The 118,406-nt window shown below is 33.5% G+C and overlaps 1 protein-coding gene across 1 annotated transcript; it reads left to right on the top strand.

Moving 5' to 3' along the window:
* The first annotated feature begins 46,218 nt into the window (after positions 1–46,218).
* On the top strand, positions 46,219–111,269 carry LOC123714276. The gene is made up of 6 exons (XM_045668484.1): positions 46,219–46,349; positions 106,245–106,408; positions 107,797–108,013; positions 108,864–108,991; positions 109,736–109,916; positions 110,799–111,269. Exons 1-6 carry the CDS (start codon positions 46,301–46,303, stop codon positions 110,846–110,848), a joined length of 789 nt encoding a protein of 262 aa, XP_045524440.1. The 5' UTR covers positions 46,219–46,300; the 3' UTR covers positions 110,849–111,269.
* Positions 111,270–118,406: the final 7,137 nt, after the last annotated feature.

The raw sequence follows: 118,406 nt of genomic DNA, 5'->3' as shown, positions 1-118,406 counted from the left end.
CCGCGACAACTTTGACTGCTTGATTACTCGCTGTGCAGTTTGTGCATCAATTCTTAGATATTTTCTGGGTTACTGAGAATAAACATATTATTTAAATAATGTCATATATTTAAATTAAGTCTGAAAACATCTCTAAAACTTTTTTACAATAATTAATTATTTGAGTTGAAAGTCAATTTCACGAAGTTTACGAGGAAAAAGACTCCTTGGCCTTATTGATTAATATCAATCAGCGATATTTTTTTTTAATAAAATGACTAAGTAAGCAATTAGACTAGAGTAGTGTAGTAAGTAAGTAGTAGTTAGTAGTAACACTGAAAATGTTTAGAACGGGACAGTTTCTACATTGCTGACAAAAAGATTTTTTAAATTTAAATTTTAGAACTCTTTGTTAACATATAGTATATTGCATTCACTTGTGTTAGCGGTAGTTAATTTAGTTCTTAGGGTAGGAAATTAAACACTTCTTGACTTAATTCACTATAATTTACTTCACTGATTTTACGTGAACTGTATAACTTCAAACTTGTACGAAGAAAAGGCCCGTGCGCATGTGTCACAACCTCTTTTATAATGACAACTCCCTCCTCCGACTCGACCATCCCACTTCGGGAAAATGGTCGAGTCAATTCGTAACAACTCGTAAACAACCGAACGAGTCAAATGAGTAACTATTGCACATGCGCACTTGTAGCAAGATTCTTAAGAATATGTTTCATAAAAATGTTTAGAATTTAATTAAATGAATATTAGAAGCTAACACTTGTCATTTGTTTTTGTGACTTGGTGGCAAATCTAAAACTCTCTTTACATGTGAAAATTAACCGAACGCGAGAAAATTGTCGGTCAATGATTAATTATGACTTTCGTTGTGGGCTTACTCAACAACAAAGTTATGATGTGCTGCGATTAGCATTTCTGAGTAAAGGCCCATCTCGTGCCACGATTTACAATTGGTTTAACGAGTTTAAGCGTGAATGTAGCAATCTGAAAATAACAACAGTGTTGTGCGACGGATGATAGAGGAAGATACGAGAGCGACCTATCAGCAGATACGGGCAAGCCTAGGCATGGGTATGAGTCAAGTTCAAAAAATACTACACGAACATTTAGGCGTCAGGAAGCTTTGTACCAGATGGATTCCCCACACTTTAATCGACGACCAGAAATACCTTCTCATGGACTGTTGAATATTTGACTATGGTAGGTGTTGATATAATGAGTCATCCGCCATACAGTCCTGACCTGGCGCCCTGTGACTTTCATTTATACCCAAGAACTTAAGATAAAATTCGAGGTATTCGCTTTACGAGCCCTGAAGATGCGGTGAAAGCGTACGAAAATATCATAGAAGAGAGGAGGAAAAATGGGCCCACTGCTTTTCTCAGTGGTTCCATCGAATGCGACGATGTGTAGAGAGGAACGGAAATGTCTTCGAAAAACAATAAAAGTATTGGCAACTTTCTACATTAAGCCGTTTTTCATTTTCTAAACATTTTCAGTGTTACCTAGGTAGTATGTTTGGCAATTCCAAATTCGAACCCTTCTTTTTATGTTACAGAAGGCAAACGGGCAGGACGCTCATCTGATGTTAAATGATTGGATGTGCACACAGACAGAAGGCTCGCAAACGCGCTGACGGCCTTTTAAGAATTGGTACGCTCTTTTCTTGAAGGACCCTAAGTTGAATTTGTTCAGTGGGCAGCTGTTCCACGTAGTGGTGGTGCGCGGCAAAAATTGAAACGCTCAGTTGGGGACCGACGTACGTCGAGGTAATACGGATAGTATTTTGTATTCTGCCTTGACGTCCGACACTCGTCGTGGTTACTTAAAATACATTTGTCCAATATCACTATCATATTGGCCGATGATTGTATAGGTATTAATAATTTTTATTAAACAATTTACTCAAGCAAGTGATCAGTCTTCTGAGACGTGTAGATTTTTTGGTCTCAGACACGCCCATAAAGTCTTTACTATAAGTGTATATATTATGAGCGCATATAGAAAAATCCATTGGTGATGAAGCCGCACGCTTGAGGCACTAGGCCAAGACATCTACATTTGTTTAACTATCCCTAGTTATGAATATACACTCTTTTATCATTCCAGTCTTCAGAGGCACTAGGCCAAGACATCTACATTTGTTTAACTATCCCTAGTTATGAATATACACTCTTTTATCATTCCAGTCTTCATACTTGTCCCGTTAAATTTTCCCGAAAACACCAATTATGAGTCAACGTCTATACGTGACCCAATAAATATATTTTGTCAGAACATTACCGAATATTGCTTATACGTGCCCCGTTAGACATTTTTAGAGGCTTTTACCGTTTTATGCCTCTTAAAATAAACACCCTTCGTCTCCTAGAAATACAGCCTTTAGTAATAATAGTTTATCTGTTCTTTATAAAAATTTAAATTAATCTATTGTTTGAAAGTGATGTTTTTTTAAACACAGTGCAAACGGCCTGGGGGTTTAGTCAAGATGACTTAACAGTAGTGTATGTAGAAAGTCGAAAACTTAATTTATATGAAAATGATAGTTCGTGTCGACAAAGTTTCATACAAATTTAGTTTTCGACTTTCTACATACACTACTGTTAAGGCATCTTGTCAAAACCCCCTGGAAGATTGGTACGTGATACTTAACGTTATTACGTTGCCAGAAGACTCGCCGTTGCGTCGCCGACTTTTTAAGGATTAGTTTTCTTGAAGGAGGTTAATTTAATTGTCATTATATAAACATTAACTAACTATTCGTTTTATTAGTTTATTATCTTAGTGTGGATAATATTGTCCTTTGTACACATTAATATATCTATACCACGTATGACCCCAGAGCGGGACTTATCAATATTATAAGTTTGATTTAATAAAATTATTCTCTTCTACCTAGTCTAGACTTAAGTTCTGTTACAAAATTGCTGGCCATGCGTGATACTCGTGAACGGGTGCCACTTGTGGAGACTGCTCGTACTTGATTCGTGTATGTTAGTTATTTTTGACTATGTATTTGCGTGTTGTTCCCACGACAATGTAAGTGCATGCTCCTATTTCATCATGCCTCCTGCTGATGTCATGTGGATCATGGTGTGATGGTTGCAGCTCATTACAAATGTGTAATACAAAAATGAATAATAAAAAACTTGGCGATTAAAAAGAGTGGCGGAGAGTTTATTGCCAATTCTTCTCTTCTGTTCTACGCCCTTGATTTGAGAACTGGCAGTAAATTTAAAATTAGGAGCATTTAATGTATATTTATTTTTTATTGACGTTCATAAGTGTACATTGTGTTATCTATATGAATAAATGATTTTTGACTTTGAAAAGAAAATGCAATTTTTTTAATAAAGAAATGCTGAAAGAGCTTATCTCCTGCGTATCGCGACAGAAGGCGTTTTTATCGATACACTCTATTTAGAAATGAAGGTACCCTTATTTCTCGCGATTACATTTTTTGCTTCCTAATGGGGTTTTGATGAATTTTGGTTTTAACAGTATTAACTATCTTTGTAGTTCTAAAAGCACGCGGCCGCCTCGATAGTTTCTGGTCTTCGACTGACGAAATGTTGTTGTTTCCGTTGATAGTACGATATACGAACATACGGCTGATACCAAGCTTTTGAAGTGTCTGAAATGTGATCGACGGCTCCACTTTGTGCAAGGCGATCACTGCAATCCTTATATTGTAATTATTTATATTATTATTAGATAACTAGCACGAAAAAGTAAGTGAAATGGCGGAAAATCCAAAGAGGTTTTTAAAAATACGTGTTCCAAATTCAAACAAATTAAAAAGATTCACTATCATTTGTAACACAACTTATGGCCAGACTAGTTACATAAATTTGTTGCAAAAAATGTACTAAATAGATTCTAAATAGATTATTCGAATAGAGACCTAATATCAAAGGGCGATGTGTTAATAATGGCGCGTATATTAAACATTCACTCGTATAAAAGAAAATTTACCCAAATTCGGGTCAACTGGCTCATAAGTAGAAAGGGTCAATATTCAAACGTGCCAGATTTGTGAGGGTCCCAATAGAGTAGGGTAGTGGAAAATATCTCGATCGGATTTGACACCTCGATATCGTAACATCATTTATTGGGTTCGTTAAATGTGAGGTGGGCTGACTAACTGTCTCTCTAAATAATATAGATTAAATCATGCATACATAGATAGATAATTTGTTCCTGTTAAGGGTTTTTTGAAGTTTATTTATAAAATATTCTGAAGTAATTTCGAAGTAAGAAGCATATGTCTTATTATATTAGCATATACTTATATTGTCTTAGCTAAATAAACGTCTTCTTTTCGTTATTCCTAATACAAATTATAAGGCAATATACAGATCTTTACCTTTAATTAATATGAAGTATGCCGTGTAAGTTTGCCCTCAACTCTCTTAATTAGGCGTATTGTAGGCTCAAATACCCCCATTCTTTGGACCAATAGACTTTCTTACTATGTGCGCTAAACAAGTGCGGTAATATAAGAAAAGAAAAACCGACATTATTTCTAAAAATTAGACATATGACATATAGCCTTTCTCGAAGTTCGGTGTGCCTCATGGCAAAGGCCTTCTCTAACCTTTTCCACTGTTCTCCATCCTTTGCGACTTTTTTCCAGTTGTAGCCTGCTGTTAGTTTGAGTTCGCCTTGGCCTCTTTTGCGTTATCGGCCTCTTCTTCGTTTTCCGCCTCCAGGTTACCATTCCGTCAATATTTTGCTCAATCATCTTTTCATGGATCACCTAATCATCTATAATTAAAAATGATAAAACAAGTAGATGCAACCTAAAAACATATATGTTAAAAACTTTTATGACTATATTTAATAGTTTTGGATTATAAAATAACATCTAAATATTCTTTGTAAAAATCATTTTAAGGATATAAGTATATGCGTTGCTTGTTCAGTTTGATATCGTTTATGTGCAGCAAAGCAAAGCTTAGTTAGCTTAGAATTTAATCTCAATAAAATGCAATCTGAGCAATTTAAAAAAAAATGTTGAATCATATTACTTTTATTAAATTAACGCTGAATTTTACTTGGTATTGTTATATTATTGTTGACTGTGAAAATGGTATATATAAAAAACATCTCTTTAATATTCCTATCGTATTCAATTTTTTTCGGTAGTTCAAGGTGTGTGGTGTCTTGGAGTGGAATGGATGGGAACCTGAAGGCAATCTCTGGTCCTATCAAGTACCTTCCTTACAGGCGCTAAACTACACAGCCGTTAAGGCTTTCCGAATAAAAAATGTCACCAAAGAAAAAGATTAAATTTTTATATTAATATCTAATTTGTCTGTTTAATACAAATATGCAAGTAATCTCCGCCGGTCCGTCTTCGAAACTCTTCATTCATATTAAACCGTTTTAGGCCTCAGATTTATTAATATGTCAGAAAATTAACATAAGCAGCGCAAAATAAGTTGCATTGACGTTTTGGTCTTTAGTTGAATTAACATAAAATAAAATGTTGTTTGACCCCTCGAAATTACACACGTAACAAAAGTAGGCCAAAGAGAAGTTGAAGAAAAACATTTGCGCAGGTTTGGCCCAGGATGGATGAGGTTGGCAAGAGATAGGATGAAATGGGTTTGTATATAGTTCACTACAATAGAAATATAAGTATTTTCTCTTTCTTTATATTTTTAATTAAGACGATTCGCATATAAAACCCTCGGTGGCAGCGCAGTTGTCATGAAAGTTTAGTTTAGATATTTGGTCTTTTGGACAAAAAATACCAACATGCGCAGAAAGTCATCCTTATTGCAACTTATAGAGGTTGACTAACGCAACATATATTATGTTGTGTCTTAGCTTATCCTAAACATTTAACCTCGACGTCTTATAGTATATACTGGAAGGAAATTACAAGATCCAGCACTATAAAACAAAACATCTTTAGCAAGATGGCTTCTTTTTCTCGATTTTTCTCATATGTAAATTATATGTACCTTGAAAAATAAGTAAAGTGAAATGTTAATTTTTATTGGTAATTGAAATCTCGTTAGTCTATTGAAATTGACTGAGTAATCTGTATTTGTTGATTCATTATTTTTACTAAAATATTAATTAGAAACAAAATATTCTTATAACTATATTCAACTTAACAAGATGTTTATTATAACAAATGAAGGGACTCAGTATTGCCATAATACAGAATATTAAACTTAAAACGAAACTTTAAAAGCGAGGCATTGTTCAAATCACTGTCTATATTGCCGCTATTGTTCTAAAATATAAAAGCCTATAAAAAGCTCCACTCCATAGTTGGAGCGCTTCGACAGATGCAATTGATAGCTCTTTATTTTGTTTATAAAATCATCTTGATAAGTAAGATTATAATAAACTTTTTTATAAGTAAATTATTTGATAATTTTTTACTTTGTGTCAATAACCAGATGTTATTTAAGAAAAACATCGCAGGGTAACCCTAAAAGTAATGCCTTAGAGCCAAACATCGACGGCGTGTGTCAGGCACAAATGACTGATCTTTTACAAAATCAGATGCAAAATTCTAGGGTAAAAACATATTTTCGTGCTAATTTTGTTCAAGATTAAAAGCCAACACACTCTACATTCAAACGTTATACCCTTGGGCGACAGTTGAGAGTGAGATAAACTCGCTTGCGTTTGCCTGTGTTCTATAGTAAAAATGTCAGATAATATTAAAATAGCTATTATAGGTTATGATTTAATTATTAAGTTAACCCTAAATAACAATTTAATTAATTCTATCATCAATCTATCCGAAACCACACCTATTTGTGTTGCAGAGTGAAACCAAAATAGTTATTGTTTGATAAAATTATTAATCGGGTTATGAACGTTATATTTTAGACTAGATAAATATAAATAAATTATAATACAAATGTTTATGTTTGCCGTAATGCAATTTTTATATTTCAATTAAATTTAGAATTAAAAATGTAATGTTTTCGAGTTGTGATTACGGCCGGTGTACACTCTTTTTTTAGACCGAAGAAAGAGAAGACTTAGAAGAAAGTTCCGGTAGGCACACACGAGACTTTTGGCAGTGTGAGTTCGCATCCTGTCGCATCTTTGTAAGCATTGTACACGACCTCCCTCACCTCTGCAAACCAGGGCGAATAGGCCGATGTTAGTATGAACTTGTGCTAAGGTCCTTCCCACGTCATTTATTGCCCTTGGGGACCGTGGTCTCTACAGGTAACCGCGGGGTGCAACACGGACCCCTGCTTGCCGTAATTTTGATCATAAGACTATAAACTATGGCCATTTTTACCAACATAAATAATTGTAGATCACTAAACACATTAAATACAATGAATATGTAATCCAACATAGATTATGCTGACGAATAATATATCCTAATCATTGCTTAACTGACCACATGATATTAATATTGTCAATTTACTATTTATTCCAGCCGAATTTATTCTACGAAATAATATAGCTTCCGAGTATTGAATTGATATTTTGGTTATTAAAATTTTTTCTTCACTAACTCTCGTCTATATAGATAATAAATTCATAATTTTAATATAATCATAATTTTAACCCGTTCCAGTGGTACGTGGCAACAAAACGAGGTATAACAAAGCTAAACGAACAGAAAAATGAAAATTTAATCACTCAAAACATCAGTCTAGCCGTTCATTTGTTAAAAATGGTGTAAAAACGCAACTGACACCTATATATATATCTATGGTTATGTATGATTGAAAATTAGAAGTTTTGAATTTTTTTTGTTATTTCGATATTTTAGTTTATATTAGATTAACGTGCCCAAATTATTCTTAACAGTGCCACAACCAAGACGATCGAATGTTTCCCGACAAAGTCGTAATGGTTGGTGAGTGTTTAAGTGAATTTGAGAACAGTGCAGATTATTTACAATTTACATGTTTTTTGTTTGTTCAAATTCAAATTTTTGATTACAACCTTTTGTTAATTAGATTATTAAAGCTGTATTGGCCACGCCACTAGCACAAGACACATGACACAACAAGCCACTAGGGCTTCAGCGTGCGACTCATCGCTGAGGTCGAAGGTTCGATTCCCGGCTGTGTACCAATGGACTTTCTTTCTGTATTTTGTTCTCCTTGGACTTCGTGAGAAAACCGACATGTCTTAGACGCAAAAAATATATAAGATTTCATGATCATTTATGAAACAGATTCAGAAATGTGAGGCCCAGACCTAAAGAGATTGTAGCACCACTGATTTATTTATACTTTATTAATTATGGTAATAATTTGTTTAAGAATAGGCAATATCAAATCAATTGTAGAATTCAATTTTATAATTTTTCTACAGTAATTCGTAATACTACAAACCGACAATTACTTTTAGATCTATTATATGTGAACTCAATTGTCATATTTAGTCAATTTTCATATTTGACCGAATGTTATAGTGTGTGCTAATCTGTTCGGTAACGAAGGAATCTTTCATTTTTGTTATTAGAAATTGGTTTCAAATTAAAATTTTAATACAAATACGATACATATTGCTGAGTTTTATAAAAAAACAATATCCAAATGTTAAGCGTAAACAACGTCAATAACAACAACGTAAGGAGCTATATGAGCTATACTTTGAAATACGTATGAAAAAGAAAATGTTATTATCGAATTCCAGTACCGCCTTTTTAACCACATCCAACGCAGTGCGGCTCAAATTGTCGACGACCTTATTCATTCAGATTGACAACATCCCTTGCCGTGCATAGAGATGTAGACTCTCTGTGCATATAATATTAGATTAGGATACCTGCGCCTACATGTCATCATCGGGTGTGTAGACAATGCAAAATTTTACCAGTTCTACCTTGCCGTCTGGCGTTCCACTACAGAGCGCTATTTGAGACATATATTGCCACACACAACCACTATAGAACCAACTGCCATTCCAGATATTTCCGAGCCATCACAACTTAAGTACTTCCAAGAGAAGAGTGTACTTAAACGAGAAAGCTTCGAAAAGAAAACAAGTTAAATGTTATTCTTGATACTAGTGGGACAAACAGCCTTGCCCTGACCTGATATACCTCATATACGTGTTAAATGGTTTGATTGTTATAACGTTATAGTTCATATGTCACTGGCCTTAGTATATATGTAAATGATTTAAATATGTTCGACGTCCTGGTGGACAGAAAAACTGTCTACAGTTTGTGTTTCCACCACATCAACTTACTTTTTATTAAAATCATTTATACAATAAATAAATAAAAATTAAAAAAAAACTGCTCAATTTATGCGTATAAATAAGATTTCTAAGCCAAGTTAAAAAGTAAGTAAATAGAGAAAATAATATTCCACGAAGTTATTTCGATATTAAACCGCCCGTCTGTCGCATGTCTAGTTAGTTTGAAATAAAATGCCTAAATTATATACGTTATATTCACAAAGTCACTAAAAGGCATTGACAACCTTGTCTCTACTAAGACTAACTAATTTGAGTATCGTAAATTTGAGTATATAGAGTAAGTTTTTATATTTAATTAAGCTACATCGTCCAAGCGACTTTGTCGGAACAAAAAGTACATATATCATTTAAACAGTTTACTAATGTTACATTTTTATAACCAGTATTTTAAAGATAAAATATAATAGAATCTGCGCCTGATACGTGGTGGATAGTCGGCCAAAGTTTTATGTAAGAATATTTTTGCCACTTTTAGAGTACCATCGGAAATGGTTAAAATATTAATAACTAAGCCAAAACATTTGTATTCAACAAAAAATTAAAAGGCCGGCAACGCACTCGCGAGCTTTCTGGCAATGTGAGTCACTCCCGCCCATTTTAGTATATCAGTTTTAATTATAATATTAATAACTAAGCTAAAACGTTTTTTGAGTAAGAGTAAGTTTTTTCATAGTATTCAACCAAAAAATTATAAGGCCGGCAACGCACTTGGGAACCTCCTGGCAATTGGAGTGAAGGTATCACTTAACATCGGTAGCGATGACTGATGTATGATGATACAAAAACAAAAGTATAACAACGGCAATCCAAATAATAAACCTAATTCAAAAAAATTGGAATACATTCCAAGTTTATTGAAAATTACGCACGCAGCAAATATAGTGACCCCTATGCATAGTTAATGTTTTACAAAGAAATAATGACTAAATAAGGGCGTGCTATAAAACCTTAAAGCTTAATCAGTTATTTTGTAATCGCAATTAAAACTTAAAAATACTATAACAATTACTTGTAAGGAAGTAAATTAAAAATGAAAAATAGGGTTATTAAACGCGATAAAAATATGGAAGTAGCCACGCTCGCGTTGCGTGAAACATAAACATGAGGGCCGCGGGTTTTTGATTTATTCCTAACATTTGTCAGAGCTATACCTTATATGCTGGTAATTGACCCCTTGATAAAACTACTGACCTGCGACAGTATAACACGCCTACAAGCTACTACTCAATGATGCATTTTTGTTTTTGTTTTTTAGGGGCATACGTATCCCCGAACCTACGTATACGATCTCGGTATACGTATACGATGAAAATAGATTAATAAGAATGGAGTTGCAGACCGTTTAAATACACACTATTTAGCCAAGTGAAGTTATCTTTGTGATAGTAATAATAATAACATTAAAGCCTCTTTCATTCTATATATAAAAATTACAAATCAGATGAGTATGAGTTTTGTTTATTATACACTTAATCTACGTTAGTTTTTGGTATTTCCAATACTTCATGTTCTGCAATATGGAACCCTTTTGGGTAAAAGCGTCTTGAACTTACAATTTGGATTTTATCTTTGCTTCCTTCGTCCATTACTCTCGCGAAACCTAATTATATCGTCTGCCCATCTTTTATATGGTCTGTGTTGTTTGTGTGGTGGAAACATGGAAGTGTCTTTGTCTTCGTGACAGAAATATAAATAAATTAAGCATTACATATTATTCTCGTCCACAGGATCACTTATGACGGCAATAAAAATTACTCTAAATTTACATTTACTGAAAACAAAGATATGACTCCGCGAAAGACGAAAGATGGATAAATACTTCATATTTCATTCTTTGATTTGAACGAGACAAGCTTTACCAAATAAACTATAATTTATTATGAGTGTTAGTAATTAACTTTAATTTATAATATATAGTTAACAGATGCTTCACTAAGATTAACCAAGAGTGTATTGAGATCACGAGTTTTACAATTATTAGACTTAGTGCCCTGCCTCACCGGGATGCCATGGCCACGTCGCCGGCTACATAGCCATGGCTACCTCTGGCTTCCTTCGGATGCCAAATGGAGTAGCCAATAGCCGCCATTTTCTGGCCAGTCAGTTCTCTCGGCTTGTAGAAAATGAACGCGTTGTCAATAGAAGAAATCGCACTTATTTATTGGTAAGTGCGTCGCAAAGAGAGAAAGAAACCTAAGAAACTTTGGGTCCATCCTTTTGTATCAGATCGAAACCGGAGTGGTGTTTTTTCTAAACCATACGAAGATTTGAAAAATATCCTACTATGTTTTTTAACTACGTCAGAATGTCAGTATCATCATTTGATGAATTATTGAGCTTATGTAGGAATGAGCTAACAAAACAAGATACTATACTGAGAAAATCCATAAGTCCAGAAGAGAAACTATTTGTGACATTAAGGTATGCTGTTTATTGTAATTAACATTTTTTAAACACATTAAACTTAAGTATAATAACTTATTAGTACTGTAGTAGAATGTAATTCCCATATATGTCTAAAATAGAAGAATCATCTGAAATGGCTGTCAGTGTATTCGGAGAGTCAGCGTAGTCCATTGGTGATATTTCGGGTTGTTCTGCACGAGTAGAATATCCATGACTGTAGCTTGTAGCTTGTTCATGACTTAAATTCGAAGCCCATAGTAGATAGGAAACCTCTGCGACTGGTGGAATACTCACGATTATAGCTTCTTGATGGCAGATCTGGTGGCGGTGATGACCAATAATCACGATTATTCTGAGTTTGTACATTGCAGAATTCTTCATTGAGAATTGTCATAATTTTAATTTTTGTTGCCATTTTCCTGTTTGGTGGAACTTTTTTTAATGTTCCAACTAATGACAAGAGAAAAAGCTTGTCTTCATCTTGATTCCCTACCTCACATTTTTCCCTACTCTCAATACATTTATTAAGAACTGCGATGAACTTGTTTTTTGCTTCTTTCGACCGTGTACTTGTCTGATTTGTGATGTGTGACATGCTCAGGATTATCCTCAGAGTTCGGAGGGTCTGCAGTGGCCGTAGTCGGATCTGGCGCTCTTATAGCAACAACTTTTTGAAGAAATTGTAGTTGTTTATAATAAATTCTCTTGTGTTGCAACCTCTGATACTTTTCCACCTTTTCTGCAACGATTCAGCTGAAAATACAAATAATAATAAAAAAAATCTCTTGTTTAAGGTATTTTGCAACAGGGTGTTCATTCATGGAGATTTTTTACTACTACCGACTCGGTCAGACAACAATCTGCACAATTATTCGAGAAGTATGTGACGTGATATGTCAACACCATGAACAGTTTATACCTACTCCATCTAGTAGCGATGATTGGGAAAAAGTTGCCAGAGGATTTGAAAAACGTGCCAACTTTCCTCATTGCATTGGTGCCATTGATGGTAAACACATGAGAGTAATTAAACCTATGCATACTGGATCAATGTACTTCAACTATAAACATTATTTTTCTATTGTGTTACTAGCTATTTGTGATGCTAACTACAACTTTCTATACATAGACGTTGGAGCATATGGGAAAAGCAGCGATTCAGGTGTTTTCAAAGATACTGCTTTTTACACTAAGCTTCAAAACAAAACCCTAAATATTCCTAACGCTAAGCCGCTGACAGAGAACGGTGAGAATATTCTATACGTGATACTTGGAGATGAAGCCTTTGGCTTACATGAAAACCTCATGAGACCGTATGGAGGACACAATCTCAGTTCCAATAAAAAAATATTCAACTACCAACTATCACGAGCTCGCCGTTACATCGAATGTACATTTGGTATATTATCGAACAAATGGAGGTTATTCCACAGACCAATGAATGTCAATATTCATTTAGCGATGAAAATTGTAAGGTCGTGTTGTATTTTGCACAATTTTGTACGTTCTAGAGATGGATATTCTTACGAAGATACGCTGACGGTGACGGGATTTGAACCTGCCACAAATCGAGATCGTGATAGGGGAGGGAGAACAGGACTGACTAATCGAGACAAGACACAGAATATTTGACAAGTTAGCAGAATATTTTGTAACAAGTCCATTACCATGGCAAGATAGGTTTTCTTAATGTATTGTTGTTAATGGATAAACTAAATAAACAAATGATTTTCACTTACCGAAATTTTGTTTTTCTTGAACCGTAATATTATCTGGTTCTTTAAAGATATCTACTACTTCATCCCAACATTTAATTTTCATATTACGATCAGAATACTCACATAACGAGGAATCCCATAAACACGGACGATTCTGAATTTCTACGATAAATCTCTCGGTATCGAAACTCATTTTTCGCTATCTTTGCAATGAGCGCGAATTTGACGTCTTGCTTGGCGGACCGTTGGCTACCGAGTGAGTGAGACGCAACTTGCTCGCATACATTTTGTTAGCGACGTCGCCAGGCTGCCAAGTAGCCAGTCTCCACCCAAGTAACCCGTCGTCGTGGCTACGCTTCCAAATTCGCGACGTTGCCAAACCGTCGCCAAGTGAGTGAGGTGCCATACATGTGAATACTAATTGTTTGGCTACGTAGCCGACGACGTGGCCATGGCGTCCCGGTGAGGCAGGGCACTTAGGGTCTGTACCACAAAGGACGGCCGGGTCGGTGGCCGTCGATACACAATCTTATACTAGAATAATAAGTCCTGAGTACATACCTCGTTACAATATCTTCTTACCAGGAAGAATACACAATATTAGCAGCCGTAAGGATTTGAAGAAATTCTATTAGTTTGGGAACAAAAAGAGGTTTAACCTAACCTTGCCTCACGATAATTCTCAAAAACGCACTAAATACTCACTATAAAATTCTAAATATTGGACGTAACTATTATCAATTACAATTAACAAAAAGTATATATCAAAATAAAAATGTGTCTAACGTAGCCCGAGTAAATCTCAACAATTACTCAACTAATAAATGTGACGGTCGGCCGAGAAAAAATATTTGGGATCACCCTCATCAAAAATTAAATTAAAATTATGTAATTAGAACAGGACTATTTCACAATGTATGGATAAAGTACCAAATAGCTATGCAACACATAAATTATTTGGAAAATAAAAGTTCCGATTAAGAAGCTTCGCATTTCATAGAACTCATAACTTATGATGGACTTTATGTGACGAATCGCGCGATCCGACAGTCGTGAAACGCAACAATAGTGTTTGTCCTAGCAATAAGTAATAAATAGCTTATTTGGAAATTATGTAGAACTTATCCGTACGTTTCGAAACAGAACTTTATCTAATATATAGAATTCTCGTGACACATGTTCGTTCCCATACTCCTCCGAAACTGCTCGACCGATTCCTATGAATTTTTAATGCATATTTAGTAAGCCTGCGAATCGGATCGGACAAACCCTTATCACTTAAAGGTTTGAAACATAGATAGTAAGTGAGAACGGTGGTCCACTCCTAAACTTTTATTTTAAATATTGAGACATTTTTTTTGTCAAGATACAGCATACAAAAATACATACCACCCTTAATTTCCACCCCTCTACGATTAACCCCTTTTTTATTTGTTAATTAAAAACTTATGATATCAACTCTGAGGTTTATATACAGATAAATTCATAGAAGAACTTTCAAAGTTTTAATTCCGGAAAACTGAACAGCCTCTGGGGTAGCATAGCAAAATGTTCCATGTTGGTATGTACTAAAAAGGTAGGCTAAGTAAAATCACAGTAAGGAGAAACGAAGTTCGCGGGGGCAGCTAGTTTAATATAATAGTTTGTTATCAGCCAAGCGCGCGTGGTCAAAAGACACTTTATTGCATTGTTCGCACATTCTTCTGAACTGGATGGTGACAAAAACATCGCCTAAGCGTAATAGATATTTTCTCTAAACAGTGATGTGTGAAAGAAGGATGTTATGCGCTTCCTCCGACCTAAGGGTCTTCCCTGGTCGAGTCAAATCCCTGACTGGTCAGATTTTTTAAGGTCTTAATGGTGTAGCATCCATAATACGCCTCTTGGATATCGTGGCGAAGCTACGGCAACGCCATCGGTCGGTCATCATTATAACAGAATAATCGATATCATGAGCCAAACTATTATTAAGTATGGATTTCAGAATATTTACGCAGACTTTTATCGCGGAAAACCTGTGTCGAAAGGTAAGTAATTACACGAACTATGAAATATTCTTTCAAATTCACTGCATATATCATTTTTACTACGTATTTATTTGATTGTAAGATAGATTATCGTAGTACTAGTAACGGGATGTTCAATTTAATTAAAAAATATAGGGCATAAATTTATTATTTTATCATTTTGCATCTAAAATATATTATAGATACTAAGACAATGAAATAAAAAATAACTTGCACGTAACTCTAAAAAATGCATAATTTATAATTAATAACGATTAACATTCAGCGTGTTGGTTTAGATTTTTTTGTGCTGGTTTTTGTGCGTGTATTACTTAAAAACATGGAATACCGGCACATTTTGTTTAGCAATTCCTGTTTGTACATATACGTAAGTGTAAATATTTTGTGTGCCTTTTCCCGCTCTTCCCGTTTTCTTTCCTATAGGAACTCATTGTTTTAGGTGAACCTAGATCGTACGGTACGAAGGACAGAATGCACTTGTAAGGCGGGTTTTTGGGTTCGAGGTTGCAAATATGTAGCAGCGGTCTGCATTGTTATAAATAATGAATGTACGCAATTGAAAACCGATCAACCGCATCATGACGGAAGCTATGTCTGCAACCGAGCCGGATGCAAGAAAATCTTTCGAAGAACAAACCCCACAACACCTCGTACCACCCATTTTTCTTTTCTTTCTTGAGAGCACTTTTTAGCATTCAACTAATTGAATAACGTAAACCGAACAGCTGATCGCACGCGAAACGCCCACGAGTTGCCTAAATCTGCCACAACGCCGCGCCACTAACGTTATCCAAGAGGCGTTTAGTAAGAATAAATTTGTTACTGCATTCGAGTCATTTGAGTCATTTGTATGACTTTGCGATTAAATTTAATTAAGTAATTTTTAACTGTTGTATTTTATATATAACAAAGACTTGAAGATATACATTAGAGTTGAAATACATTTTGTTTATTTCTAGAAATAGGTTTAACAAATAGTTATAATTTATCTTTACGAAAACAAAATGTTGACGTCGTTTTTAAGGTTACGGTTGAGTGTGCCGGAGTAATTGAAAGGTCAGACTAATATATTGGCTCTCTTTGTCTATGAGGTACAGTGACGTCATAAATATTTTTTCCTTTTACTAGCCTTATAATTTCCTTCACGGCTACTTGGTTTTTATGAAAGTAACTTAGAACGGTTGAGGCTGTTTTATAATGATATTTGACTAAGATATTTTGTTGAGACGTGTAACGGAATTTATTTTTATTATTATTCAAAGTAAAAAGTTGTCATAAAATGAATTGAAATTGTATTTTGGTTAAATGTATCTTCTATACGGTCCTGAAATCTAAAAATTGTATCAGGTTTATAATATTAATATGCTGAAGTTTTTATTTATTTCGTGACGGTTATCTAAAAAAATCAGTCATTTAGAAAGCACATGTTTGATTTACGATGAAAATATGAGAAATCACAAAATAATTGCGTTTTTTGGGTCATTTTAAGGGATATATTAGTAGGCATTTACATACAGGAAGTTCTACTCTGACACTTCATGTTATTGGATACATTTAAGTATCTATTTAGACTAAAAATGTGTTTTTATTGAAAACAATATTCAGCTTCAATAGTTTTATTAGTTTCTCAGATTTCCACGCAGTCTTTAAAGCTATGCGGTAAATCCTAGGTAATTTTTTTAAATTATTTTTAATGAGCAATTATTAAAGGATTACCTTCAACAAAGCTGCTTTGAAATTATACTTTGTAAAGGCATTTTTTTAAATGTAAATCTTATAATATGTAGGGAAGAATAGGTATGGAAGGTGATTGTGTATTTGTCGTTATGATTATACATTGTTGTCTTGTGAGTGTTTTATTTTAGATTTTTTTGTAACTTACGGCTTTATGAAAAACCCTAAAATAAGGTGTACCATCTGTTGATAGAAAAACAATTTATTGGTTATTTTAAGCAAATAAAAATATTTGCTAGGAAGGTTCAAAAATCCTCCCATACTTTATTCATTTAAGTTAATGCTAAGATTTAGTTTAATTTTATTTCAGCCATTGAATATATATTTGTTATTATTTTTACTAATATTTTCTTTTACATAATTCTTTTACATAACTTCTTTTACACAATTAACCCATACAAATAAGTGAGTTTGTTTATTGACCCTTAAATCATAGCAAAGTACATATAAATATTTCATTTTGTTAACGTCCAAGTAACAATAAATACATTTCAGGTACTCATTTATATTACTATCTAAACGAAAATCTCTAACTACACTTTTCCGTGTAACTGTACAAACATTCAGTGAGTCAGCCCTGAACGTTTGTCGTGACGACTGTACATTAAACCAGAGATCGGCTATTTCGAGCGTTTTGCACGCCACCTATATTCAATACTAAACAACACTATGGAACATAGAGCTCTAGAATAGAATCCGGGTACAATCGCTGCTATGACGTCACGTCCCGATTCGCGTTTACAAAGTTATTCCGATTAAGAATATATACAAGTTCCCTATCTTGGACTTAGTCTTTGGGCCAGTCCGTGGTCAGACTGGACTGGACAGTATTTCCCTGTAGGTCAGTTAATGTAGTCTCATGTGCCATTTCTCCTCTTTTGGGTAAACTGATACTATCATTAGTCGAATACTTAGGATATAAGAAGATCTGCTCTTGCTCCAAATCCTCTTGCTCTCTTCGTAAATAATCTGGCCATTGACCGACCGACTTTATAAGTTATACATACCACACCATTTTTCAATTTGGTGTAACTCTAATCATCAGAACGCGAGGCTATTCATATTGATTGATAATTTTTGTAATCTGTGCTTATCCGGACTATCGTGTTTTCAGATATCGTACCCTGGATTATACGCCACATATCTTTTTTTCTCTTTTAATAGAACAGGAGGCAAACATGCGGGAGGCTCACCTGTATATATCTTTCGTGTACATTGAAATCTTTAAGGAATTTAAAAGAAATCTCGTCTTTTACTATTAGGATTTTCTAGTATCTATACATCTTTGATTTGCATACAATACGCTCTGGAAATACATGGAAAAATGCCCCATGTAACGGTTATAATTGACTATTAACTTAACGTTTTAATTGTAGAGGGCGCCTTTGTAACGTTCCGATCGGAAATGGGAGCTCTTTAGAGTTAAGTGAGCCGGAATGGCGGAATTGTATCGGATATGACTGGCAACATTAAGTCTTTAAGTTACCAATATTCCTCGTCATAAAATAAATTTACATAAGATAATTCTTTTTGGTGTTTTATATACTTTGAGTAAAGCAACAATTTGCTTTAATTCTCTCTGTTTAAATAATCTAATAATTATGAATTATTTTTATTATTAGTATGTAGGTTAAGAATATTGTAAATACCGTATATTTTTTAGTAAATTAAATAACAAAATTCCATTTATAACTTTCTTGGAGTTCGTGTCAATAATTGTTTCCTTAAATTGATAAGCAAAAAATACATGATTATTATAAACGCTTTTTTGTCATGTTTTCGCATTTTTTACACGACAAAAATTGTGAAAGAAAGCTTATATAGAGGAGGAGTTTTCTTTCAAAAGTTTCGTCTTAAATTTATCACTTTTCCTATGTTGTTATTTACATTATTTACTACAAGTAACGAACAATTGTGTAACGATATTTAAAATTATAATGTATTGAGATAACGTAAAATTTTATTCGTGAAAAAGAGGTAGAGGTTATATATACAAGTAGATTTATTTCGTTTATAATTTAAGCCCTGACTTAATCTTAATTCGAATAAAATTGCCCAACCTCAACATGGTAATACTGTAATTTGCGAGCGTCCCGTTCGGAAGATTCCCGCCTAATCTTATTACGGTGAAAATCGGGCCGCTTTTGTTCGTGAACCATTAACTGACCTGAGGCATTTTTTTACATTACTTTTACTAAATTATAATGAACGTTCATTTTTATGTTGACTTAATATCTATGTAGGACAAAGTTGGTCGTAGGTTCTGACGCCCACTGTGGATAGGAATTTGTGTCTAGATACGCATTTAACACTCACAGATGGCGAAGGAAATCATCAAGCACCATGCTTTAAATCCAAAAAGGCTCACTCACTTTTAAAAAATAGTATCAAATATGGGCCGACCAAGGGTTGCAGTGCTATTGTATCTTTTTAAATATATAACGAACTTAATTCGGACATTCGCCGAAATAAATTTCTTTAAAAAATATAATGAGTTTGTAATTTGAGAATTATATTCGTTAATTATAAAGTAGGAGTATGAAGATCTTATACCAGCCACGCGTTTTACATTTTCATAGGTACATAAAATGTATGAAAATAATGAGCGATGTTTTCTAGTACTGTAATATTGTATATGAAAAAATAGTATAGCTTCATTAAAGACTCTGAGGGATTGCAAAGCCTTACCTTAGAAACAGAACAAACAGAAATGCTCAAATATTTGCAAAGGTCGTCGCGAGGGAATACCGCGACAATGTGATAAATAAATCGTTTTTGTTATTAAGCTGACAATTGACACCGAAGTAGTAGAAATACGAAATATTGTATGATGAAAATTCCTATGGAAAGAATACAAAATATTAATAAACAAAAATGTGTTTATCCATTTGACAACAATTCATTATAATTGGGAACCTGTTTAGGTAAAGAAATACCTGTGTCAGGGTTTCCAGCTCTTCCATAGATAACTTATAATAAAATATATATACATATTTTTTTAGAATATTTTTGCCTTTTTAAACTGTTTTCAACACACCTGAGTGCATGAGTATGTGTGTGAGTGAGTGAATGAAATGTATAACTACATATTAGGTCTCAGGATTATCTCCAACACTGCATAAGGTATGTTTATTAGCCCGGTCCTTTAATCAATTTTTTATTTTTATCTTACAGTTATTTTTCATATTTGTTAGGGTCTGCCTCCTAGCGTCTGACTTTAATATATAATATGTAAATGATTCTAATTATATTACTACTATGCATGAAAACGTTTTAGATTTCTCATACGCGAACATAAATATAACAAACTAATGAACTTTTAAACCCCGTTTAAAATATTTTTGGCAAGGATAAAATATTGAATAAGTGATTAAGAGTATATACAAGATAACACATTAATTAAGCGTGTTGCAAGTGGTTAATTATGGCGAATACGTGATTTTAAAATTGAGAGTTTAATTAATATAATATGTAGGAGCAAAGTACCGTAAATATTTACGATTTACATTTGGTAAATATTTCAAAATGTCCCCCGGAAGAAACTACGAAATGCTATATTCACGTGTAAAGTCAACTTATAAATCATACTAATGACATACACTAAAACAAAGTATTTCGGCCACACCTCAAAACATTTTCATTTTATATCCCTAATGTCTTATTGACACGAATATACTGTTTATTTTATCTAAATAAAGGATTTAAGGGCTCCCATTAGACCCTTTACACATTTTGAACTAATTCATTCACACGTAAATTTTTATCATTATCCCACAACCCTAAGTTTTTAATTAAGATAAGACGAATATTTGTGTTTTAAATGTAGGTAAAACTATACATTCAGAATCAATTAATATTAAATACACAAGACGTAAGTAAAATATTAAATCTAGAGTAGATTGAAATGTTTTAGTAACTGCTTTTGTAATTGATATACAGTGTAAACTCCATGTAACCTCCCTCGATTTAACGATGAACTCCCTAAGCGTCCTCCCTACGAAAGCATCGAAATCAATTGGCTTTGCTTATTTTAGTTTGTCTTCCATACAATGATACACTCTACATAGCGTTATACCCACTCTCAATAACGACAACAACTAATAATTTAAAAGTTAAGTACTTTGTAGGTTGCTAAAATTAGTAAAAATTGCGCAGCTGTGTACGTTCTTTGTCGTTTTATTATTCTAGCCCGCAATAAACTTGACTTCATTGTGCATACGAACTTTCTAAAAAAATCGTTATTTTTTTTACAAATTAGGATTGATTGCACCTGTAGACTGTTGTTGACCACGACTAACAAGTAGGAGTCATGGATTATCCATATGTTTTCTTCTCCCCATTCAACGATAAGTCTCTATATAACGCCATAAAATGCACAATCCCTTCATTGTCGGTATTGACGCACCGTATGTAGCACCAGTTTTCTATTGACTTTAATAGATATAAAGCGTTTCTCAACACCCGGCATCGCATTTGCGAGCCTTCTAGCAGCAGTGAAAGCGGTATCTTATCGTATCACTTAACATTAAATAAAATCCTACCTAATACCCTCTGTTCTATGAAAAAAATGTTCCTTATATTTAAATTACAACATCGGTTTTTATGATAATGCAAATTTTTGTAATGACCATTATACGATCATACCACTTATTACGTGGTACTTAATACTTTACATATGTTCAGATTAATTTGTACATTCACCAAATGCTGACACGGCTCACGTGGCTATTCTATACTTTAATAGCTGAAGATGCGATACACCAATAGCGGACAAGAATAACATGATGTATGTGTGTAAGTAGTATTTAAGATGTAGTTTTATAACATCAAAAGAATATTGCTCTGTCTTATTTATTTCTTACATCCTCTCAAAGTGGGGAAACTTCTACATGACGTTAATCATCGTGGTGAACCTGCCTGATAGCTTTGAGATAATCCCACAACCTCGAACCTTTGATCGTACCGTACGTACCTACCGATCGTAGGGCTCCGTCTGTTACATTAGATCTCTTAGTGCAGACTTATATATTTACTATTTATGTGTTAGGATACGTCTGTAGGGCTTAGGTATCCGTAGGGTTGTTAGGTTCCTACATATCACTTGCTCATACATACTATACAGATACTCCTGACGTTTAATACATTTAAATTTCACAGGCCACTAGCTAGCAAGCTGAACGATCTTCATCTCCAAAATAATCCTGGTTCTAGACAAATCGCAGTCTTTTCCGAGAGATCAAGAAGTCCAACCGGATAATTAAAACGTCATTCACGCTTCGAGCCGTTGGGGTCCGGTGAAATGCCTTTTCTTTCACAATGTACCTTTTCGAAACCTTTATTTCTGCCTTAAGCACTTTGGCTTTTGCATTATTTTAAGATTGTTAGACAGAAGCTCAAATAACGTGGTTAATTGCTTTTTAAAATTCTATGTAATTATTTTTAACTTAGTTAAAAATATATATTAATACAGAATATTTTGACCATAAATAGATTAAGCCTAAACTAAAAAACATACTAAAATATAAAGGCAGGTAATAATATTGGGCTTGATGTTAAATGAGTTATATTTACCAATTATGTAATATATTATAATTTTATTTATTTATAAAAACCTGTTTGACACTTATATACATTGGTATAATAATAATAATAAATAACTTTTTTTAATTTGAAAATAACTTATAGGTAAACAAAACATACACGAAGATATAGTAAAAAAAAATTAAACTATAGAAACTAAACGAAATTCAATTTTAAAGTGAGAGGTGAACAACTATGGATATCCAGACCCAGCACGTTTATGCTTCTCAATCTGGACATCGATGAGTTTTGACCGATGTCGACATTTTTATTAAATAAATTTTGCCCCTAAATATAATATAATATTATTATCGTTATGCCAGCCGACATTATGATGGATAGAAAACTGAAGTCACATTATGCTTCACCGTCGATATAAGATAAAGTTATATTTGAACATAGGTTTAAGAACGTTCTACTTTGGTCATAAAATGTTTCTGTATATTTGGAGTGTATGAGCCGTCCACTAATTTATTAATAGAATATATTCACACAATACATCACAAATTAACAGGTATTTATATACCTGTTAATTTGTACCACGATTTTTTAAAACGTACCACTTTTTCATAGTACAGGGGGCAAACGGGCAGGAGGCTCACCTGACGTTAAGTGCCGCCCGTGGAGTCTCAATGCCAGAAGGCACGCGAGTACGTTGCCGGAAAACGTATGTTCTCGTCAGTGTTGTAACGCACAATGCATGTTCCCGCACGTTTTGTAAATTAGAAAGTAAAATTTAGGAGTCTGCTAAAACTGTGTCAACTCACCAGGCGTAAACGAAATATATTTGGTAGAGCAAAATATTTTGATCGATTAATAAAGTGTAAGTGGCAGAAATCATCCTCTCGGATATACTATTTATTAAGAACATACCAAAGCTGGATAAGTATACTGACTATGGAATTGTAAGTAAATAATTGCAGAATTACAAAATATTTTTATATATGTCAAACCTGGATTCCACATTTAAAATACCGTTCGTAATTTATACTAAGGGTTACATTTGTACAAACCACAGCGGTTTTCCAATGTAACATATTATGATTTATTAAATTATTATGTAAAATAAATTAATCTAAAAGAAATTGTTGTCTGTAAGTTTGAGTGGTTTTAGAACATATGGGCGATAACATATTGCGGTTCGTAAAAATTGTAGTAGAAGTTTTTGTGTTTAAATAAACAATAAATATTTAATGACTTGCAGAATACAAACTAGCGTAAAATTGTTTAACTAATATAAATCTATTCGGGTTTGATGACTACATTACAAGATTCATTCATTATTATGAACACAACAAATAAACTCGTTTTTATGGTCAAAACAACCCTCTGTACGTGACAAGAAACAACGGAATTGGGATTTTGCTTAATATTTAACAGAACCGTTTCTTTTACTGCATATATAAAGCTATGATATTAGATTTGTTAATGAAACGGTGTAAGTTAGCTTAAACTTTCACAGTTTAATTTTTTAAACCAAAAGTTAATTAAATTAATATTTTATTATCATGGAGTTGATTGCAGGCACTTGAGAGATTTTCTTGATATTATAAAATATAGCAGAAAACTGTTTTTATTAAGGTTTGTAAATGATATTGTAATATAAAAACAATCGATACGTACGGATATATCTTAAATTCGTCGTGGGGTTTCGGGTCACTGCAGTGCCAGTTAACTTTTTAACATAACCACTCAATCGTCAATTTAACTCGCTATCTATAAAATTAATAAAAATAAATGTATCATTTTTGTGAATAAATGAAATGACGCGAGTTATGTAACATAATATTAGTTAGGTTACATATATATACGTGACAAGAGATGGACAGGGAAAAAGAAACAGAGGTAGACCTGTGGCTAGCTGGGAAGACGACATCATAAAAATAGATGGTTTCAACTGGATTCAAGTACCCCAATCCAGACAGGACTGGCAATCTTTGGAGAAGGTCTTCACCTACAGAGGAGTTCTTATAGAATTAATAATAATAGTTTAATACTAAGGTTAAGGAAAAACTAACACAAGTAAATTTAGGATCAAACTTAATTGCTAATAAAACTAATAATTGTATGTAAGTAAACTAACTTCTTATTTTATAAGCTGTAAGAATGAAAATGCGTTTTTATTTATTTTCTTATATACATATATATATATATAATAGAAGCGTAAACAAATTATAAACAATAATCGCACACTCAGATTCATTAGAGCCCTTTAGTTTTTCCGTGTATCTCTTTTACAGACTTTGAAAATTGATACATTAGACTCTCAACGAAAACAATACGATTTATTGCTACTATATGACATCAACTCAAATAAAATTGATTGCAGCTCACTTCTTGAAAATTTGCCCTTTCATGTTCCTGCCTACAAAACTCATAGTAGTGCTTTGTTTCATGTTCATCAACACTAACCATGCAAAAATCTCAGTTTTGTATCGCGCAGCCCGTACATACAACGACCACTATTTAAGCCTTGACGTGTTTAAGCTATCGCGGAATATGGTTCATCTGCTTCATGAGCATACCCCACATGCACACCTTCACGTACTTAGCCTCACTTTTATCATCACACAATAACCAAATTAGGTATCTCTTAGATAAATATTTTGAATAATCTTTATTATTGGTACCCCTATGTACATTTTTGTAGGTATTACATATCTAGCTATCTTTTTAATGTATTTTTTTGTTTTTATTTATAATTTTGTTAGCTGTAATATTACGAAATGAAAAAATAAATAGACTCAACTCAGTGTTGACATTTTACAGATTACAAAATACAGAATTCCAATTATTGCATATGAATTTTGTTTTATGGCAATTTTTAAACATCATGTAATTACAAAATATTATTACTAATCTGCCATTATATATTCTTCGTGTCATGGTGCTTAAGTCTAATTAGAAATAGAATTGTTCACGTGTTCGTAGTAGAAAGTTGGTTCCTTTGACATCCGCATTATAAAAGTTACGTTTCCTCGAGATGATAATGAGTGTAAGCCGTTACTAATTTGTTGTTTGTTGAGAAGTCACAAATTGCTCCGTTATTGAGGACGAGGTAAACATTTATTACCTGCCTAATGGTTTGGTATACTTAGATCATATTATAATTCTCAGCGCCGTTGTCACAAAAGTCCCCTTTACAAGATCGCCTCTTCACATCTTTTATAAAGAACGAATTTTATTTATGGAAAATCTTTTATAAATTGACTTTTTTGCCAATTACATTTTTATTCTTTGATTACAATAATTAGTAAACACAAATAATCTTAGTGTTAGCCTTAAAAACTAAAGTCGTGGGTTCAATAAATACATACTTGTACGGTAATTTCACTACGCGGGAGCTCTGAGCTACGTTATTCCTGAATCTGATGTGACAGTTGAAATAAATAATAATAAAAAAAAGCAATTACAGTATTGCATAATTAAAATGTCTGTTTGGCGAAGGTAACGACAGCCTCGATACTTTTTTAAAATTTAAATTTAGGCCAATGGGCATGAGGCCTCTTGATCTTAAGTGAGTTGACAGCTGTTTTCTGTCCTAGTGGGAGTGCCATGCTGTTGCTTTCGGGCTTCAGCCAATCGGGCAGGCACGACCGGGGCAGTACCACTGTCTCACAGAAAACCGGCGTGAAGTGATGCAATAGGTTCATCTTATTGTACTCGCGTTTCGTGCGGTGAGTGAGACTCCCGGAGCCCATCAATTCCCCCCTCCCCCAGAGTATGAAGATGCAGTTTAAACAGAGATTACCCCAGGGGGGTACCACACGTTTCCGCTGTGGAGAATCCCCCTCTGAGCGTCCATCATCGGAACAATCAGTATTCGGTGGTGGATGCACAGGCTGCCCTTCGTATTCTGGGGTGGGCAAAAACTGCTCAAAAAACTATAAGTTTCGATCTCGGGGCAAACGGAAGAATTTACCGAAGGCATCCCCTTCCACGCTCTCAGTGGACTTTACCAATGTTAGGGGGCTCAACTCTAATCTTAACGCGGTTCACTTTCACCTCGAAACTGCGAAGCCGGCCTTATTCTTCCTTACTGAGACTCAGATATCCTTCCCGGCTGATACTTCCTACCTCTCCTACCCGGGGTACAAATTGGAACATTCATTTGTGCCGCGGGCGGGAGTTTGCGTGTACGTCAGAGAGGATATCTGTTCTCGTCGCCTCGGGTCGCTTGAAGGAAGGGACCTATCTAGCCTCTGGCTGCGCGTAGACTGCGATGACCATCCGCGATTCTACGCATGCCTGTATAGGTCCCATAGCGGAAATACCGAAACTGAGCGACTCATTGAGCACATCCAATTGGCTACAGATTCCCTGCTCGAAGGGGTTCCTACCGCTGAAATCGTGATACTTGGCGATTTTAACGCTCACCATGCCGATTGGCTCGGTTCGGAAACCACCGATCACGCGGGAAGATCCTTTCACGACTTTGCTTTAGCTTACGACCTGTCACAAATGGTCCCTGCGATTACGCGAATACCAGATGTGGATGGTCATAAACCCTCTTTGTTGGACCTTCTGCTGACCTCACATCCGGAGACCTATCAAGTCTCTGTTGACCCGCCATTGGGTTCATCGGATCATTGTGTGGTCCGGAGTACTGTGCCTACTACGCGCCCTCCTCGGCCCCGTTTTTCGGGTTGTCGTCGTATTTGGCACTATCGGTCAGCAGATTGGGATGGGATGCGGTCTTTCTTTGCGTCCTACCCTTGGGGGCCTATGTGCTTTTCGTCGGAAGCTCCAGATTCCGTCGCTGCCTCTGTCGCCGAAGTGGTTCTGCAGGGCATGGAACTTTTTATTCCATTCTCTGCGGTGCCGATCGGTGGCAGGTCACAGCCCTGGTTTAAGCGTTCTTGCAAGGCGGCATCGCGTCGAAAGCGAGAATGCTTTAATGCATGGGCGGAAGCGGCGATATCTCGTGATGCCAATACCAGCGAACATAAAAAAGCATATAACTCAGCCTCCAGGTCCTTCAAACGGGAAATCGCTAAGGCAAAGTCAGAGCACATCGCCAGATTTGGCGAGAGATTGGCCCAACTCCCTTCTGGGACTCGAGCCTTCTGGTCTCTCGCCAAAGCTGTACAAGGGAATTTTTGTCAGCCATCGATACCACCGCTGCACAGAGAGGATGACTCGCTCGCCCACACTGCGAAGGAGAAGGCCGACCTCTTGGGCTGTCTCTTTGCGTCCAACTCGACTTTGGATGACCGGGGGAGATCACCACCGGCGATTTCGCGGTGTGATAACTCAATGCCGGAAATCACATTCCAGCAACGTGCTGTTCGCAGAGCACTATCTTCCTTGGACATTCATAAGTCGAGCGGGCCGGATGGTATCCCTCCAATTGTGCTGCGTACATGTGCTCCTGAGTTGGCTCCGGTCCTGACGCGCCTTTTCCGGTACCTGTACTCGCTCGGCACTGTCCCGAAGTGCTGGAAGACCGCTTCGATACATCCGATCCCTAAAAAAGGCGATCGCACTGATCCATCCAACTATCGCCCAATCGCAATAACCTCCTTGTTCTCCAAAATAATGGAATCCATTATTAATGGCCAGCTCTTGAGTTATCTAGAGGGCCACCAGCTGATTAGCGATTATCAGTACGGCTTTCGTCGTGGTCGTTCAGCTGGTGACCTTCTAGTATACCTTACTCATAGATGGGCAGAGGCAATTGAGTCCAAGGGGGAGGCACTAGCGGTTAGTTTGGACATAGCGAAAGCCTTCGATCGGGTGTGGCACAAAGCACTGCTCTCGAAGCTACCAGCCTACGGGCTTCCTGAGAAATTATGCGACTGGATCTCCAGCTTTCTAGCCGATCGGAGCATCAAGGTCGTCGTCGACGGAGCATGTTCCGACCTTAAACCCGTGAATGCTGGGGTCCCACAAGGCTGTGTTCTGTCCCCGACCCTGTTTCTTCTGCATATCAATGACATGTTGCAACTTAGCAACATTCATTGCTATGCGGACGACAGCACTGGGGATACTCTTTACACTGGCCGGGCAGGTATTTCTCGGGCAGTTGTCGATGAGTACCGGAACAAACTTGTGTCTGAAGTCGAAACTCTTTTACGTGGAGTCTCGGACTGGGGTAGACTAAACCTAGTCCAATTTAACCCCAAGAAGACACAAGTTTGCGCGTTTTCCGCGAAAAAAATACCCTTTGTCGCTACTCCTCTTTTCGAAAACACTCTTCTTGAAGCCACAGCCAGCATCGGAATACTTGGCGTTGACATATCGAACGACGTTCAGTTTCGCGGTCATTTGGAGGGAAAGGCTAAATTAGCCTCCAAAAAGCTTGGTGTGCTCAGCAAGGCGAGACGGTACTTCACTCCGGGCCACCGCTTGCAACTCTATAAAGCGCAAATACGGCCCCACATGGAATACTGTTCTCACCTCTGGGCGGGGGCTCCCCAGTACCAGCTCCTTCCACTTGACCGTATCCAACGAAGAGCGGTTCGAATCGTCGATGACCAATCCCTCTCCGAGCGGCTCGATCCTTTGGCGTTGCGTAGAGATGTGGGGTCACTCTGCATCTTCTACCGCATTTACCATGGAGAGTGTTCAGAGGAGTTGTTCGGATTAATACCTGCAGCTGAGTTTCAGCATCGGACGTCGAGGCAAAATACAAAATTCCACCCGTATCACCTCGACGTCCGACGTTCCACGACTGAGCGTTTCTTAAGGCAATTTTTGCCGCGCACCACCGCTATGTGGAACCAGCTGCCCACTGAGGTATTTCCGAACCAATTCGACTTAGGGTCCTTCAAGAAAAGAGCGTACAAATTCTTAAAAGGCCGGCAACGCACTCGCAAGCCCTCTGGCATTGAGAGTGTCCATGGGCGGCGGTATCACTTAACATCAGGTGAGCCTCCTGCCCGTTTGCCCCCTATTTTATAAAAAAAAAAAAAAAAAAAAGCTTTTTAAGAACTGGTACGCGTTTCTTGTAGGAAGTAACCTAAGTCAAATTAATTCGGAAATACTTAAGTGTGGAACGACGGACGTCGAGGTGATACTGATGGTATTTTGATGAAAGTCTTGAGGGGTGTAGTGTTTCTGTAATAAATAAATAAATTATTTTATTGTAACTTCCGATCCCAGCTTCGATATTATTTTTTTACACCGCGCCATCTCCAGGTTGCGACATTGAACTACGTTACACTGACTGAGCTTCTTCGAAATTGGGTACACAAAAGTTTACACGTGATCACTATTGGAAACCTTGGAAGTTGCAGAATAACAAACCTGTTATAAAATCATTTTCACATTTTTGAGCAGACTGTGAGAGCAAAAAATAATCCGAGTTCGTTAGATGGAACAGGCTTCTACATTCATAAGCCTAAGCCGCAGATTAAAGTTCGGTACAAGTTCTAATTAACCGGAATTTTATGTTTCAACGTTGACTAGGCATTGCGCTTAGTAAACTTGTGTCACCTGAGGTTTTTCGCATTTTGAGTGAATGGCTCTTGGCTTCCGAAATGAGTATCTTTCACGGCTTTAAGTCATGTTCCACATCCCACCAGGATGGAGCTATTGATTGATCCTGGCTATACCAAAGAACATGGCTCCAGCAGGACGGAGCAATGTCACACATCCAATACGTCTCTGTCACGAGTTCGTGAAGTTTTCTCAGGCAAATTTATCTCCAGGAGAGGTGACATCAATTGGCGTCCACGCAGTCCTGATTTAGCCCCTATGGATTTTTTCTTATGGAGTTGTCTTAAATCTAGATGGTACACCAATAAGACAACTTCTCTGGCGCAATTGAAAGAAAATCACTAAATGGCAGCCATCACTGAGTCCACCTACCGAGCCGTCATAAGTAATTTTATCGTTACATTAAATGAGTGCGAACGCGAGGGTACATAAATTCCCAAAATGTGTACTTTAATAATAAATAAACACTTTTTTGATACACTACTTACTCTTTTTTTTAATCGATCAACTCGACTGTAATCTGAGCCTGAAACATGCCGTCGATTTTTGAGTAAAAGACATGTTAACCAACTTTTTATTTTACACATGCAAATAAATAATTTCCTCTAGGTTTGAACCAATAAACAAACGTCACTGCCACTGAAAAATGGTCTTATATTACAAAGGGTGAAACTTCTGTAATTTGACAAAGTTCTTGAAATAAACAATGGATAATATTGATTTTGGTCTTATGAGTATTACACATTACATATTCCAATTTATTAAGGATTTAAACGAGAATTTTTTACATTACTTATATGATGTACCTAGGTAACACCTAGGTTTCTAAATGTTTAGAAAATTAAAAACGGCTTAATGTAGAAAGTTGCCAATACTTTTATTGTTTTTCGAAGTAATCTCCGTTCCTCTCTACACATCGTCGCATTCTATTAAACCACTAAGAAAAGCAGTGGGCCCATTCTTTCTTAGGGGTCTCCTCTATGGAATTTTATATTTAGTTCTTGGGAATAAATGAAAGTCGCAGGGCGCCAGGTCAGGATTGTATGTACAGTCGCGGCGTGGCGCGGACCTGCGTAAGCGTATAGTATTGAGACTGTATAGTATTGAGTAGTACTGTAAGGATTGTGTGAGTTATGAATAAATAATTAAATACGGGAGTTAGTCCTAGGAAACGGAAAATCAAGGGCAATAACTTGTATATAATGCGAAATCATAAAAAAATCGTGATAGACCACACTTTGCACTCTGAGGTATAATAAGGCTAGTCTCCTTACCTTACGTTACCGAACTGACACAAATAATTAAAATATTTTGATTATTTTTTTTAAATTGATTTATAACACTACTCCCCTGCCATATTGTCCAGGAACTTTTTATACCACATTTTTTCCAAAAATAAAAACAATATACATTAATTCTACTAGTTCGCGAATGGCAGGCTACGCGTCGCGAAATACGCCCCGGCTGCATCGGTAATATTTTTATTTACAATATACATGGGCGAGCCGGGGCGCAATTCCTCGCGAGACCCGCTCTTTTTGTTTGCCAAAAAAAAAATATTTTGGTTACTGTGACATGAGAATTTTATATAGACACTACCTGACCCGGCAAACGTTTGCTTTGCCATGTAAATAATTTCAAGAGTATATCTAATGTAGAAACAACAAATTGGTGGGGTGGACACCCCATAAGGGGTTTGAAAAATAGATAGTAGGTGATTCTCAGACTTATTGAATATGCATACAAATTTAATAAGAATCGGTCGAGCCGTTTCGAAGGAATATGGGAACGAAAATTGTTACACGAGCATTTTTTATATTACGTTATTAAGATGGATATTTTCTTATTTAAGACAAACCATATTTCTTTCTTGCATCTTTTAATGTTTTTCAGTTTAGTTTCGTTACAAGATTTACTGTACGAGCATCTGATACATGCACACATAGAAAGATATACCTATTGGTAAAAAGATAAAGATATACCGCGATTTGAACGCAGGACTTCAGAATGTTGACTACGATGAGATCACGGACTTAACGAGAAGGTCATACTACGAAACCATTCATTTTCCTGAATATCATATATTTAGGAAAATGAATATGTACGTACATAAACTTAATACTAAATATTTTTATAACTAATTAAAAATAATGCAATTCTTGTGAATTCAGCCAGTGTGCACCTATATCCGTCTCTCAAGCAATAATATTAAAGGTTACAATGGAATATAATCAATATTGCGGTAATTTTGATATAGAACTTCAGGGTAACATATTAGAAAATTGATTTATAATCATAAAAATTAAATAGCGCATAGATGTAGGAAATAGCCATATTCAGCTCGAGTTGGAAAAGTGGGAAAATTCCTTTTCAGTATAATGAAGAGATCTGCACTCAGTTCGACAGTAAATGGAATCTCGGCCTAGTCCGGAAATCCGACGGCAGTTGAAAATTCTTTGTGAATCCACAGTGAACGTACAATGTATGAGAGCTGGATATGATTTGTGTGAAAAAGTTATTGTCATATAAATTAATTCAATCAAAGTATATTGAATTATTATTTTATTATTCTGATTAAGAGTGTTGGGGAGTTTTTTAGTTGATCTCGTTTGTTATGCGCCCTCGATTTGAGAACTGGGAATAAAAGCAGATGAACAGTCTTTTTGCTTTTGAAATATATTGCAATACAATAAATAGCTTTATAGCTGAGAGGCACGACTCCTTTTTGGAATTAATATTTAGCTTAAAACAGTTCATATAGCTGTGAAATACATTTTCAATCATTGCTTTTCCTGTTACTATTTCTTTGCAGTCTTTTAGTGTCCCTGAACCTGAGTTAGAAGTAATGTCCCAACAGCTAGGTAGAAAGGATCCACCTTCCTAATATCTTTCCTATATAGGAAATATTTATCTTCAATAAAACAGATACAGTAAACTAAGAGAAGACGAGTTTCCTTGGACTGTCTCGGAGAGAACGACGCATATTACGAGGTGTCTGTGATTGCTGATACAGTTGACGAATAAAAATAAATCTGGTTTTAATCAAATGTGTAAACCAGAGTTCTACAAATTGTTAATAATATTCACTATATATAATTGTCACTTGCTAATTATAAACCATTTATTAATTTAATATATATTATGGATACAGGGAAATAAACGAAGTCAAAAGAATATATTCCATCACAAGAGATGATCCATTTATGAATGAATGAGGTAATTGAACGAAGAACTTCCAGCTATATTAATTGCACCATGGACTTAAGCTCAGTCACAGGTCGGAAATGACGTCTGTAATAGCTATTCATCTCATTCAATCCCTTTCGAAGGCTATAAAATACGTATGGTGTAATCATATAAGGATATTACTTCCGTAATAATATATTGTTATCTTTATAAGATAACGTACAAATCGTTGCATAGATGGTCTGTTGTTTCTTGTATTAGATTCTAGTTTAATGGCTTATATGAAAACAAAATTAATGCTAATAATAATAATCCAGTAGTTCTACAACCCTATATGGGTCGTGGCCTCGGACCGTTTCTTTGATAATTGTTATTTGTTTGGAAACAAAACAGATACATTTATACAATTAAAAAAAGTTAAGACAAAATATAAACACATTGGATGTATCCACAAAAAGTTTCACTAATAAAAAATAAGATACAGAGCAAAACAAAACAAAACATAACACAAAATTTATAAAACCGTACAACGACAAACATATCTGTAGCTATAATAAAGAAGAAAGATACAAGGCTTATGACATTAACAGTTGTTTTAAATGATGCAGTAGAGAAGTGCGAAAAAGGGTCGATGTTATTGACAGAATCTAAAGCAGAACACATCCTGTGGCTCGCAGAACCCAATGTTGGTTCTCGGAGTCAGAAGGTTAAAAGTTCTGTGTGAGCGTAAGCGTAGAGACCTGGCAGGAACATTGAATGTTATGAGTTCAAGACACAATCTATCAAATGACGCCTCAAAGAAAGTAAGTTATTTTTTTTATTAGACATAGACAAGTAGGTAGATAACCTTCCGTGCCTGACACGTCTCCGATTTTCTAGTTTCCTCACGATGTATTTCTTCACCGAGAGTTAGATGCGCATATAGATAGAAAGAACATTGGTACAAAAGCACAGCCATGATTAAATCGAACGACCTCAGGGATGTGAGTGATGGTGAGTGAGTGGGTGGTTAAAGTCACTAGGCAATGACTGCTCAATGTTTGTGATAGTTTTAAGTATTATTCATTCGGAAGCAGATGTTTAACAACGCTTGATATGTGTATAACGCATATACTTGTTTGATTTAAAATTTATACTACTGATTAATTAGGCCTTAACTAATTTTCTTTCGCTGCTGTGGGTAATCAAATGTCGAATTCAAAGTCTAATTTCTGAGTCATATTTATTCTAAAGTACGTTACAAAGTGCTGAGGGAGCAAAATAAATTCTGAGACGTAGTTAAGTAGCCGGTTTATTTACATCCGGATTCCGGTTTCCTCTGCTCTTATTTCATTTCGAAATAAGGCATTTAAAGAGCTTAAATTAAGGAAAATCACCGGTATTACAATACATGAGTGTTTACTGAAAATTGTTTTATTTTAATTTTATCTACAGATTTAAATGTTTATGGTTGAACATGGATATAGCTTTATATTAGCTTTGGCAATTGCTAAAGAACCAAGTGCTTATCACATGTAGCCCGTAGTACGTATCAACGTAGGAGTTCCAAGTCTAAGGAAAATCTAGTCTTAACATTTTTACATGTATATAGAACTATAGATAAAAGTACTAAATACAAATTCAGCCATCATAATTTTAGTCTACTATGCTCATTCTGATATGTATCTTTAATGCCTTTTTGAATTGGTTAAACGCGCTAATATTCCACATTTTAGACGGTTTAATAATTGCAAACACTCATACTTAATATCTAGTTATAACTCTAGTTTTCGCCCCATATAAATACAGCCTGAAGTTTGAAATTGAAGTTACAAAGGAAGATTTGCCTTTAAATTTTAGCAGGCGTGATTAATTTCATATGATTCTATAAAAAATATTTTATATTGCATCAACAACTGCGGTTCCTAAACTCAGAAATTTAAAATGAATAAACCGGTGACAAATTTACGCGTACTTATCCATTATTATTCACATCATGTATATGTTTCTACACAAAGGTTGATATGTGTTTCGACTTAATACTTTTAACGGCTGTTAAGAATATATAACAAATGAAGAAGTAGAGAACACACTTAGAGACTTTTTGAGGATTACGTACTGCAAAGTGTGTAAAAGAATTCTTGAAAGAATAAATTTGAATTTTAAATTCTTTTTGCCTATCAGGATTATAAACAAGTAAATTTTCCAAATTCAAATTCTTTTTCCATTAAGCAATCGTTATAAAGCCAGAATTTAATTTTCACCGTATTTTTGATTAAATAAAAAAGCTGCTGATAAATGGAACGTGTTTGAAATTCTCAGCGGCCCGCCTTTCGGAGCGTCACAATCTTTGGAATCTTTAGGTGTTCAGATTAATTCTTGTCCGAATTAATTCAGCCAGGCACGTGAACTTTAACTAAATGTTACTATGAACGCACTGTTGGATATGTTGTATTTCATATTAATTTACAAGGTATGGAAGTAAAATAAGAAAACATGATTATTTTTAGCCGGAAAACATTTCTAACAATGTTTTCTGAATATAATTGTATTAAATATAATTAGATTGTGTCTAGATTTTAAAATCTCACCCACGGCCTTTCAATACTATTGTTTTTATCACTTTTAGTCATTGCGTTATAAGGTCAAATTGTTTAAGAAGAGTACATCCGCCAGCGATATGCCATCGTATTGATGCTATTATTTAACGACGAATTAAGCTAATTTGAAAATTGCTATAATGACAATAAAGGTATCGTTCGCCTATTTAAAATAAATTCGATATTTTCTAACCAAACTTGCTTTTAAATCAAATTCAGTAATTACGACATGAAACACAATATTGTTGTAATTATCTTAAATACTTGGTTTATAAAACGGTACATTATTTTAATTTAATGATAATAATTAGAAATATCAGATAGATAATAGCCATGTTTGCTGATAGTAATGTATGCCAACCGCAATCATTGTTGTAACCTAAGACTACAGTCACCAGTCAGAGCCTTGAGAAAAGGTCATACGGTCTTAGAGCGCTCGTTGCCTTTGAGAGCTACAACCTACAAGGGGCTTTTGCAAACATTGCCGACGCTTTGCAGCTCTATGGCATCTGCAATCGCATTCTTACGATATATTTATGTTTATTTATCTGTAACGTCAACTCCACAGCGTGATCGTGTAATAAGGTAAAGCCTTACTGAAACCTCTTCGTAGAAATAAATATATTCATATTCTGTTATTTCTTTTGTCTGAGTAAATATCGAAATGCCTCTTGGTTATAAATAAGCATATACTTTATATTTTACAATCATGTAAATCAACCAAACCAATCCTTCAATGTATAATAAAGCATTATTTTACACGATATGTTTTTTTATAGATGGTATACAAATTATAAATTGACAAACAATAAACACTATATTTTAATTCTCATACCAGACTTTAAAAGGCCGGCAACGCACTCGCGAGCCCTCTGGCATTGAGAGTACCCATGGGCGGCGGTATCACTTAACATCAGGTGAGCCTCCTGCCTGTTTTCCCACTGTTCTATAAAAAAAAGACGCTTCGTCTTCGCACAGGTATTTAACAAAGATATTTCGTCGTCTTGAAAAACAAATGATGAAGGATGGATGAAGACATTTAGGATATTATTATACTAATGATTTCTTTTGTAATTCTTTATAATATCTAATATATTATTTGCAATGTAATGTCTACAAGAGGGCTTCTCAGTAAAGTTTGATGGTCTTTTATTTAAAAAATAAATCAATGGCGCTACAACCTTTTTATGTTTGGGCCTTGAATTTCTGTATCTGTTTCATGATTCGTTAATCTAATAGGCAAGCAGGTGATCACCCTTCTGTGCCTGACGCACACTGTCAACTTTTTGAGTCCAAGCCGGTTTTCTCACGATATTTTCCTTCACCGTTCCAGCGAATGCTAAATACGAACATAGAAAGAATGTTCAATGGTGCAGCCGGGAATTGAACCTACGATTTCAGGGATAAGAGTTGCACTCTGAAGCCACACGCTAACACTGCTCTTTTATTTGATGGCAGCAAATTTTCAGGAGCTCCGACCCGCGATAGGCCTGTGGACCTTCAGTTGGTCATAAATAAAAAAAGATTTTCATTTTCTTACGTCGTTTTTTACAGTGATTCATGCAATGTAGTTTTATCCGTATCACAATGACGCCTAAATCACATATCACTAGGTAGCTGAGAGGAGTGACTGGCTTACTTACTATACTTATACTTATAATTTTAAATTCGTGATATCTTTCATTATTATGTTACTGTATGTGGTAAATAGAAGCAGAATTTCAGAATATTTTGAATATGTGGATATATCCAATGTGTTAATTTTTGTTTTATTTTACTTTTATTGTATAGAGATGTATCAGTTTTGTTTCCTAAATGAATAAATAAATATGCTGTTGCGACAATTTTTGTAAAGTGTATATCGTTCATTAATAATTTTTGCAGCGCACCTGATGTAAGAATTTTTTAGGTCACTTTTTACATCTTACCTAGGTTGCAGTTTTAGTAGGGATCTCAATTTTTCATAATATAATATAGCCAATGTCGCCCGGGGATAGTGCCAACTGTGTTTTTTTTTAAATCCGTGCAGTCATTTCTGAGCCTATACCAAACCATCAAATCATTAGTATTGTCTTTTATTAACATACCTTTTACACGTTGTTTTTAACGTTTGTCTATCTGCAATCAGCCTCTTGGCTTTTATCACATTTTATAATATGATGGCAATTAGTCGCAAATCCAATAATTTTTAATTTTCCTGCGTAATTCATAAACTACTTTACTTTTGTAACGGATTGAAATTATAAGTTAATAAAAATACCTAGCTTTAATCCGTTAAAAAAGTGTTTTCTTTAAATCGAATCTTTACTCTTATAATATTAGTATAGATAGTCTATGAATTTATTTATTCATTACAATACCTATATCTCAATCGACTAACAATGTAAGGGGAATGTTAAAACCTACACCTTGTGTCTTCACTTTCAATCATAAATTCGTTTTGTAATCGCAGTGCGCAAATGCCTTTAAGGATCTCGAAATTTAAATTCGCAGACCCCAATCTCGCATTCGATTGTCAAAGACTTACCTCTAAGCAGCTTACGAGTAAGAAGATTTCGGATTCGTTCGCGATGCCAGCAACTTTGTAGTCTTAAAAATTTAAATGCCTTCAAAGACTGCCTCTGACCACAGAAACTAGTAATGTGAGGTTTAGAAGGATTACTGAATGCAAATAATACTATTCAATTCATAAAGACTGTATATAATGGACTTTTGTTATGTTAGGGTGGGTTCAACACAATTAACGATTACGATAAATGAAATATTCTTAAATTAGTCATTTAACCTTCCGTCGTTACTTCATTTTAAAGTCTATTAAAAAGAAACCAGAAAGCATTGTTGGCCTAGTGGCTTCAGCGTGCGACTCTCATATCTGAGGTGGTAGGTTCGATTCCCGGCTTTGCACCAATGGATTTTCTTTCTATGTGCGCATTTAACATTAGCTCGAACGGTGAAGGAAAACATCGTGAGAACTTGCGTATTCGTTATACAAATGATCTTGTAACAGATACAGAAATCTGAGGCCCAGACCTAAAAAATGTTGTAGCGCCATTGATTTTTTTTTTAATTGATCAACCGATATTTACACTTCGAAGCGAACCTTTTTATTTACCAAAATCTTAACATATTTTTGTAGCAAACATTTTTGTTATAATTGCGAGATGTTGATTTCTCGATAGACAGCGTTTTTAGCAGTTTAGAAATCTACTATTGTCCTCTGTTAATATAGCTTTTACACATTAAGAAAACACTTTTAAAACGGATTGAAGCTGTGATACTTTTGACATTCAACACATTTTGTCTTCAGTCACCGTGACCACGCACCCTGTAAAGCACGCGAAACGTCGGAAAATTTAAAATTATGTAAATAATTATAAGTTTATAATAATAATACATAGCTTCAATCCGTTTAAAAGTGTTTTCTTAGTTTAGAAATCTACCAATCAAGTGCAAAAACATGACTAGAATGTATCATAAAAATAAACAGTTCTCTAGTTTCGGACGACGTGGCTGACCTGGGGTACCTCAGAGAATTGAGATTTCTTTGCATAAAAGTTGTTTAAATTGACATAACCTAAAAGCCATAATTTAATGCCAATCTATCAAGGATATCAGATTCAGCGATACAACCAATTTCCAATTACCTTCCGATTCGGAAATAGGTATAATCCTATCGTGGACTAATTTTCCTGTAATCAATTTTAGGAGTTAATGTGATTAAACAAGGGAAACAATCATATATTTTAGATATATTTTAGATAGTGATAGAGAGATTTTAGATAGTTTGACAGTTCACATTGCGGCATACGACGAGATACTTGTAGATAAGCATTTGATAAATTTACAACATAAACTGGTTAAAGTCAACACCGCTATACATTGATTTTAATTTTTAAAGTATGATAACTAAAATAAACTAATAAGTATCGCAATACAGCGAGGAAATGCTGCCAGCGTTAAACTGCCACAGGGACCAACTTTTTAAATTTGTTTTGATTTTCTTTTTAATTTTTTCTTCTCATTTTTATTATTACTTTGTAGGTTAATTTAAAAAAAAACTGTATACTTTGTAATTCGTATAAATAATTGAATTATCTATACGATAATATTCACATATATGTTTATCTATAACTATAACTTGAATTGCATAAAAAATAATCACAAATTATCAAAGCAAAATATAATATATAATTCATTAATATTAAAAACTTCTAACAGTGTTCAGCGAGTGCTAAATAACTAAATAAATTTACGTTCTTATCCGTTAAATTATTTATATAAAAAACTGTTCGTAAAATATTCTCTTTTTAAATAATTTTGCTGGAGTAATGCATATTTTTTTAACTGTTTCGCTTGGTTATCCGCACTTGTAAAGTTATCAATATTTGCAATTTTTTTCCATATTCACATATACACAATTCCATAAGTATTTTGTGCATGTGCAACTTTGTGTTTGTTCTGATAGGCAGAGTATATATCAGTAATTCTCGTTGTTCCTATATTAAACGATCCCTTATCTCTACGAGATCTATCCCTCAGCCTTTAGCTTAGCTTTAGTTTTATCTAATTGAGTTAAATTATAGATACAACGAGGTAAGTATTCAGGGGATTTATACATTTTTTCGTGCAATTTTAATTGTATAATTGTGTCATTCAGAGCGAATAAAATACAACATTGAATGTGAGAAAACTTTCCAAATTAACCTGTATTTAGCTGAAGTCACACAACATCCTAATCGGCAACCAATTAAACAGTCTACCTTAAAACTGCTCCAAACTTCAGCATCCCGCATCTAACCGCATTATCTCCTCTACGAAAATCTAGGTCTGGAATTAAAACGTCCACTAGTCCCGCTCTAATGGACCAAGGGGTGATTAATGTCTTCAGGACATTACGTTTAATGAGGACAAATTGCATCTTTGAGAATCTTTCTAATAGCTCCCTTAATTATTCTTTTGAGCACCTAAAAGCTTTGGATGCCAATCAGTTTTTTCTGCGATAAATCCAATGATGCATAAGGCTGGATATAAACGTCAGACGAAAGAAGTTTAGCACGAATACGATAAAATTATGTCAATTGTTTAATGTAATTGTTAAAAGAAATACTTTGTGAAACCATCTACTGAAGTATTTCTGAACAAAAATAGATCGTATTAATTCTTAAATAATTAGCATCGCACTGGCGAGCCTTCTGGCAGTGCGAGTGTCTAACGGTATCACTTGAGATGAGTTTCCTGCCCTATTGCACCCTGTTTGATTTGAAACAAAATTATTGGATGGAAAACCTGACAATCACTCCATTCATTTGAATTAGATACCATTTTAATATTATTACTATAGCCTACATGTATTGGATATTTATATATTTTTTCTTGACCTTCATTGTATACATAGATCTGTTTTTCTAAAGCTATTAAAATCAAACTATTTAGTATTTATCTTTTCCCTTCATTAGATTCTTGGCATAGTGTTTTGGTGAAACAATATTTTGGTAGGTATTCTTAGCACTGTAAACAATATGACGCCTTTTCTTAAATTTATTTACTAACAAATTACAAAATCCACACACCTGCAGGAACATAAACTCGTTACAATATCTTACATTTTCATTCAAAACTTTATTTTCTCATCGTATGTGATATAACTACTTCGTCTGTATTTATTTATTTATTAACATTTCGTTGCATTACAATAAAAAATTGAATATAATTAAATGAAAAGAAGAGCACCAGACGGCCTTATCGCTTTCGAGAAATCTCTTCCAGGCAACTACTGTGACAGAAAGGAAAAAAAATGTATTACATAAGGTAGGCAAGAAGTACAAAAATACATATTACATATAGTTATTGAGACAACACTAAAAATGACCAAAAAACATACATGAAAAATAAAAAGTGCACATGAATCGCGATAATTTAAGATCAGTCTCACGTCAGTTAGTAGTTAGAACCACTTTATTACCATCCGTATCACCTCGACGTTAGTCATTCCACAACTGAGCGTTTTCTGAGGCAGTTTTTGCCACGCACCACCACTATGTGGTACCAGCTGCCCACTGAAGTATTGCCGAACCAATTCGACTTAGGGTTCTTTAAGAAAAGAGCGTACCAATTCTTGAAAGACCGGCAATGCACTTGCGAGCCTTCTGCCAATGTGAGTGTCCATGGTTTCACTTAACATCAGGTGGGGTAACACCCCGTTTGCCTCCTATTATATAAAAAATAGTTAGAACGTTAACAAAGTTATGTGGACAGTTAATGTTACAAAGATTACCTGTCCACATCGTATCCCAGAAGAAATTTAGAGGAAGATAGAGAAGGAGCTAAGTGAATAGAGACGGGAATTGAATTCCATAGCCTATCTGCAGAGACCTGTAGTAGAATTGTAATATAAATTAATAATTAAAATAAACACTTTCAAGAATAAATTTATAAAGGTTACTTTATTTAAAAATTAATAAAGTAACCTTTTATTTGCGTTGCTACTTACCCTACTGTTAACACACAGTAACCACGTGTCTATACGCCCTAATCTTCAAAATTGCTGTTTCGTATAATTTGAAATCCGATCATTGAGGCACTAAATTGATTTTGACAGTTAAGGACCGTTTAAGAAGCTCGTGAATAACAAAGAAACGTTCCAAGCAAATATTTTTTAAGAATTAAAAATACAAAATGTTTTTAATAGAATTTTTTTGCTACAAATTTTAAATTCGTAACAAAACTGTATTAATTTAATGCTCCTATCGTTCTCAGTGCCGGTGTACTCCCCGATGCCTTGATATGTGAAAGGGGTCAAGCGTAGGGTAAAGGTGAATACAGACAATCACTACTACGAAGTAATTATACAAATAAATCTCTTCCGAAAGCCAAAACCGCTATAACATCTTTATGCGTACGTATTTATAAGTTTCTATAAATATTAGTAGGTCATACTTCATACAAACAAATTTATTTTGCCGAGTTAAGCAAGACTAATTGGAGCTATAATTATGATGGGTCTATCTCTATGTTAATATTGAGTAATATACAAGACCTCTTATGTAATGCTGTTTTGTTTCAACACATACAGCAGAATTTCATGAGTAGTTAGAAATGCTAAGGAAATAATGGAAACTTTTTTACTTTAACTTTTTTACTAATAAAAAAATCAGCGTATATGAACTTAAAAACCAATGTATCTTCAAAGTGTAGGTTCATTTCGAGTTCTCACTCACCGTCACTCTTTTTTGAGTTCAAACTGGTTTCCTCACGATGTTTTCCTCCACCATTCGAGCGATTGTTCATTGCCCACATAAAAAGAAAGTCAATTGATACACAACCAAGATCGATCGAGGGATTGAACCTCAGGGATGAAGGTCGCACGCTGAAGCCAATAAGCCAACATGGCTGTCAATTTTAATATATAAGAATAGATACTGAAATACTTTAAAAAGAATGTGTACTTTGCTTTGGACTGTAATTTTCCGCGTCATCTGCACCTTTTTTAGTTTCCAGCGAACCGTTCAGATAGTGTCGTTTTATCCCTACAAATTGCCAGTTAAATGTCATTCTACTTGGCCACGTTTTATTAATTACAACTTTAGTTTATTACTATTTTATTTTATTCAAATCTTGAGAACCAACAATTTTTCCTTGTACGTGCTCAAACTTGTAGTGTTTCAAAGAAAATTATCGTAAGAAAACAGATTTGTTTATTGTTCTTATAGTACTTTGAAATTTGGAATCATTGGATATTTTTTGACGTTTATATTGACATTAATGTGTGTGATCGTTAATCCTTTCCTATAAAGAAAAATGATCATAATTGTTAGGGTATCTCAATTTGTATAAGGAATACGTTACAATATATACTCTAATTAATATTTATATTTATGGTTAGTTTATATCGGTATAGTTAATATACTTATTGTATTTAATAATTAGAATATAATTGACACTTCTATTGTAAGACTCACGATCATCTCAATATTTCCCACGAAGACGCTAGCCAATCACAGAACCGCTTGATCTGTAATACTTTATACTTAATACAACAATATCCGGTGATTGTTACAATAAATACAAGTTTATTGTAAAAATCACCACCAGTCTGGTAATTAAATAAATAAATTAATTGTGTTGTATATCTTAAATTATGAGTACTTAAAGTTGATGTCTGTTTAATGTCGTTAACGCGGGAAAATGTCAGCGACGAAACAATATATATATTAATCACATTGTAATCCTCTTCATACTATCTTTTGCAAAAGTTGTGTGATCCAGCTGAATTATTTATCTAACAAAACCATTCTAAAGGAGGTAGAAACGACAGAGTACTTATTCACCACAAGTATATTTACATTTAATTCCGTTCTTATTTTAAAAACTCCATATGGAATTACGGTCCACCTAATACTGTGTATTCGTGTAATTTTTCACTCGAATAATCTTCTGAATTTAAAAATGTTCTTTAATTTATGGGCTCTAATCTATTGGGCTTCAGATTTTTGGTCAAAATCATTATTATTGCGTCACAACTCTTTTACAACAGAACTTGTAAAAATTGGTGCGATATTATCTTAAAGGGTAATAATTGTTGACAAAGAGTTCTAGATACATAAAAGAAACCAGAAACAGTTTTGCCTTAAATATTTTATTTAACTCTTACAATTAGGTATTAAAGGAACAATTAACTAAATTTAACTATTCTAGGAGAAACGGGGTGTACACCAGTACTTTGTGACTTCCAATAGCGACAACAATACCAATCGCGACATGTATGGATTTAGTTATTTCAATATCAATAGCTCTGATATCGTAACTATGGTATCATGCGCTATAAAACTCACATTTAAGTCGAGATTGAAATTTCAATCCACAATTTATAGAGTACCAACGCTGCAATGCTAACCACAATTACTTTATTTTAACATAAATAAGTATACATTAATTACCTAAATCGGTACCTTTGGGGTTTTAAGTAGTGTCAAATATTTTATTCTTCCTGTCAAAAGTCAAATCATTTATTTTAATTAGGTCTATTAAAAAGGCACTTTTGAAGGTCAAAATTAAAATATTAAAAAAAAATTAGATTCATATTATAAAGGTGATATGAATCTGTAAAATGTTGTGTCCCAAAAGGCCTCCGCTATCCAAAACAATAGGCGCTTTTCATTTTGTTTCAACGTTATAAAAGATACAATACAATGAATTCAACAAAACGCTTTGTTTATTGCATGAATATTGTCTATTAAAACTAAAACGATTTTAAGGATTCGTTTTAATTACGCCCCGTTCAATCAATTAGTGTGCACCGTCTGATCATTATGCCTATTATTTTTTAAGCACCAGGACCAATATAAATTGATCTACCCAAACCGTTTCACTCCCCTTACTAGTGAGTATTAAGGGTCATAAGGAAGGGTTAAGAGATCATTTTAAATTGGACGTTATTCCCGAGTACATTCGTTTGTGTTGGGATTGGTCATTTATGCAAAATCATGAACTGCATTGTATTTATCGATGTGGAATGAATCGTGTAGTGAGGTGTGGCTGAATTTGTAATCCATGTTTCGGTCGGAATGCTCATTAATCGTTTTCCGAATATTGTACTTGCTTATCAAAGAAATGCAGGCTTTTCATAATGTAGTAAATTGTTAATTAAATATGAATTTTAACTATTACTCCCATATTCATTAATATTTATCGTTATATTATAGATGACAAAATTATTTTCCTTAGATAAATTATATTTTACTGACTTGATCTCATTAGCTTAAAAGACTCACGAAATAGTCGTACTGAGAGTTATAAAATATGATAACATTTTCCCCAAGCTCATTTCTTTGATAACTAATATTATGAGTGTAATAAATAAGTACAATACTTTGAAATTGCTTTGAATTTACCTTCAATTACGTTTACTTAGTGAACTAATTTCGCAATATAAATACACTAAAAAACAATAATATTATATTTTTGTTTGTTTATTTCAGCAAACAGAACAGTGTTCTAGTGACCTGGAATTGGATTTTGAATGGATATGGATACCTTGGAACACACTTGAAAGATTTTTTAAATTATATTAAAATTGTTATAACTTAACGTTTATTATTTCGAGAAGTATTTCTTAAAATTATAATATATAGATAATAAGGCGTATTTTTTATAGAACGGGGCTAATCTGATGTTAAGTGATTCCGCCACCCATGGATACTCTCGTGGCGTAAATGGCACGCTCAAAAAATTCGAATTTGGACTAACTAGTTTGAATAATTTTTAAAGTTATCGCATACTTTAGTCGCATGAGTATTCATTAAGTGTCATTGTCGGCGCGCGCGCACTCATAAATGAATACAACTTCCAGTATTGTTAAAACTTTATTGTGCGATGGACGTATAGTGCGTGTATTGTGACATTATCTGAACTATTTAATATGACTACAAAAATGGGTGCGAAAGAAGTTATACTGATATTTCATATTGGTGAGTTTAGGTGTTAAGATTTTATTTTAATTTTAAATTTACTTAATCAATCTCTTGGTCAATAAAAAAATTGGTTTCTAATACGGATTGGTACATACAAGAGATATTTAATTTTACTAAAATGTAACTTGTAAAAAGAAAATTTATTTAAAAAAAACTAAACATAACAATCAAATATTCAGTATTTACAACATAATTTCCTTAACCTTTATAAAAATCATAAAAAATCAATAAAAAAAAATTAAAACAAATTTAAAAAGTTTGGTCCCTGAGGCAGCATTTCCTTGCTGTATTACGATACTTATTCGTTGAGCGAGGAAAGCATCAGTTCTGGGGTCACTGGTACTATCTACCAGGCGCCACTTAAATCTTTAATTAGCGCCTGTGCATTTGAACCTCAAGAGTGTCTACTCCAAAGGGAACAAAATCGAAATTGGAGGAAACTCTGTTATATAGAGTTTATTATTTTTCGCCTGCTCTACGGCCACCCAACCTATTTTGCTTATCGTCTTTAGCGATGCCTGTTGGCTCCAAAATGGCTGGAATAGTGACGGAGGCAACAGAACGGTGTATGATGTCGTTGAGCTCGCTGTGGCAAGGAAAAAAGACCCGCACTCTTTCGGCAATGGAGACCATGGTGTCCAAGGCTAAAGCCACAATGAAACTACATTTGTAGTTTTTAAAATGTTAAGTATTATTTCGGTAAAATGTCTGTGATTTATAATATATTAATATGAATATATGCCTCGTTATCGTTCTATCCTTATATTCTTCGTTGGTCATCTCAATTTTCTAGTTACAATTTATAGTGTTAAGTTTGTTTTGGGAACCCCGACACAGATATGATTCACGTAAGATCTAACGACTTCCAGTCATATATTATATGGAATAAACGCATTTTTCTTTTCTTTCCTTTTTCTTTTTTTTTGGTATCTCCCACCGGACTGGGCGACAACTACTCCAGAAATAGCCCCGTGATAGGTTTGGGTATGTTTAATTACGAAGCTAGCCGTAGTTCAGCATACGTTTCTGTTTATATTGGTCCTTACATTATGAAATTGACTTTTTGTCGTACTGGCCACTTTGACCTCAAATATCTCCTCTTTGGTAATGAATTCCATATTCAATTTTTTACAGCTGTTTCAGCAGCAATGCACGAGGCATTTGTTTTTCAATAACCATGATTAACTTAATTTTCCCGTTTAAAATTTGGCACTGGCAACGGTCGAATGATTAATGATGTGTATGGTGGCGGTCGCAAAAGAAAACACAGTGCGTTTTTGGTTTCTGGATATTTTGCTCTGTAGAACAGGCCCTGTTGACGGTCGGAGACCAAAGTTGATAACTAAGAATTGCACGAGGCTATTTTGTAAGTGGACCCATCACAAACTACGTCTGATTTAGGTGCATGCTGCGGTGTTAGTGATAGAACTGTATTTATCCACTTGAAGCAAATTGATCCAACAGATAAAGATTTCTTTCGAAATTTGGATAACTTCTTGAATGGTAAAAAATTCAACTCTGATGGGGCAGTCGAAACTGCCTTCAAAGATTTTATTCATTCCCATTCTAATCTTGTTCTAGTAAAGGGATCAATGAACTACCTATAAGATGACAAAAGTGCATAAATGGCAAAGGTACATACTTTGATACATAAAATATATTCTATTTAAAAAAATCCACTTTTTGTTCCTATGCAAAACTTCCCCAACTTTCCCAATGCAAAACTTCATAAAAACGTCGTATATGAAATCCCTTATAATAGCTGTTTTAGAAAGCGCTAATACTAATATAAACACATTCTCATACTCACAAATTAATGTTTTATATCATTGCTCTTAGTTAAAATTGAACTTATCTGAATCATAAAAATGCCATAGGTGAAAAAAGTTGAAAGGATCTGTAAAAAAATAATATTATTTATAATAAAATTATGTTTAACACAAAGCAGTGTTAACAGTGAATAATCTAGTGTTTTAACTTATACCTGAAGCTGACTAACCAGCTGCCAGTAGAATATTTAAAAACCAATACGATACCTACATAAAAGGCTTCAAGAAGAGAGCGTACCATTTCCTTTAAAGCTAGCCCACCCGTAACCTTCTTGGCATTGTAAGTGTTCAAAGACGGCGGTAAGCACTTCTTTCTAAGTGACCCACTTGTTCATTTGCCCCCTAACCCATAGAAATAAACCGAGTAAGAAATATCTAAACAAAGTGCACTTTTAAACAGCCTGGGTTATAAAGGCACATGTGTACTACTTGTATGACGATATTCAGTGTTCATCATATTTACTAGTGGACATTCGTACACTAAATTACCATCGAAATATACAGTATACTCTATTGTAACGTACCGGAATAAGCAATTCTCGAGACACTGTGAAGAAACCCATCGGGTTCGTCTCAGGATAATTGCCTAACACGACCAGTTGAAATATATCAACTTCTGAGGGAGTCGCCTTACCGTCCGATGTGACGAGTTCAGATAATTGTCCTAATTGATGCCTTATAATATCCACCTGTATAATTTTGCAAATATCAATGTTAATGGAAGACGGCTTTACCCATGAATTAATTTGTAACGTATCAGTACAAGTCTTTTAATATTAGAATATAAAATAATCCAAATTTCAGATTGTATGTACTATTTGACTATTTACATTTACACAAGTAAACATATTTCTTTAAGGCAAATGATATGATGTAAGATTCAAAGGATTTTAACAGCATACGAGAGTCATACTTTGGACAGTCAAGACTCTGAATCCTTACTTTATATTGTTATTGGTTAAAGGAACCATAATCATGTTCGCAAATCCTTGCTTATTACTTACTCTTAAAGTTCACACTAGATGATAATCTAAACATTATTCTTAACACTTACCTCTTTGCGCATTTGATACGATGCTTCCACATACAATATAGCTCTAAATATATGAAATATCATCCAAGTGAATTCCAAACAAGACTGCATTATTTCATATTCATAGTCTAAAAAAAACATGTGTCTAATTATGTAGAAGTTATACTTCTTTTTTGTAACAAGATAATTTTTTTTATCTTTCGCCTTATTCTACGTTTGTAGAATAAACGTGACTAACAATAGAAAAAAGATATTTAATACATTGAAAGTTTTATTATAATGCATTATCTAGATAAATAAAGTTTATTTCAATATAACAAAAAAAAAATTTCTACATAATTATGTAATAAAAATGTTGACTATACTAACTACAGGGTGTCGGTTTCTTGTGACGGTGTGCAGGTGTCAATTTTTTGTGACGGTGTGCACGCGCACTTTACTCTCATCATTTTTGCCTAACGCGCCAAAAGTAGTATAACTTCAAAATAGTATGTAAATGCATTACATTTTAATTTTGAAAACATAACTGTAGATGAAACCACAATGATGAGTTGTGTTCCATACATCCACTGTAATGCTTATACTATTACAAACATAAAGAGGAATCGTGATGTATAATGAAAAATAACATTCAGAGACATTAAAAGTTATACAATACAGAAGAAACATTGTTTCTTAGCGTGAACATAAGATTATTTAATAAGCTTTAAAAAGTTGAGCGTAGTAATGGTGCTTAAATAATGTGAGTGTGAATAAACATACCTGCCGATGTAAACGTTACTGCGAAGTTGTAGACGGTACCTACTAAATTTACCGTAAACATTAACGATAAAATCACAGCCAATACATTATCCTTAGTATTGTATTTAAAAAAGGTGTTACATGTGCTCACGAACGCCTTGCTGAGTGCACCAACAGATATACAAATATCACACATCGGGGGTTTGGGCTTTTTATCTGTGCAAAAAAAATCTATGGTAAACATATATATTATACTATATTAAGCTGAATTATAACGTTTCGTTCGTGCATTTATTTCGAGACGAACGACTAAGGGGTATTTTTAACTTTTTTAGGACATATAAACATTAAAAAAAATCTGTTTCGTAGAGATTTATACGTAGTTGGTTCCAAAGTTTTGTCACTGGCACATGTTTTTTAAATTTCGAAATGATTATATACTTAATTAATAAAATTATTGCATTATAAATGTTTCACTATTGTTTTAAATCAAAAAACGATCACTTTCCGTAATTTTTCACGATGTAGTGGACATTGAAAGAAAACCGAATAGATATTATTAAGTTGCACCGTTGTGGGCACTCCCCGAGTACCACTTTAAAGTCGCTCAAAAATTTGAATATAACGCTTTGGTTTGTGTACCGTACTATTGTTAAACTGATCAGTACTTGTGTTTTTTCATTATTTCCATTTCTGACAGAACTTTGGGACCGACTACGTAGTTTAAAGTTATTTTAAGTCATCCCCCAGCGTACGGGACGTCGTGAAAGTAGTACACAGTCAAAAGGACGTGAACCTAATAGTGATAAACTTTGACATCTTTCTAAAACAATAAACTTGAAGTTTGGGTGTTTCCGCACGATACGAGATTTCAAATATTAAATAAGTGCAAATTAGTAATCTACAACGTAATGGTATATTTGAGATTTTCGATTTCCTGGGTGCACATATATGATCAATTAACTTAAAATATTAATATGTATCCGTTCCGTTCTACGCCCTTAATTTGAGAACTGGTAGTAAATGTAAAATTAGAAGCATTTAATCAATTTTTTTTGACGTTCATAAGTGTACATTGTGTTACCTATACGAATAAATGATTTTTGATTTTGTATGTATTGTAAATATACACTATTAAATAAAAGAAAATAAATGAATGAGCAACTCTGCAATAACAAATATATTGCTAAAATTAGTACTCACACCAATAAAAAACACAATTAGGCCGGAATCTAATTACTTTTGAATCTGATGTACAATAATATCGATATTATCTACCTACATAATTTGAGATATCATTATTAGTACCTACACAAAAGGAGCAAGTTTATCAAAGGAACGTCTCCAATTGACCTTGTTTCCCAAAATTGTAAGTATTGGAGAGGCATAGAGGCATGCAGTGAGGGAGTGTGCGGAATCGACACAATAGATGTGGAAAAAAATATTTTAAAACATTTGTGTTTTGTCCAACGCCTTAAGCCCACAAAGCTCATTGTACTTTTACCCTTTATGTAAGAAATTCGTTAAGAGCATAAAACGATTGAGCGTCTGTTTGTAAGCATTTCAACTTGGATAGGGAATAATAATAGCGGATATATATTCTTCGGAAGGAATATGGTCTAAACTCTTCAGCATAAGATATTTGCTGATATTTGCCGCGCTTAGTAATCATAAGAATTTTAACATTTATAGGTATTGCCATCGCGGCAATTCCCTGCTTTGTTTAGGGTATGCGACCACTTTTACTAATTAATAGATTATGTGGCCCTTAACTAACCTCCTACTCGCCATGTCGCCGCCTGCGCGCAGCTATTTTATAATAAGCTAAGTTATTTTATAATAAGCTAAGTTATTTTATAATAAGCTAAGTTATTTTATAATAAGCTAAGTTATTTTATAATAAGCTAAGTTATTTTATAATAAGCTAAGTTATTTTATAATAAGCTAAGTTATTTTATAATAAGCTAAGTTCTTATATAATAAGCTAATTAAATTAACAATGATCAATGTACACTGGTGTTCTATATAACACCTGTCGTAATTGTTCCTAGACATTTACAAAAACAAAACAAGTTTTTTTTGAATATAACTGACATATTGAAATAATGTGTTAAAAATTTATCATGTATATATTTAGGTAAATACCTGATTTAATGTCAACAATAATATCCATGAGTTCAAATTTAATGGTTTCCATATACTTGTGAATTTCAAATTTTATAAAACTCGATTTGAGCTCAATCAAATTTTGTGCAACTTGAATTGTAATAATTAGAAAATATCGCGCGAAAACGGCCACTGAAAGAAATATAAAAAAAGTTAACGTATAAATATAACGTATAATATATGTATGTATAATGCGCGAATTGCGTTCTGTAGTTTTAAATCCCACGATAGCTATATAAAGACGCTATTGTTTCCTTTATCTGCTTTTGGACTTTCTTTCTATGTACGCATTTAACATTCGCTCGAACGGTTAAGGAAACCGGCTTGTCTTAGACCCAAAAAGTCGACAGTATCAGAAGGCTGAGCTACTTGCTTGCTTAATTTTATAGTAAATTAGCAAATGATCATGAAACATCTACAGAAATCTGAGGCCCAGACCTAAAAAGGTTGTAGCGGCATTGATTTTTTTATTTTATTTTATCTGCTTTTGGCGTAAGAAAGAAGCATTTACAATCGGGTTGCATAATATGTAATTTAATAATTTATATTACTTTATCATAAATACTAACTAAAAGCCCTCTAGCTCTAAGTTAACAACTAATTTAAGAAAGCATCAGCTGTGAAAATCTTTTTTTGTTTACTTTCCTTTCTAGGTAGGAACTTATTTAAATGTTTTATAAAATAACCAGTACCTTCGAACTTTTTGTAGAATACATACGGAAGGAAACTATTTCCAAGTCGTATTAAAAAAAACAACATGATCAAAAGACATCGCCTTCGCTCTCTTGCAAGATTACTTTTTTTATTTATCTGAAAAAAGATACACAAATATTGTATATTCAGACTATAATACATATTCAGCTCCATCTCATCGCTCTCATTAGAGCTGGTGACTTCTTTAGACTTTCTCGTGAGACTCACTCTCACGAGCACGTCCGCTCGCGATGTGAAACAAAAGATAAAACGGTGCGTATGATAGTAATTGAACAAATCACGTTGAGACGTGGTACAATCAAGCGACTATTTTTGAATTTTGTATTTTATTTAATGCAATTTTGTTATTAAGGCTTAACCTCGGTTTAATACAATTACTAATACTATATATAAAATAATAAATCTGTGGCACGATAAGGATGTTATTTTATTAAATAATAATTACCGGAATACAATCTATCAATGATCCCAAACTACCTTTACTGCTTAATATAGCAATGTTTAAAAACATCGTTTGTGCAATCCAATCAAGGATCCTTAACACCAAAGAAATAACATGAATATCCTCCGTTATTTCCGAAGAAATTATGTAGAAGAAGAGGGATGTGAAATGTATACTATCTGAAAAGTTATAAAATAAGATATGAGCCTATACGTATGTTAAAACAGTTTACACATTTTTTAACGTCAGATTTCTTAATCTGATCTCTTAATTATTATAAATAAATATAATAAAAGTAGGTGATCACTCGATAGCTGATGCTATCAGTAGGCAGGCAGATTTTCGGGTTTTGCCATGCCATTTTCATCACGATGCTTTCTCGTACGAGCAATTTTTAAATGCATATATTTAAAAAAACAAATACAGAGACCTAATTTAAACGCTCAGGGTTGAGATTAAAAAAAAATGATGAGAAAATTAGACGGCTTCAAGGACGAGGCTAACATCCTACTTGCCTATTAGAAAAAACAATTGATCATAAAACGAACGAAATCAAACCTACAAGGTTGTACCGCCAGTATTGATATTTATAAAACCGTTTAGTACTTACCAAGAAACACTATAAATATGTACTCGTAGTACGAGGACTTCATAAGTTCTATACGAAACCCATCTTCTACTGGGTAAAATCTAATAGGAGCCAAACCAAATAAACGTGATAATGTCAGTAAAAACCTAAACGAACCATTTACAACGCATGACCCATCCATGGCCAAGTTCAGTATATATATTAAGAGTGTGGAGCAACAAATTGGGCTATGATTTTCTACGTGCTCGTGTACCAAATAACCAACTACAATGTTAAAGCTTTCTGTAAATATTAAATGTTAGATTTAATCAACGGCTTTTACTGCAAGCGACTTTGTAATTTTATTACAATATAATTATACTCCAATCCGTATGTATGGGCTACACTATAACGCGGATGTTATGTACTGATCACATACAACTAAATATTCAGGATATAAGTGCGTGATTATGATATATATAGAAAAAAAATAACAAAAGTCATCTCTTTAAACGTTACAAAAGTATTATTATAATTTTTTAAACAAGTCTGCCAGATAGGTTATTTTAATATTTAAGTTTAGTATATTTTGTATTGGAATAGTTTTATTTAAATATAAATATTACTAAATATCCTTATTTTTAATTTTAAAATATACACACAAAAAAGAAATATATTATTTAATTAAAAACAAAATTGTACGAGTCTTTGTCTTGGGTGTCCTGTTTCCGATGTCAAGGAAAACAAACGTTTTGGTAGGCACAGATCTGATGTGATGTCATACCGCATCCACGGTTATTATTATGACACATATTTTGTGCGTCAATGGCACTGTCTTTGGTTACTTTATAATCCCATAATAGCCTACTGCATTAGAACCAAGGATATAGAACCTATTACCCTATCAGTAAAATCTTATTTAACAAACAAAGTTGTTCTTTTGTTTTGAGCATGTTACTATGGAGAATTCATAATAAGTTCTCGTATACAGTTTTTAAATATAATTATTTTATTAATAATAATTCAGTTTTCTTAATAACTCTAATGTGATTTTTAATTTCCAATTTTAATAACGGCCGATGTGTATTCAAAACTAAATATGATTTGATCAAAATTTGTATTGTATTTGTCCGAAGAACAAATATTTATTATTATTTTTTACAAGGGAAAGGATCTGATGTTAAGTGACCGTCGCCTATAGACACTTACACTGCCAGGAATCTCGCAAGTGCCTTTCCGGATAATGTATTCCATCTATTATGTGTGTTTTTAATTAACATAAGAGACACAGATACACTGTATATAAGCCCAACGGCATTAGCTTAACTTTATTTATCAAAACCACTTGTTGATAGGTTTCCCTTATTCCTTCAAAAATATCTTCATTTTAATATTAAGTTCAGATAATTGTCAGTATTCATCATTTTATAAAAGAGCCTCACAACAGGCTTTACAAAAGGTTATCTGTTGTAAACCAAGCGCCAACTTATTAATGTTCAATAAAAGTGATAATGAGTATCAATTATTTTATGTGTATACACTTTGTATATTGTATTTCTAAAGCTAAAATACTCTTTTAAAATCTTCTTCCTAATCCCTTAAAATCGTGTGCTGCATAAAATCTTCCGGTTATACTTTATGGCATTGAATCATTACCATCCCTTGTTATCGCAGAAAAAGTGGGCCATAATCTTACAGCCAAGCCTTGCATATCTTTTGACAATTGAAAAGGATTAGTAAATGTATATACTTCAAATGACTCTAACGTCATTAAAAATTGTATTTAGGAACGCGTTAATATACTAAAATTGGTGGAAAATTAGGAATACAGGTTATATTTTTCTATATTAAGTGTACTGTAATTTGACTGGTACAGAGTGATCAAGGGCAGCAATTAAGTATTGATAAGATTTATCATTGATCAAAAGTTTCATAGTCAAAAATAGATTTTTTTGTGCATTTGGATTTAACGTTTAGTAGCCATTTAGCAATTTCTTAAATAAATTAAATTGCTTAGAGAAAGAGCTAGTAAAGTTTTATTACAAGTTAACTAATCAGGTCTATGTTTCGCACCCGACGGACCATGTTCCGACTTAAAACCCGTGAACGCCGGGGTTACCGGGTAATTGACCGTTAATAAACATTTCTCCAATATAAGCAGGAAGGCACCAAATATTTGTGAACACTTGCAAAGGCAGCGAGAATTTCCTAGGTTTTACGGCGGAATGTAATTTATATTATTTATATGGCGCCCATAATCATTATATGCGGCAGCAGTGTGCGCTTCAACCACTAAAAAAGCTAGGAATTACGAAGCAATTAAACTCAGTGCAACAGGGCTTCGCGCTAAAGCTGTATAGAGCTTACGAAACCGTATCACTGAACGCCAGCTTGATCCTCGCCGGACTCCAAGAGGCTGCTGTGTTATACGAAGCGAGGGACTCAACCTTGATAGAACTTGATATCATATTTTTGGCTTATAGAGACCAAGACCGTCCTAGGTTAGACAGCTAGCAGTAAAGCTATATAAGGATGGAAGTAAGGTAGAGGAATTGGTCAGTGTTTCCTTATGAAAAAATAGTGCCGAATTAGAAAGCCATAAATTGAAACAATCTTCATGCTGTCCCGTGTACCAAGTTGAACTGGTAGCAACTCAAAATATTTTTTGTCATCCAGCAATCTTGTCGCTATCTGCAGAGTATATACTTCCGATGTGCACTCGAAGCTATTTCCACTCTTTCAATCTCCTTGTAGTTGAAATCCCTAAGGACTTTAACTTTTTTTGGGTTAAAGCGCATACGGGCATGATGGGGAATGAAAGAGCAGACCAACTGACAAAGGAAGCTGCGCATATAGAACAGGCGCCCGTGTACAATAGTTTTCCTAAATCACATCTGAAGAAACATCTACGATATGTTGCATGTTTAAGTTTTTCCTTCCAAATGTTGCTTCGGACTTCGGCCATAGTTTTAAAAATAAAATCAACTGATCTCACAGATGTTGATAGGTGACGATTATTAAGCACCAAACAGTTCAAATTCTATTTTGCAAATGATGCATAGAAGTTACTTAATCCTCCTCCTTAGTCCTCTGACGACAATATTGTCGGGAAATTAGCCAAATAATGTATATAAGAAAAATGTATTTAAAGTGTTAGAGGTCTACTGCAGGTATTGGCCAACCGTTTCGATCATTATATTTTAAAAACCATAGGGAAGCCCTCTGTACCTAATAAATGCTGGGTCAAAAATAACAAAGGCTCTTAGTTATTCATAGGTGACTCACAAAATGAAATCTAAAATATTTTTTGATTATATATAACAACTGTAAAAGTTTAGTTTTACTCTGAAATAGTATTTGCGTAATTGCATAAAGATGCGTACTACATTTTGCAAAGTGCAACGCGACGTAAAATCGTAGAATACATGACCTAAATATCTTTAACTGTTTCATAAACGTACTATAAACAACAAATTGCTATTAACGTTTGTCTTTTTCACTCTTCTAATAAATATGAAGAACATTGTACAATTCGTTCATTTGATTGAACTTCTTTAAATCAGTCATTTCGTACTTTATTCCATCGTTCTAACGTATATACACTGACAAAAATAATGAAATTAAAAAATATAAGTTACATAAGAAATATTATTTTTATTAATTTTTAATTATTTTTTTATTACTATGTAGTTTATGAAAATTGTGAATTCAGTAAAACTGTTAAAAGCATTTAGTAACACATTGTCCATCTTTCAATTAAAATATACTTTTAAATTTACATTTATTTTCAATTCTTAAATCATGGGCGTAGAATGGGTGAAAATAACTTACTTACTTCCAAATAAACAAACTTCATTTTAAAAAATGTTTGTGAGGAGCTCGAACCACCAATAATATACACGAGTAATAGTACTTTTATTTTTTAGCCTGATGGCCACTAAGCCATCACTTACTTTCACTTCAGATGTTATAAATTGTGCAGTACGAGAGAAATCGGCGATACTGTTGTAATATATTTTATTACTTTTGTAAATATGGTAAATTTAACCAATCTGGACCGAGACAATACCGTAGGTGACAACTGTGGATAGTATCTGTAATAAAATAATATTTTATCTTAAAGGGTTTCATCAAAATAATAATTGAAGAGTAAACAGAAACAAGTATAAATAGTACCGTGCTAGTTACCATGGTAATCAATTTTAAGTGCCTTGAATTTAAGATGGATCATATTTAGAACGAAAACACACAGATCAAGGAGATTCACGATTAAAAATAATTTCGATTTCACCATAAGCAGCACCGGTTTCCTACAACGCATACACAGTGTGTCCACGAGCGTCACTTAACTTCGGAAGTGCGTCCTGACAATTAGTTTATATTTCATAATAAAACTTTAAATGATAAAACGAAATACACATATTATATTTACCGGACCAATCAGCCCTCGAGACACCGTAAAGAAACCCATAGGAATCAGTACAGGATTATTGATTATCACGACGGTCTGAAAAATTTCAGCTTCCAGAGGAATTATTTTTCCAACTGACGTGACTAGTTGAGATAACTTTGCTATTTGATATCTTACTTCGTCCACCTGTCGATTTAAAATGACACGACTGTAATGATATGTAACGTATGTACGTTTGACCTTAAATGACACTAGATAAAATAAGAAGGATCCCGACTTTAAAGGGTTCTCATATTTAGCTTTTGTGCGAGTTGTAATTTGTACAACTGGTATTTAAACCTTAGGTTTTATGGGCAGTTTTATTCTGCTAATTGCATTATGTCATTTTGAAATACGAATACAAAAATGTCATTTTTAATATACCAAAATACATTTTACAAAAAAACAACAAAGACAAAATTAGATTTTGACTTTTATAGTCTTTAAAAAGTAGAACATAAATATATTGGATACGTTTGTCCTCAATGAAAATTTGTTAATCTATATTTGAAAATTGATATAATTAAATATAGCTAACTCGCTAAAATTACTTACTTCATTACTTATTTCCGACGGTGCATCCACGTATAAAATAACTCTAAATAAATGAAACAACAACCAACCAAGTTCCACAAATATTTGATACGTCTTAATATCTGTAAAAATAGATAATAAAGTATAAACTAAAATAGAGATTAGTCGAATCTATCCCGAAAATCTTCATAGACTAATCAAAAATGAAACTACGGAAAAGTAGCTCATCATACCAGTACCAGCATAAGTACAATACATACCAGTTGATTTACAAGCTTGTGAGAAGTTGTATATAGTTCTTATTAAATTTATTGTACACGTTGATGATAATGCCATGGCCAGTAAATTTTCGGAAGCATAGTATTTATAACAAATGTTACATACTGTCACAAAAGCCTTACTGAGCGCACGAAGAGATATCATAATATCAGACATTTGTGGTTTGGTCTTCTTATCTGTTAATAGGTAAGAATCATCAGCTTTGTCTTTATCTATATATTAAGATAACTTCTTAATTCTTCTTCTTCTTCTTAATAACTTCGATATAATTAAATATAAACAGAATATTAAGGATTCTTTTTAAATTTTGGCATATTAACGCCCCCTGTTTTTGGTTGTTAATTTGGTATTTGCAATATTCCAGTGTATTTTAATTCCGATATTTTTACGAAAGCTGCCGTAAAATTGATGGGCTTATATTGATAGACCTAAGAGTACAATCAAAACCTAAAAATACTTCATTTTTGTACTTTATATACCATATTTTATAGAATATAAATATGTGGGTGTATATAAACTATGTAAATGATCGGTTTACATGTCTTTGTTTCCTAATTTAAAAATATATTATATAATTTCATCAAAATAGCATGTCAGCGTCATTTAAATTAAACTAAAACTCAAAATAACTTTATTCATATAGGTAGACTAGTACACATGAACGTCAGAAAAGAAGTTAAATTAATTTTAACATTACATTTACTGCCACTTTGCAAGTAAAGGGCGAAGAGCGGGGAAGAAATTTTCCGCCACTTTTTTAAATCGCTAATTTTAAAGCCATACAAATTGTTTGAACTGAAGCAAATCAATCCCAAGGATTAGGTCATCAGGATCATTTAAATATGTCTCAAATTTATAAAAAGCTATATTGAATAATTTATGTTCAACGAGAGCTTTCAATTTATTCAGTGATAATCATTTGAGTTTGCTTGGGAGTTTGTTGTAAAAAAGAGTGGTTTATCTTCTGGAGCCTGGTTGGATGTACGCTTAAATTAATTTTGTTTCGAGTATTATACTGGTGAAAGTCACCATTTGTGTTAAAATCGTTTATATTTTTTTTTTACATACAACAAAGGTCCAAGAATATATTAACAGATAAAGTCATGACATTTAATTCCTTAAACTTATTCCATACCGACTCTCTTGGGGAAACATAACATATACCCCGAACAGCCCGCTTCTGCAGCACAAATAAGGATTGAACCTCAGCAGCAGCACCCCATAGTAAAATACTGAACAACATAACGCTGTCAAAGTAGCTATGGTACACAATTTTAGCCTTATCAGTAAGCTGTCGAATTTTCTTTACAGCTGCTGCAGAGCTCAGCTTATTTGAAAGAGTCTCCATGTCTGGGCCCCACTTTGCTTTACTATCTACGAGTATGGTTATGCCAATAAATATAGTTTTATCAACAAAGTATACTTCAATATGTCCTATTAGTAGCAACAACTAGCTATAACTATAACTAATTTACAGTATCTATACAGTAACTATAACTATAGATACAAAAATCGGAAGTTATCTCTAACCTGATTTCATGTCAGCAGTAATAGCTGCGAGTTCAATTTTGATTGTTTCCAAATACTTATGTAATTCCAATTTTATAAAGCACACATTAAGCTCAATCACTGTTAACATAAGCTGAAAAAATATGCCGAGAAAAAAATCCACTGTCACTATAACAAAATATAAATTAACATATTTCTGGATCTTTTTCGTCAAATTTTATTTATATTATTCATTGATTTCCATGGATTATGACAGGCTGGTTTAACCGTGACACTCTAAACCATTGCGGATTGGATTAAATTCTCTCTAATATATACGAAATTGTATATTTTAAATAAGTCTAGTCTAACAAGTAGTTCGCCTATCGTTAAAACGTTAATTCCCAATATCTTTTCAATCGCACTTTAAAAAAACAAAACAAACAACCTTCAACGTTTACGGTGTATATATACGGAAGCAAGCGCAACACAATCCGTAAAGTAGCAAACAAATTGATCAATGTATATCGTCTCCGCTCTTTTACTAAATTATATTCTTTATTTATCTGCAAACGTTAAACATATGTTATATATTTATCATGATAAGAAGTGTTATTTTATTTTAAGTTCCTAGTGGAGTGGTGGTAGCATAATTAGAACAATTGTTCCTTGTGCACAGAAAGCCGGCGTGAAGTGATTCAATAAGTTCAACCATTATAAATCGTACCCGCGTTTCGTGTGGTGAGTGAGATCCGTAGAGACATCCCCCCAAATAATATCAACTAAACGTATCAAACTAAGAAAAGGACCGCCTTTCACACTCACCGTGGAGTTCACATATTATGTTAGGCGGCTCAATTTCAGCAGCTACACTGTCCCCTACAATTTAGAGTCTGCGAAGCGACCTGTGGTTTTATTATTCTTACTGAGACTCAGATATCCTCCCAGGCTTGGACTTCCCACCACTTTTACCTCTTCCTTTCCTCCTCATTGAAGAGGCTCGAGCCTTCTGGTCTTTCGCCAAAGCCGCCTTGATGGACAAGAGATACCACACTGCAGACCTCTTAGACCGTCTCTTTGCGTGCACATCGACTTTCGATTACCATGGTAGGACACCACCGAGTATTTCACGGAGTGATACTTGCACGATACCGGGAACTATATTCCAATAAAGTGTTGTCTGTAAAGTCATATCCTTTTTGACATTCTTAAGTCGAGCTGTTTGGATGGCATTCCCCCAATTGCGCTTCACGCGTTTGCTGCTGCTTCGATCCGCGCATTTCCAGTACCTGTTGTCATGGAGCTCCTACTCCTTGGTCGGAGCTCCCCAGAACGAGCTTTTTCCACTTGAACGTATTGAAAGTAGAAATGTTCGAATCATCGGCGATTAGTTTCCGAACGGCTTGTACTTGGCGTTGCGTAGAGTTCTGCATCTTCTACCGCTATTACCATGGAGAGTGTTTGGAACAATAACTACAGCTGAGTTTTATCATTATCGGTCATCGGTCAGGCGGAATACGAAATTACACCGATACCACCACGACTTATTACAACGCACCATCACTATCTGGAACTCTCATCTGGCCTCTGAAGTATTTTCCCAACCAAAATGAGTTAGGGTCTTACAAAATCAGAGTGTCAATGTTGTGCTCGTTTACCAATTGTTCCATAAATAAACTTATCTAAACGACTGACGAACTTGAAATTTGAAAAAACCATAATTTTCTTTCACATTTTAAACATTTTAATCACATGTTACGATAGGCATATTTTATCAAAACCAAAGCAATGTATTAATAAATTATTTTTATACAGCCAACAAAAATTATAAAACAAAAGCTCAATCTGTGCCATGTTATATAACGTAACTTTTGCAATAAAATTGTAATATTTACCGGAACGTGTTCTAAAAATACGCTCATACGAGTTTTACTGCTTAATACTGCAATGTTCAAAAACATCAATAGAGGTAACCAATTCATAACTTTTATTATAAATAAAATAAGATGATATCTTTCCACAATTCCCCTATAAAGGTTGTTAAAGTAAAATTTAACCTGCAGAACATCTGAAAAATTATTCGTAAGTTAATGATGAATATTCTACATCCAATTATTAGTAAAAATAAATTGTTCATAGTTTTTCCAAATTAATTTTACTGAAATAAATGCTACTTACTAATAATTCCTACAAATATATACTCATAATACGAGGACTTCAAAAGTTCTATACGACACCCATCTTCAACTGGCTTAAAAGTGATAGGAGCCAAACCAAATACTCGGGATACCCGTAATATAAACAGGAATGAACCATTCACTACGCATGACCCGTCCGTAGCCATAATAATATTGTTTTGTCTACAAAGTGCTACGAGTAATTATAGCAGTATTTATTCTGCTACGTCGTAGCTACCTGTATGTTATTAGTATATAATTGTAATCATATCTCTATGGTAGATCTGAAATGCAATTGTATACAATTTTGTTGCCCCAGTAGCTTAGGTGGTGACGCAATATTAATAGAAATTTTGTTTTATGTATTTGATTGACTATACCATGGTCAAGGAAATTAATGTTTGTAAAAGTGATTTATTATTTACGAAGCTGTTTTATAATCATGGTATTAATCTCTATCGAAATTACTACCATGAAAATATTTTATTCTGAATAATATTGCTCAGTCAATTTCAATTATTACCTTTAGAGATATTTTAAACAAAATATTGTTTAATAAGAAGTGATCGAGCCCTTACCTATGAAATGAAATATCTACTACATTAGCCTCATAACCATACAATCTTTTTAGTTATCGGTATGAACAAACATAGTCGTTATTTTGTTTTGTAAAATGTAACTATGGAGAATTAACATCGAACTTTTCGAATATATGTATATATAACATATTCGAATTTATTCGTAAACATAATCGAAACACTGACCGATAAGGTTAACATATTTTATAACGAAGGAATATATTGGTTCTTTAACACCATACTAATGCGCAACTAAAGAGACAAAAATGTGTGTCTTTTAAAAGTTTAAGTTTAAGTACGTTTTGTTGGTCCCTTGTCGACTTTTTATCAATAAGACGTTGATGACGCTTCTATTACACACCTATACAAAAGAAAAAAAGAAATGAAAACAAGATATTTGGGAAACAACAGATATATTAGGGTAGCTTATGTGTGTGCGGGTCGAGCTCTCGACCGAGGCGGACGTGTCATTTGTGAAGCGCAGACGCTGTTTTGCTATGCGTAGACGTACCTACTCTTCACGAGTATTGATCGTCTTTGGTTTGAAGAGTTTCGTTTGTGTCTTGATGAAGAGGAGAGTTTGTGTCTTGCGTTGATTAATTTCCGCATTCTTTTATTAGTTTTGGTATAATTGTTCAAGGTCATGTGTTGACTAATTTCTGCAGTCTTCGGATAATAGGTAGAGTATTCGTGGTTCTTAATTTATCCATCTGGTGTATAAAACTCATTAATGTATTAGTAAACATAATTCAAGGAGGCAAACTGTAAAGAAAAAATCGAGTTCTCATTGTGTGGGTATTGGTAAAGCTACGAAAGCTTTAAAGGAGACTAAAGAAGAAGCGGTGGAAATTGCCTTTGAGAGGCACTTATGGAGTAAGACTTTTCGCAAGGAAGTCGGAAAGAAGTCTGTGATTAAACCGTCATTTCCTCATGATGAAGATATTGAATTTCTGGGCGCAGTAGATATACAACAGAGAGTGGAGATAAGAACAGCTTAGCTTCTGGAGTTTGCAAAAAATCCAGGGAATGCTACTAAACCTCATTCTGACGATCTGCAAAATGCGACAAAAGACTTGCAGGAGAATATTAAATGTTTAACGTCACGTTCAGTGACAGGGGAGACTCGCCGCCTGCAGGCGGATAACAAACGTCTGCGAACCCATGATTACTAGGAAAAATATTGATTACTAGTCTATCAAAATGTGCAGTTCTAAAATTACCGATGACTACGACATTTATACATTGTTTTGCAATTCAAGAATTTCATAAACTCCTTTCCAAGTGAATGGTTACAGGCACTAATATTTGGTTTATCAAGTAAAATAAAATAAATCAATGGCGCTACAACCTTTTTAGCTCTGGGACTTAGATTTCTGTATCTGTTTCATGATCATTTGTTAATCGAATAGGCAAGTAGGTGATCCGCCTTCTTTACTTGACGCACGCCATCGACTTTTTGAATCTAAGGCAAGCCGGTTTCCTCACGATGTTTTCCTTCACCGTTCAAGCTAATGTTAAAGAAAATCCATTAGTGCACAGCCGGGGATCGAACCAACGACCTCAGGGATGAGAGTCGCACGCTGTAGCCACTAGGCCAACACTGCTCATTATAATACAAGTACTTATATATATATTAACAATATAATTCTCTTTTATACCATCCGTATCCCCTCAACGTCCAACGTTCCACAATACAGTGCTTCTTAATGCAGTTTTTGCCGCGCATCACTACTATGTAGAACCAGCTGCCCACTGATTCTCGAAACAATTCGACTTAGCGTCCTTCAAGAAAAGAGTGCAACAATTCTTAAAAAGCCGGCAAAGCACTTGCGAGCCTTCGGGCAATGTGAGTGTCCATGTGCGTCGGTATCACTTAACATCAGGTGAGCCTCTACATCGAAATGTGTTTAAAACCTTTGAACAAACACGATTTTGTTCTTTCAACAAGTTATCACATCTAGAATTGTTCATTGGTTTCATAATTATTAATAAACTTCATATTAAATACATATACAATATTCAAAAGCTGAAACTATATTTAAAATTTAGAATCTAAGCGACCAATTTCTTTTAATATACATGTACATACTACATATGGTTAATAATAATGTCATATATTTAATAAATAAATATTAGTTAAAATAGAGTATTGAAATAATTGATTGTAACGCCATCTATTTTCCGAGAAATTTTCTGGAGAGACGCGTAATTTTCAAAACATTTTCTATTTCATTTTGACTGATCTTAATTAATTATTTAAACTAAACAATACTGTGACAGATATAGAAATATTTCACTCACTCCAATCTAAACAATCCACATTTTGTGGTATTTTATTGTTCTCTTTTCGGGCACTGAATCTCTATCTATACACTGACATAAGCAGACGAACATGAACATTGAAGGTAAAAAATATATGTAACACAATTTACATTTATTTTCAATTCTTAAATCAAGGGCGTAGAATGGTCGAAAATAGCTACAAATAAACAAAGTTTATTTTAAAAAACGTTTATGAGGAGCTGCAACTACCACTGATATAAACGAGTAACAGTACTTTTATTCTGGAGTCCGATGGCCACTCAGCCTTACACTTCAGGTATTAGAATTATGCAGCACTCGAGAGAATTATCTATACTGTTGTAATATATATATATATATTGTTACTTTTGTAAATAGGGTAAATTTAACCAATCTGGACCGAAACAATACCGTAGGTGATAACTGTGGATAGTATCTGTAATAAAATAATATTTTATCTTTTTAATAATTAAATTTTTTTTTGATAATTAGTTTTTATTTCATAATAAATCTTTAAATGATAAAACGAAATACTCATGTTATATTTACCGGACCAATCAGCCCACGAGACACTGTGAAGAAACCCATAGGAATCAGCACAGGATTATTGATTATCACGACGGACTGAAAAATTTCAGCATCCAGAGGCATTATTTTTCCAACAGACGTGACTAGTTGAGATAACTTTGCTATTTGGTATCTTATTTCGTCCACCTGTCGATTTCAAATTAAAATGACACTACTATAAGGATATATAACGTTTGTACATTTGACCGGAAATGAGACTGGATTAAATACGAAATATAAATGGACTTGTCTAAAGGATACTTTAAAGGGTTCTCATATTTAAGATTTCTTATTTTAAGTTTTGTGCGAGTTGTAATGTGTACAACTGTTTATGCCATTTTTAATACACCAAAATACATTTTACTAAAAAAAACAACAAAGACAAAATTAAAAGGGTATGTATGAATAATAAGGATTTTAACTTTTATAATCTTTAAAAAGTATAACATAAATATATTAAACACGTTTGTCGTCAATGAAAATTGTTTAATCTAGATTCGCATCTATATTTAAAAATAGATATAATCAAATATAACTAACTCGCTAAAATGACTTACTTCCTTACTGATTTCCGACGATGCATCCACGTATAAAATAACTCTAAATAAATGAAACAACAACCAACCAAGTTCCACAAATATATAATATATCTGAATATCTGTAAAAATATAAAAAAAAAACTATAAGCTAAAATCGCAATTCGCAAAAAAGTGGTCAAATCGATCCCGCAATTGTATATAGCATTGACGTGACTAATCAAAACATGAAACATACCAGTTGCTGTACAAGCTCCTGAGAAGTTGTATAAAGTTCTTATTAAATTTATTGTACACGTTGATGATAATGCCACGGCCTGTAAATTATCGGAACCATAGTATTTATAACAAATGTTACATACTGTCACAAAAGCCTTACTGAGCGCCCGAAGAGATATCAAAATATCAGACATTTGTGGTTTGGTCTTCTTATCTGTAAATACGTAAAAATCATCAGCATTCATCATTTGCATTTTTCTATTGATTAAGAAGTTATAGATATAATTAAATATAAACAAATAATAATTAAGATTATTTTTAAATTTTGCCACATTAACGCCACATGTTTTTGGTTGGTAAGATTTTTTTTAACGAAAGCTGCCGTAAAGTATTGTCAATGGCTTATTATATTGATAAACAAACCGTCACAAAACACCAATACCCTGAACTTAGCTATAGCGAATCTTTTACATTTTTTAAGTTATACATCTTTTGGTGCGTTAGGGAAAGGTGATGAGAGTAAATTGTTTTTATTGTTAGTGTCGTTTTTTGGGAGAAAAGAATATAACTTCTAACGCGTGTTATATATAAGTATATTTAGTACATTTTTTATAGTTTATATACGGTCCTTACGACGCGCGTCGACTGCTGCGTTACATTACTGAACCGGCACAATAATGAAGGTATTTTAAACCGAATCATTACCTGTGATGAAAAATTGATTATTTACGATAATCGGAAGCGCTCAGCGCAATGGTTAGATCCTGGCCAGCCAGCCAAATCCGGCCCCAAGCGAAAATTAACCCCAAGAAAGTTACTTGTAAGCGTTTGGTGGACTAGTGCCGGTATTGTTCATTGCAGTTTTCTCAAATCTGGCCAGACTATTACGGCTAATGTCTATTGTCAGCAATTGCAAACCATGATGGAAAAGCTAGCGGCTAAACAATCTAGGCTGGTCAATCGCTCCACGCCACTGCTACTTCACGATAACGCTAGACCACACACTGCACAACAGACGGCTACCAAATTAGAAGAGCTTCAATTGGAATGTCTAAGACATCCTCCGTACTCCCCGGACCTTGCTCCAACAGATTACCATTTTTTTCGAAATTCGGACAACTTCTAGCAAGGGAAAAACATTTAACTCTGATGGGGCAGTCCAAATCGCCTTCCCAGATTTTATTGATTGTGCCTATGAGATGGCAAAAGTGCATAGAAAACAATGGTTCATAAAATATTCGACTTTTTGTTACTCTCATACAAAACGCCAATTTCATATGTAAGGACTTAATATATATATATAGTATATAAATGATTGGTTTACATGACTTTTTTCACTATATAATAACTAGCTATAACTATTTTACAGTAACTATAACTAAAGATACAGAAATCGGAAGTTATCTCTTACCTGATTTCATGTCAGCAATAATAGCAGCGAGTTCAATTTTGATTGTTTCCAAATACTTATGCAATTCCAATTTTATAAAGCACACATTAAGCTCAATTACTGTTAACATAAGCTGAAAGAATAATCCGAGAAAGAAATCCACTGTCACTATAACAAAATATAAATTAACATATTTCTGTATCTTTTTCGTTCATATTTTAAATCGTATAAACAAAGTTCAGTTATTATAGACTTCGTTATATGAATATATATATATATATATAAAATAAGTCTATAAAGTAGCTCAGCTATGTTTAAAACATATATTTCAATATCTTTCCAATCACACTTTAAAAAAACAAAACAAACAACCTTCAATGTTTGCGGAGTAGATATACGGAAACAAGCACAACACAATCCGTAAAGTAGCAAACAAAGTGATCAATGAATAACGTCTCCGCTCTTTTACTAAATTATATTCTTTATTTATCTGCAAACGTTAAGCATATGTTATATATTTATCATAAGTAGTGTCATTTTATTTTAAAGTTCATAGTAAAGTGGTGGTTGTATGATTTAAACATAATTGTTCCTAGTGAACAGAAAACCGGTGTGAAGTGAAGCAATAGGTACACCCTATCGTGTTTCGTGCAGTTAGTGAGATCCGAAGAGCACATCCCCCCCCAAATAATATCAACTAAACGTATCCAACTAAGAAAGGCACAGCCTTTTACACTCGCCGTGGAGTTTCCAAATGTTAGGTGGCTCAATTCCAACATCTACACTGTCCCCTACAATTTAGAGACTGCGAAGTGGCCTGTGGTCTAATTATTCTTATCAACAGTCAGATATCCTCCCCGGCTTATACTTCCTCCCACTCTGACCACATTCCTTCCCTCCTCCCTTAAGGGGCTCTAGTAGAGACCAGGAGGTGCTTTGGGGAGAGCCTCAAAGCCGCCGTGATGCACTGCGCCGAGAATGAATCGTTGGACCATACCAAGAGAAGCCTGACCTTTTAGTACTCTTTGCGTGCATCTCGAATTTCAATCACCAAGGACGGACACCACTGATAATTTCACGATGTGATACTTGCACAATTCCGGGAATTATATTCCAGCAAAGTCAAATCTTGTTTTGACATTCATAAGAGCTGGTCTGATGGCATTTCCCAATTATGCTTCGCGCTTTCGCTCCTGAGTTGGCTTTGGTCCTAACGCGCCTTTTCCTTACCTGTAATCGCTTGGCACGGTCCCAAACTGCTAAAAGATAGCTTTAATACACCCAATCCCACCCCACCTAAAACAGGCAATTGCTCTGACACCTTTATCTCTGTTACTCTACTCTTCAAAGAAACTCTTTTTAAAGCCTCAACCAGCATTGGAATACTGGGCGTTGACACATCGAATGACATTTAGTTTTATTTGACGTTCATATGGAAAGAAAAGCTAAATTAGCCTCAAGGATCTTGGTCTAATCTGCAAAGCGCGACGGTAGTTCAACCAGGCCCTCCTTGCAACTCTAAAAACTGCAAGTTCGCTTCGCGCATCTTCTATCGCTTTTAACATTGAGAGTGTTCCGAAGAGTTGATCGGTATAATACCTACATCTGAGTCTCATCATCGGTGGTCGAGACAGAATACGAAATTCCACCGGTACCACCACGGCATTTTACCACGCACCACCACTATCTAGAACTTTCTTCTTGCCAATGAAGTATTTCCGAACCAATTTGAGTTAGAGTCTTACAAGATCAGAGTGGACGAATACCTACAAGGCCGGCAATGCACTTTATGGCATTGTAAGTGTCCATGTACATATATGTTCCATAAAAAAACTTACCTATAAAATATGAATTTTCTTTCCCATATTATTTAAAATTTTAGCCACACGTGATAATATCAAAACTATTCATCTATAATAAATCAATTATTTGAATACAATATTTACAGCCATCAAAAATAACAAAATTAAGTTATAGCAGGTCAATGTGTGCCATGAATATTATGTAACTTTTGGTATTAAATTGTAATATTTACCGGAACGCATTCTAAAAAAACTCTCATACGAGTTTTACTGCTTAATACTGCAATGTTCAAAAACATCAATAACGGTAACCAATTTATCACTTTTATTATAAATGAAACAAGATGAAATTTTCCCAAAATTTCCCAATAAAGGTTGTGAAAGTAGAATTTGACCTGCAGAACATCTGAAAAGTTATTCGTAAGTTAATTGTATATATTCTACATTCAATTATTTCCAAAAAAATAATTGCTAATAGATATTCCAAATTAATTTTACTGAAATAAATGTTACTTACTAATAATTCCCACAAATATATACTCATAATACGAGGACTTCAAAAGTTCTATACGACACCCATCTTCAACCGGCTTAAAACTGATAGGAGCCAAACCAAATACTCGGGATACCCGTAATATAAACAGGAATGAACCATTTACTACGCATGACGCGTCCGTTGCCATCATTGTATTGTTTTGTCTAGAAAGTGCTACAAGATAGGGTAGCAATAATTGTTATTCTGCTACGTCGTAGCTATCTATACATTAATACGATATGAATGTACTTATATCTCTACGGTAGATCTGAGATGCAATTACATACAAATGCATTGCCTTAGTAGCTTAGGTTATGACGCATTATTAATAGAGACATTGTATTATGTATATGTTTGACTATACCTACCCTTTAATTTTAAAACATTGTGATTAATTATTTACGAAGCGGTTTTTATAATCGTGATATTGACCTATATTAAAATTAATACATTATAATTATTTTATTCTGTATAATATTGGCCATAATACCAATTGATTTTTATTCAATCAATTATTTTAAAGAACTCGGCAACATACGAATGATCGAGCACTTTCCTACTGTCACGAAGGACTAGGACACTAACTGTACGTCACGAAGACCCCACGCTCAACAAGTACCTTATTAAACGAAATAACTACAACATTAGCTTCACAACCGTACAATTTTCACCGTTATCGGTATGAACAAACATAGTCGTTCTTTTGTTTTGTGAATAGTAACTATGGAGAATTTACATACTTAGACTATATAGGTATTTATAATATATTCACAAGTATTCGTTAATATAATAGAAACACTGGCCGATAAAGTTTTACAAATAGCAAATGAAGAAATATATTAGTCTTTTAACGCCATCTTAATGTGCGCTAGTAAAGCGATTATGTATAGTTTGTCTTATTTAAGTTTAAGCACGTTTTTCTAGTCCCTTTTCAATTTTTATCTATAATAATATTACAGCACTTGTTTTATACACCTGTATAATAGAAGAAAAAACATGGAAGTTAGATATTTGGGAAACTATAGATATAAAAGGGTAGCTTATGTCTTAATCGGACTAATGAGGATTTAGGAAATAAATAAAACATTAAATGATATGATTTAAGTGTAAGGACGTTAAGGCTTTTAAAGAAAATAGCAAAAAGGTTAGACGATATCATAGGGGACCGAAGAGCTGGCAGCTACCACGGCCAAAGAATAAGTCTATTCAAAGGGGGAACGCTGCCAGAATATTCGGAACCGTGCCTTAAGCGACTCCTTTTAATAATATATTTTAACGTTTGTTATTGCTTTTTTATATATCAATTTATGTTAACTGTAAGATTACTTAATAAATATTATACATAATAATTGTAAATATTCATACATGTAGCAAAAATATTTTTTTATATAAGATGTTTTCATAACTACATAAATTTGTCTACTAAGTCTGAAAAAAAAATGTATCCCCGGTCTTGGGCTCTGAGCGGTTAAGTGATTGTCTCTTTGTTTTTCGTTTCATTGTAATAAAATGATGTTTTATATGTTTATGAAAAAGAAAAAAAATTATAAAATTATAATTTTTCTACCTTTATTTTAAAGTAGAAAAATTGTGTAGTAAAGTGCTACGCTACGCTGTCCGTAGATAGCACTATGATATAATATGATCATTTAGGTTTATATCACTAGTGTAAGACGCACATTTTAATACTTCAATTGTGAGGAAAGTTCAAGACTCCTTGTATCATTTAGTACAATAACCGCTATTCCATACCATCCGTATCACCTCCGTCGTTCCACAACTTAGCGCTTCTTAAGGCAGTTTTTGCCGCGGACCACCAATATGTGAAACCAGCTGCCCATTGAAATATTTCTGACTCAACGACGACTGAGGGTCCTTCAAGAAAAGAATGCAATAATTCTTTAAAGGCCGGCAACGCACTTGCGAACCTTCGGGCAATGTGAGTGTCCATATGCGGCGGTATCACTTAACATCAGGTGAGCCTCCTGTCCGTTTGCCTCCTGTTACTGATGCCATCAGGCCCAACTTTTTTTTCTTAGGTTGATAATTCATTCAAGTTTCTAAAAAATTAATTCAGTCTTATAGCCTTTACAAATAGATATTATAGTTATACCTGTCTTCCGAGTTCACTTGTATACATTAATAGTTTTAATTTACTTAAGCCTACTCGAGTCCACACATACATACATTACTTAAGCCTAGTGATTTTCATCGAAATGTGTTAAAAAAAAGTTAATAATTGAGTGCATATGTTAGCTATTTTTAACCTTCCTTTTGATTAGAATTCTGACCATAGATAGCGTCAGTATAACATCAAGTATAAGATTTACAAATATAATTTTGTTCTTATTTAAATGAAGAAAAAAGTTATCATATCTAGAATTGTTCATTGTTTCATAATTATGGATAAACTTCATACGAAATAAATACTCAATATTCAACAGCCAAAGATTTATTTTAAATTTAAAACCTCAGCAACCAATTTCTTTTAATATACATAAGCAGACATTTTTAGTTAATAACGCCATCTATTTTCCAAGAAATATGTTGGTTTTGCGCGCATTTTTTTTGCAAATGTTCTATCTCATTTTGATTGACCTTGATTACATATTCAAATGAATACTGTGATACATGAGATATTCACTTACAATTACACTTATCCTTCAATTAAAAATACTATACATTTATTTTCAATTCTCAAATGAAAGTCGTAGAATGGGCGAAAATAACTACAAATAAACAAAGTTCATTTAAAAAAAATGTTTGTGAGGAGCTCGAAACACCAATAATATACACGAGTAACAGTACTTTTATTTTTGAGTCTGATGGCCACTAATCCATCACTTACTTTCACTTCAGATGTTATAAATTGTGCAGTACGAGAGAATTACCTATACTGTTGTAATATATTTTGTTACTTTTGTAAATAGGATAAATTTAACCAATCCGGACCGTGACAATACCGTAGGTGATAACTGTGGATAGTATCTGTAATAAATAATATTTTATGTTCAAGCGTTTCATCAAAATAATAATTTAATTAGTTTTGTCGTTTTCAACAGCAAGTGTAATGCTTGTTACCATGGTAATCAACCTTTAGTGCCTTGAAGTGTCCACGAGCGTCACTTAACTTCGGATGTGCGTCCTGACAATTAGTTTTTATTTCATAATAAATATTTAAATGATTAAACGAAATACACATGTTATATTTACCGGACCAATCAGCCCTCGAGACAGTGTGAAGAAACCCATAGGAATCAGCACAGGATTATTGACTATCACGATGGACTGAAAAATTTCAGCTTCCAGCGGCATTATTTTTCCAACAGACGTGACTAGTTGAGATAACTTTGCTATTTGGTATCTTATTTCGTCCACCTGTCGATTTCAAATGACACGACTATAATGCTATGTAACGTATGTACATTTGACCGGAAATGAGACTGGATAAAATACGAAATATAAACGGACTTGTCTAAAGGATACTTTTTTTTTTTTTTTTTTTTTTTAATTAAGGACGTACTAGCCTATCGGGCACGCAGTCAGTCAGGTCATATGTGACCGAGTAGCTAGGTAGCAGGGGAGTGTTGAAGTCTCCCCTTTCTTAAAAAGGAACATTATTAACTAAGAGGGTTGGCGTCCCACGCCGGGCCCGGGCGACAACTACTCCGGAAATATCGTCATGATATTTATGGGTGAGTCGGAGCCCGCCGACCGGCGCCACCCGCGTTACCTCTCATGCTATTACTGTCAGTGACATGTTTGACAATCTTGCCGCAGATTTTTCCAGCTGCGATCTGAGCCTAAGCAACATGTCGGATAGCCCATCCTGGAATATCCTCATGCCAGACTCCAGATCGCACCTGGCCCTTCCGAATGTTGCACATTCAACAAGTGAATGAACCACCGTTTGGTCGGTTCTGTCGTCACAGTCACAGACGGGGCTCGTCTTCAGTTTGAGTCTGTGTAATGTCCAAAAGCCCCGTGGCCAGTCAGGATCTGCGCCATGTGAGGTGCGAAACGCTTTGTCTTGATTTGTTTGTATGCTGTTTTTGCATCTTTAGGATTTATAATGGATACTTTAAAAGGTTCTCATATTTAAATTTTTTTATTTTAAGTTTTTGTGCGAGTTGTCATTTGTACAACTGTTATTTAAACGTAAGGTTAGTTATAATAAGATGTATAAATTAATGGGCAGTTTTGTTCTGCTTATAGCATATTGTCATTTTTGTAATACCAATATACAAATGCCATTTTTAATATACCAAAATACATTTTACAAAAAAACAACAAGCACAAAATGAATGAATGAGGATTTTAACTTTTATAACCTTTAAAAAGTAGAACATAAATATATTGGATACGTTTGTCGTCAATGAAAATCGTTTAATCTAGATTAGAATCTATATTTAAAAATTGATGTAATTAAAATATAACTAACTCGCTAGAATGACTTACTTCCTTACTTATTTCCGACGATGCATCCACGTATAAAATAACTCTAAATAAATGAAACAACAACCAACCAAATTCCATAAATATTTGATACGTCTTAATATCTGTAAAAAAATAGAAAATAACCTATAAACTAAAGCAGATTAGTCGAATCGATCCCGAAATTGTTCATAGACATATCAAAAATGAAACTACGGAAAAGTATAGTATTGTCTTTTGTTAAAATAGCTTTTACACATTAAGAAAAACACACATGCGTGGTCACGCACGCTGTAAAGCACGCGAAACGTCGGAAAAAAATTTAAAATTTAGAATTATGTAAATAACTATAAGTTTTAATAATAATACATAGCAAAAAGTGTTTTTCTTAATACGAAAAAGTAGTTCATGATACCAGTACCAGCATAAGTACAATACATACCAGTTGATTTACAGGCTTGTGAGAAGTTGTATATAGTTCTTATTAAATTTATTGTACACGTTGATGATAATGCCATGGCCAGTAAATTTTCGGAAGCATAGTATTTATAACAAATGTTACATACTGTCACAAAAGCCTTACTGAGCGCACGAAGAAATATCATAATATCAGACATTTGTGGTTTGGTCTTCTTATCTGTTAATTGGTTGAAATCATCAGCTTTGTCTTTATCCATTGATTAAGAAGTTGTAGATATAATTTAATATAAACAAAGAATAATTTTATTTTTTTTATTTTGCCTCATTAATGCCAGCTGTTGTTGGTTGGTAATTTGGTATTTGCAATATTTTAGTATATTGTAATTCCAATTTTTTTAACGAAAGCTGCCGTAAAATATTGTTTAATGGGCTTCCATTGATAAGAGTACAATCAAAACCTAAAATACTTCATAATTAAATAATTTAAATATGTATTTGTATATACTATATAAATGATCGGTTTATTTAAATTTACTTTAGACAAGAGCTTTCAATTCATTACTGATAATTCTCTTATTTCGTTTAGGAGTTTGTTGTAAAAACGAATACAATTTCCATATAAGGAGTGGTTTATCTTCTGGAGCCTGGTTGGTCGTATGCTAAATTAGTTCTGTTTAAAATATTATACTGGTGAATGACTGGTGACTCACCATTTGTTTTAAAATCCTTTATATTTGTTTGAACATACAACAAGGCTCCAAGAATATATTGACCAGATAGTGTCATAATATTTAATCGGAAGTTATCTCTTACCTGATTTCATGTCAGCAATAATAGCAGCGAGTTCAATTTTGATTGTTTCCAAATACTTATGTAATTCAAATTTTATAAAGCACACATTAAGCTCAATCACTGTTAACATAAGCTGAAAGAATAATCCGAGAAAGAAATCCACTGTCACTATAACAAAATATAAATTAACATATTTTATTTATAATAAAAATTAGGCAAGGTTTTGTTTTTATTCAATGAATTCCAGTTTATGACCGGATGTTTTAATTGTGACACTCTTGACCATAGCGTAGAAGAATTAATTATTTCTAATATACAGACGAATTTGTATATTTAAAATTAGTCTATAGTTAAAACATATATTTCAATATCTTTCCAATCGCACTTTAATAAAACAAAACAAACAACCTTCGATGTTTGCGGAGTAGATATACGGAAGCAAGCATAACACAATCCGCAAAGTAGAAAACAAAGTGATCAATGAATATCGTCTCCGCTCTTTTACTAAATTATATTCTTTATTTATCTGCAAACGTTAAGCATATGTTATATATTTATCAAGATAAGTGTTATATTCTTTTAAGTTCCTAGTGGAGTAATGGTATCATAATTAAAACATAATGGTTTAAATAAACATAGTGAACAGAAAACCTGCGTGAAGTGAAGCTATCGTGAAGTACACCCTATCGTGTTTCGTGCAGTTAGTGAGATCCGAAGAGCACATCCCCCCAAATAATATCAACTAAACGTATCCAACTAAGAAAGGCACAGCTTTTTACACTCGCGGTGGAGTTTCCAAATGTTAGGTGGCTCAATTCCAACATCTACACTGTCCCCTACAATTTAGAGACTGCGAAGTGGCCTGTGGTCTAATTATTCTTATCGACAGTCAGATATCCTTCCCGGCTCATTCTTTCTACCACTCTTACCTAATTCGTTCCTTCCTCCCTTAAGGGCCTCTGGGCTCTCCCCAAAGCCGCCGTGATGCACAAGGGATACGACTGCGCAGATAATGAATCGTCGGCCCACACCGCGAAAGCTGACCTTTTAGGCTGTCTCTTTGCGTGCACATTGACTTTCGATCAACAAGGGAGGGCACCACCTATCATTTCAAGGTGTGATACTTGCACGATACCAGGAACAATATTCCGACAAAGTGCTTTCCGTAAAGTCATATCCTCTTTCACATTCTTAAGTCAAGCGAGCCGGATGCACCAAGCAAGGGTCAAGCACCCCAATTGCGCTTCGCGTTATTGCTCCCGAGTAAGCTTCGATCCTAACATCCGTTTTCCGTTACCTGTTATCGCTCGGCACTATCCCAAACTGCTAGAAGATCACTTTAATACACCCAGGCCCTAAAATAGGTGATTGCACTGACACTTCTCTCTCTGTTACTCCACTCTTCAAAGAAACTCCTTTTAAAGCCTCAACCAGTATCGGAATACTAGGCGTTGACATATCGAATGACATTCAGTTTTGACCAGTTGTAGTTCTACCAAACCCTCCTTGCGACTCTATCAAGCGCAAATTTGGCCCAACATGGACTGTTCCCACCAATGGGCTCCCCAGAACGAGCTCTTTCCACTTGACCGCATTTAAAGTGGTTCGAATCATCGACGATCAGTTTCCGAACTGATTGTTGAGATGCATCTTCTACCGCTTTTACCATGGAGGAGTTGTTGGGAAGAATATCTACAGTTGAGTTTTATCATCGGTCATCGAGGCAGAATAGAAAATTCCACCGATACCACCACGTCTTATTAGCACTATCATTATCTGTAACTTTCTTCTGGACAATGAAGTATTTCCGAACCAATTTGAGTTAGAGTCTTACAATATCAGAGTGTACGAGTACAACCACAAGACCGGCAACGCACTAACAAGCCTTCTGACAGTGTAAGTGTCCATGTCCTGCTCATTTACACCTTGTTCCATAAAAAACTTACCTAAATGACTTACAAACTTGAAATTGATTGGATTATTTTATCGAAACCAAAGTGTAAATATATTATTTTAATACAGCCACCAAAAATTACAAAACATAAGCTCCACGTGCTGTCCCATGTTATATTAAGTAGCTTTTGCAATAAAATTGTAATATTTACCGGAACGTGTTCTAAAAATACGCTCATACGAGTTTTACTGCTTAATACTGCAATATTCAAAAACATCAATAATGGCAACCAATTTATCACTTTTATTATAACTAAAATAAGATGATATTTTTCGACAATTCCCCAAAAAAGGTTGTGAAAGTAAAATTTGACCTGCAGAACATCTGAAAAGTTCGTAAGTTAATGGTAAATATTCAAAATTAAATTATCACCAAACAATAAATTATTAGTATGTTTTCCAAATTAATTTTACTGAAATAAATGTTACTTACTAATAATTCCCACAAATATATACTTATAATACGAAGACATCAAAAGTTCTATACGACACCCATCTTCAAGTGGCTTAAAACTAATAGGAGCCAAACCAAATACTCGGGATACCCGTAATATAAACAGGAATGAACCATTAACTACGCATGACCCGTCCGTAGTCATAATTATATTGTTTTGTCTACAAAGTGCTACGAGTAATTGTAGCAGTATTTATTCTGGTAAATAAATGTTACTTACTAATAATTCCCACAAATATATACTTATAATACGAAGACATCAAAAGTTCTATACGACACCTATCTTCAAGTGGCTTAAAACTAATAGGAGCCAAACCAAATACTCGGGATACCCGTAATATAAACAGGAATGAACCATTAACTACGCATGACCCGTCCGTAGTCATAATTATATTGTTTTGTCTACAAAATGCTACGAGTAATTGTAGCAGTATTTATTCTGGTACGTCGTAGCTATCTGTATATTATTACTATATAATTGTAAACATATCTCTATGATAGATCTGAAATGCAATTATATACAATTTTGTTGCCCTAGTAGCTTAGGTGGTGATGTAATATTAAAATAAATAATTATAATTATTTTACTGCATTCAATTATACATTGCAAATATTTCATTCTGAATAATATTGCCTACTCGATTTCAAATTATTATTTGTAAGTTTAAGGTATTCCTTAGGAGATATTCTAAACAAAATATTGTTGAATAAGGAGTGATCGAGCACAACCTACTGCGCGCATGTCCGCGACGACCGCGTGGGGCATATCTAATTCAATATGAAATAAAATATCTACTACATTAGCCTCATAACCATACAATATTTTTAGTTATCAGTATGAACAAATATAGTCATTATTTTGTTTTGTAAAATGTTACTATGGAGAACTATCATCGAAATTTTCGAATTTCGCATACATTTATAACATATTCTAATTTATTCGTAAACATAATCGAAACACTGACCGATAAGGTTTACATATTTTATAACGAAGGAATATATTGGTACTTTATCGCCATACTAATGCGCTACTTAGAGACGAAAATAAGTTTAAGTTTAAATACGTTTATGACGCTTCTTTTACGCACCTGTACAAAAGAAGAAAATAAGATATTTGGGAACCAACAGATATATTAGGGTAGCTTATAAGTACAAATGAGGATTCAGGAAATAAATTAAACATATATATTATGTGTGTAATTTAACTGTTAATTTAATAGAACCATTAAAGTTAAATCGTAAGGCTTCAGTGCTACAAATTTATTAATATTTGCCTATTACTATTGTACTGTTACGTATAAAATTTCTTTAAATAATTTTTTGACAATTTTTTTTAATTACTAGTCTATCAAAATGTGTTCTTTAAAATTTACGGATGACTACGACATTTATACATTGTGTTGTAACTCAGGAATTGCATAAACTCCTTTCCAAGTGAATGATTACAGACATTAGTTTACTATTCAGTTTATAGTCTAAGCACTTATATACACAATATACTTCTTCTCTGCCATACCATCCGTTTCACCTTAACGTCTAACGTTCTACAACTGAGTGCTTCTTAAGGCAGTTTTTAAAACACCTGCCCACTGAAGTATTTTCGAAACAATCCGACTTAGCGTCCTTCAAGAAAACTTCTTCTTGCGTCTTCGGGTAATATGACTGTCCATGTGCGGCGGTATCACTTAACACGTTAAGCCTCCTGGCCAACGCAGGAGCACATCTACGCAGTGCAATAGTGGAGATGCTATCAGGCCCCACCTTTGTTTTTTAGGTTGATAATTTATAATTTCTAAAAATTTAAATTAAAGTAGCCCTTACTTATAGATAATGGTTATATCTGTATTCCGAGTTCACTTCTATTCATTCATAATTAAATTTTAGTGAAGCCTAAATGTGTTAAAAGCCTTTGAACTTCATATAATTTAATTCATGAGTGCATATGTTAGCTATTTTTAAACATTCTTTAAATTAGAATTCTGACAGAAGTTATAAGAAACAGCTAATGATATGATTTGAAAAAAAAACAAGTATAAGATTTACAAATACGAATTGGTACTTGAATGAAGGAAAAAGTTATCAAATCTCGAATTTTTCATTGTTTTCATTTGTTTCATAGTACAAGATTCAACGGCTAAAACTATATTTTAAGTTCAGAACCTCAGCGACCAATTTCTTTTAATATACAAGTGCAGACTGGGGACTTTGTTCATCATAATAATGTCATATACTTAATGAAAAATATTACTTTAAAATAGAGTATCAAAATTTTCTTCATATTGATTGTAACATGAGAATTTGTTTGTGAGTAGACTAAAACTCTAATATTGTACATAACAGTAGTTTTATTTTGGAGTCCGATGGCCACAAATGGATTTTCATTTCAGATATTAGAATTGTGCAGTACTCGCAAGAATTATCTATACAGTTGCAGTCTATATGTTTGGTAACTTTACATGTAAATAGGTTACATTTAACCTATCTGGACTGTGACAATACCGTAGGTGGCAACTGTGGACAGTATCTGTAATAAATTTTTTTTTTGCATATTATATTATTAATCTTAACACGATTTCAACAAAATAGTAATTTAAGAGTTAAAGAATTACAAGTATGAATAGTATCGTTTAATCAAACTATCTTGAGTCCCTTTAATTAAGGACACATAATAGTTAGAACAAACATTTCAAATGTGCGTCTTGACTATTTGATCCTGGTATTTAATAAAACTTCTAATGATAAAATGTTATAAATATCATACAAATTATATTTACCGGACCAATCAGCCCTCGAGACACTGTGAAGAAACCCATAGGATTCAGGACAGGATTATTAATTATCACCATGAACTGAAAAATGTCAGCTTCCAGAGGCGTTATCATTCCAACAGACGTGACTAGTTGAGATAATTTTGCTAATTGATATCTTATTTTGTCCACCTGTCGATTAAAAATGACACGACTTATAATGATATGTAACGTATATACGTTAGACCGGAAATGATACTGGATAAAATACGAAATATAAATGGAGTTCTGTGCGAGTTTTAATTTGTACAACTGAAAAGTTTGTTATGATCAGTTGAATTAATTAATGGGCAGTTTTATTCTGCTAATTGCATTGACATTTTTTTATTTACCAATACACAAATGGCATTTTTATATGTAATTCAATTTCTGACAGTCATTGTAACGCATATTTTGCTATCGCAGCAATTTATTACAATTTCTTTAGAATGTACCTTAGACTTAGGACTTACTCAAAATAAATTTTAGTATTTATTAACTTTCCCAATAAACGGCGATGGATATATATAGTAAATAAATATATTTTAAACGTTTGTCCTTAACATGAATGTTTAAATCAAGATTCAAAATTCAAACTATATAAAAAAACAGATATAATGAAAAATAAATGACTCGCTAATAATACTTACTTCCTTGTTTATTACCGACGATGAATCCACGTATAAAACAATTCTGAATAAATGCAACACCAAACTAGAAAATTCCAGAAATATTTGAAACGACTTATGGTCAACATCTGTAAAACACAAAAAACCTAATAGAGAGCTTTTTCTAACGTAAAATTCAAACAGACAATATTCCCATCGAGCTTTTAGAGTTAGAATTCGTTATCCTCTGTTTATGACTCTTTACAAAAGAGAGTGGTCAAATCTATCCAGAAATTGATCAATCCAGAATTGAACTGTACTAAGCAGAACATGAAGCCACGATAGATTTTTCTTGCTGAGCCGCATACGTCCAATACATACCAGTAGCTGTACAAGCTCTTGAGAAGTTGTATATTGTTCTTATTAAGTTTAATGTACACGATGATGATAATGCCAACGCCAGTAAATTTTCGGAATCATTGTATTTAAAACATATGTTACATATTGTCACAAAAGCCTTACTAAGAGCCCGAAGAGATATCATAATATCAGACATTTGTGGTTTGGTCTTCATATCTGTAAATACGTAAGAAATTTCACTTTTAGTTTAGTTTCTTTTAGTTACAGATATAATTAAATATAAACAAGTAATGATTAGTCTATTGCCACATTAACGCCACCTTTTGTTGGTCGGTAAATTGGTATTTGCAAAATTCCATTGTATGTTAATTTATACATACACATAGTACTTAAGTATTATTATATTACTTTCGTTAGGTCATTGAGTAAAAATTAAACTACATATTAGGCCACACAAGGTAGTATCGCCCACCAGTGAAAAGATAGATAGGTCGCCCTCGTTCACGGTGTGTTGACGAGATTAAAAAGATTGGCGGGCAAGATTGGCTCAAGTTTGTACTCAATGAGAAGTATTTTATATCAATGTATATTATAGAAATGTAGGTGTGTGTATCTTTTGTTACAAGTTTAATTTCAAGTAATAAATGAGGCTTAACCATAATTGTTCATGGGCTTATATTGACAAACCTAGTTTTAATATTATATAGATTACCTAGTTTTAAACATCAAAAAAGCATGCGACTTTAAAACATCTACTATTAGTAGCAATAACTAGTTAGAACTACCTAGTCCAGCCATAATTTGTGATACAAATGAAATTGCAGTTTTTGAAGGAAGTAATGTAATTATTGAAATTTATATATATATATTTATGAACGTCTCAAAAAATATTGAAAATGGATATCTTTGGATTTAAACAGGCCTTTAATGTTTTAGCTACAAATCTAGGGATTTACGTACTGTTTCCAAAGAAAATTACGCCACTGCTTGCTTCAAAGATTTTTTTAAGAGAATCAATGTCACAGAGTCGTTTAGAGCTGACAATGATCTCTTAAACTAAGCATAATTTGAAGTCTAAAGCGTTGGGGTCTGGGCTAGATGAAAGTCAATCTTCAACTCTTATCACGCTGGCTTGGGTAGTTCGTGCCGTGTGATCTGGTGCAGAATTCTGCTGGAAAGTCCACGGTATATTTTTAAAAAGTGTATTGCTGAGAGGTTTCACAACATTATCCAAGATTGTAATTTGGCTGAAGCTGCCAAACTACATTTTTGTGAAAAAGGAGTAAATCTTGATGAAGCACTCCCCTCCAAATCATCACTGACGCAGCATGATGACCACGTTGGGGAGCTCTTTAGGACTATGAGCGTACATTTTATAATTTTGCTCATTTTAGCATTCTTCAATCATGAATATTTTCTCATCGGTAAAGAGGATATTTTTGGACCTGCTTATCGGGACAAAATGCGTTTTGAACGATCCACTTTCTTTAATACTAAATGTTGAATGAGGTTTCGACGAATTCTGGCTATAACAGCATTAACAGCTTTTGTAGTTCTAACGGCACGTGGCCGCCCTGATCTCTTCTAGTGTTCAACAGATGGAGTGTCTTTGTATCTGTTGGTATTACAATATACGAACATACGGCTGCTATCTAGCTGTTGAAGTACTAATCTGGAGTATGACCGCCAGCTCCAAACCCACTATGGGCAAGGCGACCACTGCAATGCTATTTTCTGTAACATCCCATTCCATATTGATATTGTTGTGGTTTTTTGAAATAATATACGTGTTGCAAATTCAAAAAAATGAAAGAAAGAATTTTTTATGTATTTATGGCCAGACTAGTTATAACAATTTTAGATATAAAAACCAAACGTTATCTCTTACCGGATTTCATGTCAGCAGTTATAGCTGCGAGTTCAATTTTGATTGTTTCCAAATACTTATGTAATTCCAATTTTATAAAGCTCACATTAAGCTCAATCACAGTTAACATAAACTGAAAGAATACGCCGAGAAAAAAATCCACTGTCACTATAACAAAATACAAATTAACATATTTCTGTATCATTTTCGTTCATATTTTATACCGTATAAACAAGGTTCAGTTATTATAGACGGGTGCTACTTGTGGTGATTGGTAAGACTAGGTATATGCGATGATGTTAGTTATTTCGACTACGTATTTATTTGCGTGTTGTTCCCACGAGAATGTAAGTGCGTGCTCCTATTTCACCATGCCTCATGTAGATAGAGGACAATTTTAGTTTTAAATTTTATTATTATTTATTTAAAATGTCATGTGAACATGGTGCAATGGTTGCAGCTCCTTACAATCAATATGTAAAACTAAAATTTTGGCAATTAAAAAGAGTGGCGGAGAGTTTATTGCTAGTTCTTCTCTTCCCTTGTGAGCCCTTGACTTGAGAACTGGCAGTAATTGTAAAATTATAAGGATTTAATATATTAATATATATATATATATATTATTTATTTTTTGACATTCATAAGTGTAAATTTGTTTGAATCCTGACTTTTTTAAACAATTGTAGCATTTTTCAGAGCTAATAATTAAATTCTCTTTTATATATATAAAATTGCATAGTTTAAATGAGGCAATGAAGAAGTACATCAATCGTTTAAACATATTATATTCCAATATCTTTCCAATCGCACGTTAAAATTACAAAACATACAACCTTCGATTTTTGTGGAGTAGATAAACGGAAGCGAGCACAACACAATCCGTAAAGTAGCAAACAAAGTGATCAATGTATATCGTCTCCGCTCTTTTACTGCATTATACGTTTTATTTATCTGAAAACGCTAAACATATGTAATAAATATATAGGAAGATGTTATATATCAGTTCTTTTAAGTTCACAGTGGAAACATAAATAAGACTTTTTTTATAGAACAGGCAGACAAACGGGCAGGCGGCTAATGCGAATACCGGCGAACTCTAACCCGTAATAAAAATGTAACTTAGCCGTTTAACACATCAAACGTGTGATTGCTAGTGTAACTGGAACAAATATTTATTTCCTCTTCAGTCGTCTCTCGTCACTCGTCAGAGGCTTATGTTAGTAAAACCAATGCAATACATAAATAAATTATTTCCATACAATATTTACAGCTATCTTATATTACAAAATATGGATATGGCAGCTCAATAATGTATCTTTTGTTATTAAATTGTAATATTTACCGGAACGCGTTCTAAAAAAACTCTCATACGAGTTTTACTGCTTAATATAGCAATGTTCAAAAACATCAATAACGGTAACCAATTAATCAATTTTATTATAAATAAAATAACATGAAATTTTCCCATAATATCCCATAAAACAAGGTTGTGGAAGTAAAATATGATCTGTAGAACATCTGAAAAGTTATAGTAAATTTTATACATAATATTATTATAAACAATAAATTTATTTATTAATACTTTTTCCAAATTAATTTTACTGAAATAAACGTTACTTACTTATCATTCCCAGAAATACATACTCATAATACGAGGACTTCAAAAGTTCTATACGACACCCATCTTCAACTGGCTTAAAACTAATAGGAGCCAAACCAAATACTCGGGATACCCTTAATATAAACAGGAATGAACCATTTACTACGCATGACCCGTCCGTAGCCATAATTATATTGTTTTGTCTACAAAGTACTACGAGTAAGTGTAGCAATAATTACTACGTCGTAGATATCTGAACATTATTACTATGTAACTGTACTCATATCTGTACGGTAGATCTGAGATGCAATTACATACAAATACATTGCCTTTCTAACTTAGGTGACGACATTGTATTATGTATACCATTGACTGACTATACATACTATTTAAGGGAATAAATGTCAATTAATAAATTAGTGTTTTAAAATATATCCGCAGCATAAGAAGTGATCGAGCATCTACCTACTGCGCGCATGTCCGGGGCGGAAACCCGTACTTTAATGAACGAAATAACTACAACATTAACCTGACAACCATACAATATTTTCCGTTATCAGTATGAACAAACATAGTCATTCTTTTGTTTTGTAAAATGTAACTATGGAGAATTTTCATATTTTGAATATAATTATTACATATTCAAACCGATAAGGTTTTAAAAGCTGCAAACATAGGATTGTATTGGTCCTTTAACACCATCTCTTGTTTAAGTTTAAGTACGCTTTTATTTATTTCTAAAAACACTCCTGTCCTAACAGGTGACCCTAAATTGACATGAGTGTACAAGAAGTGAGTATAATTTACAGATAAAATGAAAATAACAAATATATGAAATTTATTAGGAAAAACAAAAATACATAATAAAAATACAGTCGCTAACAAGTAAGAGAACTTTTGACATCGACAACGGACAATGAAAAAGGTCCGTTAACTTATGTAACAGAACAGAACCAAGAATAAATAAGGGCGTGTCGATTTTTTATCAATAAAAAACTTTATCACACTTCTTTTATACACCTGTACAATAGACGAAGAAGTAGAATTAAGATATTTGGGAAACTATAGATATGTTAGGGTAGTTTATGTGTTAATCAGACTAATGAGGATTAAGGAAATAAATTAAACATATTAAATATAAATATATGTGTAATTTAAGTGTAAATTCAATATAACAATTAAACTGAGTCGTAAGGATTCAGTTCTACAAATTAATTAATATATGCTTAGTATTCGAGACTTAGTTTCAAAACGTAGACCGATTATTAGATTGTCTTATAATTACTTTGAATTCTCGGAACTAGTAATAGCACAAAACTTAAATGTTGTATTTTGCTTTGACAGTAGTAAAACATTCACTTATATAAAAATATGTTTTCATAACAACATAAATTGGTCTACTAATTTTGAAACAATAATAAACTACGGAACGGTTAAAGTGATTGTGTTTTCGCATTTCACTTAATTGTAATAAAATTATTTTATACATATGAAAATAATTTATATTTTTAAATACATCATATAATATAGTATATACTTAATATACAATTTTACCCTAAAATAATCTTAACATAATTTTGTAGTAAAATTGCGTAGCAAAGTGCTACGCTACTTTACGTCCGTAGATAGCACTATGATATAATATCACCTAAATATAGTTCTAGTGATATTTTAATACTAAAATTGTGAGACAAGTTCAAGGCTCTTTGCATCGTGGATTGTGATTTGAAAAATAACGTTTATATACTGTCTATATATAGCTATAATACCTAAGTAACGCAGAAAACGTTTAGAAAATGAAAAGTGGCTTAATGTAGAGAGTTACTATTACTTTTATTGTTTTTCGAAGTAATCTCCGTTCCTCTCTACACATCGACGCATTCGATGGAACCACTGAGAAAAGCAGTGGGTCAATTCTTCCTTAGAGGTCTCTTCTATGACATTTTCGTACGCTTTCACCGCATCTTCAAGGCTCGTAAAGCGAATACTTCGAATTTTATCTTTAGTTCTTGGGAATAAATGAAAGTCGCACAGTGCCAGGTTAGGACTGTATGGCGAATGACTCATTATCTCGATACCTGCCATAGTCAAATATTCAACTGTCCGTTTTACGGAGTGCGCTAAAGCATTGTCGTGGTAAAGGAGGATCCTGCTTCGAGGGCGGTAATGTCAATTTTTTTTCCGACACTACAGGCAAACAGTGATTGACACACCAGTCTGCAGTAACTGTCGTTCCTTCTTCTAGCACAACTGTCGAGAAATGACCTTTCCGACCAAAGAAGGAGGCAATCATCTTTATTCCTTGATTTCTTTCTTTCTTTACCTTAGTTGGCCAATCCTCGAATGGAAACTGGGGCTCAGTTTACTTACTTACTGAGCTGATTGACTTTTGGTTTCGGGTTCGCAGCAATATATCCAGCTTTCATCACTTGTGACGATGTGAAATGTAGCACCGCTGTTGAACTTTACCGTCTCGCTTTGCTGAGCACACCAAGCTTTTGGAGGCTCCCTTCCAAATAACCGCGAAACTGAACGTCATTCGAAACGTCAACGCCTAGGTATTCTGAAGCTAGCTGAGGCTTTTAGGAGAGTAACTTCAAAGAGAGGAGTAGCGACAAAGGAAGTTATTTCTAATGGAAAACGCGCAAACTTGTATCTTTTTGGGGTTAAGTAAATTATATAATTGATAAAATTTCTAGTATCATTGATAACATAACCAAAGAAATAACCACGCGAAGGTTTAATTCGCCACATATATAAAAAAAATCTACGAGTTTAATTGTACAACTACTACAGAGTAGGTTACCACAACTCCAAGTACCTGAAAGAAAATATTATTAGAAGACGTATACAATGCACTAGAAATTCCCTACATATATGTAGGCTATTTTTTTCTGTTTTTTTGTAACTCAATAATTCAAACTCATAGACATATTTGGCTTGTGTAAGCACCACAAGGTACTATTTTGGTGATTTTTTTGTTATTTTGTTTGGTTTTCGTTTTTCAAAGCATAAAGTATTTATGTATTGTTTCCAAGGGAGCTTTGAAAACTTAATGGAAAGTGACCGTGCATAAAGTATAGACAAAACCACCACTAGAACGCTAAGTTAAACTTGGACAAACAAAGAACAGTCCAGTACTAAGACAAAGACTAGTGCATGTGGTAACTGCCGCAATAATTAAAAATTGACATACTTGTGGGACAGATAGTTCGCTTACCAAAGGTGTAAGGTGCTTCGTATCAAATCTGCATGCACCACGTAATAAAAGTTTAAATACCTGAATAAGTAATGATCGAGATATTGAAAAGTAGCCCATAGGGATGATATCCGGTTTATTAATAAGGACCTGTAAAGCAAATACTTCGGAATCCTCAGACAACTGTCGGTCGTTCTCAGTAAGGTGATATAGTGTTTGGCATAATTGGTATCTTATTTTCTTTGCCTACAAAAGCACATTAATTGAAAAAAAAGCAATCTATTTTTACCAGTTGTTACAAACGAGATCAACGCTCAGAAAAGGTGACATTACGGAATATTTTAATGCATAATTAATTTGTTATTAATAACATGACGCAACAATTTCAATTATGCAGTAATTATAGTTAACCTCAAATAGTAACTATATGAGATCAAAAATTATACGTATGTACGATAACAATAAGTAATATAGAAATAGTGGCAATTCTTCAGCTTGTCTTATTTATAAAATTATATTTATAGGTAAAAGATAAGTTATTGTTAATATGCTAAAATTCATAAGGATTGCGAGTTGATTTAAAGTGCATACGGATAGCACACGGAACGTCAGAACGTTATATTCAATCGGTAGAAAAATTCGATTCAAAATTTAGGCAAGTTATATAAAAATTGAATCTTCTAATTTCATTAATTTAACTAAAGTACTGTTTTATGTCAACAGTGAAATTAATCTGATTTATTTTATGATTAAGAAGGTATATGTTGTATAAATATTAAGCTCTGTTTAAGTCTTCGTATACAAAAAAAAAGTATTATGGCTTACCTCTTGAGTTGTTTGGTGCCATGGTTGAATACATAAAATGGGTCTGATGTAATGATAAAAAAACCAAAAAATATCTAGGCTGCTGTATTTTAATATCTGCACTATACCTAAAATTTAAATAATGTTATAACATTAGTTACTTTGTTATTTACTACATAAGTTACTTACGAGCTTCATTATTGTTACTTAAAATAACCAAAGAATCGTCATCACAAACTAATATCTATGGTTATGGTTATGACAAAAGGGTTCTGACAAAATTCATATATCGCTAGTCCCCACACTAGTGTTATGAGTAGCTAGAAAACAATTATTCATTGTGACATGTTTAACACAGTTTTTTTTAACTAATTTTAGTGTAACGACCATGAATTATAAGACATTTAGTATAAGGGAGGGAAGACTATAATATGTGAGTGTTTGAATGGGTGTGTATGCGCATGTATTTGTGAATGTAGCTGAGAGTTGTTGGATCGTGCACTGTATCTGTGTTAGTTCTTGGAACCTCAAAGTCATGCCAAGATACGTAGTAAAGCCTCTGTAGATTCTAAATCCAATTTGGCTAGTGAAATTTTTATATTATTTGCGAGTTTGTATCTGGATAGTTTGAGTATCTTATTTTATTATAAAGGCAGGGGCCCTTTAATGCTGTCAACTGAAGTATTTCCGAACCAATTCGACTTAGGATCCCTCAAGAAAAGAGCGTACCAATTCTTAAAAGGCCGCCAATGCACTCGCGAGCGATCTGGCATTGAGAGTGTCCATGGGCGGTGGTATCACTAAACATCAGGTGAGGCTGTTTGCCCCTGTTTTATAAAAAAAATGCAAAGAAGCGTTGGAAATACAAAACGTCTGTTTTTAGATGTGCCCTGATTTGGTATTCCATGGAGTTTATGTTATCTTAAATAGATCAGATACCTTGGTTATTGTATTGCAACTTAATGAGTAAAAATTCAGTCGTTCTTCCCCATGTCGGTAGACAATATGATAGCTAAAGTGCTAAACATATTATTTTAATAACTTTATCCTTCGCTACTCGTTTCAGTCGCTTGAATGTTGATTTTGGTTATGGTATGTATGGAGTTTTATAACTGATAGGGACATTGGGTGGGAGCAGTCTGTTATGCTAAAACACAAATTCTTACCGTGCTCACTGTTGAGATTAGAAGCTAATTGATCGGCTGTGAATATAACTTGAATGGAACATAGCGAGATCGATACCAAAGCAAGAAAACCTTCAGATGTTTCGATCTTTTCAATACATTCACAAGTTATGAGAAAATATTTGCTTAATGGTCGTAATGATAACTCCACTCCGCTGTTAAAAGCATCTTTAGAGTCTAAAAATTACCAATCACTTAGTTGCCTAAATAATTATTATAGTACTGTTTACAACTCATATCTGTCATTACAGATTCGACAGTTTAGTAAATCGTAATAGAAAAGAAACAATAAAGGAAATTATTTGACATTATTAAAACGTGTGGCGTGGATTTACGGAAGCACGAATGTTTATTGTACAGATATGATACGTGTAGTTAAATATATAATTGTGTAAAGCGTTTGATCTTAAAATGGCAGAATAGTATTGGCATATACATTTTTTTAAATTTACTAGAAAGTATATAAATATGGCTATTTTGAAACCCATATTTTTATCTTAAGACACGGAAATGATGTGCAATCGTCTAAGACTTAATGGTATGGTGAGTTGTTAGTATTTAGAGTTTTAAATCATCATTAAAACTCATGCTTAATTAATAATTACTTAATTAACGTTATGTTAGTAAAAAATGTATAGTTAAGGTTGACTAATCCATATTATGATGAAAAAAATTCAACAACTTAACTGAATTAACTTAATGATAAGTAATTTAACTCTAAACTAATTTACTAATAAGGATTAGCTTGAGAAAGTGTCCAATACACTTACAGTCTCTATTAATGAAAAAGCACTATGTTCTTGTATTACTCTAAGTATTAATCTAATTACAAAGTATGAAAAAGAAAGAAGGTTTGAATAATATATTATGAACTTTCACAGGCCATAAATTGTCCATTGTCCAATCATTGCTCTTTGATTGCATCCTAACAATCTTTTAACAGTAATAGAATAATGAAATGCCGAATTGGCAGGATTGGTGAACAATATTTTGTGGATTTTTACAATTTAAAACGTTATAAATAAAATATGCATAGAAAAGTATGTAAAAGATTAAATTGTGAGATTCCACTTTTAATCAATTCAGAATGCATGGACTCCTCAAGTATTTGAAAGTTTGTGTATCTGATGTCGCGTAGTTTGATAAATAATTAATAAAATGAATAAAAATTACAATCAAACCCACGATCAAAATTTCCCTCGCTGATATTTTTATTAAGCTCGCCTAATTGGCTTTCAATATATTCCAATCGTTTGTATATTTCAAATCCTATAAGTGTCATTTGAATTTCCATCACAAGGAACATGATCCGATGTATCTCGACCAAACGATGTTTACGATAAATCTTGTCACTGAAACATATAATTTTTTTTTAATAAATAAATATAGTATAATTGTAAAAGTTCTTAAATGACTATGAAATATCTATTTATAAAAAAAATTTCATATTAAGAAAAAATAAAAATACACAACTTACCTTTGGATAGAACGAATGTTTTATAATCTGTATCGCGTTGCGATAAATGTATGCGACATTATACAATTTAATTATATTTTAATGTAACAGGGGGCAAACTGGCAGAATACTACCGCCGATACTGCCGCCTATAAACACTCACATTGCCAGAGGACTCGCAAGTGCGTTGTCAGCTTTTTTATGTATTTATTACTGTTAAAAAATACAGAAATTTATGTGACGGTGGAAACACAAATTGGTCTCGACAAGCGTAGACATTCAAACATATATTTAGGAATCGACTAATTTTTCAACTCGACTGTATAGCGATATATACAGTTATGTGATTGTAAAGGAATGCCAATGTCATTGCTTGTGGCGTCGTCCATGCGTCGTGTTGTCTCTCTCCCTAAAATATGGCGAGGGGGCCATGCGTCATACTCGTAAACAGGTGACTGGTAGGACTTGAATTGTTGTTAGTTATTTCGACTATGTATTTGCGTGTTGTTCCCGCGGGAATCTAAGTGCGTGCTCCTATTTCACCATGCCTACTGCTGATAGAGGAAAACCCTTTGTTTTTTTATTATTCATTAACTATTATTTACTTAGGATGTCATATAGAACATGGTGTAATGGTTGCAGATCCTTACAAACATTGTGAAAAACAAAAAAGTTGGCGATTAAAAAGAGTAACAGAGAGTTTATTGCCAGTTCTTCTCGTACGTTCAGCGCCTTTGATTTAAGAACTGGCAGTAAATGTAAAATTAAAAGCATTTAGCATTAATGCTACGTATTTCATTATTGAGGTTTATAAGTCTACATTGGGTTACCTAAGTAATTTAAGGTTATTTATAAAACACCTACGTGAGAAGGCTGAATCGTAAAACTTCAATAGCGTAAAACTTCTATGAATAGGCCAATACTTCGCATAAGTATGTACGTAATCATTATAATATATCTATTTTGGTCCTTATTATCAGTTTCCTTTTTTACCTGAAATACAGAAAAATGGTGATAAATAAAGACACAACTGGTACTTAGAGAATAAATCCTTCACACATTAACTTCCGGAGGTTATATAAAATTATAGATAGAAAGTAATAAACGCGTTGACTAGCAACAGATTGGCATAGGACGGGTCGATTATCTGTACGGCTTTCGTCGTAGTTGTTCAGCTCAGGTGACCATCTTGTATATCTTACACATAGAGGTAATTGAGTCCGCTAGTAGAAGCTAGCGTTTAGACGACTTCTATCGGGTATAGTATAAAGCGCTCCGCTCGAAGGGCAAAGGCTCAAAGGGCTCCCCGAGAAAATTTGCAACTGGATCTCAACATTTCTGGAGCATCGGAGCATCAAGATCGTCTTTATTTATGATTCATCTGAATAAGTATACCACTTTCTTTGCAAATAATAAAATTTATTTATTTATTATTATTATTCAAGATGAATTATTCCTGGTAAGTGTTTGCTTAAAATTTATAGAAAATAGGTTAACACTATTCGCTTAGTATCTAGTAAATTAAAACTAAAAAATTCTCGCGTGGCGCTTCTTATCCAATTGAATATTTTATAAAATTGCATCTGTATGGCCAGAGATGATAACTTCGGTTATATGTAGGGATACACCCTTTTCTATATTAAAACTAAAAATAAGATTTTTACTGGTTAAGACTACAAATTACCTTGTTCAACATTGCTAAGCAATGTATAAAAACTCTCATTCGCCTTGGTATTGTAAAAATGGCAATAAACGAAATTCCTGCCAAAATCAATACGTTTGTAAATAATACTATCTTCTTCATTATACCGTCATGATAGTATCTTGGATAACCTTTGGTATCCGGAACATAGATGAGTTCTATCAATAAATGAATTATATCCAGTGTTGCTAAAATAATTAATTTATTCACTTGTAGTGCATCCATATATAACTTCGCATATTTATAACATTTTTACATAGTATTATATATCTGTGGTCATAGACAAAACAATGTTAAGTACATTCTTACTGAGTATGACTTATTTATAAATCGTGTGTTTCATATTTTAATAGTGCCTTCATGATTTCTTAATAATTTAATTGTTTGTCCTTTAAAGTAATGAAATTTCATTTATCATATTCTGACTTTTGGCCACATATATATGTGACATATCTTTAGACGCTCGTATGACATACTTTTATTGTAATCACAAAATTCTGTAAGTGCGGTGCTGTATCAAAACTATAGGTACGGTCTAAAATGCAAACTAGCGGTTAAAGTGACTTATGACCGTTTAACAGACTTAATTCATGAAAAAGTAAGACTAACTTTTGCTACTGTACTTTTGCAAAGGATGCGGTGAACGAAAGTTAAGTTAAAAAGACGTTTATACATAACGTAAAGGTATATGTACGTGGAACTATATGTGGAAGCCACCCAGTTAAAAAAAACAATGGACAAAACTTACATAACAATGCCAATAGTAGATAGCCATAGTAAATAGCTACTTTTGACAAGGTGATGCGACGTCCTTCCTGATTTTGTGTAATAGACAGTGGAGCTAGGCCGAAAACTCGTGATATTCTCAAAACATGCAGCATGATGCCACTCACCATACACGTTGGTTCCATTGCCCCTGAAATTCTATAATATATCATATCTTCCTTTACATAAAAATTACATGATCGTATGATATGAGCCAAATACATGATGAAATAAAAAATCTTCACACCTTTTGTGATTATCACATACTACAAAATAGTGCGTGGAGTCCCTAGCGGCAGAAGTGAAAGTTCGTAATGTGGAAATAAAAATAGGAAGGGGTAGAAATTGATTTTTATTGAAAAAAACTACCGCAAAAATAGGGAAGTATGCGACATAGGGAACACACTCACACGCACTTTCTCTACCCTTTTCTTGCACATGCGCATGCTACAATGTCACGCGCATGTGCTTGGGATTTACGAACTCACTCTCTTCTACTTACTACCTTCGTGTATCTTTCTTTCTCTCTCCCTCTTGCGTTGGAATATTGGACGCTACTCGTTGGTAACGGTCGCGCTGGCCTGTAACAGGTATACTACGCGCATGCGTTCGAGTGCCACGTATTCACTCTCGCTCTGTCTCTTTCTATTCCCCCTCCCCAGAAGCGGTGTACGTTTCACGCAACCTTGTTGGAAGTCGCATTTGGAGTTTCGCTACAAAAAACACGCTCAATGTTTGATTGTGATTAGCCAACAGTATCTTACTCTCTTCTACTTACTACCTTCGTGTATCTTTCTTTCTCTCTCCCTCTTGCGTTGGAATATTGGACGCTACTCGTTGGTAACGGTCGCGCTGGCCTGTAACAGGTATACTACGCGCATGCGTTCGAGTGCCACGTATTCACTCTCGCTCTGTCTCTTTCTATTCCCCCTCCCCAGAAGCGGTGTACGTTTCACGCAACCTTGTTGGAAGTCGCATTTGGAGTTTCGCTACAAAAAACACGCTCAATGTTTGATTGTGATTAGCCAACAGTATCTTAAATCCAACGCTCACAAGACATTCGTCATGTTCAATCACTCAATGATTTGATTTTTTCTGTCATTTTACATAACCACCCCTATTTAGTACTGGCGGGAAAACCAGAAATAACGTTTATTATTATTTTTAGTTTCAATGCATTAAAGAAACTAAAACGACCACGAAGCCTCTTTATTGTTTTTAAACCATACCTGAATTTTTCGTTCGAAAAATAAGCGGTTTACAGTTCACTACGTCATAACTGACAATAGCGTCCAATATTCGAACGTACAACGTTACTATATCATTAATTCGATTGTATCATTCTTTAATGACACCTGAAGGACATCATAACCATAATATATTTTCGTCGAGAAATCTTTACGTATTCATATATTTTGTATTTTGTGGTATCGTCGATTTCCCCGCGACATTAATTCATTGCTTGTGCAAGTGTCGATCATGTTAATAGAAAAAAATCCTCTAAAATTTGATCCTTAAGATTGCGCAAGACGATGGGGCAAGACAAATCAAAATATCGTTAAATTTTTTAAATAATAATAGCTTTTGTACAAGAATGAACGCTAAAATAAATGACTATAACAAACAAATCAAGGGCGTAGACCGCACTAGACGACTTAAAAGAGACTCTCCGCTACTCTTTTTTCTAATATATTCTACTTGGAAGGAGTTAAAGGTATAAAGACTAATGGAGAATAAAGTCTAAATCTTGCAGTGTGCTCTAAAGATATTTTTATTAATTTCATATAATACCTTAAATCTAAATAATAAAAACAGTAATGAAATTCAATTCTTGACTCCGCATCGCCGGTTCTGTCGCTATTTTTAGAAATTTGTACATTTTTGACATTGTAAGTAACTCGAATTTTGTATAATGAATCAAAGTTAAAGGCATCCATTATGATCATATCATCGATTAAAAACTCGATCAGGGCGAGACTTTTGTTGATATTTTCTTTTGACAATATGACTTTATTTTTATTTGTCTAGTTTTTAACAGTATATAATAATAATATATGTTTTTATAACATTATTGAATCTTTCTCGCTGTCTCTGGTCGGTAACAGGAGTTTCACGTAAAATGGAAAATTTCGATTTTATATAATATAATATTGACCTTAAACTATTTGAGTTTAAGGTGTACTACATTCTATTGCATGCAAAAACATTATGGCATCATTCGATCGATAGTATTACTCTATTTCTGTCGTGACAACTCAGAAATATTAGAATAGTATTTAACTTTATGGACGATTATTTGTAAAAGTTTAGTTGCCAAAACTCATAATTGTACTGTATCACTGTAGATAGATTTGGAGTATTTTGCTTTTATTATATCCATTAGTTATGGTATAATTTACCAACGCCAGTGCCAATGATTCACTTATTGAAAATTCAAGCTGTCCCTTGGATACTGAAGCTATACTATAAGAATGTGGTTTATATATGTGCAGCCACGTAAGGCGGCTGTAAATGTGACAGACCAGTGCCAGTACCAGTGAGAGAAAAATATCATGGAATAAATTCAAAACTCTCGTAAGACGTAAATTAATCACCAAAGCTTTTTATAAATTTGCCGATTATTAAGAGATCCTAATCCTTGGAATGGAATTGCTCGAGTACAATTATTTATGGCTCTGCCTTACAAACAATTTGTATGTCAAAACTTGGCAATTAAAAAGAACGGCGGAAAGTTTATTTCCAGTTCTTCTTGCCCGCTCTACGCCCTTGACTTGCGAACTGGTATTAACTGTAAATTTATTATCAATGTAGCATATTTTCTGTTGGCGTTTATAAGTGTACTTGGTGACCTTATTGAATGAGGTTATTTTGAGTTTGGGTTCGAGACAAAAACATTATTAATTTTTTTATCACTAGGATATAATTTTATATCTGTATAATACTGTATAAATAATACAAATTATTAAATAAATATCAAAATATTTTAAGAAGAATATCAACGTAAATCTATAACCTACCATTCAGAACAAATTAATAATTTAAGTATAAAAACAGTTACATAGATATTTTAAGATTCTATTACAGATACAAGCCAATTTCTACGAAAGATACAGAATACAACCAGTATTATATGTCAATAGCTATATATATATATATATATATATATATATATATATATATATATATATATATATATATATATAATAGCTATATTGGCCGTTGGAAAAACGTCAAAAAGATATTTACTTGTGCATCAACTATGATTACTATATTGATTAAGGCGAGGGATTTATAAGATATTTGTAAATAATAATAACTGTTTATTTAAATAAAATACTTTTATTGTGTTAGTTAATAAGTTAATATTTATTCACTCTCCCTGAAGTCTCATGAAAATATGGCACCCGATTAAAACAAAATTTCATTTGCTAATAGCAATTGACACTTAGGAGGTCATAACAATGCCTTTACGTTTACTGCTTAAAACGGACATGAAGAACTGTGTGTATGTGTGTACTATTCGCAGGGGACGTACATTTTTTCTCATAGTTGCAGATGTCTGTTTAATTATGGTCAATTGAAGGCAATTACTAAGTCAAGACTGTCTGAAGGGAACGTAACGTTTAAGGACAGATATAAAAATTATTATCAAAAGTCATTTGCAAGTATTTAACAACTTTAAATCGTGTTTTAAACTCGGTTAATGATAAGTTTTACAGTTATACTTCTTTTGGCGCGTTAGGGAAAAATGATGAGAGTAAATTTTTACGATGCACGCGCACTCCGTCACAAAAAACGGACATCCTGAAAATAGTTATAGTCAAGAAAAACACTTTTTGAACGGATTAAAGCTATGTAATAATACAAGAATTCTAAATTTTAAATCTTTTCCGTCAGTCACCGTAACCACGCACATTTAAAATTATGTAAATAATTATATGTTTTTAATAATAATACATAGCTTTAATCCGTGCAAAAAGTATTTTTCTTAATGTGTAATAACTATTTTAACAAAAGACAATACTATAGCTATAGTCATCACTTTAGATTTATCTATTGTTTGTGTCATTTATTCTACAAACGTAAAATAAATTTTTTGAAAAGATTTTTATCTTAGTACGCCAAAAAAAGTATGACTTCTAACACGTGTAGATAACGTGTACACACAGGTTTTTATATGTTTAAGGGACTTTGATTCTATAACATGAGGGAGGTTTTAGATTATAAGTTTTAAGATAATAGGTAACATAGAATATTACAAAATAAATAATTTTATTTTTTCAAATTATAATAATTGCTAGTTTGATATAGCTATTTTTTTATATTCCATCATAATATGTACCACTTTGTGAGGAAATAAAGGATTTTTTTTATTTATTTAAGTATAATTTTATGACTTCCATAACAAAATACAAACCATTTTCACTCGACGGGTACCTGACAGTCGAACCTATAATCTAGAAGGCTACAACGTTAAAAAGGTATAAAAATGATAACTTATTCTAATATTATTTATTTTACTAACTTCGAGTTAAAAATTAAATTTTATGAATTCTATATTTGTTCCAAAAACATAATTTCAATTTAATAATTTTTGATGAGGGTGATCCCAAATATTTTTTCTCGGCCGATCGTCACATTTATTAGTTAGTCATTGTTGAGATTTACTCGGGTTACGTAAGAAACATTTTTATTTTGATATATACTTTTTGGTAATTATAATTGATAATAGTTACGTCCACTATTTAGAATTTTATAGCGAGTGTTTAGTACGTTTTTGAGAACTATCGTGAGGCAAGGTATTAGCATCAGTCTAACCTCTCTCTGTTCCCAAACTAATAGAATTTCTCCAAATCCTTATGGCTGATAATATTGAGTGCCTTTCTTCCTGTTAAGAAGATATTGTAACGAGTATGTATGTACTCAGGACTTATTATTCTAAATTAAGATTGTGTATCGACAGCCACCGAACCGTTCTTTGTGGTACAATATCATATATAAACATACATTGTATATTGACTCGTAAAAACTATTTACACATATCACAAACTATTATTAAAATGATCTCATTTTACTTCTACAGTCGCGAGTCTGAATTTTTTTTTTTTAAGTTTCTTCTTTCGCTTTCTAACTGACGAAATAAGTCAAAGTCAAAATGAGTTCATTCATATAGGTAAACAAGTATACGTATGAACGTCAGAAAAGAAGTTAAATTAATTCTAAAATATACTGCCAGTTCGCAAGTTAAGGACGCAGAGCGGGCAAAAAGAACTGGCAAGAAACTCTCCGCCACTCTTTTTAAAGTTTTGAGTCATACAAATTGTTTGAACTTTGTTTCCGATGCTACCAATGAATAATTTTATCGTTATTTTATACATGAAAAGAATTCTAAAAACACTTTGTTCCACTTATAAAATTTAATCGTTCTGCGTCATCAAACGCTAACCGCTTGAGGAATTTCATAATACATGACGCCCTAAATATGGTACATTAATGTATTAAGGAGCGCGCGACATCAATTCAGCATATTAAAAGTTAACGAGAAACGATGGGATGTTATTATGAGCGAAAGGAAGGGCTTCAATTGGTTTCTTTAATGTTCATGCGATGTAAGTAACAAAAATTCAATTTAGAAAAAATATATACAACGCAATCATTTATATATGAAAGTTATCTGTAGAATTATTAACAAATATTTTTGTTACAATTAAGATAAAAAATGTGTGCGTGTACTAGTGTACACACGTAAGAAGTGAAACTTCTTTATGACCTTATTTTTCGAAAAATGATCAACTATATGCAACTTTACAGAAATTGGTTACATAAAGTTAAATTAGATAAAGTTTACCAAAGTTTATCATAGACATGAATACAAATAATACAATTATTTCATTTAACCTTATTACTACTAAAATTATTACAGAATTACATTAATTGTAATAGAATTATTGTTATCGTTATTATATATTTTTCTTATTAATGGCTTCGAATCTCTTCGAATCAACCGTGATAGGGACAAGAAAAAGATGGCGATGACGCGTAACGGAAAAATGTGACGCGTAACGGAATAATGTCACGCGTAACTGAAAATGTGACAGTTAATTTTTTTACAACGCCGATAAAGAAGTTTCACTTCAAAAAGTATTTGTTTCGGGACACGATTAAACTCTATTCAATTGCGTATGTATTGAAAATGGTTAATGTAATAATTGTAATAGTTTTTTTTCTCGTAGGCAAGTTAGACAAACTCGAGGTCACGTGGTTTGTCGTCTAACTCTTTTATCATAGCAGCCCTGTCCAAATCGATCAAGTAATCTTAAGAGAAGAGAAGAGAACCACACATAGAAATAGTTGTGGATTGTAATTTTTGTGCTTAAAAGTTTGTGCTTACAAGTATGTAAAAAACAACCTTTCTAACAGTGATCTAAGTATAAAATAATTAAATATTAAGTAATAAAAATTTAATCTCAAATACTTTGTAGGCTACATCCTAAGGAATATCACTTATCACACAACGCTTAGAATGTGAATTATTACTTAATAAATTATAAATAATGTTTGGAATATACGTGGGTAACACTGACAATGTTTAGAAGCTAACGTCAGAAAATTTTCGGTCAATGATTTTTATGACTTGCGTTGTGGGCTTACTCAACAACAAAGCTGTGTTAGGCTGAGATTATATTTCTTAATGAAGCCACTTTGTTTAACGAGTTTAAGAGTGGACGTAGCCATCTCAATGATAATCTGCGTGAGGGACGTCCTTTAACAGCGACTACTGAATGTGCTGTGCGACCCATGATAGAGGAAGATAAGAGAGTAACCTATCAGCAGATACGGGCAAGTCTAAGCATTGGTATGAGTCAAGTTCAAAAAATATTAGACGCCAGTAAGCTTTGTACCAGATGGATACCCCATACTTTAACCGACGACCAGAAACACCTTCGCATGGACTGGTGTCGGCAAATGTTAGATAAATTCAACGGCGGTGGCCCAACTGCTGTATTTGACATCGTCATAGTTGATGAAAGCTGGATATATTGCTATGAACCCGAAACCAAAAGACAATCAGCTCAGTGGGAGTTTCCTTTCGAGGATCGGCCAACTAAGGTAAAGAAAGGAAGAAGTCGTTCTTTGGTCGAAAATGTCATTTCGCGACAGTTGTGCTGGAAGATGGAGGGACAGTTACTGCAAACTGGTGTTTCAGTTGCTGTTTGCCTGTTGCCTTGGAAAAAAATCGACAGCACCGCCCTCGAAGCAAGATCCTCCTTCACCACGACAATTCTTCAGCGCACTCCGCAAACGGTTTGTTGAATATTTGACTATGGCAGGTGTCGAGATAATGAGTCATCCGCCATACAGTCCTGACCTGGCGCCCTGCGACATTCATTTAGTCCCAAGAACTAAAGATACAATTCGAGGTATTCGCTTTACGAGCTCTAATGATGCGTTGAAAGGGTACGAAAATGCCTTAGAAGAGACCCCTAAGGAAGAATGGGCCCACTGCTTTTCTCAGTGATTTCATCGAATGCGACGATGTGTAGAGTGGAACGGAGATTACTTCGAAAAAAAAAGTATTGGCAACTTTCTACATTAAGCCGTTTTTCATTTTCTAAACATTTGTATACCTAGGTATAAAGAAGTTTTTCTGTTTAACCGTTGAACTTTTTTTGTTCCTTAAAACACATAACACATACTTTACTTACCCTTACGCAAGCATCCGCTCACTGTGAGCGCCCGAATAACATTTTATAGTAATACAAATGTTTTTTACAATGCGTTCGAGCTATCAAAAATTTACATGGCGTATACAAAACTTCAAAGTTCAACGAAAGTAACATGGCGATCTTCGTCTTCGATTTGTCAAACAGAAATTAGGTCGCGGTTTTTGATTACATGTGACCAATAACAATCAAACGAAGCGCTGTATCGTTTTCTTCTTCTTTCATCTTACCCCCTTCTAAGATAAGTTAATACTAGTTCACGTAAAATTACCTTGTTATTCAAGTCGGTTAATAATGGACAATAATATTCATCATTCATTCGCCCCTATATACTTTCAATAACCTATTCAATAGAGTTTAATATATTAAGTAGTATCAAAATAATAATCTCAATTCAGTCATCACGTTATCACCAATACAAAGATATTTTATTCCAACATGAACAGAATGCAAAGCTTTGAATGAAAATGTACATTCATTATATTCAAAAACCATTTCGAAATAATGTTTTGAAATGTCAATTTCACTAACATGTTTTACTGATAGGTACTTCTGTTAAATTTAGAATAAGATGATAGATCATTTTTAGAGTTATGCCGTTGAGGCCCCGGTAGAATGCGAGAACAACACCGGAGCCTCTGTAACCTGTAGCCTTATTCTATATAGCTCAAAGTATCTGAATAGCAGAGACTCTGATGTGGGTCGCACATCCCCGCAATTCCATAATGCATTTTCATCACGGACATCAAAATAAAAAATGACTATTTTACCTTATTTTTGAAGCTATTTTTGATTCAATGCTAGTCCATACTGTAACTATATATTTTTAGCTTATACATCATCATCTGAATCTATATTACAATGCCTTAAAACTAATGCAACATACTAAATGCATACAAACACATTGTTTCACCTCATTCTTTACCTACATACAGCTAAATCACATTATTTTAATATATTATTTATGTTTTATATTGTGTACTGATACGGGATAGATTATATTAAAGTATAGATTGTTTATAGTCACTTTTTAATTCACTACAATATTGCAATTTTTATAGAACAGGGAGCAAACCGACAGAAGGCTCACGTAATGTTAAGTGTTAACATCATAGACACTCTCCATGATGGATTAATAATTTCTTAGCTATTTAATTTGAATAAGAACAAGAGTTTTTTTGCTTGTAATTTGTCTTCGAAGTAGTAATTATACTATTCATAATAAAAGTGTTTGAAGATATAATTTCAAAACAAATTCATTATTGCTTACAATTTATAAATTAAAGTCAAATCACTATATTCTCTATAGCCCTATTAAAGAGGTAATTTTGAAGTAGTTTTATATGGAAAATAATGGGAAAGAAAAAATTTGTAAATATATGTGAAATTCCGATATCGTTGTTTACGATAACATAAAAATGCCGATGCCGTAGGAGTGCTCCATTTGTATATTTTTGGTTACAAAATAGTAAAGGGCAAAGCCAGCTGATACCAGTATCAACCTAAATCTATTAACGGGATATAAGGTGCGCCACGCGTGACCATACATTGTTATACGTTGTTCATATTTGCAGCTATTTACATAATTAATTATTTAATCCACTCCCACGTTTAGCAATTTAATAAAGCTTATTCTAAAAGCTGAGGTTAATAACCTTCCTACTGAAGTGAATTATATTCGACGGGTAACTTCTGAGGTTGCCCAAAAGTAAAATTGCGTTCCATAACGAGAAATTCAATGTTGTTATTTAATAAATAAATAGATCTGAGAAGCCCTTTCAATATTCTTATTATGTTATATTTTAAAGAGTAATACAATTTAAATAAGATTTTATTTTTATATTGCCAATTGTAATTCAATCTCAAATCAATTTATTCAATTCAAACTAAGAGATACAAAGACATATTATAATAAAATGGCATTTATTCATAAAGCTCACTAATTAGCACTTATCAAATACTGAATACAATGTTCTAAAAATTTACACTACACGTGAAAAATATATTTATACGTAACAGAATCAGGGGTGTAGAACGAAGAGAAGAATTTTTATCTCCAAGTTTTTTGTTTTGTTACTATTACATCCTGCTTCACTTAACTTCTAGAAGCAATGAATAAAAAACAGAAGTTTAACCTCTATCAGCAGAAGGCATTGTGAAATAAATCGGGAAGTCGGGAAATCGTAAGGCACTATTACGGCTGTTTTAATATTTTGTCATTTATTACTTCAGTTGATGTAGTATAACTGTATTTTTTTTCAGAATTTTTGCAAAACGATTTAAAAAAAACACAAAGATGTCCTTATTCCATGGAAATTACTTTTGTGCACTTTCCTGAAATAGATAGCGGAAACCATAAATATAGTTTTAGTCTATATTTTGATTATACCAAATAATCATTCGCATTAACATGAATTTAATAACAAATAAAGGGAGGTAATATTATATCTCTGTGTCACCAACGTATTACATTATATTTCCGCGTCATTATTACGTGCTAGACATTTGTCAAAATGTGCCGTCGTAATATACGGTTACTGTGTCTCTCGTAATTATGTTCAAACAGTTAAACAATCGTAAAACTTTTACTCTTCAGTAACTAGATAAATTACTGTAATATTTAGTTACTTTTTAACTATTTACACTAAATACAACAATATACAATAGTAGATAACTTAGTAGTAATAGAATTACCTTCTTTTATTTTTCCTGAAAAAAAAAATTGAGTTTGCTTTAACGACTCTGTTCCACATGGCGATATAGACTTGCATGTTTACGTGTTGTTACCACACGGGTCTAGGTTTCACATAAAAGGCGTACAGACAAGACAGACTAAACTAGAATTTATTGTAAAACCTGTATATCAATTCATGTTTTACTCCTTCCTTTATCATAATAATGAACTATTACTTGTATATAGATTACAATCAAATTTCAATCTCCGTAATATCCGTATACGGATTCGATTACTAGCCATGGCAACAAAAAAGAAAAATAATCTTCAGATTATTATTAATAATTTTAATTTTTATACTTTTTTATTATCAAATAAGTCCGATGAATATGTAATAAAAATATGACCCGCACCCTTCATGGCTTCGTGAATCAAACTAAAAAATCATTTAGTAGTATTCATATAGGTAAGACAATGTACACTTATGAACGTCAAAAAAATAAATTTACATTAATAGCTTCTAATTTTACATTTACTGCCAGTTCTCAAATCGAGGGCGTAGAACAGAAGAGAAGAACTGGCAATAAACTCTCCGCCACTCTTTTTAAACGCCACGCACGTAAGCATGATTCCCGCAACATATAGTTTGAAGGTATTATCTTAAGATCCCAATGAAACAGACGTAAAAGCACTTTAAGAAACGTTTATACTACACATAAATTCCACAAAGAATTTGAGATGTCAATTTTATTTGTTTCCAGTTGCAATATTAGCAACTCAAGCTACGGAGGTGAACGTGAGCGGCGAATGGAAAACTGATCTCGGCTGGGAGGTGACCTGCGGTTGGCAGACCTTGTCTAACGATACCTTACAATCCGTGCGACTCTACCATAATGGGCAACAGTTTATGATATATAGGCCAGAAGTAAGTATATCTCTATATGTGTTTATATCACTATCTGAAAAGAAACGAAAAATTGTATTTGACATATAAAGAATTGGTGATCTAGCGACACTAAGATGTCCTGTGATGTGGGGTACTAGGATCTTCCAGTTGATTTAAATTTAAAAAGGCTACAAAATATCCAAACGTTGTATGCTCAATCACGAACGTGAAGTACAGAATATACCGAAGTTGTCCAGTTCATCAATGAAAAAGGACTGTGATCAGTTTCACCTTACTTTTATCGAAGCGTTGTTACATAATGTTTTTCGGTAAATTATCGCGTACACAAAATTTGAATCCGAATGAATTCCTGAGATTTGTTTGTTTAAATAAAAATAATCTATATATAATCAGCTATATAATAACGTAGATCAATGACATTTTTAAATTGTGGGTCGAATCTAGACACATATGTAAATATTTATATCGAATCAACAATATCTACTATAATATAATGTGCAAGAAATGGATACTTTTAAATAAAAACTTAGTCTTAAATAAATAAATAAAACCTATTAACTTAAAAGACCTTTGACTTTAATTCATTGTTTCTCAAAAGGGAAAAGATTGCTAATTCAATTCTTTCTTTACGTCTGAGAGGTTGAGTCATCATTTATTCACATTTTAAGTGCCTAATACGGGCCATCCGTCTTATTGTCGGTTCTTGTTCATTGTGGGGTATGATAGTCTAAATAGATGATGGGATGCTTACAATTAACTCATAAATTGCTCATTTAGTAAGCGCTATCTGCCGCATCCACTGTATAAAAATGCTACAGAAATTTGTTCAACGATGTATATGACATGACTTTAGATTTGGTTAAAGGAAAACCAATAACAACCAAACGTTTACACTATATATATATATATATATATATATATATACGTTTACAATAAAGAAGAAAGATATTTTATAATGGATAAACCGAACAAACACCGGACTGCATCGTTTTCAAAAACGAAAAATGCCACGTATAACTGAGATTCGAGATATTCATTTACAAAATATTTGTAAACCCAGCTGTGGGAATCCAAGACGGGCTGTAAAACGTGCTGCTTAGATAGTGTTAACGCGGTTTTAGTAAATTAGTAAATGTTAATTTTATAGTAAATTTTCTTTTGTCCATGTTATAGTTTTGTATTCAATTGCTATTGGGCATTATCATATTTTATATAAATCACGCAAAAGATCTTTCTTTTCCTTGTATATAACTTTTTAAAGTATTAGGACACAGCCATGGATATAAATAAATTTAATAAGTATTTACGCCCCCTAACATCAGAAAATCTCGCGAATCTCGATAGATATTGACAGACGAAAGAGACATTTCTCGTATTTGGATCTTAGTTGAAAATAACCTTTTCAGAAACATGGACCATCGAAGACCGAGGTGTTCCGAGCCCCTGATCACTATATCAACATTGACTGTGCGGTGACCTCAGAGAGAGGTCAAACTGGAAGATGTGTACTCACATTGGAGCCATATCAGCCACCGTTAGACGATTCTACTTATACCTGCGAAGTCTCGGGGGAGAGGCCTATGTTCCGCATTGGCAAGATGGATTATCTGCTCAAGTCTCTAGGTATTTTTTTAAATACTTAAAATTACTAAGCACCTAAATATTAGCTAATAATCTATGCGAGGTTCGATGCACGGCGAAATAATGGTAATAGCTTAGTAGCACTGACGAATATTTCGAAAAAAATATAAATGAAACGAACACATAAATCTCTGCCCTCCTATATAACCACTATTGTTAAGCAAGAGTAATAAATAGCAACATGTATATTTTATTTATTAGACATTTACATAAAAATACAACAATATAAAACAGTTGTTGAGTTCATAGTCCTAGAATCATTGTTGCAGGAAAGCAAAATATGTTTTAGATATAGATAATAGCACACAAGACTCGTTTTACAAAATATCTATTCACAAATGTAGCTTTAACATAAGTATGAGTCCCTAAAGCCCAATGTGCTGTGTAAATGTAACCTGTTTGCTAAACATTTTCGGTCAAACCAATGAAAACTGGGGCAACTTACATTTCCGTAAAACGATAGTTATCTTAAAATCTCTGCCGGTGTTTGCTTTTATTTTGATCTCTTTTGATAAGGATATACACTTCTACTGTAGGTATAATATATTTAAATACTACAATAGTATAGCTACTTACATGAGTTAGTGGCTTAAACACTGCGTGCAGTCAAAAGCCCAGTATTCCTGACGCAACATTAAATGTTAATAATAAATAGAATGAAACTTACCTTAAATGATCCATGATAAAAAAAAACAAAATGTGTCATCCATCATTTGTCTTAATACAACATTTACAGCATATACACACAAATATACAACGATATATGCGGAGGCAAGTAGACTGATTTAGTTATTGTATATAGAAATTACAATCAATCTTTATTAACGTTCAGTGGTACCAAGTGACGCCCACTTAGAGATCAGGGCTTCGGAAGATCCAGCTTCTCCACGAGTGACGCTTAACTGCTCAACCGAAGGTCTGCCAGCACCCACGTTAAATTGGATAGTTGGAGGTGATAAGGTAACTAAACTACTAACTAAATAACACGTAACTTTTTAAAACAATGTCAGCTGTTATCTCAGAGTCTACACTCTCCGTAGTACGACTAGTTCTTAGGTTAAGTTAGGTAAGGTGCACATCGTGAATGAACCGATACCAGGAATAAATTCCGGCGAACCAATTAATATTTTTTTCATTATTAATGAAACGCAGGTGTCTTAACTTCAAAACATAAATTACGGACGTACGTCTAACTAGGCTGGCATGTGTAAAGGTTTCGAGTTGAAAAGTCGGCAAAAAGTTAAAAGTGGTTTTTCCTAGTGAACAAATTGATTACACCTTCCTTACCTAATGTGTAGATAATTTTTTTAACTTTTATAGATTTAATGCCTATAATTTCTATATATGCACGTGTTTGAACAGGTAAAGTACATCTTTGGTTTGGGCAAGATTTAAATTCGAGCTTTAGGCCGAAGTATGACTCCCGGAAAGTTTAAACGTATTCATTTTGACATACAGGAGTAGTAGATAGTGTACGCTTATCTTCTTAATAATTAACCTCATACGTGCAAATAGGACTATGTATGCAATTGACATTTCCTCGTCTTGTAAAGAAATCGACACTTACACAAGGAATAATTTGCCAATGAAACAAATGCCAGATATTGTGCCCAAAGGTGCTTTATGTACATATATAAAAATGTAAATTTTTAATACGTATATCATGAAATTGTCTAAAACTCGACTATTCACACGATTTTTCAGATACAAGCAGATTTCAATCGACGTGAGTGGAATGCGACCTCAAAACTGTGGCACGCGTGGTCGTCTCTTTCATACACAAAAACTGATCCGACACAAACAGTCACTTGTTTGCCAGAAATCACACGGAACAATGATACTATTAAAGGGAAACCCGCTGTGTATAACTCGGCTACTTTAATAAGTAAGTTCATCGAAAAAGTTATGTAGAATTTTCACTTATTTGATTGACGATTAATAACTTTAAATTTCTTCTGTACAAACATTACCTGTCCACATCGCATCCCTAACTTTCTTACTAACTACTAACTGACGTGAGACTTATCTTAAATTATGGTGATTTATGTGTCTTTTTACTCTTTAATGTATTTTTAATATTTTATTCCTATTTAGTTTTTGTTACAAAATACATGTAATAACTGTGTATTACATGTATTTTGCACTACTTGCCTATCTTATTTAATACATTTCTTTTTTCTTTACTCACAGTGGTTGCCTGGAAGAGATCGCTCGTAAGCGATAAGGCCGCCAGTTGCCCTCCTTTTGATTTAATTATGTTAATTTTGTAGTGTAACGAAGTGTAAATAAATAAATAACTTGCCTTTTGCAAAAAAGATAATAACACAAACAACGTCTTATCCTTTTTACTGTCTTTTAAATGGCCTGCTATGACGCATTAGGCCGTAAATTTTAGGTTTATTTTTCATGTAATATGAGGCAAACGGGCAGGAGACTCACTTGATATTAATTAAGTCATACCGCCGCCCATGAACACTCACATTGCCAGAAGGCTCGCAAGGGCCGGTCTTTTAAGAATTAGCATGGTCTTTTCCTGAAGGACCTTAAGTTGAATTGGTTCGGTAATAAAATATATATTTAACAAATGATTTTTATAATTATCTACCAGAATCATAATTATTAAAACACAATTATAATTATAATAAATAAAGCCAATTTTTCTGTAATAGTATATTAATATAATAATTCAATAAACTTTATCCAAAGCATATAACCCATCAGAGATCATATCCACTTGTCTACTGGCTAAAGTAATTATTTTTTTCAGGTTTTGACAAAATAATACTACTTACGGCAATCCTGAATCATCTAAGATGATACAATCCAAGGATACTTAATAAAACACGTTATTTTTTTTAATAATTTTAATATCGTTGTAAAAGATTTCCAGTTTTACAGTGGTACCAGTCAGCTAACGACAATGTATGAAATACGTCTCAGAAGTGTACCAATAAAGATAATTTAAAGATTAAATAATAAATTTCATAATTCATTTGCAATTATAGGTTTTGAAAATCTAAAATTATTTTGTCTTTAACGTAAAAAATATGTTTTTTTTTAAATTACCAAAAACATCACGAAGAGACGAAATATCTAAAATGTTTGTATGATAATTGGACATGTAAACGTTTGTAATATAGAGTAACCAGACTGTTTTACAGATTTATTTTTTAATATTAGGTCCTTACATATGAAATTGGCGTTTTGTATGGGAGGAACAAAAAGTCGAATATTTTTAAATATAATATATATAATTAATCAAAGTATGAACCATTGTTTTCTATGCACTTTTGCCATTTCATAGGTAGTTCATTGATCCCTTTACTAAAAAAAACCAGTCGGACGGGAATCAATACAATCAGCGGTAATAGTCTGGCCAAATTTGAGAAAACTGCAATGAACAATACCGGCACTAGTCCACCAAACTACCGCTTACAAGTAACTTTTTTGGGGTTAATTTTCGCTTGGGGCAGGATTTGGCTGGCTGGCTAGGATCCAACCATTGCGCTAAGCGCTTCCGATTATCGTAAAGAATCCATTTTTCATCACAGGTAATGATTCAGTTTAAAATGCCTTCATTATTGTGCCGGTTCAGTAATGTAACGCAGCAGTCGACGCGCGTGTGCCGGTTTGCTTCAGTCAATTCGTGAGGTACCCACCTTTCAAGCTTTTTAATCTTCCCAATTTGCTTCAAGTGAATTAAAACAGTTTTATCACTAACACCGCAGCCTGCAGCTAACTCGGACGTGGTTTGCGATGGATCCGCTTCCACAATAGCCTTCAATACTTCATTATCAACTTGGGTCTCAGGCCGTCTACGTCGAAATATCCAGAATGAAAACGTTGGAACCAAAAACGAACTGTGTTTTCTTTTGCAACATGACCGCCATACACATCATTCACCCTTCGAGTCGTTTCCGCAGCACTACTGCCACGGCGGAACTCGTACTCGTAAATAATGCGATACTTTAAGTTTTCCATTTTGTGAAATGAGTGACGTAAACAGAAAAAAACAGAAGAATAAAACCAAATGAATGACGGTCAGCGAAGCACAAATACATGAGTAAATAGCTGTACAAATTTTAATTTGTAATTCCTAACCAAAGAGGAGGTATTTGAGGTCAAAGTGGCCAGTACGACAAAACGCCAATTTCATATGTAAGGACCTAATATAATTAACCTTTAATGCAATATCTTTAGGTTGGTAACTCTTATATACAAAATACTCTGGCGTATATTTATTATGTAATCAAAAACGTCAGTTATGACCAACAAAAGTACCATTATAGATTTGAAAAGTAAAATTATAGGTGGTAAATAAAGACTTATTTGACGCAAAATGTCTCGTATGTCAAATCCAAGTATTTGACAGTTGAAGTTTGTCTTTATGATACCAATAATCAAAACGTGAAAACATTATCTATATTCATCCTCAAAAGTGGCGCTACAACCTTTAAGTTCTGAACTTATATTTTTGTATCTGTTCTGTGATAATTCCTAGGTGATCAACCTCCTGTGCTTGACATACAGCGTCGACTTTTTGAATTCCTAGAGCAAGTGTTATTTGCGCTGATAAACAATGATCTTAAGTGCACGGGCGGAGATCGAACCTACGACGTCCGGGATGAGTTCTACGCTGAAGCCACAAGGGTATAGGGAGATAAGACACAAGTAAAATTATCATATTAGTTGTAGATACATTTAATTGCCAAAAGAATATCAGTTAAATTTCTTGAGCACTCTTAAATAAAGAACCCTTCGTTCTTTATACATATAAAGCTTTATACATACAATTGAGCTGCTTCTCATCCTATGATCAATAGGAGAGGAGGACTTAGAGGAGACACTTCCGTTAAAGTAAAGATATTGATTGCTCCAAAGTATACATTCAGTAGTTGTAATCCCACCTAGTAGATCAAGTACCAGTACTGTAAATAGCAATAAAACCCCAACGAAACTTGAATAAAAAAGAAATATTTATTTTGTTTACAATATATAATAATAATAAAATTTCCAGGTGGTATAAAAAATTCCACACAAGAAAGACTTGTATACTAAAGTATACTTCATCTCTTTCTGTCACATTATGTTAACGCTGTGAAAAGATACGGATGAGTACATTTTTTATCGGGATTTATTTAGATTTTATGACAAAAGGAAAGAATAGTTATTATATGGGTTATGTTGTGTTATTACAATTGAACAACTTAAAGTATCTTTACAATGTGATTATACTTAAACTTTACCGTGAAACTGTAAATAAAGACTTTTTTTGGGCGAAACGTATTACTGAGTTTTATTTGGTTACTTTAGTAAATACCAATATTCATTTATATTATACCATTATTCATAAAGCTATATAATTTATTCTCCTTTAGTCAAATTTTGTCACAGACGAATAACTAAAATTGAAATGTCTGATTTAATTGATAAAAAGGGTTATGTTAGTATGCCAAAATTATAAGACAAATAAGAAAATTCTAAAATCCTTAATGTAATTTTTATAAATATATTTTAGCGGCATCTGTTGGATAACGAATTTACTAACATGAATTTCGTTACCGTGTCAACCTCTAGGTGTGGGCCTCAGTTTTCTGAATGTATTTCATGACCTTTTGTTAATCTAATAAGTAAGGTGATCAGTTTCCTGAGCATGACGCACGCCGTCAACTTTTTGGGTCTAAGGTATGCCGGTTTCCTCAAAATGTTTTACTTCCACCGTTCGTGCGTTAAATGTGCACATGGAAAGAGAGTCCATTGGTGCACAGCCGGGGTTCTAACCTACGATATCAGGGATGGGACTCGCACTCTGAAGCCACTAGGCTAACACTACGTTAAACTGTTACACTACGTTATGTCCGTGGCACTATATAAAACGACCTAAATCTTCCCATTGTACGCATATTTTAGTACTAAACTTGTGACACAAGTTCCAGACTGTTTGTATTGTTCATTGCGATTATAAGAAAAGTTATATATACTCTCAGCCAATATACTTTTCCTTCCGTAGATAATTAAAGTTCCATAGTAGCTTCAAAAGATATGTTTAAACAACGTATACTTAACTCCTGATTTTAACATGTACAGGGTTCTAAGGCAGATTATTTTATTTAATCTGTTACGTATGAAATTTCCAGAAAGATTATTCTGACAAAAATATTTATTTCCAAATTGTTTAAAATGTGGTGCTTCCAATTGCATTGTGTTGAACTTAAAAAAACAGTTCCAAAAACTTCCTCTAAGTTAATGGTTACAAACTTGGGTAAATTATTTACAACAAGCATTTATAATTAATACTTATATATGTTTCTAAAAGCATATATTCTCTTAGCTCACATTGTGTAAAAAACCTAGTAAACTCGAAGCAAACAGCAACAACGTTGGGACGAATCGTCAAAATTAAAAAAACGAGACCGTTGTAAGCAATCATATCATATCTTAATTTTTAAAACATTTAAAATTATAATTATTTCTAGTTTGTAAATATAACTGTGAACTTTAGATTGTTTTATCTATTCTCCAAAATTATCTGTTATACGATTGAATTTCTAAATGGTTGCTTATAACGCTCGATATTGTGTTTAGGTTCTATTTATATTATTGAACACAACATAACCAAAGAATTAACCACACGAAGGTTTTATAAGCCACACACACGTAGGTTACCACAACTCCAAGTACCTGAAAGAAAACATTGTTAGAAGACGAGATTACATTGTTTGTCTTTTATTGATTTGTGACTCAAAACTCAAAATAACTTTATTCATATGGGCAAATAAGTACTTATTAGCGTCAACAAAAAAAGATGTTAAATTGATTCTAAATTTACATTTACTACCAGTTCGCAAGGGCGTAGACCGGGCAATAAGAACTGGCAAGAAACTCTTCTTAAGCTAAGTTTTGAGTAACACACATTGTTTGAACTGGAGCAAATCAATCCCATGGATTAGAGTCACTTAAATAATCGTCAAATGTACAAAAAAGCTTTATTGATTAATTTACGTTTAATAAGAGCTTTGAATTTATTTAGTGATAATTAACTAATTTCCCTTGGGAGTTTGTTGTAAAAACATATGTAATTTGTTTTTACAACAAACAAATTACATTTAAGGAGTGGTTTATCTTCTGTAGCCTCGTCGGTCGTACGCTTAAATTAGTTATGTTTCAAATATTATAATATACTTCGAGTGGTATAATAATTAAATTTACTCGTATATAACATCAATGCAACCTATAAGGTTCATTTGTACAGTACAAAAAGTTTAAGTTGTAGTATTAAGTATAAGTATAAGTTGACGTGTGGAGCCAACTTATACTTAATAGACTAACAACCCTATTATTATTTGAGTTACTTTAACGAAAGGATATTTCAGGTACTTTAATATAAACACATCCTCACTTACAATTTAAAATATTATTTTTCATTACTTTAAGTGAAGATTTGAACTTATCTCAACTATAACGATGCCGTAGGTGAGAAAAGTGGAAAAGATCTGTAAAAAAAAATATGTTTATCACAAAGCAATATTAACAATGCTAAACCACTACATTAAAGTAGTGGTTCGAATATATATCTGAAGCTGAACTCCATGATCGGACGTCGAGTCAGAATACAAAATACCTTATCACCGCGTTCTACATCAAAGCGTTTTAATTTTTTTTTTTGTGAAACCACCTTTCAAAAGACATATTTACATACCGATACGACTTTCGGTTTCTAGAGAAGAGCGTACAGTTGCCTTATATCGGGCTTACTCTCGTAGGCCTTTTAGCGTTGTAGGCGTTTAAGGCGCGGGAAGTTATTCTTTCTAAGTCCCACATGTTCGTTTGATTTTGGACCCATATAGAAAGATAAGGTATTGTTACGAGCTAGGGGAACGTTTAAGTGTTTATTTCTTGATAAATCAATGAGGAATCTATGAGCAAATTATTCGCAGAAATGCACTTATTACACAGAAAAACAGTCACTAATTACTTAATTATGTATACTTCACATAGTAATTTATCACTTCACTTTATTTGCACTTTATCGCTTCGGTGTTTACCTCTTGATATCGCATTCGCAACTAAACTAAACTCGACGCGTTTCGGCTCGCTTATATATCGCTCGGAATAATCTTGTACAAAATTCGTGAACTCTCTAGGCGGGCTAGCTACTGAGTAGCGATTGCACAATTCTATTCTTTTTGTCTCTTTCGCACATTGCTCCGTCCTTGTCGTACGGCTTTCTAGAGTGCTCAATCTAGCTTCGAGAAGGTTCCGATCTCCCCCCTCTCTCGCGTATCATTTCATCCTTGTCTCACACCTCGAAAATTCGGTCTAGATTATTCAGTCATCAAATGCCTGACAACGGGTCTCCTGAAAATTGCACCACTACACATGTTCTGAAACGGCCTGAAAAAAGTTTCTGCTTCCTGAAAACCAGGGTAACATTATGAAAATGTGATGTGTGATGTGATTGGCCCTTTCCTGAAACCGTCAGAAATCACATTTCAGCCTGCTGAAAAGTTCTATAACTAGTGGAAAAATTTAGAAACATTGCAGTCAACCCGTCTTCGTAACAGTATAAATGAAATATAAGCAAAGCAGGCTTTTAAACCCACAACTATAATACTTTTATGACAGTCAGATTTAAGTAAGCATTTAAGTTCAGAAAAAAAGTCACGTACCGGACCCAGCAATTCTCGAGACACTGTAAAGAAACCCATCGGGATCGTCTCAGGACTATTGACTAACACGACCAGTTGAAATATGTCAACTTCTGAGGGAATCGCCTTACCGACCGATGTGACGAGTAGAGATAATTCTCCTACTTTATGCCTTATACTTTCCACCTGTATCATTTTTATAAATATCAATTAAATAGATTAAAAATATTTATGGACCAGATTGCCTGACTTAGTCAATGACTAGAAATAATTGAAACGGCCTTCGCCACTATGCTCACATTTCGAATCTACTGATATTCTAAACTTTTCATTTAAGAATGTAAAAACTACAAGATACATATAGAATGTTTATCTTATGAAAACCTATTTGCAAATCCTTGTTCTTAATACTCTAAAATCAAAGTCAAATCAAGTGGATGATAACCTAAATATACTTCTTAACACTTACCTCTTTGATTATTTGATATGATGCTTCCACATACAAAATAGCTCTAAATATATGCAATGTCAGCCAAGCCAATTCTACACAAGACTGCACTGTTTTATGTTCATAATCTGAAAAGCATAACTTTAAAGAAAACACTTTTTAACGGATTGAAGTTATGTAAACTTATAATTATTTTACATAATTTTAAAAAGGTGTTGAATATCACAGCTGTAGAGAAAGTTGTATTATCTGTATTTATTTCCGCATTTACAGAAATGATTCACGGTCTCCTCTATTTTTGCGGATTGTTAGTCTTGAGACTCCCAAGACTAACAATCCCCGAAAATAGACATCTTTTAGTCGATATCAACTCCGGGGAAATAAATACAGATAATAAAACTTTCGATTTCTATTAGATATTCAACACCTTTTTTCTTCAGTCACCGTGACCACGCACGCTGTAAATCACGCGAAACGTCAGAAAAATTTAAAATTATATCTCCGCTTAAAAACTTTGAGCGTAGCAAAAGTGCCAAAATAATGTGAGTATATTACCTGTCGAAGTGATCGCTGCTGCAAAGTTGTAGACGGTACCTACTAAATTGACTGTAAACATTGAAGCTAAAGTCACATCCAATAAATCCTCGGATGTATTGTATTTAAAAAACATGTTACATGTGCTCACGAAAGCCTTACTGAGAGCACAAATAGATATACAAATATCACACATCGGGGGTTTGGGCTTTTTATCTGTGCAAAAAAAAAATATTTTATGTTGCCTTACGAATTATTTTCTTTTCTTAATGAGGAGTCACTTCTATGGTCATTCATTGATCGCCTTTTATTTGTAGGGAGTAATTTTAACATTTTCATGTAGAGACATCAAAAACGAGTACACCAAATAACTAGTGTGATCAGGATGGCGGTTTTGGGTTAAGAACGGGTCAGGATTTGGTGACGTGGAATTTATAGTCCAAGAAAATCAAAAACAACAACTTCGTGAAAGCGGTATCCAGCCAAAAGAACGTGAACCTAAGTGAACCTAATTTGAATTTTGAACGATCGACATCTGTCTAAAACAATCAACATTATTTTACTAAGTATATTGATTTATGAGAATAAAATATTGTAAGATAATGACCTGATTTAATGTCAGCAATAATATCCATGACTTCAAATTTAATAGTTTCCATATATTTATGAATTTCAAATTTTATAAAACTCGTCTTGAGCTCAATCAGAATTTGTGAAAGTAGAATGATAATATTTAGAAAACATT

This window comes from Pieris brassicae, chromosome 9 (genome assembly GCF_905147105.1).
Source record: "Pieris brassicae chromosome 9, ilPieBrab1.1, whole genome shotgun sequence".
Taxonomy (NCBI): Eukaryota; Metazoa; Arthropoda; class Insecta; order Lepidoptera; family Pieridae; genus Pieris; species Pieris brassicae.
Note: the sequence above shows the minus strand (reverse complement) of the source record. Positions and strands in the feature narration are given on the sequence as shown.

Bases quoted from the DNA above. Each gene is read 5' to 3' on its own strand.
- LOC123714276 (XM_045668484.1), top strand. From the start codon at position 46,301: ATGACTACAAAAATGGGTGCGAAAGAAGTTATACTGATATTTCATATT. The intron at 106,409-107,796 runs GTAAGTATATCT...TAACCTTTTCAG, and splicing joins TTATGATATATAGGCCAGAA to AAACATGGACCATCGAAGAC. The intron at 108,992-109,735 runs GTAACTAAACTA...ACGATTTTTCAG, and splicing joins GGATAGTTGGAGGTGATAAG to ATACAAGCAGATTTCAATCG.